At 46.1% G+C, this 127,193-nt stretch overlaps 1 protein-coding gene across 1 annotated transcript; it reads right to left on the bottom strand.

The window, feature by feature from the left end:
* Positions 1 to 8,944: 8,944 nt before the first annotated feature.
* EEPD1 (endonuclease/exonuclease/phosphatase family domain containing 1) lies at positions 8,945 to 117,921 on the bottom strand. The gene is made up of 8 exons (XM_004418829.3): positions 117,447 to 117,921; positions 115,932 to 116,999; positions 48,222 to 48,273; positions 22,475 to 22,585; positions 18,501 to 18,635; positions 15,690 to 15,828; positions 11,266 to 11,460; positions 8,945 to 9,642 (listed from the first exon to the last, which is right to left on the bottom strand). The coding sequence occupies exons 2-8, from the start codon at positions 116,807 to 116,809 to the stop codon at positions 9,443 to 9,445; spliced, it is 1,710 nt and encodes a 569-aa protein (XP_004418886.1). The 5' UTR covers positions 116,810 to 116,999; positions 117,447 to 117,921; the 3' UTR covers positions 8,945 to 9,442.
* Between the last annotated feature and the right edge of the window lie 9,272 nt (positions 117,922 to 127,193).

The following is a 127,193-nucleotide window of genomic DNA, read 5'->3' as shown; positions in this document are numbered from 1 at the left end:
CTTCTGGGAGCCTGAAGTCCGTCTGCCCGTCTCCTGTCACCTCAAACAGCAGAGGGCTGCTCCTCAGCAGCCCGCAGCTTGTTCCAACCTGGCAGCAGAGGCTGCTCCCTGCCCTGGGAGCGGACGGCTCCGACTGAGAAGTGTCACCAGGCAGGAGCCCAGGCCTTGAAGAATTTCCTTACTCATCTGGCCTGAGGGTGCTGAGTCGCCATCAATTTTCCAACACAGCCACTGCCTGTTGTGATTTGTGACATCAGCTGTCCGTCTGATTCCACTAGGAAGTAACCCAGGTACCGAAAACTGGGTGACCAGGGAATGCGGGAAAGGTCCCCTTTACTGACCCAGGAGCTGCCTGGGGAAAGCAAGTGGTTGTTCTCATAACCAATGATAAGCGGGAGTGAGGGCCCAGGCCCTGGAATGTCACGGCCTTGGGGATCCCCCTGGTTCCCTCAGAGGCTGCTGGGGGCGACAAGTGGCCAAGTCTCTCTCCTAAAACAATTCGGTGAGGAAAGATGACATGGAGGGGCGGGGACAGCAGCAGGCCCCAGGGATAGGGGGATCCAGCAGAAGGGAAATCATTTAGTCCTTTTCTCTCAATTCAGTTTTGCTCATTATTATTACGAAGTATTTTTTCCTTTCTGATTACCAAAGTGATGCTTACAAGTTCATTGTAGAAAATTAAGATAAAAAAATGAAGAGGAAATGCCGTTATTCCCACCAGCCCCAATATTTGATATATAAAGTGTTGGTATTTTATACACATACAAAGAATTGGGTAGAAAGAAAGGGTAAGAACACTGGCTTGGGAGTCAGGCCAGTTTGGGTCCAGCTTCCACTCCCAATTGGCTTTCGGCAAATTGTTCATCTCTGAGACCCAGTATCTTGGGTGATAAAACGTATCTCATGGGACTGTTTGGAGAACTACATGAGAAATATTCATAAAATTTCTAATGCAATTCCTGGCATCTAATAAGCCTGCAATAAATGCCAATTATAATTTCGTGGTTGACATATTCTTTATTGCAAAAAATTTTTTAAATATGCTCCATTATTCACCTAAGAGGTGGTGGTGCCTGCTCCACTGAAACAAAACCGGGTCAGCCAGATGCCGCCTCGCCTGGTCACCCTCGCACCAGCGACTCCTTTCAATTAGAAGAGAAAAGAAAGGACAGTGACTTAGGCCAAACCCAAGTGTGGCCCCGGGAGGCAGCGTTTGTTTGCCATCGGCCACTATTTGCATCACACGTCCAGGACCGTTCATCCCCAGATTCGCCAGGCACAGTCGTCAACGGTCCTTTCCAGGAGAGGCACGTGCTTCTGCCAGCTCTTCTGCATCAGGATGGGGCCACGGCAGAGGGGCCCGGAGCGGGAACTCCCCGCAGTGGGAGAAAAAGGGAGACAGCAGGACCAGCAGCTCATTCCTGGGGTCCCCCTACTTTTAGGGAGCTTGGCTTTGGTTGAAAGAGCTGGCATTTCATTCTCAAACTAAAAAATCCATAGCTTCAGTATATCAGGATGAAACTGCAGGGCTTTATCCTCGAGGGGAATAAAAGGTTTCTGTCTGGGGTCGGGGTGCAGCTCCTGGCCCAGCCCTATGGCCAATGGATCCTTCCACTTGCTTGGGTTGGGAGCAGACATGCTGAAGGCCCCACAGCCACACTGTGTGGGGCCCCCTCGACTGCTCGGACTGAAGACCCCCTCGTCCTGGGGCTCTGCGCAGACCCATCCCTGAGGCTGTAGAACCACACATGACCACACCTCTGTCTTTAGGTTTTATTCTCAGCCTTGGCCCCCATCTTCCTTCCATTGGCCTGTCATGTGGTGCCTGTCACCTCATTTTGGGTCATTCCCATTGTTCTGCCTGTCTTTCTGAGTACAGCTGTGTGTTTGGATGTGCCTGTGTCGGTGTGTCTATCTCCCTGGCTATCTCGGAGCTCCCTGAGGGTGGGCTTTGCCTGACCTATTATTTCCAGAGCCCGGCTGGCTGGTGCAATGCTGGCACAGCTGGGCTTGTTGTCAAACTGTTGAAATCCTTCAGTGCTGGTTGGTAACAGCTGCTCTGAGCCCCCTGGCTGTCCCTTACTGCTGGCCCAAACACCTGGGCCCCTGCCTCAGGACACCCAGACATCTAAGGGTTAAGGCCTGGCCCCACAGATGTCCCCTAGGACCCTGGCCCCAGCTTAGTCTAGTGTCTGTTCTGCCTGGTTAGTCCCACTGCCCTGTGGCTTTCAAATACTTACATCACCCCTGCTTAGTACAATGTGTGACCCACTAGAGATGACAAAGAGCTATTTTTTTTTATTTGGATGGATGGAGCCCAGACATTATTTGAACAACTAGGTCTGGCTTACATACAGCAAGAAATGTCTCTGCATTCTGTATGACTGAACAGCAAAGTTGATAAGGGACTGGGAGGTGCCAGACAGGGAACAGGGTTCAGCTTGCAGAGGCTCAAAGGGCTCATTCTGGAAAGGCAAGGAAGCCTGATACTCAAGAGATGAGGGCCCACCTCAGACCTCACCGACTTCCATCAATAACCCATTTTCGACTGTTACCCATCAATGTATGTAACTCGTACTTGTTTATATTTTCAATCAGGGTTTGGAGGAGAATGAGGGAGGTGGGCATGAGTAGTAATAGTGGTATAAGAAAATGTGTTCTGGAAATTAACCTCAAGGTATGTAAAGCCATACTTGCCTATAAAGTAGTCAAAGGTCTATGACGTGTCCTGCTCTCTGCTTGGCTCTGCAGGAGATAAGGTAGAAGCTGGGTTGTCCTGTGCATCGTAGGATACTTAGCAACATCCCTGGCCTCTGCCCACTAGACACCAGTTGCACTGCCACCCACAATGTGACAACCAGAAATGGTTCCAGACATTGCCAAATGCTGCTCTCTCCCCATTGAAAACCACTGGCTTACCTCCACCAGATGTTAAGTAACAAGTCAAGACAGTGAGCAAATAAGTACCAAAGAAATCCTGTCGACAGGACCACAGGAGTCTAGAGGCAGCTGGGAATCTGGTATGGGCTGGAGGGGTTGGAGCCTGTGGGGGATGGAGGTTGGGGTGGGGCTTGGTTAGAGCTTCAGGGGTGGGTAGCTTCCAGTGGATAGAAGGTTTTAGGCGGGAGTAAAAGCATAAGAAAAGTCTTAAGTGTCAGCAATGAAGGAAAGGACTGGAAGGATAGTAAAGACTCTGGACTAACTGCAGATGAAGATACTTGTTTTAATTTTAAAACAACAGCATCCGTGCTTTGAGTATTACACAGTCTGATGAGAGTCTCAGCTTCTCACTCAGTATGGTTTGGCGGTTTAGTTTTGTTTTGACACTTCTCTTGTATAATCTATCCGGCCATGTCTTTCCAGACTGAAGCATCTCCATCCTTGGGACGTCTTTCCAGGTGTGAATGAGCATTCTCTCTGGGTTAGGAACTGCATGTCCACACCATGTTTCACACTGAAAAACCAAGCCCTGGGCTTGGTGATATGCTAGTAAAGTTTAACAATCTGTTCTTGGAGGAGAGAGGGAGGGTGTCTTGATTTGTAGCCTTTGCCAATTTCCATGGCGTAAATACTCCCACCAAGGGCAATTTAAAGCTACCAGTGATTTAACAACTGGCTGCCAAATTCCTGAAAATTTAACAATGAGCTCTCATGAGCAAGTACTAGTCAGCTCCAGCCCACCACTGGCTGGATGGTTCTCTACAAGTCCTGCACGACCCTCAACCTCACAAGGTGTGCTCCAGCCACAGAAGTCTTTTTATTTGTTCAAGTATCCTAGGGTTTTCATTTCAGGAATAAGCACCATTTTTTTTTTTTTTTGTCCTAATGAAAAATTTTTATTTTAATGGGTTATTTATCTTAAATGGGGGCTAATTTTTTCTCTAACTTGCCATACAACTTGCTGAGATGGCTTTTAATAATTATTTTTTAACAGTGTTAATAGCTATGAATTTAACTGTCTCCCTTACTAAACTGTAAGCTTTACAACAAAAGGGACCACCTTGTGAAGTGTCTGGAACATATTGGGCCTTCAGTAAATATTTGTTGGATGGAGAGCTGGACGGACGCTTCGACTTTAGATCTTTCTCTCTCTCTCTCCACCGCTTCCCTTTCTACTTGGTTCTAACCAGTGGACTGCCTCTCAGCAGCACAGGCAGGATGGAGAAGGCGCTGTTCAAGAAGCTCCTAGAAGGAAGCGTCCATCTCAGCCCGAGTCCTGAAGGCTCTTTGTGAAGGTGCCCCACAGCCGCCCGCCTGGTCGGTGGACAGATTATACATGGAGGAGGCATCTCAGCACAGGCGATGGCTCTGCCGGAACCACCTCAGAAATTACCCCTTCAGGCCAGATTGAGCTGAGTCAGTCTGTATTTTCAGTATTTTGAACTAAAAACATCCAAGTATTTCTTTCCTGAGGGGGAATAAGTAGAAATCAAGCCCAAGAAAACCTCTCAAGAGGCAGTGACTCGGCTGGAGTAGGGCTCGTCAGCAGTTGCTCCTGAGGTCAAGTAGGGCTCAGGCTGCTGAACTTTCATGAATGAAGTGTTATGCTAACAGACCTGGTGTGGACACCGGGCAGGTGTCTTGTCTATGTGCTCACAACTCTGCTTGGCCAACCCCCTGTCCATTCACCCCCAACCCTCAATCCCTGCAACAAGGAAGCATCTCCCAGCAAACCCTGCCGCACTCAGGGCCTTCTGCACTCGGAAATACAGTGGTGGGCCACGCCAAGGCAGGAGCTTGTGTCATTCCGGATCCTTTCCTGGCTGTTCTCTCTAGGAGCGCTGACTGCAGGGTACGGCCCAGCCATTCTCACAACGTGTTGGCTCATGCATTGTGCTCTCCAGACGCTCCTTGGAAAGACTGGACGACCTAAAGTGAATGACGCGCTGGGGAATGTTGGCAGTGCCTCACCGACTGTCATTTACCCAGTGGTCACCTGTCAGCTGGGCTCGGAGCAAATCCAAGGTGCGTTGTGTGCCATCCCTGGGAGCTGATATATTGCGTTTCCTGCCAGTTTCTCCACCAGGGACAGCCGTGAGCGGCAGCTTTGACCCTGAGAGCCTTGGGGTCTTTTTCAGTGAAATGCAGGGCCAGGTGACCAGTGTCCATACAACAGGTTCCACTGGGCAGGAATCCTTATGTCTGAGGACCCAACCTGACCAGTGGACCGTACAGGATTACAAACTGCTGGGAAACCACAAAGCCCATGTTCCAATTGGGTGGAACAGAGAGACTCTGGGGACAAAATGTAAGCAATAATAAATAAAAATAATCTTAAGAAATGGTGCTACTGACTGAGCTCTCATGATGTGTCAGGCGAAGGGCTCCCCCGGCCCTGTGTTTAGACATGGTGCTAAGAGCTTTATGGATGTTATTCTTTGAAACCCTCCAGCACCTCTCTGTGCCTGTGGTGTGCGAGTCTATGTCCAGCTAAGGCTGAGCAGAAGCATTGGGCAAACTCGGGCACAGAGCATGGTGGGGAAAGGGCAGCATCAGTGCCAGAAAGCCTGCCTTCCAATCAGCTCGGCCACCCCTAGTTGAGGGCCCTCGTCTCTCACCTTCCCCCTGCCTCAGTTTCCTCATCTGTAAAAGGAACACACCAATAATAATAGTACCAATTTTACTGGACTCTTCTGAGGAATAAAGCAGTTAAACGTGTAAGGTGCTCAGGAGAGTGAGGAGCCAATAAGAGTGGGCAAAGATTATTTGAAAACGGGAGCCAGTTTAAGATTAGTGAGTGGTGCTGAAGCCATTAATTATTTTCCTCCGCAAACAAACCCTGTGGCCGCCTCGGGTGAGCTGCGCGTACCTCCCATTCCACAGAGGGCGGGGACTTAAGCCAGGCTGAATGTGACACAAATTCTAACACCCAGGCATCTGGGTTCTCCTTCACTCCAGTGGGATGGTATCTGCAGGGGAGGAGAACTCCAACCATCAGATCCAAAGAGACAAGAGAACGAGATCCCTCTGGCTTCGGAAGAACACAGCCCTCTCTGGAGGTCCATGCCTGTTTTGCTTCCCTTGACATCTCCGGAGCAGGAGTGAGGGAGTCATAGCTTGGGCCCAATTATTTGAGGCACAGGACGGCTTCTGGCTGCCCCCCGAGTCACCCCTGCTAAGGCTGTTGACGGTAAAGGGCCGGGCTGGTGCAGCAGAACTGAGAGAGGGCTGAGGGCCCTGTGGACTGGCTCCCGCGGAGAGAGGATGGGAGCTCTCGGATCACAGGATCTCTTGGGGGACAATGGGCAGGAGAGGAAGGTTCCATTGGGGTAGGAGGAGGGGCTACTGTGATGGGGAGACCCAGGGAGAATGCCAGGCCTTCAACTCTGGGCCTGGGGCCTTTCAGAGCTTCCCTAGCATTTAATTCCTTCACTCCCCCACCCTGCCAGAAACCCAGTTCGACGTCAGGGCACTCCCCTTGGCTTGTCCAACCAAGTGGCTTCGCAGTGGGGCCCTTCTCAGACAATCCTGGAAGGCAGGAGAAGGAAGAAAAGAACGAGGAAGGAGGGAAGGGAAGATTCTGGCAGAAATGCCACATTGTAGACAGAGCTGGGGTGGGGCGGGAGGAAACTCTGGAGAAGGGTAGGGTTTAGAAACAACCCAAAGAGGGGCAGATAAACTCCACACAATGGAGTATCACTCAGCAATAACAAGAAATGAGCTATGAGGCCACGCAGAGACACAGAGGAACCTTAAATGCAGCTTGCTGAGTGAAGAAGCCAATCTGAAAAGGCTACAGACTGTAGTATTCCGACTACGTGATATTCTGCAAAAGGCACTACTATGGAGCGAGTAGGAGGACCATGGTTGCCAGGGGGTGGGGGAGGATAAATAGTTGGAGCACAGAGGACTTTTAGATCAGAGAAACTACTCTGTATGTTACTGTCACGTGGATATGTGTCACTATACATTTGTCAAATCCCACGGAATGTATAAAAGCGAACCCTAATGTAAACCATGGACTTCAGTTAATAATAATGTACCAATATTGTTTTTTTTAACAATTGGTGCATCTTTTATCCATAAATAAAAGCTGTACCAAGGTGTTATCTGCACATTTGTACAAAGGCTTGGACACCCTTATAAAATGCACAACAGTCAGAAAACAGAGCCCGTCGTGCCAGGAATGCCACACACACTGGCAGGCTCACCCCTGGTCTGCATTTAGCACGAAGTGCCCCCAAAGGCCCCCCACCCTGCCCAGGGTGCCCCCCAGAAAGAGCCTGGCCTGGAAACCACAAAAATCATCAATGGTAACACACGTACCACACTAATGCATGGTGTTAACAATAGGGGAAACCGTATGGGGGCAGGGGTGGGGTATGGGGGCTCTCTGTGCTTTCTGCTCAAGTTTTCTAACCTAGAACTGCTCTTAAAAATAAAGTCTATTAATTAAAGGCAATGACAAAAAACAAAGCAAAACAAAAACAAAACTAAAGAAACCCAAAAAAGCAAAAGCCAAGTGGGCTGCGGCTCAAGAACAGCTGGCCCTGCAACCAGGCTTCCCGAGCCGCTGCTGGATGTCAGAAGCAGAAACGCCGAGACCACCCTGCACGTGACGTGTGGCTGCTGCAACTCAGCCCCCCAGCCTCTGGCTCAAACCACATGACCTTCACAAAGGGCATTTAACTGGATTTCTTTTCCCCTCATCTCACTTAAGAAGACTTTTCTTTCCATAGTTTTAGTGCAAAAACCAATTGGCTAAAATGATTTGGGGCATCTGGCTGGTGGATGCAGGTGGAGGTTTTAAGCTTAGATGAGGCACCAAAAAAGGTCTGCTCAGCAGGGAAGCACCCTTTCTACCCACCAGGACTCTTCATTCTAATTCGGGTGTTTTCGGTCAAGACTCAGCGTCACAGGTGCCCTGCTTCCAGAGGCAGTCTGAGCCAGGGGAGAGGCGCCCCCTTGGAGGGGGCATGGTTGATGGCCCGGTTCTCTCAGAACCCCCAGGAAAGGGCTTCCTTCCTGTGCCCACGACCAGTGATGGTCTTTAGAGCCAGCTGGCTTTTGGTGGAAAATGGGCCCCTTTCACTGCCCATCCTGCACTGGGCCCAAGTCACTGGGTTCACACTGCGTAGTGACACCGGTTTTTGGGTACTGGTCCAAATCGGGGGCTCAGTGTGGAAGGAGAAATAACCCCTCAACTTCCATGGTGAACTGGAAGAACCCAGGTAATCTAGGCTCATGACTCACTGGTTCACTATCAATGCTGATACTCTCATAGCACGAGTGTTGGCAAACTAGACTGATATGGGGCATGGGCTTTGGACTGAGTTTGGATCCCGTCTATTTACTTACTGGTTGTGTGAGCCTTAGGAGGTTAAGCTCTCTGGGCCTCAGTCTCTTCAGCTGTGAAATGGGCATTATAATGGTCACAGGGGACCTACGGGAGAACTCAACTCGGCTATGGGAAGGGTGCCTAGTGGCAGTTAACATGTGCTTGTCCCCCTGTCCACATCCTCCCACAGAGGAGGACCCTCCCTCAATGCTCCCACACTTAGCTTCCGGTGGATCCAGAATCAACAGATATTCCTCAGAATCAACAGAGGAAGGCTCTGAACTGGGAATCTCATTGAAAACTGGGTGGGGAAGGAGGGAGGAAATGATATCATCCTGATAGAATTCTTGTCCAGCACAGGGAACCTATGCTAAGTGTCCAGAGACACAAATGGTGCTCCAACGACAGAGAGTCTAGCAAAGGGGTCAGAGGATGGAGGACGGGCTGGGAGAGAGGAGATCATATAAAGATTTTATAGAGACCTCAGGGGCGTCAACAGGGGTGTGGGAGGTGTCTCTATACGGTGGGGGATGTAAAGGAGCAGGCACCCCAGGGTGGGTGCATTGTCTTCAGGACTCCACGGACCACAGCCCCACAGAGGCATGAGAAGTGGGCACAGAACATCCGCAGCCGGGGAACCCACCCCCGGGCTCTCACTGCAGCCAGGCAGGTTCATCTCTGTTTATTTTTTCAAAACAAAACTAAAAATCACCACTCAAAATATTTGAGAAGAGTGCTCAATCACAGTTAAAAGCTTTATGTAATCTGCAGTCAGAACATCACAGACTGGGGGGCAGAGACGAGAGCTTCTGGCCTTGCTCCACAGCCTGGGCAGCTGAGACGTCTCCCTCTCCTCCTTCAGCCTCCATTCCTGTTCTCTCCGTGCTGCAGCCCAGGCCGCAGCGGCCGGCCCTCGTCTGCTGAGGGGCGGCATCCACAGACGAGACGATTCAGTTCTCCACTGGGCTTCCCATCTGATCATCTGGCACCTCCCTCCCCCAACAGAGGTTCAAAACTGTTCACAAAGAAGGCAGGCAGGTCAAGGCCCGGCACTGATGTTGTCAGGACGAAGACTGCAAGGCAGGTCTGGCTCTGCATCCTCACCTGGAAGGGCTAGCTCCCTGCCCTCCGGGGTCAGAGGCTGGAAAAACCGATTTGGTGTCATCATCGCTCATGCTTAATGTTGGCTTCAGTTCGCTCCAAGGTGACCCCGTCACCGTTCCGAGGGCCTTCCTTCTTGTTCCAGTCCTTTTCAGTGTAAAACTCAGCGAGCACGGGGCAGTGCTCAGAAGCCACTCCGCCCCAGGACCAGTTATCTGGAATCCAAGGGTTCGTGAGGCCTTCTCTCACAACAGCCCAGTGACCTGAAGGGGGAGGGAAAAGAGACCCAGAGATGAGGACAGGGGATGCATGGGGTCACAGGCTGGCAGGTGGGGGCCGACCTGCATGTCCCCAAGCTGGGGTTTCCTGACAACTCTCCTCAGCTATCTGGCTTCCCGTGCAAACAAAATGTCTCGGCCAATCTGATCTTCTGGACAAGCGAGGGTCTACCATTCAGGCATTGAATGTACCCTGAGTCCAGGCCTCCTGCCCATTCACATACCCGTCAGCCTATGGCTGACCTCCTCCCCACTACGTACCTCTTCTAATCTGACCAAAGAGGTCTAAGTGAAGGTCCTATTTCACAAAGCAAAGACAGTAAGGGGGGGGAAATAAGTTCTATAAAAAAGGGTAAAAAGAAGAAAGTCACAGAGGTTTATGAGAAAGTAAAGGTATTTTAAAAATAAAGACTCAGAAACAGATGATGCGGGAGGTACATCTGAAAAACGATGAAATCAACAGTGACAAAAGCGAGCACAGAGCAGTCAGCACTGCTGTGGCCTCAGTGAGGAGCAATGTCGCGGGGTAGCGTAAGGGCACGAGGCCTGGGTTCTGCCCCGACAACAGTTCCGTGATGGCGGCAACTCCTCCCTGCAGCCTAGATTCGACAACTTAACAGCAAGGGGACAGATGAGGTGCTCTCTCATCTCCTTCCACGGGCGCCCTCCCGGCAGCCCGGGCAGGTTGCGCCGGCCGGCAGTGCGCTTCTGCAAACTGCATCTCGCCTCCTCTGATGCTTGTCACTCCCTAAGACCCACTTTGTTTGTCCTTCAGATCCTCTCATGACACAGTCCAACAGGAAACTGGAGCCCAGAGAGAAGCCGCCTGAGGATGTGAGCCCTGCCGCATGTTAGCGTCTCACGGGGGCCCTCAGCACTGGTACTTTGTAAATTTTTACATGTCCCCCTGAAGTATAATACGCATCCCTTGGTACTCAGGTTCCAGGCAGGATTGAGAACCATCATTCTTGTCTTTCATCAAAGGACCCTACTGTCGCTTCCACATTTCTGACTAATTGTTTCCCAACCTGAAGTCTGTTCAGCAGGTTATCGGTTTGGATGGTGGAGGGGAGACCTGTTTTTCAGTGCTGAGATTACTCACAGCATCCTGATTCTTGTGAAGTCTGTCAAAGCACTTCTCCCAGCCTACCGTGACACTATGTGACACATGTGCTCACCCCCCACTGCTGCTCCTCAGGGCACTGATGGCATGTCGGTTAACCTCAGGCCCAAACACGATGCCTGCACATGACAGGGCTTGTGGAATGTTTGCTGAATGACTAAGTGTCCTTAAAATTAGGGGAAGTTATCAGCTCATCTCTGAAGTGGGGCTCTGCTAGCCTATAACCAGGTTTGCTGGGACATGCTCGGTTTGCCCTGTTGTGGATCAGCGAATGCCTTTTAATTATTTTCATACCCTTTTCCCTTTTAAAAGTCACTCTGCTTGAATGATAATTACAGGGTCACCTAAACAATAACCCTATAAATGCCCACAGAGGTAAGGTAACTCCTGACTCCTGCTCAAACCAAACAGTCTGGAACCGTCAGTTCAGACAGGTTTCTCCCACCCCATTTCCAAACAGAAAGAACAAGTGACTTCTGCTTTACCTGTGAAAACCTTCTTTAAGCTCTTACTGATCCAAATGTTGTCCAGAGACTTTGAACCTTGAGGGTTCTTGGTGCTGATGTTGGTGAAGGTGTGCGCTGGGATCAGGTGGTGGAATTTTTCTTTCCTCAAGATATCATAGTCACTGCTATCTGGCCCCTGGCCGAAATCCCCTAAAACAATCACGTCTTTTTCTCCTGGAAGTGGAAGGAAGAAAATCAGGAATTCAGAGGTGGCGGAAAGTAAGCTCAACACTGAGCATAGCCCGCTGAAGCAGGGCTGTGATGCTCTGGTCTGACTCCCAGGGTGAAGACTGTGGCCTGGTTCTCATTCTCCCAATTTCTCCAAATTCCTTGTGCAAAATAATCCCCCAAAACTTTAAGAGTAGGTTAGTGATGCAGTTGGAAATAGGGGGGTGTGTGATGCAGAGATCACCTGTGTTCCAGCTCATGGGTCACAGATCTCTCAGCAGAAAAAGGCCTTAGGATCTTGCCCAGATATTTCACAAAAGCTCAACAAACATTTATTGAGCACAGAGGGAAGACCATGCGAAGACACAGGGAGAAGGCAGCCGTCTACAAGCCAAGGAGAGAAGCCTCAGGAGAAACCAATCCTGCTGACCCTTGATCTTGAACTTGCAGCCTCCAGAACCATGAGGAAATAAATTTCTGTTGTTGAAGCCTCCCAGTCTGTGGTATTTTGTTATGGCAGCCCTAGCAAACTAATACAGAGCCACACTGGGAAGCTTTTCTCTTTATTTTCAACATTTCTCCCCTAGTTTGGGTTACACTAGAGTAAGTGGGATAGTTATGAAGTATCTCCCAAAGCAAGCAGACATTCTGAAAGGACAGCGGACCCGGGCGAGGCTCTGTGGAATTCCCATCAACCCTGCCTGACCATCGCCTCCTGTCTCCAGGTTCATCTCAGGGAACCACGTTATCATGGCAGCAGCATTTCCATCACCCCTTGCAAGGGAGGCTTTAAGGAAAGCGGTTCACAGACAAGGGCCACACGTATCTGAGACACTCAGCCAATCTTTTTCCTTGACACGAGTATGCTTCTGTGGTAATGGCTAGAGGGAAAGCTCAAGTGAAATGACACAAGCCACCAGCAGAGGACACTGGCGCATTGCAGATGCCACCGTCCTCCAGGGGACATAACGGACAAAAGGGGACGAGATGGAAGCCTTTCCTGCAGCTCCACTGTGTCACCAACAGAGATGTGACTGTACCCCTCAGGCTAGATTCAAACAACCTGGTACCCAAAGCAGGGTGAGAAACCTGCCTTGAGAAGCCACTTCCAACACAAAAGCCGACTTGAGAATAACATTAATAACAACTCACACCTGGCCAGTGTTCATGACCGTCCACTGAGCCCTCCCTGAGTGCCAGGCCCTCTCTGCAGGCAAGAAGCTGAGGCTCCAAGAGGCTGAACGGCTCACCCAAAGTCACCGAGCCAGCCCTCAAATCCAGGCTCTTAACAGAGAGCCAGAATGGAAGAACCACGAGGATGTGGACGGCTGTTCATCATGAAACCCCAAGGGCCTGGAACAGTACCTGGAACAGTGTCTGCTGCGTGGCAGACACTCGATAAATACGTGTGGACTAAATGGATGAACGTGGCACAGGAAGTACCTCAGAATTAAGGTGCCGTTTAGTTTTCAAAGAAGAGAAAGATGCTACCTTTACTGAATATCAAAGAAAACTGAAGGTTATGAAAGACTGAGGCAGAAGGTTCCCATATAAAGAGGCAGGTTTTCATTTGACATAGACCTGGAAAAGTTTGGGCCAAAAAAGACAATCCTGAAACCAGGAGAGATGCTGGTGTCAAGGGTCAATAAATCCGGCTCTGCCTAACAGCTCTCTGAACAGGCACATCCAGGACTCAAACAACTCATCTTCTGTCGGTTAAATCGGCGTTGGTGATGATGTCGAGGCAGTTCTTGCCTCTGAGAATCCGCAGGTGTGCAGAGGCCTGAATTCTCCCAGAAAGCACCCACCTGGGGTGGGCTCCTCAGTCGTTCCCTCAGTTCCCAGGAGTGAGGGGACAATGCTCAGGGCTGCTTCCCTCAGGGTGCCTGGATTTATAAAATGCCAGAGACAACAGCAGGCGCCAGTGCCCACTGAGGGATGGTCCTACCCGGATGTTCAGCATTACTCCGTGCCCTGTTTCACCCCTGCTGAGCTCACAGAGCAAGCCCTGGTGGGGTCCAAAAGAAGAACATTCCATCAGAGGACCACACCACCCGCTGACGTCAACAATGTGGACACACATTCCAGACCGAGGCAGAAAGGCCCAGAGTTTGCTAATCACATCGGTTCTGTTTGCTCTGATAGGAGTCTGTGGAATAAAGGCTGAGTCTCTGTTTTAGCTGAACCACCTCTGCTACTATTTGCCCTGTCGCACACTGGGCAGGCTGGAGCACCTCCTGAATCCTTGGTCTGCTGTGTCACCAGCTAACAACTGGATATTAATTATAAGCGGGGGGACTCAGGGAACACGAGTCCGTCCCTGAACACATCAAGGCCGAGCCAGGCTGTGGGTCAATAGTCCCTTGGCAACTCGGAACAATAACCTGCCCAGGTTTTCTGACAAAAACCTGACCACTCCGTGGCTATCAGAGAAAACAGCGAGGGCCTAAGGTCATCAGAGAAGTTATGAACTGGCGTCTTTCCTTTCTGCTAGGGATCTAGAATAATAGAAATGTCCACAGGTTTTAAAAGCTATCAGTTCATCCTTTTTACTTGGTTAGAGACTAACCATAGGTGAACAATTTCCCACAGAGTTACTCCGTGGATCGAGTATCTCAGCTCACACACCTTTCTGACTTTTTTTAGCCCAAAGACTCATAAGCTAAGTAGAAGGCTGGTCACAGCACATCCTGGTTTAAGATGTAAGTTGCATATCAATGTTCATAGCAGCACTATTCACAATAGCCAAAAGAGGGAAACAACCAAGTGTCCACTGATCGATGAATGGATAAACCAAATGTGGTACACAGATACAGTGGAACAGTATTCGGCCTTAAAAAGGAAGGAAATTCTGACACACACTACAACATGGATGAGCCATGAAGACATAATGTAAGTGAAATAAGCCAGCCACAAAAGGACAATATTGTAGGATTCCACTTAAATGGGATACCTAGAGCAGTCAAATTCATAGAGACAGAAAATGGAATGGTGGTCACCAGGGGCTGAGGGAGGGGAGACTAGGGAGTTATCATTTAATGGGCACAGAGTTTCAGTTCGGGAAGATGAAAAAGTTCCAGAGATGGACGCTGGTGGTGACTGTAAAACAATGTGAATATACTTAATGCCATTGAGTTGTACACTTAAAAATGGTTAAGTTGGTAAATTTTACCTTATGTATATTTTATTACAATAAAAAAATCTTTTTTAAATGTAAGCTTGTAGTTTGACTGAAATATTTTTTGTAGCAGAATCTTCATGAATCACCCATTGTGAGGGGATATTTAACAAAAAGCTTAGAAAGCTAGAGAATATCGGCCAAGACTCAAGAATACGGAAAAGAATTCCAGGCTCCAGCTGTAAACCCTCACCTAGAGAAGGTCAGCGCTCTGACAAGCCAAGCCAAATTGAAAACATCCCAGTCCTTACAAACGCCGTGTCAATGTTTCCTTCTGGTAAACTACACACAAAAAACCTTCTGTATTGTTGGAGGCAGAGCCTGGAAAACAGAGAGCCCACCTTTCTTCTGAAGTTCTACTCTTTTCAATGTTCTCTTAATTCCTCTGGTATTTTTTGAGTCAACTCATGTCTGCTGAGCTCCTACTGTGTGCTGGGTACTTCCACAGACAGTAACCGAGCCCCCTGGGCACGCTGAGAGGTTAGCGCTGTCAGTTCCCCCATTAGATGGGCTTGAAGTGGTGTGGTGACTTGTCTGAGGTCCTCCAGCTACTGAAGGGGCTGAGATTAGAATCCAGCCTTTCTGAGAGCTTCCAGCTCCTTCAGCAAAATCTGCATCCCGCCAGGGAGAAAAACTCTTGACTGCTAATCAGGACGTTCCAACTCCCCTTGTCACCAACTGTCTATCCTTCACAAGAGCACGTGCAAATCTGCAGGTGGCCCCACCACAGTGGCACAGCCAGGACAGCTCCCCAGGAGGAGCTGTCACAGGGGAGGATGTCATCACCCCAATCCTTTCCATCAAAGAGAGGCTGAAGAGCCACAAAGCCTGTGGAACCCAAATGTGAGGCCCACAGAGACAAAGATGTCACCATGCACAGGGTGGCCAGGCTTCACAAGGTGCCAGGGGTGTGATCGTCTCCTGTGCCCTCAATAGGCACGGCTGCTGCTGAGCGCCAGCCTAAGGGATGGGAGAGACGCACGGAAGAAGCAACCCCCTGCCTGCCCTGCAGAAGTAGTAGCTGTTGGCCCAGCCACAGAGAAAAGCACTTTCCTACCTTTCAGGGTTTCCTGCAAGGTCTGTGCGAAGCTAGCCAAGCGGTGGCTGTCACTGTGATTCTTGCTTGGATTCTCGCCCCCTGGGAGGGTCAGGGTTGCCAGGTGAAGGTTCACCAGGGTCAAGTCATTACTTCCCACCTGGGCAACAGGAAACAAAGCAACAGGGATAGGCTTAGATGCTCAGATTTCCTGTATCCACCACCTCCGACTCATGAGTAGCTTCATGTACAACGTTGACAACGGTAAACACAAACAAGGCCAGCTCACACCCCAGGAGATAACGCAAGGCGGTTCACTGTAAGATTTTCCCGAGGGCCCTGCAGGATGGAAATCTATCTTGTTCTATCAGCTCACCCCCCACATTACACTCCTACTCTTCCTTAGGGCCTGGAAAATTGGGCACAGCTAGAAATGTCAGGTTGGTTTTTTTTCCTTCCTTCCTCCTCCTATAAAGAAGGAGGTGGCTCTAGCTCTGGATGTTAACAAAGACCTGGGCCCCTACCTATAGGGCCAGCCTGCCAACCCCCTGCCAGGACCCACTGCTGGGACCTGCCTCCTTCCCCACCCACACACGTGCCACCTACCCCTCTGTGTTCTTTTCCCTCTGGAGCCCGCTACACCTCGATGCTCACTTTCATCTCATTTCAAACATGTCAAAAACGAAAGCTGACAACTCGACAACTATGATACACAACTATCTACCAGGGCTTTGGGTAGAAAAAAGAAAAAGAGGAAGATCGGCAACAGATGTTAGCAAAGGGCCGGTCTCCCTCAAAAAAAAAAAAAAATTATGTATTACAAAAAAAGAGGGGGGGCCAGCCCCATGGCGCAAGCAGTTAAGTGTGCACTCCGCTGCGGCAGACCGGGGTTCACCGGTTCGGATCCCGGGCGTGCACCAACGCACCGCTTGGCAAATCATGCTGTGGCGTCCCATATAAAGTGGAGGAAGATGGGCACGGATGTTAGCCCAGGGCCAGTGTTCCTCAGCAAAAAAAGAGGATTGGCAGATGTTAGCACAGGGCTGATCTTCCTCACAAAAAATAATTAAGAAAGAAAGCTGGCTGAACCCGGCAGCACAGGATGTGCCCCAGTCCTGCGTCCCCAGGGTGGGTGCTTGGTGTGCAGGTGCAGAATTGTGAAGGCAGAGCTGGTCTCCAGAGCACTGCGGCATTGCTCAGCTGCTCCGGGTCTGGCAATCCTCCCCTTCCGTTCGCCATGGCAACAAACACCAAACACTGCCAGGAGGGAGTGGGTGCAGGGGAGCCCCCAGGAAGTGGAGGGTGCTAGTTTTGTCCTACAGACGTGACCTCAGTTTGCTATCACTACCACCTAGCACGGTGAGCTCTCTCTGCAGGTGCGACTCTGACCGCAGAGGACCCGCCTTCAGGCCATGGGCAGGGGAGCCCTGCCTGGGGAGAGAAGCCGCGTCTCTGTACTGTACTTGCCCGGCCTCGAAGGTGACATGAAGTATAGCAGGCTGAGTGCCTGTCTAGGGGATTGCTTTATTTAGAGGATTTGGGCCAATAATTTATGACACGGTAGCACTTTCTCATTGGCCATTAAAAACAGCCTGCCTTTTAGAGACACTGGCTGGTTCTGGCTGTTGCCCTGCTTGGCCAAAGCCCACAGCCACTTCACATAAAAAAGGGACCTAGAGTGGTGTTAGGAGGTTTTAAAGATGACACCTGGGTGATTTACACATCAGTACCATAAGTACAATCCACAGACAGCCCCAGCTGTGTGTGTGCACACAACCCCAGCAACTCTGCAGCTGCAGTGTGTGAGGGACATGTGCTTGGGCTAGAGCCCGGCCAGAGCCAACACAGCCCCCCACACACGGGCTGGCCCAGCACCCAGCTAGCCAGGCCGCCAGAGAGAAAACGTGCTGGGGTTTGAGGCAACTCTCAGGCTCCAGAACTGCTCTGGGGCCCACAGAAAGGGGAGGGGGGCGGTCCCAAACATCCAGCAGGTGCTTGCTAGGCTCTGCTAGGCAAGAGGCCACTCTTGCTGGACCCCGTGATTTCACAGGTGAAGTGCCATGGGGATAAGGTCAATTGACTGCTGATTGGTGATCTGTTTTGGCTGCTGGCTTCTCCTTCCTGCCGACCAGCTTCTGTTTGCTGTTAATTAACACTTCCCAAGGGCATCCAGGGGAAGCAGAGAGACAGCTCAGATCCGTCTGCTTGCTGCCCCTGACTCTGGTGAGACAGAGACTCCAAGCGCGTGAGGGTTCATCTGGAGATGTCGTTATGGGGCTGCCCTGGCCCCACAGCCCAGAAGCTTCTCCCAGACCCTCTCCAAACCCAAATGACGCGTTGATGGTCCCCCTTCTCTCTGGTAAGGAGAAGGGGCTCCTTAGAGCAGTTCTGCTGCCCTCTAATACAGCGATTCCCAAATGCCTGACCTCGTTACCCAGCGCCAGGAGGGCTGAAGCAGCACTGAAGGTGCTTCTGAACAACAGACAGTCCAGTCCCTATCCCAGAAATTCTCTATGTCTGGGGCAGGGTCCTGAATCCTGATTTGAATAAAATCTCCCTAGGTGATTCTGACGTGTGTCAGGTTTGGAAGCGGGCCACCTGATCTCCTTCCTGCCCAGATGTCGGAGTTACTGGAGCTCAAGTCCCCCCAGATCCCTCTCACTCCTGCCCTGGGCAAGTTCACCAGCCCAGGGAACCCCAGAGTGCATGCTGACCCGACCCCGAGAGGGATATAACTGAGGCAAAAAGATGAGGCTTCCCTGGCTCACAGTTTAGAAGGGGGCTTTTTCCTCCTTTTTAGAAGTAGACCTTCACGGTGAGTGGAGCAAGTACCTTGAACTTGGCGAGGTATGGACTGGGACCCGGGGGCCTCCTGTGCCCGTTGCCCGGCGAGCTCTCCTGCGAGGCGGCGTCTCTCAGCTCCACTCCGGCCGCTGCGTCCCACAGGAATCCCGAGAACCCAGCCCCCTGCGGGAGAAGAGGGGGCGTGAGTGTGCAGAGGGGTCTGTCTTGTGGCCGGGCTCAGCCCGAGCTGGGGGAAGAGGCATGAGAGGCCAGGAGGAGACGGGGAGAAGCAGCAGGCTCTGGGCTCTGTCATGAGATTACATGCACATGGGCTGCTGTGAAACAAAACTTCACCCCAAAAGCCACAGCACGTTCTTCCTTATCGTCCCCCCACATTTCCCACACTGCCAATTCCAGAGCTTTATGTGCAGCCAGGGGTGCCCGGGCTCTTCTCTTTGGGGGTGGGGTTGGAGGAAGCCCAGACTAGGCATAGAGTTATCTTTTTAATCATCTCACCCCACGAGATAGCCACTCATACCCCCATCTGCCTGACGAGGACTCAGCTGCTCAGAGAGGTTAAGTAACTTCCCTAAAATCCCACAGCTGGTAAATGGCAATGATGAGAATCAAATCTAAGACTCCAAGGGGTGAGTTTTGCTTACAACTGGTGCCTAGCACCTTGTAAATGCTCAATAAATATTTGCTGGATGAAGGGAGGTGGGAGCTAACAGTCCCAGTGGTTTGGAACTGGTCAAGGGCCCTCCTCAGGGGGATGGGGCCCCACACAGGGTTCTGAAGCCCCAGTGCAGAGCCCTGCGAGGGCAGGCAGGTGGGGCAGACAGACAGGGTGGTGTCGGCAGGGCCCTGGGGCCTGGTGCTAAACCCTTCCACCTCTGGCAGTCAGAGGGGCCACTATGAATCTGTCTGCTGGGGCCTTCTGGAGGGAGGAAAGGCTTCCCCTCCCACCATCCCAGCCTCTGGAGGCTCTGTTGCCTAGGCGGGATCTGCGGTGTCATCTGAGGGGCCAGCATGCTCGTTGCGAAAGAGGAAGTGACTTTACACAACTTGAGCAGCCTCTGCAGAGCCTCTTCAGCTCGGGTCCCAGCCACACGCCTTGCTGGGCTCAGCACCTCGACTCAACGGGCATATGTGGAGGAGGAGAAAAGGAGTGAACAGGGGAACAGTGTTCTGCCTGCTGTGCACTTTTATATTTTACAAGGATGGACTTGCCCACTCACTGGAGAGAGGCCTAGTTTAAGAATTGGAAGATCTGGCTCTCAGTCCCACTGGAGTCAGCCGTGGGACCTCAGGCAAGCCGCTCTTTCTCTAAACCTGCTTCCTCAGGTGTAAAGTGAGGAAAATATAGTGAGCAACTTGCCCTCTCAGCATCGGAGGGTTAATCCCCTGCCCTACTGTTTCCCAAGCGGCAGTGCCAGAGTAACCTTCCTAAGTACGGCTCAGGTCACCTTCTGTGTAGAAACCTTAACTGGCTCCCCACTGCCTGAGGACCACTCTGGGTAGGCACCTTCCCGCTCAACGCTGCCTTTCACACCTGATCACGTATGTTCCCAGCAGGACTGGGCCTTTCTGGCCTCCACGCTTCTGTGTGTGCTGTTCCTTACCACCCTTCTGACTTCACAATCCCCCTGACTTGGGTGGGCCCCTACTCCTGAAGAACAGCTGCACCTCCGCGCGGGGCAGCGGAAGGGAATCAGGCATTAGAGCCAGAGAGAGCTAACTGGGTTTGGGCCTGAGCCCACCTCACATCAGCTGATGACTTCTGGGCAAATCGCTCCATCGTACTAGATCTCAATTTCCTCATCAGCAGACTGCCCTCCAGCTGTGGGGCGAGGACTCGAGAACTAAACAGAAGGCGCCTGGACGTCATTTTAGGCCTTGGAGAAACAGAGCTGCTGCGACCACTTTCTTCCGTTCCTCTGGGGTAGAGACTGAACACTGGTGACTTGTAGGTATAGTTTGTTAGACCCAGACAGTGTTTAAAAGTTTTTGGATTATCTGCCCATATTTAAAATTCTGGACATTTTCACATTAAAATCCAGATATCTGCATCTTTTGAGAGACCAGGAGATTGGTCCACACTGGGCCACAACCCTCCATGCTAACAACTGGGTGGACCTGGTCCCAGCCGCAGCCTGAGATAGGCACGCACTCCCAGCACAACCTGGCCTGGCCGGCCTGCCGCCTCAGGTGCACCCTGCCAGGCCCCGGCCTGTGGTCTGTAAATGAAGCATTCCAGTGCATGTTCTCTTTTTAAATTCTACAGCCACCCTGTGAGCTAAGGAAGAGGCTATTGCTCCCATTTTACAGACGAAGGAATTGAGGCTGAGAGGTTTAAGTGGCTCGAACTCATGCCTCCCTGCAATCGAACACTGTTCTCCAATGGCCTTGACACCCTGACCTGGAATTGGGTAACCTGTCTTGTTCCTCCAAGAGGCTGGGAGCTCCCTGAAGGAGGGGCTCCGCCAGGCTCAGGATGGGGTCCCTCTGTGCTTGCAAAGAGTAAAAACAGGCAGAGCTGGGTATCTGGGTCTGTTTTTCTCATTCATGTGTATGTGGCATGTAACAGCGCCTGGGCATGTAGTAATCTTTCTAATGATTTGTTGAATGGATGACTCAAGACTGTTAAATGGACTATAAGAGCCTCGTGAACCTACATACGTGTAAAGTGCTATTAAAAAAAAAAGCAAAGTGGTATTATTATTACTTCTGTGTAGAATGAGAAGGGAGAGCCATGGCTGGAGTGGTCAACACATTTCAATTCAGCTCCATTTCCAGCTACTGTGAATGTACACCAGCTGTCACCTATAGTGACCATTTACACTCCAAAACATAAAACCCAGAGAAACAAGATTTATATCACATTTTTAAGCAGTAGCTAAAAAGAGAGCTTATTGTCAATAAATGACTAGACACTTTTAATCCAGTATACAGTTATAATTTAAAATCCCCAAATCTCAATATCACTCATATTAAGTGCTACTCATGTGTGTTTATAAGCATATTAGGTATACAAGAGATAAAAAATATAACATATGCATTTGTGGGAAAATTATGTGATGATACAGTTTCCAACTCCTGATTAACTATCAGAAGTCTATTTTAAAACCTAGGGCTGGCCCTTGGCTTAGCGGTTAAGTGCACACGCTCTGCTACTGGCAGCCCGGGTTCGGATCCCAGGTGCGCACCGACGCACTGCTTCTCTGGCCATGCTGAGGCCACGTCCCACATACAGCAACTAGAAGGATGTGCAACTATAACATACAACTATCTACTGGGGCTTTGGGGAAAAAAAGGAGGAGGACTGGCGATAGATGTTAGCTCAGAGCCAGTCTTCCTCAGCAAAAGAAGAGGAGGATTAGCATGGATGTTAGCTCAAGGCTGATCTTCCTCACAAAAAAAAAAAAAACCCCTAAAACTCCACTGATATTGAACATTCCAAGTGAGTAAAAACTGGTCATGAATATGATATGTAAGAGCAAAAATGTACACATACAGAGATGTACCCACAGCCATATGGGCTATACTCATGAAAGAAAATTCAAAATTAAAATCTGCTGAAAATCTCCGCAGAACATTTCCATGTGCACAATTTCTACCACGGAAGCAAACACTTCAGGTATGAATTAAGCAAATCTGAAGTTTTCAGTCAATGAACAAGGGGCTCTCCACAAACATGGCAGAGGACAGAACTGTGGAGAAGGGGGTATGAGGACAGAGGACAGAAATACCCCCTTTGCTGCCTTGGCTCCAGACAGGATTTCTTCTTTCCTCCCAACACCCCAAACTCCCCCTTTTCCGTCTGGGCGGCCATCCATTCCTGATCTAAACATGAAACAAGAACCAGGGCATTCTGAAATGAATGGCAAAGAGCTAAAAAATGGGCAGAAATACAAAATTGCATCAAGGATGTTGGCAAAGGAAAATTTTAAATGTCTGCGATGAGGGAAAAAGGCTGTTTCAATAAAATGGAAAGAAAATCCAAGTTGTGCAGATGAGGGTACCTTCTGGAGCTGGGTCGAGGGCGTCTCGGCAACAACGGCCTTCCAGCATCCCTGGGGCCCCCTCCACTTGCGGATGTTGGGCAGGATGGGCTGGTTCAGCTCCGTGCAGAACTGCAAAGACAGAGCACAGGTCGGTGTGTGTTCCCGCCTAGAGCAGTTCCGCTGGTGGCAGCCTGAGGAGCCAGAAAACACACGATCCTGACTCATCAGCCCTATTCAGAGACTTGTCGGACTTCATCCCTGCGTTCGCAAAAACCAGGGTTTGTGAAGACTCAGACGAATAAACAAGGACCACGAATTAAACAGCAAACTATCTACGAAACGCACAGTTATCACCCGGGGACTCAGTTCATGGAAGTCAACTCTCTTTGTAGCATTCTAGCAAATACTTCAAAACGAGTTGTCAGAATCTTTTTTTATCCTTCTAAAACCAGCGGTTTCAAGGGTTTTAAGGTCCCGCCCAGGAGGGTCTACACCAGGATCAAACGCAGAGGAAAAAAGATGAACACATGGTATCTTTTCTCCCTGGGGCTTAGCTCGGAGGTGCAAAAAGCAAGGCCCAGCATCATCTTCAACGACATTGTTCACACTGGTTTTCTTCTGAGAAGAAAGCCCACTGTCATGGACGGCTTCTCCGCCCCCGCGTTTGCAGGGTGAGCTTCTTTTTGCTTACGCACATCCCACCAACATGGCGTGGGAACTGTAAAGTGACTTTATCACCAAGGCAAAATAAATTGCACAGGAAAAGTAAAATGAGGAGTCAAAAAACTACGGGCTTCAAAGTATGTGGACCAGTTCCTCTAAGTCATGCCTCAAACCCAACCCCACCTCCTGGGGTTGGTTCTTGTGAGGGGTTCCCAGAATTTGTTAGGTTTGGGCTTGGTTTTTGAGAGGCTCCCACATCTGGTACTGCCCCTTCCTGGTGACACCCTCCTGTCCCTTTGCTTCATGCACCTGGGAGCACTCCAATCATCTCCTCCTCTGCCTGCCCCTACAAGCGAGTCTTTAGCTTCCTTCTGGGCGCATCAGCGCTCTCTCTTTAATGAGCTGCCCTTAGCTAACCTTAGCCTGACAGCATCAGTTTATACTTGTCTCCCCAAGGCCCCCAAATCTGTACCTGCAGCCCAGATTTCTCTCCTGAGTTTTGAACTGTAATTTCGACCACCTTTTTAACATTTCCATCTGAAGGTCTCTGTAGAACCACAAACACAGCAGATCCCAAAGGAACATGCCATTCCCCTCCCCCACCCCCGTGAACATCTCAGTTTCCAGCATGTCCTACTTCCGGCTGCTCTGACTTTTCCTTCTCCTCCCACATCCCATCTCTCACCCAGACCATTGATTCTACTGTCACATGTGTCTGGAGTTCCCTTTTTCTGTTCTCCAGTCCCACTATGGCCTGTTTCAGGTCCCCCTTCTCTCACCTGGGTCACTGGCACTCCTTCTAAGAAGTCTCCCTGTCGCTCTGCCATTCGACCACCCTCCATCTGTCCAGTGGCTAAGTTGTGATGGCCACGCTGATGCACCACCCGCCCGGTGGTTCTCAAAGTGTGGTCTGGGGCCCCGGAACATCAGCATCACCTGGGAACTTGTTAGAACTTCTCTGGCCCCATCCTAGACCTACTGGATCAGAAACTCTAGGTGAGGCCCAGATATCTGTTTCTTAACAAGCCCTCTAGGTGATTCTGAAGTCGCCCTAAGCATCTGCCCCAGATTCAGGCAGTGCTGTGGGCAGACCACCATCAGCTGGCAGCCCCCTCTGGGAACGCCTCAGCCGCAGAGAGCTGTGCCCATGCCCTCCCTGGGTGGCTCAGATCCAGTGTGTGAGAAATGCCAGGGTCTAACGGTCTGGTTTTTGCCCTCACATTATTTACGCCATAAAAAGGAAGGTGAGGCATAAGCAAGGACTCAACCAATCATTTCCACAGAGACAAGTGCTGTGGGGAAATGAGACTGGGCAGGGAAGGTGCGGGCCTGGAGGTCTACTGTAGACATGCACCATACTGGAGTCATGCTGCCTTCAGTCACACGGTCAAGTGTCTGCCTTTCCCAACAGCCGGAAGCCATAACGGCAGGCACTGTACCCAAGTCACCTTTACAAAGCCCACCTGGCACAGGGCACAGCCCCAGCGACACTCTCCAAGCATCTGTTGGTCAACCAGGAAACTCTAGGGAAGACCACAGTCCTCAAATCCAGAGATGACCAACAAAAGGGGGAATTTCTCCTTGGAGCTAATTATCTAAATAATTGCCTCAATTGTAACGTGACTTCGCGTTCGCCTGGGAAGTGTTCTCTCTGGGATTTGGTCATTAGGAACTTTTATCGGCTCCCCTTCCAACACTGCCCAGTGCTGAGTGCCCGTGGACACTGCTGTTCCTGATGGGGGGCTTCACCCTGGATGAATCCCCTTGGCCAGATGGTCCTGGCCGGAAGCCATCCTCAGATGGGAAATGAAGCATTCGGAAAATGCAGTCAGAATTTATCAACATAACTTTAGGGATCCAGCGAGGAAATGTATTTCACAGAGGGTCCAATTTCCTGCTGGCGAATCATTTGCTTGCTGAGTGATCATTAGAGCTGAATCCAAGAATCGTTAAAAAGGAGAGCAGCTCTCCAATGCCCATCTGGTGCTTCCCTGCTCCCCACGCAGGGGGTCCCGGACCTGCTGCTCACCCGAATCTCCTAGGATACACCCCGAGAAGATTTATTTTTAAAAAGCCCCCAGGTGATTAGCCAACCAGCCAGATTAGAGAGCCCCAGCCTCTGGGGCCCCTGGCTGTGCTGGGAGGAGCCGCAGGCAGCCAGAAACGGCATCTCTCCTAACCCTCACAAGGCCTTCAGATGCCTGAAGATGGGTGAATCTCCCCTTCACACCCCAACCCCAGGCCGGCTTACACATTCCCATTCCTGACAATGCCACTTTGAGCGGAAGGGTCAGAAGTGTGAGGACGTGGCACAGGCTGACATTGTTTTCCATGCTCACCACTCTCAAAGGTGGTCTTTTGGGACTAAGTTGTGCTAGTCAAAGTGTAATCAACAGCATCACCTGCGACTTGTTAAAAACGCAGAGTCTCAGGCCCCACCCACCTTCCTGAATTAGAATCTCAAGAGTGGGGCCCAGCAATCTGCATTTTAACAGCTCCTCTAGGTGACTCCGACACGAGTTTAAAGTTGGTATTATTGAATGAAGCAAAGACATTCTCATTTTTCTTTGCTTTATGTTTAAAAGCCTTTCCCACGCAGGTAAACTCAAGAAGACCTAAGGCACCATAATTCCTGAACCCAAGGGCCGCCTGTATTCTGTGCATTTGAAGCCTTGCTCTTGATAACCTCTCAGCCCACAGAGTAGATTATCCCTCTCTGCCCTCTTCTTCAGTATTTCTTATGTTTTGGTGGACAATGAATATTTTAAGGGACCAGGGAGAAAAGTGTCCACGGCTGAAAGCATTCCAGGCCCAAATTTTGGTGATCAGCATTAGGTAAGGGATAGGCATATTCCTCTATTTCTAGGACTGAAAAAAGAATCGCCAGCTTGTTAACTTAGTGGACTGTTTGCACTAACAGTTCACAAGGGGAGTACCTTTTGCATCCTTGCTACTAAGAGTGTGTTCCATGGACCAGGAACATCAACCTCACTGGGAGTCTGTTAGAAATGCAGACTCTTGGGCCCACCTCAGACCAACCATTTTGGAATCTGCATTTTCACAGGATCTCAGGGTGATTTACAAGCTCAGTAGCATTGAGGAGCCCGCTTCAGAGCGTCCTGTCTTATACACACCATCTCTCTTACTCCCCACAACCCACAGGAGGCAAACACCTTACTAGTTATTCAGGAGCGAAGTGCAGCACAGAAAGGTTAGGCCCAAACTTGAGTTTACACTCAGGATGACACAGCTGGTAAGTGTCAGAGGGAGGGTCTGAACTGAGGTCTGTCTCCTGCTGCACCACCTCCTGGCCTGACAGGTGGAACAGGTGGAGCAGGGCAGGCTCCAAGGGGTGGGGCCAGCCTGCCTTTACTGAATCCTTAGATCCTTTCTCCCCAAAAAGTCAAAGGAAAATAAAAGCATCCTCTGAGAGCCCTCCATCTGAACTCTACCTTAGACTGTTTTATTTAGAACAGTTGGTTCTCTAATTTTCTGCTTTGCCTACACACCAGAAGGAAGAAATAAGACTCTCATAAGCACAAGTGGCTCTCCAGGGCAGAACGGGTAGGTAGAATGGAAGGGGGAAGGTGTGTGTGACTGGAGAAGTCTCCCCTACCTGTGATCACACAACCCGAATACTACACACCCCCCCTGCCGTGTTTCTAAAATCCCAGGGGCTAACCCATCGCGTGCCTCCATCAGAATTACACTGCTTCTTGTTTTTGAAACCACAGATTTGGGCCGGCTCCGTGGCTTGGCGGTTAAGTGCGCGCGCTCTGATGCTGGCGGCCGGGGTTCGGGTCCCGGGAGCGCCCCGAGGCACCGCTTCTCCGTCCAACGCGAGGCCGAGTCCCACGTACAGCAACTGGAAGGATGTGAACCTATGACATGCAACTATCTACTGGGGCTTTGGGGGGAAAAAACTGAATAAATAAAATCTTTAAAAAAAAAAAAAAAAAAAAAAAAGAAACCACAGATTTGCAGACTCCATACCTGACTGATCAGAATCTCTGAGGGCCAAGGTGTGCACTTCTAACAAGGTCCCCAAGCAACTTTAAACTAAAGTTTGAGAAGCTCAGACAAGGCTGGACAAGAGCTAATTTAGAACTCAGCTTTCATATTTTCAATACCTGTGGTCTGGAAAGACAGCTTTTATTATTCAAAACAAGCAAATGCCATTTCAGCTCTCCTACCCGCCCCCCCCTTGAAAGCATCTGAGTGTGGATCTTTGCAGATAACCCAGGCATGAAGGGAGGCTGGCCACAGTATGGCGCACAGTAGGCATGCAACAGATGTTTGTTGAGTGAGTGACTCCAAGGGCTGTCTCTTGGGATCCCACCTTATGGCTTCTCTCTCCCAGGATAAGTTACAAGAACCGCCACAGGCTGGACTTGTTTCTCTAGCTTCAGACATGGGGTAGTATCACCATTCTTGAGCACCTGCCCCACAACCAGCTGGTCATCAATGCCAAACCCACCCCTGCTTCAGCTTGGCAACAGGGGGCCTCAGAGTTAGATCTTTTAACTCCATCCACAAGATGCACAAGGCACTGGCATTTAGGAAAGTTAAGTCCTAAAAGACTCCTTTAGTTATGCTTAGGATGTGCTGCACCTTGAGCCTACCCTGGATCACGTGACTCTGCTTATCTCTGCAGAGACAAAAGGGTGCCAAGCCTTCAGACCAACTGCTTTTTGCTTGTGGACCTTTGGACTCTTTTTCTTTCCTTCTACCCCTCCCCCTTCCTGAAACAAATATTCCTCAATCCATCTGGTCCTGACTGGGAAATTAAAATAGGAAAGGCGTTCCAACTTCACTCGTGGTGTGTCCAGCCACCACCAAGCTCAGGGGTCCTTTAGTCTTCCGCGTCCAGTGAAGTTACAATGAACCTGGGCCTCTGTGAGCTGGTTATAAAGATGTGTTGCTAGAGGTGACTGCACAGTTAGCTGGAGACTGAATATCAAGACTATCGGCCAGCATTTCCAAAGCCAGCTCCAATGGCCGCCCTGATCCTGCTTCCTGGATCGGGGGAAGGGTATGTTTTCACTTGGAACCCTCTGGGTCAAATTTCCAGAGGAAGTTACTTCACTGAGTTGGTCGTTTCTCTTGCTTTGCTGATTCTGGAGGCAAATTCTCTTTGATGATGAGTTTTCCACATGTTAACCACCAATTTCCTCTGTGCACTCAGTGGCAGCTATTGAAGACAGTATGATATGGTGGATGAAGAAGCACAGGTGAGCACTCCTTAAGATAACTGCCATCATAAAAGAAGAAGCACTGGCGGAGGTCACGCCAGGTCAAGAGACTGAACTTTCACTTGAATATGATAGGCAACAGAGCAAATGACAGAGACAACATTTTCTGAAATGTTAATAGTAAGCAAGGGCTTATCACCGCCAGGATCTTCAAGCACGCAAATGTTATGGCCAGTGTTAGAAGCCAGTACATCCGTGGTTATCTGCCAATGATCAGGTGAAGAGTGAAACCAAGGAATGGTTAGTCATTAAAAAAGTCACTGTACGCTGAGAGAAAACTGAGCAATGCAAAAGCCAGACTACGTCTGAGTGTAAACTATATATCAACCATGTTTGGCCTTCTAGGTATAACAAATAAGCCTATTACAAAGTTTTTCTGGGATATTTAGACGTCAAGATGTTGATAACTTTGAAAGGTCATTGAACAGGTTTAGGATAGGCCTCCCCAGGATGTGCTCCTTTGGCATATGGAATATTCTGAGCTAAAGGCAGTCAAGATCCTGTGCATGTGAGAAACTTACCTCTCCTTTAAAGAATTTAAATATTATGGGCCTTGCCCATAATAAGAGTTATCACCAGAAATACACCTTTCTAGTTACTGAACATCTGCTCTTCTTACCATCCTATAAGTTACCTTCCTCCCCTCTGAAGCCTCCCATTCCTTAGCTCGAGACGGCATATATACCTCATTTTACCTTTCTGCCTCTGAACCTCTCATGTAGGTGGAGTCTCTGACTTGCTCATGTATGTGGAGTTCCCATACGTATGAAATTAATTAAATTTGATTTTCTCCTACTAATCTGTCTCATGTCAATTTAATTCCTAGACCAGCCAGAAGAACCTGAGGGTAGAGGAAAATTCTTCCTCCCCTACACCCTACACCCCGTACCGCGTACGAGGCAGCAATACACTCCGTTCCTTTGCTCGGTTCTTAGTGGTCTTCAAGGCCGTGGCATGCCTTTCCGCAGAGCAGGGGCTCAAACAGAGAATGTAACATGGACACAGAGCGAAAGCAAAGAGCCTTTCTCTCTCAATCTGTACGGAAGAGAAAAAGATTGCTCATCGGCTTATGCTCTATATTCCCACAGAGCCAGGATGAGGTGAAGCCACCTTTGCTGCAAACATAGGTATGTATCCCAGAGGGGAGACAGGTCGATGTGGGACAGAGATCAGCGTGTCTGGGGCTCCAGGGACTCTTTCAAATGCTCACAATACTGCTACAGCACTGCCTCTAAGATCCTTTCCCAGAGGCTCAGGAGTCTGTGCAGGGAGAAAAGGCAGGTCCTTCCCTCTGTCCCCTGGGGACTCAATGAGCAACTACCATTTTCCAATATTGAAAGAAACAACTGGGCTTGTTTCGTCATAGCTTTGGAAGTTTCCTCAGAGAACTGCCTTCATTGGAAGGAAGAAGAGGAGCATGGAGGAGCTCTGGCATCCTGGGCACGTCATTTAACATCTTTGTCTCCCTGTCTGTCAAGTGAGGGGATGGGAGGAGATGACCCGGCCCAAGGGCACTTCCAGTTCTAAAACTGCATGATTCTAGAACTCTAGGAGGAGACGGTGGAGAAGAGAGGGAAAGGCAAGAGGGAGGGGTGAGAGAAGTGTAAAAATGGGAGAGGAAATACAAGATCCTCAAAACATTAGAACTCCTTTCTCTCTCTCTCTCCGTGATAATCGCTATGTGAACTCCATGAAGAAGCTGATGGCGCTGACAGGACACTGGGTAACTTTCCAAAGGCTTTGCCCTAAACAGGGAGAGGGGATTCCACCCTTCCAAAAGACTGCATCAGCTTTCCTTAATGTCCCCTAAACCCCACCTGAAGATCCCCTGATAAACTGCCTGGCATAAGAGTTTACTTTTAATAGGTAGTAATTCTAATAGGTTAAGTTTGGTTAAACCCAACAATATTAAGAAAACACAGGTGGCCAATAATCTATGACCCGGTTAGCTTCTGAATCCTGTAAAAAACAGAGCCAGAGTGGGGAGGAACTGGGGGGGTGGGGTGGGGGGGGAGGGAACCAACACTTATCAAGTGCCAAGTATTTAGCAGGCACTCTTCACAGATTATCATATTTAATCCTAATGACAACCCTGTGCGGCAGGTAATAATACTCCCCTTTGACACTTGAGAAAACCAGGGCTCAGAGAGTAACACGGCGAGGTCACTCACTGCCAGCAAGTGTGACAGGCAGGATGGAAACCCAGGTTGGCCAACACTAATGCTCAAATGCACTTAGGAGAGAAGGCTCAGAAAACACCAACTAAACCAACTGCACCACACACATTCCAAATGTTGGGTGCTCTGGAGCTCAAACCTGCACAACCTCCACACTGCTGCAGTCAGTTTCATCACCAATGCACCAGGCTGCACGGTCCTGAGGACACAGCTCTCCCGGCGAGGTCAACAAGTAAGATTACAGCCTTCCTCCTGGGAGGGGCCGGGGACTGGCGGGACATGCTCGTTCCATAACACACAGCCAAGCGTTCAGAGCCTCCTATGGCAGCCCCTGCTCTAAGAACCCAGGCCCCGTCCTTCTTCACCTGTCGAGAGAAGTGATGGTTTGTAAGCCCCTTTGTCACTCTGTCCATGAGCCACTTCTAGGTCAGCTCCACAAACCTGCTCTTTCCATAGAACCCGAAAGGAATTCTGGATGACTGTTCATCCTTGTTTAACTATTCTTATCATGCTTAGGATGATAAAAGCAAATAAGGAGACATTTCCTCAGCCCCCACAACCAGCTAATCATTAGCTGCCTTTACAGAGTCAAGGGAAGTGACACCCACATGCACTCCTGTCAACAGAATGGCTGCAGGTTCTGGTAGCGTCACCTCCACGTTCCCAAAAGTTACTCATTATGTGTTTCCTGAACAAGATGGTTAAAAATGAGCAAAGGGTGAAAAAAACCTTTCAAGGGCAATGAAAACATTTTTTGGCAAGAGCAATTGTAAAATGGAGAATAAGAGGCAGTTGAAGATCTCGTAGAGATGGAAGTGAGCTTAGGACAGGGAGGGAGACGCACGGGGCACAGAACACTCGCGGGGCGATTCTACACTTCCATGCTGCCACCATCCTTGTCACGGTCCTCATTATCCCTTATTTCCGCCTTTCAGGGACATTTCCAAAGGTTCTTTTCTTCTCCAAAGGTTTTTGGATGCTAAGACTCTGAATCTTAGACGGGACTTAAGACTGTGATAGTAATTTTGTGGGGTTTTCCTTCTCTTTAAATTGAAGCTTATGTCCTGATATAAACACAAGCTCATTATAGGATAATTTGTAAAGTAGAGAAACACAGAAAAATTTAAGCAGAATACCACCGTGCAAAGACAACCACTGCTAACCTTTTTGGTGGATTTCCCTGTAGGCTGTTTCTTACGCATTTTATTAATATATGTATATCTGTCTAGTCATAGAGACACACACTTTTGTGTTCTGCTTTTCCCACTTATAACTGCACCACATTATTACAAACTCTTCTAAACTCACTTCATGGGCCGGCTAACATGCTATCATATGGATACGGCATGCCATCCCCCTGGCGGTGGATGTTTTGTTGGTTGGAAGGAATTTCTGCCTTTTTAAGGCTCATTTCATTTCACTATAAACATCCTAAAATCACTTTGCAAAGTAGCAATAAGACCCCACCATTCTACCCTCACCTGCTCAAAATGATTTCATCCACAGGTTTAAAAAAAAATCCAAGTACGTTAGAGCTAAAAATTATGTCTTTGTTTCTGAAAGTAAATCAGGAGGTCTTTGTGTTTTTCAACACACATGCCGGTGATAAACAGATGGCAGCACAGGGGTCTAGACAGTGAAAGACCAAAGACATTAAGCCCCTGAAATGTACGAACGGAAAGGAAGCGACACTTTCTTTTTTAAATCTCTAACATAAGAGATGAGAGTCTTCATAAATAGTTTAGTTTCTTTCATCTCCAGATAAATAATTCTCACCTTTATCTTTTCCCTCTAGCTTTGTTTTTAATAAAATGTTTCTTTAGAGACTCTGGCCTGACATCAACCTGCACGTGATAGGACCCTCAGGTGTGTGCGAATGGGTGGGGGACCGCCAAGGCATCACTCAGTGGGAAAGTCTGCTGCCCGTCTGCTCTGGTGCCTTAAAGAAAGCCGTCCAGACTCAAGCAGCAGCCACGGCTCCCATCACTCGGATTTCCCTTCTGTGGAGGAGGCCTTCCCATATTCTCAATGCTTATGTGGGGCCATGGTCATTATTTAAGGGTGAGGTTAAGAAACCAGCCTCTAGAGAAAGGCTTCCTGGATCCAAACTATGGATCTGCCATTTACCAAGAGTTTGGACTTTGGGCAAATGACTCACTGGATTTGTGCCTCAGTTTCCTCATCTGCAACAAGGGGATAAACACCGTTCCCATCTCACTGGTTTGATATTTCTAAAGTGGGAGCCCAGGGCCTGGCACACAGCGAGTCTCCTGTGTGTTCTTGTGGAAGGTATACAGACGGGGCCACTCCCTCAGGACAGCGCCACGATGAAGGATCCCCACCTTCAACTTCCCACACGTGGCAGCACAACTCCCAAAAGAGATCAGCTGAGGAAGTGGGCAGGAGGAGGGGTTGGGGCCAAGAGCCAACACACTGCATGCTGGGAGGTAGGGACCTCGAAAATAAAGCACTGAGGATATGGGTAGAGAGATGGGAAACTGTAGTTGTTAATATTCTTCTCTGGTGAGGAGGAGAATGGATTCATCCAATCATTCAATAAAAACTGAATAAGCACCAACTATGTGGGCATCCTGGGCTAGGCTCTGGAGCTATAATGGCGAGCAAAGGAGACATGTTCCCCTGCCCTCTCAAGCTTACAGTCTGGGGATGAGGGATGTGGGGGTGGCAATGCAGACATCATTATTTTTTTTAAATTATAGTAATGATACTATTGAGGTCATTCTAGTGCCAGGTACTTAACACGTATGAATTCATTTCATTCTCACAACCGTCTTCTAAGGTAGGTGTTATTATGATCCTCATTTGATGGATAAGAAAACAGAGGCACAGACAGGTTAATTAACTTGCCCAAGATCACACAGCCAGCAAGAGGCAGAGCCAGCATTTGAACCCAGGCAGTCTGGCTTTAGAACCCATGCTCTACATAGAGCCTTCTTCTGTCTCTATAGGCACAGTTATTGATCAAATAATCATCCAAATGTAAAACTGTAGCTGGGACTCGTGCTACAAAGGAGTGGTTCAAGGCTCCTGTGGGCATCCATGATGGTGGAAGTGTAGGCAGGAGTGAGGGAAGTTTGACTTAGTCAGGGAAGCCTTCTCCGAAGAGGTGATTCTTGAGCTCAGAACAAGGATGAGAAGGAGTTAATTAGGCAAAGAGGAGAGAAGAGTGTTCCAGGCAGCAGGGACAGCATATGTAAAGGGTCTGTGGTGAAACAGCATAGGAAGTTCATAGGACAGAAATGTTAATGTGACTGCAGCACAGACGGTGAGGGCAGAATGTGTGATGAACTTAAAGGGACTGTCAGAGGCCTGGCTATGCAGGACCCCACATGCCCTGAAAGGACTTTGTTCCTTATTCTGCAAGCAATCCTAAAATAAATGATAGGCATGAACAACATATGTGCATTTCAAAAAGGTCATAAGGCTGCAGTGTAGAGTGCAGATTGCAGAAGGGCCAGACCAGCTAGGGAGCGCAGTAAGAGATGAGGATGGCTTGACGAGTGGACAGATTTGAGAGATAATTAGGAAATAAGCATAACTTGGCTCGAAGAACTGAAAACAGGTACTCAAACAAACACTATGATATGAATGTTCAGAGCAGCTCTATTCACAATCGCCAAAAGATGGAAACAACTCAAATGCCCATCAGCTGATGAAGAGATAAACACAATGTGCTAGATCCATAAATGGAACAGTACTGAACTATAAAAAGGAAGGCTGTACTAAAACCTGCTACAGCATGGAAGGAACTCGAAAACTTTATACCAAGTGAAAAAGCAAACACAAAAGGCCACTTATTGTATGATTCCATTTATATGAAACATCCAGAATAGGCAAATCCACAGAGGTAGAAAGCAGACTGGTGATTGCCAGGTGCTGGGGAGGGAGGAATGGGGAGTGACTGCTTCATAGGTATTGGCTTTCCTTTTTGGATGACGAGAATGTCTTGAACTAGACATAGGTGATGGTTGCACAACATTGTGAATGTACTAAATGCCACTGAATTGTTCACCTTCAAATGGACTCTAAAGTGGTTAATTTTATGGTATGTGACTTTTATATTAATAACAAAAAAGTGACTTGGGTAATGGATTAGATGTTTAAGGTAAAGTAGAGGAACCACTCTTTTCATTCAACAAACACCAGGTGCTATTCGAGGCTACAGCTGTGAAGTCTGGCTGGCCCTCATGGAGACCTCAGTCAGGCGGGGAGCAGGAGTCAGGGCCAGCCCCCCGGGGAGGCCACCTCTAGACAAGGCTTATTCAGCGTTATTTCCATACGGCTACTAAACACCTAGAAGACGAGCACACAGCCCAGTAATTCTTGGAATATAGGCTCTCTGAAGCTCAAAAAAGACAGCTTTAAGGCAAATAAAACAAATACTTCATCTCAAATTAGGAACTAACCTTCTAATGATTAAAACTAATTATTCTAAGTGGAAGCAGATCTGAAAATAGCAATAAGTTTTGAAGGATTCTGTGGCTATTTTAGGAGAGTGAAGGCAAGTGGCAGGCAGACTGAAGTACCCCAAGTCAGAGCAGAAACGCTGGGAGGGCCACGCCATGGTTTGTACAAATGCCATTCCATAGATTCTAATCTCACGTTGCTTGAGAAACATGCCAACAATGAAGGTTGAGTACGCAGAGTTTCATTGGTACTTCCTACTGAAATGCTAATCCAAAAATTTGACAGGAAATGTCAACCATGTATGTTACCACATTTTACTTGTAAGCAAAAAGGCATCTGCCCCAAGCTTGTAAGATGATGGTAACATTTCCTTAAGACAAACCATGTTAATTTAGCCAACCATAGCTCCTCCTTTTCTAGAATCTTCTTCCCTCTTTGATAGTTTCAGGTCAACAGGTTCTAAGAAAGGGTAAGATGGATATAGATAAGGGAAACACTGTTTCTAAACCCAAATAAACCATCCCACAGCACAATTTATTCATAGGAGCATTTTTACCCCTGAGTTTCAGGTATGGTAACAGAAATGGTAGGAACAGGGAAAAGAGAGATGGGAGGAGAGAGAAAACACAAAAAAGTAGGAAATGATTATTTAGGTACTTAAAGCCAAAAAAAATAACTGAGGAGCAGAACAAAGCTGACAGTTTACATTAGCTCAGCTCTCCATCCCTACCTCCCGCACGAACACCCACATATTTTCTTAAACCCCAGAGATACATTTCCTCAGTCCATAAACACTGAAGACTAGTTCACTCTTACACTCACTTAGCCTGCAAGGCTCCCAGCACTTCCCATTCGTGTTTCTGTGAAGAACTCAGCGTTTTTTAGGAACCGTCACATTAAATAGAATTAGTACTTATGGACCCTCAGGGAAATTGTTCTGCCATTTTTCTTATAAAACGCCAGCCTTCAGCTATTCTAAATGGTGTTTATGCAGCCTGCCTTCCTCGGCAGCAATAATCTTAAACATAAAGACTTCAAAGCTGTGGGTGAAACTATTACTGATTCATGACTTATTTTATTTTGATTTGCATTATGCCAAATCGTAGCCTTTAAAGCCTGCATATTTCCTATTTTATTTCAGGGCAAACCACATAGATTTGATTGCTCTTTTCTGTGTGGGCAGCAAGGGATGGAGAGATCTGCAATTTTTCACTCCTAGACACATTATGGTGGCAAGAATGATAGGTGGCAGTTCATGAAACAGCATTCTCATTTGGGAGAATGTCCTGAGACTCACTGGTTCTCAATTTTCTGTGCTAGTGGGAGAAATGGAAAGCCAAATCCCCAAACTCTCTTTTAGTCAACCTCCCTCCCCATCACAGAGGCACTTAAAAATAGCCAAACTGCCTGATGTTAGTTTGACAGGTTTTTCAGGTTACTTCCAATATACTGGGAGGGTGGAGAGAAAGCAAACAGAACAGAAAGAAGAGAAGTGCTACAAAGATCAAGTTGCCCACCAGGCTAGGGCCATGTCAAGGACACCATGACAGTGTCCTGTGGGGCTCTAGCAGACCTCCCTATTAATGAGTCATAACCACAGCAGTGCCCATTTAGGAGAACACTTAGCACATGCCACGCACTGCTGCAGGCTCCTTACATGTGCTGCATGACGTGACCCACACCACGGCTCTGCGATGGAGGCATTATCCTCGCTAAGGAAACAAGGAACATAGGGCTGGGGGGATTAAGATCACCCAGAGGGCAAACCAGGACCCAAATCCATGTCTATCTGACCCCATTAGGCTCCTCGGCTTCCCGCAGAAGCAACTACCAGGAGGGGAGTAACATGATCAAACTTGTGTTTTAGAAGAGCTACTCTGGTAACAATATAAAAGCGGGATTGAAACAAAATTAAATGACAGACCAACTAGTAATTTTATATGTTCTAATTTTTCTCTCTGCTTTCAGATTTTCTAGGAATTTCACTTTTCTAGCCATAATATAAATACTGATTAATTGGCTTGAACTTTATCCGTGTAGAAGACGTGCACACCCACATGCATGAGCACATACACACATTTAATTCTTTTTCATAAATAAAAGCTGATTAAGTGCTATAACTAAACAAATTAAGCACCAAAAACAACATTAAAAAAATGCCCCTGCCACATCCTGAAATGATGCCTAAAAACACTTGTTTCTTCTTCCCTTCTCATTCACAAATATAGACACGCAAACTAAGTGCATAACAAGGATGTCTGGGTAATGAGAAACAAAATGAACAACCGATATGTAGCAATTTATTCTCCACCTAGGGGTTTCAGCCACCTGGAGAGAGGGAGGGGAGATCAAGCTTACCGGACAGGAAGATTAGCAACAATACAAAACTACAGTCTCACAATTTTGTAATCTGGGGGTAAAGGCTTTAATGCTCCCCCAGGAGCTGGTGCAAATGTTGAGATGCAGCAAAAATGCAGAACTTGTCATCTTCCCTTCTATGTTCAGCCCTTTGGCTTGTAAATTCTGGGGATCTTGCTTTACTCCTGGGCATTCTGATCCCTGTGGATCCTCAGAGCTGGACACATCAAGAAGATGCTCTGTGACTCAACAGTGCTTCTGTGGAGCCACTTAAATGAATCTCTTGACTGTCCACTTATGTAGGAAGCCACTGACAGATAACAAAGACGGTGGGTAATTTTTAAGTAACTCATCTATAGGGTGCTGCTCTGTTTTCTTCCAACCTAATTAATTCCACATGTTAAAATGAATCTGTATTTCATGGACAAGAGTTAGGAGGGACAGGCTTAGGGCAAGGGAGAGTAGGGCAGCAGCACACAGTGTGGTGGGGAAACCAAGTCTAGGATCCAGAGGGGGTCTTAGTTTATGTTCATAAGGGATGTCAGTACACTTTTCTGAATTTCTACAAAGATAGTTCAAAATCTCTGAAAGTAGGCTGGATGCTTTCCCAGAAGTCTGGAATCTTGTTAAGGCCCAAACTCACTATTTCAATGCCTTCTGAAGGTTAATAAAAAATATTTTATCAGCTGTAGGAATTACCCATTCTAAATCGGTAGTTAACAATTTGATAGATCTCTCCACTGAATTAATTCTGGCAAAGCAAGCCTTAACGACCAGCTCAATCAGGATAATTTTCCCTGCTGAGAACATCAGCAAAAACGTTTTTAGCAAGTGAGCAAAACAGTTTCACCTGCCTGCCCTTCTGTTTCATTTAAAATGATGACCTAGCCCAAACTTTGCTGAATACAAAGTCATGCTCTCAAGACATGAATGAATGAATCATTCATGAAAAGTCTCAGAATTCTCTAAAAAAGTGAATTGAAAGTTCTCTCAGTACCAACTCATTGTTAGCATTTCCTGATAAGCAAAGCATTTGAGGGTGGACCGAATAAGACAGGAAATTGCACTAATTCCTGTCACCATGGCTGTGTGAGTGTTTGTACGAGGTGGCGGCTACGTGCAACAATTTTTAAGGAATGCATGAGTTTGATTTTCTTTTTGTTGCAAAGCAAAATCGAGTCAAGAGACTAACAAGGCAGGAGGGAAGAGTGCTTAGGATATACCTGAGGGCAAGCAGAGCCTTTTCAGTATTGGAAAAATCCCAGAGCAGGCCCTCTTCCCTCTTCCAAGCCAATAAGTGGTCTGAGATAGCAGCTTTCAAACATTCTTGATCATGACTTATAGCAAGAAATAAATTTTTAAGTAGCAATCTGGTACAGTCTATCTATTTGCCTGCTGACTATGTATGTATATATGTATCCATCTATCCATCCATCCATCATTCACTCATCCACCCCCACCATCCATCCATCCAACTACACAGATAATGAAACAAATGCTGGTTATAATTTACTAAATTGAGTTCATGATCTATAATTTGAGAATCAAACTCAGGTATTTCTGACGAAATAGTCCTTGGTCTTTCTAGAATAGTCATGGTGTCCTCTCCTTTTCATTCTCTCTTTGCCAAAACAATATGAAATGTTTTGTTGGACTTTATGTGGATAATACTTTAGAAGTCTCCTCAAGCAAAGTTGTGTCACTAAAGTCGGACCAGCTTTGGGACACTGAGTATGAGTCATTCTTCAGAAACCTAATAAATAAAATACCCCTTCGTAAACATGGAACCCAGATATACATTCAGCTTTCAAAAGTCACTTGTTCCTAATAAGATTAAGAGCTGAATTTTCATCAGAAACAGTGGAGGCCAGAAGGCAGTGGAATGACACATTCCAAGCGCTGTCAACCAAGAATCTTATATCCAGAAAAACCATCTTTCAAAAATGAAGATGAAATATATTCCCAGAGAAACAAAACTGTGAGAACGTGTTGACAGCAGACCTTCTTTACAAGAAATACTAAAGAAAGTTCTGCAGGCTGAAAGCAAGTGACCCCAGACCAACTCAAATCCTCATGAAAAAACAATGAGAACCAGTAAAGGTAATTATGTAATTATAAAAGACAGTATAAATGCATATTTCTTCTCCTTTATTCATGCTGTATGCAACAACATGTATACAGTTGTACTGTTGGGCCTAAAACAGGTAAAAATGTAATACGGTTGATAGTAACAGCACAAAGAAGCTAGGTGGGAGTAAAAATGTATTGAAATAAGAAAATGATGCCAAATGGTGACTTGAATCCACAGGAACAAATGAAGAAAAACAGAAATGGTAAATACAAAGGTTAATGTGGCTAACTCTATAACTATATACTTGTTCTCCTTTCTTCTCTCATCCTCTTTAAAAGACATAAAAGTATATAAAGTAATAAATATAACAATGTATAGTTGGGTGTGTAGCATAGTTAGATGCAATATATGCAACAACAGCACAAAAAGAGGGAAGAGGGAAGAGAGCTATATAGGAGTAACATTTCTATATCTCACTGGTATTAAGTTACTATAAATCTGAAATAAGTTAGCATAAATCTGATAAAACGTATATGGTAAACCCTAGAGCAACCACTAAGAAAATAACCCAAAAAAGCATAGTGAAAAAAATCACTAAGGAAATTAAAATGCTACATTAGAAAATATTCATTTACTGCAAAAGAAAGCAGTAAAAGAGGAATAGAAAAAGACATAAGACATAGAAAACAAAAAATAAAATGGCAGATATAAATCCAACTATATCAATAATAATATCAAATGTGAATGGATTAAACAACCCAATCCAAAGGCAGAGACTGTCAAACTGGGTAAAAAACAATATCCAACGATATGCTATGTACAAGAGATACACTTAAGATTCAAAGATTCAACTAGGTTGAAAGTAAAAGGCTGGAGAAATATACATCATGCAAACATCAACAATAAGGAAGCTGGAATGGCTACACTAATAGAAAAATGGACTTGAAAACAAAAAAAGTTACTAGAGATGAAGAGGGACATTTTATAATAATGAAAGGGTCAATCGGTCAGAAATACATAACCATTAGAAATACATATGCACCTAATAACCTAGCCCCAAAATACATGAAGCAAAAACTGACAGAACTGAAGGAATAAGCAGACAACAACAATAGTTGGAGACTTCAATACCCCACTTTCATAGAACAACTAACCAGAAGATCAACAGAAATAAAAGACAACAACAATATAAACCAAATAGACCTACAGACATTTATAGACTACTCCATCCAGCAATGGCAGAATATACATTCTTCTCAAGTGCACATGGAACATTCTCCAAAACAGACCATATGCTGGGCCGTAAAATAAACCTCAATACATTTTAAAGGACTGAAGTCAAGTAAAATATGTTCTCTGGCTACAATGCAATGAAATGAAATTAGAAATGAATAACAAAAAGAATTTTGGGAAATTCACAAATAAGTGGAAATTAAACAACACACTTGTAAATAACCAATGGGTCCAAGAAGAAATAATAAGGGAAATCTAAAAATACTCTTAGATGAATGAAAATGAATATGCAACATATCAACACTTATGTGGTTCAGCTAAACCAGTGCTTAGAGGGAAATTTGTAGCTGTAGATACTTATAACACTACAGAAGAAAGATGTCAAATCAACAACCTAAGCTTCCACCTTGAGACACTGGGAAAAAAAAGAGCAAACTAAACCTAAAGCAAGGAGAAAGAAAGAAGTAGTAAAGATTAGAGCAGAAATGAATGAAATAGAGGCTAAGAAACAAAGAGAAAATCAATGAAACCAAAAGTTCTTTGAAAAGCTCAACAAAAAATGATAAACCTTTAGCTAAACTGACCAAGAAAAAAAATAGAGAAGACTCATAATATCCCCCAAAGACCTCCTGTTTGAACTTTAGCTGCCCACACAGACTGGGGAATGCCCTCTGGGGTTAAGCCATATAGATGTGGATCTCACCCAGTGCTGGTTCCTTCTTCTGAGGGTTTATACATCTCCAGTTTCTGCCTGCTTTTGGTTAATCTCAACTACCTTCAAATAGTTGTCTGCATTTTACCCAGAGTTTATAACTGTTATCTGAGGGAAGACTATTCTGATATAAGCTACTCTGCCATTACCAGAACGAGAACCTTCCAGATTCCCTCTCAAAGAGGAAGAAGGGCATCACAAGGAGAGAGGGAGTCAGCACAGGAAACGTTTTAACATGGACATACTATGTTTAAATCATGGACTAGACAAGTCATTTATGAGCCACCAGAAAAGGCTAGCAAAACTCTCTCTAGTAGTTGGTAATACGATTCTTAGCAAATATGGAGAGGGGTGATTTTTCAAGGCCCCCTCAACCTTGAAGCCTGAATGAAATGATCCTCCTGCCCTTGTTATAGGTTTTGCCTTGGCCTCTGCCTGAGTTTGCAATCCATATGGATATTAAAAGATTTCTCTTCCTTTCCTCTATAAATCCAGAATCAATTAGGAGACTAAGAAGTAATGAAATTTTTAGAGTTTGCAGACAAAGTATTGAACCACCAAGGAGAGTGTCCCAAGGACGACCATCACAGAGAGAAGATGACAGTAGATTCAGTCTCCCCCAGCGGTGCAGCTCACCTAGATAAAACATGTTCCAGGCACGATTTCTTTCCTTTCCCACTCCTAAATTCATAGCATTGTATATAAATGCCTTCAACATTTAAAAAAATATTTTCAACATAAAATCATTATGCATTTGTTATAAAAACAGAAATGGGTATACAGAAATTACCAAAACATGAATAATTGCATAGAAAATTTTAAAATTCTATGTAAAATTATTTCATAACAATTTTTAATGATAGAAAGCAAAAAATTTTTTTAAATAAAAATGCTTTGGGTTAGGTTATAAGTTGGCTAAGGTAAGCTATGATTTATTAGAGTAACTGGTCAGGGGCTGGGCTGCTAAGAGTTAAGGAGACCTGAGGAGGGCTGAAGGCTGGCTGTGCAAAGTGAGAATTTACATTCAAGAAAACTACAAGTACAGGAAAGAAGAGAAATAGCACAAGAGGAAAGAGGGAAGTTGGACAAGCGGCGACACATTTCAGGTTTCGGGAGACCTAATATGTCCAAAGTTACTAGTGAAGGAAATGATGCTGGAAAGAAAGGGATGAAGAATGGAAGCACAGATACATTATAAACCCGATGATCCCCTTAGAATAACCAATATGGGATCAAAGCATAAATCACAGAAAGGCAACCGAAGAGATGTTGTTTCTGTGCCAGTGGGACACAGTGCTTTCTAAAACCTGACTGGACTCTGACCACATAAAGGACCCTCTCGCTGACCCTGGGCACTATGCCTCACTGGAGAGGGCTGATTTGTCCCGCTCCGAGGAACATTTCCTCACTAGGCTACCATTTTGTAGATGAGAGAAGATACTTAAACATTTGTGGGTGGAGAAATGAATCCTACCTTCACCAGGGCCCAGAGCTATGAACCTGAGGGACACCGTGGAGAAGCTTCAAGAATATGTAAATTCTCCTGGGTATATAGGTACATATGTGCTTTTTTACATTTTGCAGGGATGAGGGCCTATAGCTCTCACTTGATAATTAAAAAGCTGATTCCAGGAACATTAAATCAATGATAAAGGAAACTTAAAATAGAAAAAAAATTACCTAATTACATTGAGTTTTTTACATTTCCTAGATGCTATGAGAACATTAGGTTAGGGCTCCCCTCCAGTTGACCTATTTTTATTTTGTTTTGTTTTTTTGCAGTGCTTATCACTGTTGTATTTAAGTAAGTATTCGTATAATTGCTAATTTTCCTCTTCAATTATGTGAGCTACATGAGGGAAGGAAAGATAAATGTCTTGGTCACTGCTGTATGTGTCTTCCAGCCTAGCACAATGCTCCTGACACAAGAAAGAACTCAACAAATACTGAAAGAATATATATTTTTACACAATCGTCATTACAGCAGGTACAACTGCTTATTCTCTTTTTGTTAATATTATATTACATTCCTACAAGGCTAAAGGATTTATCATTTTTAGTGGGCACACACCAGTCCATTGGGTAGATCTACCACAGACTGTTTAAACCCTCCCTGCCTAATGAACACAGAACTGCCTTCAATGATTCATAAATACAAAGCATCTATAACATGCTTATCATTTTCCATTTTAATGGATCATTTCCTTAAGATACACTCCTAGGAATAAGATCACTGGTCAAAGGGTATGGGCACTTCAAAGGCTAATGAAACACTGTGCATGAATGCTTACCAAAGGACTGTGCCTCGTCATCGCCCCTCCCCAGCAAGGAACCGGGACACCGGTTTTTATCACAACTTTGACATCACATGTCATTGTTTAAAAAACTTTGGTAATGTAATAAACTTAAAATGACCCCTCATTGTTTAATCTGCTTATCTTTAATAGCTAATAAAGCTAAAGGGAATGTAAAAGTCCTATTTTGGGACTCGACTTTTTGCTCACTTCCAATAAAAGCTTCTCATACAAAGAGAAAGGTAGTGGCAGCCTCTAAATATAGATGATATCTTGTGATGATTTTAAAAGAATAAGGAGAAAATGCAGCAGCTTTTTGTTTTTTTTTTAAACCAACTATGAAGCCTGGCCCATAATTCACCAAAATGCTCCATTTTCTGACAGCTGAGGTGCTTAGGGGGGCCCCCAGAGCCCTTTCCAGAACAGCGGTGGGGCCCAGGTGTGCAGCGGGGCTGGTGAGCGATTGGCTGCGATGACTCCTGCGGGCCTGAGCCAGACTCCACACGGGGAACGAGGGAGCCTGAACTCCACAGGGGCCCCCGTTTCTGCTTACTGGCTCTTTCAAGGAGCCTTTCTGCCCGCTGAAAGGGATTTAGCCAGGAAGGTGATTACAATGAGTTTAATTACAGTTAGACACTGATCTGGCTCAACCCACTAAAACAAAAAAAAAAATCTAACAGATAAATGAATACTGACCAGTCAAGATGGCGTTCAAACTAAGCTCAGATTGTGTGAATGACTAAGCATAGGAGAAAAAATAAACCAAGGGAGCTCAAGAATCTCATTCTGATATTTTTAAATGAACACAAAGTACTGTTTTTCAAAAGTATTTTTAGCGGCCAGCCCAGTGATGCAGCGGTTAAGTTTGCGCACTCTGCTTCAGCGGCCCAGGATTCATAGGTTCAGATCCCAGGTGCAGACCTACATATCACTCATCAAGCCATGCTGTGGCAGTGTCCCACATATAAAAAATAGAGGAACACTAGCACAGATGTTAGCTCAGGGACAATCTTCCTCAAGCAAAAGGAGGAAGATTGGCAACAGTGTTAGCTCAGGGCCAATCTTCCTCACAAAAAAAAAAAAAGAAAAGAAAAGAAAATGGTACTTTTAAGTGTATTTTATAAGTTAAGATTCTTGAAGCAACTCATTTTGACACTGAGCCAATGTGAAGGGTGTGTCTGCTGCATGTTCTCCATCCTTTTGCACATTCCTCATCAGCTCTCTTTGCAGGCCCTTGAACCCCCTGCACCCCCAAGTTCCTCCACTCTTAGATGCTCCCTTGACAGTCCACATCCCAAGCCCTGAACCTCCTACTGCCTCCTCCTCCAACCCCCAGCCCTCTTTCCCGTGGACCAAACAGTGCTCATGGAGACAAACATCCAACGCCTGGATCTGTTTCAATAGAAGACCTTCTAGTCTATGGGTTTCAGTTCTCCATCGCCTAGGCCAGAGACTGACCTAGGGGTCTGCTCCCACCACTGGAATATGCAGATATAGAAGCACCCATAGAATCTGCCAAAGTTGATGTCCAGATTAAAGGAGATCATGGAAGAAAGGCAGTGGCTCTGCTGAGGGGAGCCCTGGAATGGAGCCCAGTCCACTGGGGTCGGTCCTGGTTCTACCAACATCCCTGCTATGGGCCCTGGCCAAAGGGCACACTTTAACTCCCTCCTTCGGCCTCCATGTCCTGTCTGCAAAATGACAGGGTTGGATTCGATGGTTTGAAAAGTCTCCCTCAGCTCTGACATTCTGGGATTGTGTATATGCCATTCAAATGCATTTTTATAACTTTATCCCCTTTGGTATATAGTGCAATTTAGGCACAGAGTAAGCACTCAGGTGTCACACAAACTAAATTAACTGGAAGTCCAAATTACAGTGAAAAACCCTCCAAAAGCATGTACTAACAGACCCAGAGCTTATGTATGTGTCTGTGTGTACGTTCAGGAAACACCATCACCAATTATAGATACAACCACTCAGCACCCTTAAGTTATTCATACACTTTACATAACAATTATTTACCTCCTATTTTCTCCCGAAAATTCCCAGGAAGCTATGAACATCGAATTCCAATGTTGTCCACCATTAGAGTTCCACTGGAAGAATCTCTGATTAGCTACTGTGTGCAAATACCAAGTTCAGTTTTTCTAGTCCCAGGCTCGCCAGTGAAATGTATACACTTTATCTCACACATAAAGCACCAAAAAGAACGTCTGCTTCACCTGTAGGAAAACTAGACTAAGAGTTGGGCTTCAAAGCTGAAATTCTGGGAAAAATATCTAGCAGCAGCAGGCATGGAAGACTGGCAGGCATTCTGTCCTACACAATTTGGCAAATGGGGAGGGGTAACTCCTTTTTTAACATCTACTAATGACAACAGATTGATCTCAAGTTGGGCTTCTCAACAGAGAAAGATACAATGACGATGATGATGATGATGATGACAACAGAAGCTAATTAGCAGTAGCAGGGATAACTTGCTCTGGTGCTTACTATACATACATAATCTCTTTTATCTCATACGTTATCTCACTTAATTCTCATAAAAAATCCCAATGAGGTAGATATCATTGTGACATGCCCCCATGTGAAAAAGAAACTGTGGCTGGACAGTAACTGCCCAAGAGGTCCCCCAGCTAGTAAACGGCAGAGCTGGAGTCAACGCTAGTCTGTGTGCTCTCAGAGCCCGGGTTCTAGAGAACAGAGCAAGGACTATTCACTAGCTTGTGACTAATGGCTGAGTCATGGCCTGCAGACGCTGGGGGAGGCCCAGGGTGGGTTGGGTCAGCCAGTGCTCTGCCCTCTGGCCTTTCCAGGGAGAAGGTGACCTCCAGGTGAAGTCAACGGCCAAACTATTGTTTGCAGCTTCGCAGGAAGCTGTTTGAAAGAGTTATTGAAAAAAGTTCTTACTAAATCAAGCTGTACCAATATTTTTATTTCCTCTCATGCAATGCCACGTTTAAAGGCATTATATGGGCCTGTTTATAAAGCCTGGGAAAGAAGTCTGTGTGACTTAAGTTCAGAAAAACAAAAGCGTCCCACTCTTAAAGCAAAGAGAACAGAGAAAGTCAGATGGCGTGCGTCCTTCTTAGAGCAAGTCCCAAATTGGCCTAACACTCTGGCCTCTCCAAATCAGATAATAACACAGCTCTAAAGACCTAATTGATATTTTTGGTGCCTGCATTTTTATTCTACTGATACACCTTAGCACATGGGCTCCACATGTTTACTAGCTTTGGCTGATGGTTTTTTTTATTGAGGATTGAAACCAATAACCGTAGCGAATACTGAGAAGAGAATTGCTTTTGGAGTAACTTTTTAAAAAGTTTCAAGAACATACAAAGAATCTACATATACTCCTGGACCTAATATGTTTTAATGGCTGGGTGAGTATTAAGAATTAATATAAGTAATTAAGAATTAATATGAGTTGAGTGCTTTTGCATTTAGTAAGCCCTTCTGCTCCACTAACTCATTTGGTTCTCATGTCACCTCTTTGAGGTCACGCAAGCAGCAATATTCTTGTTTCATTTGTGATGGAAATTAGGCTGAAGGGATGTTAAATTCAGAGATAGAGCTCAGACCCCTCCCTTCCCTCACATCACTGCTTGGTGCTTAAAGATTTTATTTGCTTTAGTGCCAACCAGCAGACTGACCACTAACCCAAACATTTTAAATTTTATAAATAAAACATCATTTGGGTGCTTATCTCTCTAACCACTTTCTTTTACGTTAATGTTATGGATTCTAATTAACACCCATAGCTACATACTCAGGAAGAGTCCTGAGCTACCCAGTTGAGCAACTTGCTATGAGTTGGGAGGCCTAGGGGGTGGCACGTGGCCTCCCTGGCACCTGCCCAACCTACTTCAGAGCCCATCCCACCTTATACAGAACTTGAACTCACAACCAGCAAAGGGTCCCCAGCTGCATGCTCCACTTGAACACAGAAAGCTGAGACACACTGAATATCTCTTCCAGGGCACAGCGAAACATTAGTCTGAGGTGGGGGGGGGGGGTAGTTTCCTAATCCTTAGAAGTAGCCTAAAAGGGGCTCAAACTCGTGAACTTGACTGTTAAATAGAAAAAGCATTGGTTTTGGAAATGGAACCATGGGCTTCAAATCCTTACTCTGCTACTTAGCTCATTTTCCTTGGGCAAGTTATGTAACCTCACTGGGCCTCAATTCTATCATCTATAAGCACAGATAATACACACAAGCAGAGAGGCAGTGATGTGGCTAGCACAGAATCTGGCATGTGGGTGGAGTCCAGTGTGTGGTCTTTCGAGGCACAGAACGCCTAGTCCAGAGCACGGCCCACTGGCAAGGCAAGCCTTTCCTTTCACACAACCCTGAAAGGGCCACGCAAGGTAGAGTTTGCAAGTGTTAACAGCATACGAGCAATGTGAGGAGTTTTGATTAAACTTTTGCACGGTTCAATGACTGTTAAGAACACAAAACAGACCAACTTTGCAGTAAGTGCTGTCTCTGGTGACAGTCAGTTGAATTTTTCCTGTGTGTGGCACTCTGTTCTAAGCTTGTGAACGTGGGGTAGCAAGAACAAAATATTTACCTTTTCCAGGGCCTCTCTGTCAAGTAGTTCTTGCACAGCTAGAAGCTTGATGCTGTAAGAAAAAATTAAAACCATACTTGAAAACAACCCATTTCATGTTACCAAGCATCCGACAAGTCACAAGAACGAAAGTGAAATTTCAGCTTGTATTTCTGCATCATCTCCCATCTTAAGGTAACTTTTGGTTTGAAGAGAAATGACCATTTCAGAACTATTAAAAACGTTTCTAAATTGTAAAAGTGATTTTACTATATGATCCAGCAATTCCACGTCTGAGTGTATACCCAAAGAGTTGAAAACAGGGACTCAAACAGATATTTGCACACCCATGTTCACAGCAGCACTGTTCACAATAGCCAAAGGTGGAAACAACCCAAACGTCCATCAATGAATGAATGGATAAACAAAATGTAGTATATACATAAAATGGAATATTATTCAGCCTTAAAAAGAAGGAAATTCTGGCACGTGCTACAACATAAATGAAACTTGAAGACATTATACTAAATGAAATAAGTCAGACACAAAAGGACAAATACGGCATGACTGCACTTACATGAGGCACCTAGAGTAGTCAGATTCACAGAGACAGAAAGTAGACTGGTTGCGAGGGACTGGGAGGAAAGGGGAGTTGTTGTTTAATGGGTACAGTTTCAGTTTGAGATGAGGAAAATGTTCTGGAGATGGATGGTGGTGATGGTTGTAAAACAATGTGAATGTACTTAATGCCACTAAACTGTACATTTATAAATGGTTAAAATAGTGAATTTTCTGTTACATACATTTCACCACAAAAAATCCTAAAAGTAATTGATAGCTGCTTCATGTATGGAATCTGAATAAATTCAGAGGAATATAAAGAAGAAAATAGCTGCCCACGTTCGTGTTAACCTTCCCTGGAGTCCCTTTGATGATAACAAGCAATAGCCAAAATCACTGCTTATAAAGAGGGCCTGCGCGGCTGCTCATTTGTGAACCACACATTGACTGAGCCCTACTGTGTACGGGTGGCCGAGGATGCACGATAATTATGATACCCTCCTCGGCCACGAGGAGCTCACAGCCTCGTGGAGGCCACAGTCACACCAGAATATGATGTGCAGTGTGCTAAGTGGATGGGCCCAGACACAAAGAGGAGCTTGGCTCGCCATGGTCTAGTAGAGAACAGAGAAGGCTTCCTGGAGGAGGGGACTGGGTTAGCCCTGCCAGGGGAGCGTGCTGAGGAGACAGGTGACCCACAGAGGGACAGCAGAGGTAAAGGCACTAAGGGGAGAGAGAGGGCATAGGGTGTGTACAACTCGCCAGTTTCCAGTTTAGGGGCCAGAGCGCAGACTGCAGCCAGCAACTGAGATGAGAGAAGTCAGACGCGGATGCAGGCTTTACAGAGGAGGAATCTTCCCTTTCAGGACACGCTGCTTTTGAAGTGTTCACGGACACAACGAGCAGGCAGCCAAGGCTGGACTCGTCAACACACAGCACACGGGCGGGCGGAAGCAGGAGAGTTCAGTGAGATGGCTCAGGGAGTGGGTCAGCTGTTGATGGGGCCATGATACTCCCACCCCGCTCAGCTACCGTCCTATGGTCTCTGTCACTGTGCACCCTACCCCCACCAACCTGCATGGGTTCTCCCGAGCAGAAACAGGCCCCACCCATACCCATGTGCCTCCCTCCAAAGGGGTTACGCCCATGATCAAGTTCCCCTGAATTTACAGAACTCTTCATAATCTCTCTGCACAACTAAGCAAGAACTGTCCAACCAACTGCAATGGTTAACTTAAAAGCAACTCCAGGAGGTGCAAGAAAAGTTTTAAAAACTTACAAGAAACTACCACCACCAACAACACTTCAGCAAACATCAAGGCTAATAGGAAAAGACTCTGGGCATTCCCTCCACTCCAATCATACTGACTCTCCTTTGTCTCTTGGACATGTTTGCTTTCGTTGCTTCTCTGGCCTGGAAGGGTCTTCCCCAAGATCTTTACAACACGGACCCCGCACATCACATCACTCTAGTCCAAACGCAAATGCCGTCTCCTCCAAGTAACCTTCCCTGGACACCTGAGGTGAAGCAGCGTCCCTGGTCACCACATTTTATTTTCTTCAGTGCACTCACTGGTACCTTAGAGCATTTATTTGTTGGAGTGCTTTGTCTGTTTCCTCCCAACCAGTGTGGAAGCTCCTTGAGGCTGGGGGCTCGATGGTCTTCTCACTACATTTGCAGTATCTATAACTGGCAGGTGGACAGCACTCAAAGAATATTTACTGACCCGCTGACAGAGCTCAGTTGCTATTATAGCTCGCCCATTCCAGCTTGGATGGGTAAAATCACTGGCCAAGCCTCAGTTTCTCCATTTGAAAAAGAATCCCTCAAATGAGATGACTGCATGTGTTTTCCCATGGTGAGAGGTGCCATGTGCATTTGCATGAGTGCCTGCCATTAATGGGATGTGCCTGGTGGCAGGTCAAAGCTCCTGGCCACCCAGCACATCCTGACTCCCAGCACACGAATCTAGACTCCAGGTTACCAATTTGGACGGCAACTTAACATGCTAAGTTAGGAATTTCCAGTTGTAGCTCAAGTCTCAGAAGCTTAAATTGTTTCCGAAATAACCACTGGAAAATATTTATATTGAAGGAAGTTTTAAAATAGTCTCTTATTTCCACCCCTCTCTACGGTTATGAAGCCCAATTCAGCACCAGATATCAGAGGTCAACAAGTGAGAGAAAAGGTTTCAACACTGTTAAGATATTCAACTCCCTTTTTCTCCCTATTCACAAAGATACTACATTCAAACCACTGTAGAACATGATCTGAAAACGAACAGTCTCAGGTTCTGAATGAAAATGAAATTAAAACAACTTCAGGGCTGGCCAGGTGGCGTAGTGGTTAAGTTCGCGCGTTCCGCTTCGGCAGCCCAGGGTACTGCAGTTTGGATCCTGGGCACGGACCTACTCACTGCTCATCAAGCCATGCTGAGGTGGTGTCCCACATAGAAGAACTAGAAGGACCTACAACTAGGATATACAACTATGTACTGGGGCTTTGGGGAGAAAAAAGAAAAAGGAAAATTGGCAACAGATGTTAGCTCAGGGCCAATCTTCCTCAAAAATAAAGAAAAAACACAAAACAACTTCAGATGGCTCTTATTTAGGTCAAAACCTGAGGATGCTACTCCCTGCTTTCATTGCTTTTCTTCTAGAACAGAGATGGCAAATACTTAGTATACGTATTGCTACTGTCCAATCCTCGCCACTTCTTTCCTTGGAACTTTTCCCCATTTAACTTAGATACAGCTTCAGAATCCTTCTCCACAATCCAGTGAGCCACAATCAATTTACTGAAGGTGGCATGTGAGATTAAACCAATTTAACATCTGCCCTAAAGCCAATACCAAATAGGGTTAATGTGGGGGAGGGGTGCAGGAAAAATAGAGACATTCTCACACTACTAAAACCCAGCAACACAAGACGAGACTGCTTTAGAGGAAGGGGAGAAAAGATAGAGAAGATGGAGAGAAGATGACAGGACACTCAAATTTATATGGTTTGAGTTTCAAAATGGAGACAATGCATGTTAATACAAAGCTACTGCCACAGATGCTCATAACATTGGATTTTTTCACAAAGCTGTGTTTTTTCCCCCCCTTAGAGTTGCAGTCTTTAAGAGTATTTGAGATGTTTCCTGTTATATAACTATCCTAATGTTATTTCTTACCTTATTGGAAACTCTTCAAGGCTGGAGTCTTTATTTCAGTATTTATGGTATCAGATTCTTCTAGCACATCAGATACTCCCTGGGAGGGAATTTCACACATGAAGGAGGAACAAACTTATTTATCAAACCCTCCATGTGACACTTCTAACTTCTTACCCTGGAAAGGAATCTCATCTCTCATTTTCAATTTTGGTCCTCCATCCCTCTCTGCCTTCCTCCTTCCCTCCCTCTTGCTGTTTTTCTCTTAACTCCACAAACATACATTTGAATCCCTCCTATACATCAGAAACTGTGCCAGGCACCAGGGGGGCAAAGATGAACACATCATCACCCCTGCCCTCAAAGGCTCACAGGGGCCAGGATGCTGCTTGGGCACATGCCCAGAGAGGTGTGTCTCCCTGAGACTCTCCCAGGTTCCAACGCAGACGGGCAGAGCTGGGCTAAACAGAGCATGTCGGTCAGATGGCCTGGTGCTTGGTTGGCATCCTCTGAAAACAGCAGAGCTCCCATCAGATGGAAGCTGCAATGAACTGCAATTTCTTTTTCTGCATTCAACTTTGGGAAGAGAGGCAAATCACACAAAGGCAGCTGATAGCAGTGATTTATTTAGAAAAACGACAACTTCAAGGGCAAGTTCTGAAGTCAAGCTGGGCAACAGTGAGAAAGACCTAGAATACATGCAATTAATGTTTGCTAAATAAGCTGCAGGGAGGTAAGGTGTTGGAGGGCAGATGTCTTATGCAGCTGGAGAGCACCTGGCACAGTGAGACCTACAACGCAACTACAAGTGGCAACGGGGAAAGTGCCAGGCAGACAGTGACAGTTGGGAAGAAAAGCAGCAAAGTTGAAGCAACAGAAGACAGAGGGCACCCCTGCAGACTGGGGGTAGCAGGGCTGCAGAGTGAGTGAACCTCAGCGGCCCCTGAAAAGGCAGATGAGAGGTAACTCTACGGGTGCTGCAAAAGCACTTGAAGGATAAACTCCCAACTGTACAGAAACTCCCACTTCCAGAACAGATGACAGCCTACAGAGCACCAGAGTCAAGAATTCACTCTAGCTCCCTCTCTCTGAGGATTCTGGCACTGAGTTTCCACTGCATTTAATAAGTGATATAGTATAGTGCATGAGATACAGTAGCACTCAATAAACGCATAAAGGATGTAATATGATGGAGCCATTGATTCACTGCATGGATAAAATATTTAAGGGTTATGCATTATGTACCAGGCACAATTGGGCGCTGGGGATACAGTGATGAGCAAACACAGCCTCTGCCTTCAAACTTCTGAGCCTAATGGAGGAACCAGGTAAGCACACCAGCCACGTGATGAGCGCTATCAAGAAGCAAACAAGGTGCCATGAGGCCCTCTGGAAGGGCATTATACAGAGGCAGGAGGCTCCCTGGGAGGTGCCTTCTAAGCTGACACCTATGGGCTTACAAGGCAGAGAGGTTGGGTGGGAGCAACAGCCTGAGCAAAGGAAGAGGGGGCAGAACAAGTGTGGCACCCTCAGGGACTGCACACCGATCAGGGAACACAGGGCTGCCTGTGGGGTGGCGCAGGCACTGAGAGATTATTCTGCAGAAGCAAGCAGGGCCAGGCCTGCTTAGAGGGCTTGTGAAGCCATATTAAGGAGTTTCGCCTGTAGTTCGAAGGCAAAGAGTAGCCACCGAGGATTTAGGGCAGTCGTGTGGTAGAGGGCCCAGGACACAGAAGATGCCCAATAAACGTATAAAAATGGCTCTGGTGTGGAGAATGGATTGGAGTGGGGTCAGGTTGGGGGACAAGACTGGAGGCAGTGAGACCCAAGATGGGTCCAGGTAAGAGATGGTGGAGGCTTGGGTGGGGAAATGGCATTGGGCTAATTCTAAACAGATCAGCAGCTGGCAGGACCTGATGAATAAATGGATGTGGGGGACGTAAGAGAAACATCACCTCAGCTTTCAACCTGTGAAACTGGGTGCTGAAGGGACCACCTACTCAGGGAGCAAAGCAGGGTTAGAGATGGTGCATTTGGCCTTGGATATGTTGACTTTTAGGGCCTGTGGGGTCTCTGAGTGGAATGTGAATAGGCAGCTGGCTGTATCTCAGCAAGTTCTGGGCTCCAGATACGGACATCAGGAGCATGAGGATGGGTGACTGGAGGAATCAGATGACCCAGGAGACTGTGTGGAGGGAGAAGACAGCCAAGGACAGAAGCCCGGGGGCACTGACATTTAAGAGACAAGCAGGAGAAGAGGAGCCTGTCAGGGGAACAGAAAGTGAACCACCAGGAAGGTGGAAGGAAAACCCAGAGCACACCGCCCAGGGGCCAAAGGAGCGGGTGATGCAAGAAGTCAGGGGCAGCAGCAGTTCCGATTTTGAGGAATGCCAGCAAAGTTCGGGTTGGTGTTCTTGGAGACAGCGGTTTCAGGGAGTGGTGGAGACGATGCCAGGTTTCAGTGGATGGGAGGTGAACAAAGGGAAATAATGAGATTAAAATCTGGGTAGAAGATGTAGGGTGGCTTCCCACAGCACCATTTGCCAAGAAGTAGAATGCAAAGCTCAGAGGTCTTAACCATATCAAAGTGCACGTAATGATTAAAGTGCACTGGAGGTGCACTTTAATAAACAGCCCCTCCGAGGCTTCTCTTTCTCCCACTTTCCCAACCCCAACCTCCAAATGGTATAATCACAGGACCCAGTTTTCTTTCAGAGCACAGTCACCATTTGCATGATTTGGGGAAAAAAACAAAGGTCACTGAAGTTCTAAATATGCCTGGGGTAGTTTTGTTTAGTAATATAGTACTTCCACAACCTCCTCTGCAGGAAAAAAGGGGAAAGAATGTGAAGACACTCAAACTTCAGAGCACACACCAAACCCCAGAGCCTCCAACAATCCTGGTGATGAAGCTCTGTGCCCAGCGTACCAGCTCAAACCATCTCCGGGATTGGGAGCCAGGCAAGGGAGAGGAGAGGGGTTTCCACGTGCATCTTCAGCAGAGGAGATCAGAATCTCGAGACAGCAGCATAAACGTAGGGAGGGGGATGCTACAGGTAGCCTTCCAGCAAGGGAGAGACGGGGCCTTAGAGGAGATGATGGAGAGAAGGTGGAATCACAGCTAGACCTGGTGGTCATGGGCAACAGTCTAATATGTGATTAGAGAATCATATATCCCTGTGCAGGACATGGGCGCCACTTATGAAATTTCATGTGTCAATCCGGTTGTCCGAACACTTCTTCCTTCCCTTTTAAGGAAGACTCCACATTAACTTCCTCTTAGCAAAGTGAGGAAGAGTTCTCTCTTTTGATCTCCAAAGTTTAGATGCCCTGGGTGTTAGATGCAGATTTGTTCTCCCTAATGCTTTATTATCTTCCATCATCAGCTCAGGGTTGGGAAAACACAGCAGACATCAGCCTCCAGATGTGAGTGGGCACGCACGCCTGGAAAGAGAACAGGCTTCCAGGGAAGGTACTGCTCGTCTCAGATATGTCCTCTAAAGCATCTGATCCCATCACTGCCAAACACATGCTGGCATCTTATCCCTCCCTTCCAAAATGAGGTGCTGAATTAGTATGTCGGCACCAGAACAATCTGCGTGGAATTTAGCTTGGGTAACAGTTCTTGGCAGGTTTGAAAGAACTAGTCTGCAAAACAGTGGGCAGGAACCTTCTCTGATGACAGTCCTGAGGTTTTTGTTCTATTCAGGTTTTCAATTGCTTGAATCAATTACAGTAATTTCCATTTCTTAGACAACTGTCTAATCCATTCAGATTTTCAAGTTCTGAGCACAGAATTGTACCAGTAATCACTTTTAACTTAAAAGCAGCTTCTGCTTCTGTGGTTATGCCCTCTTCCTCATTCTTTGATGTATGTAGATATTTTTCCTCATTTTAAAAATTAGATTTGTGAGCAATCAGTCTAATTTGTTGATCTTCTGAGAAAAATGAGCACTAGGATTTATCAAGTCTACCATTTTTTTCTAATTAATTAAAGTGAACATTTCTCTTCGTTAATCCTTTCTATTTGTCCTTGTTTTAAATTTCGTCACGTAGCCTTCTCATATAGCCTTGTTCTAAATTTTGTCTTGGCCACGGGGCTGGCCCCTCAAGTAACTTTTAAAGAAAGGAACATGGTTATATATTTTCCCAAGCCCTTGCTCATTTGGGAATGTCCTTCTGATTGGATTCCTACACAAAAGACACCTCAGTTAAGTATAAAATTGTTGAATTACAGGGGCTGGCCTGGTGGCGTAGCGGTTAAAGTTCACTTGCTCTGCTTCGGCAGCCCAAGGTTCACGGGTTCGGATCCTGGGTGTGGACATACATACCGCTCATCAAGCCATGCTGTGGCGGTGTCCCACATACAAAATAGAGGAAGACTGGCACAGATGTTAGCTCAGTGACAATCTTCCTCAAGCAAAAAGAGAAAGACTGGCAACAGGTGTTAGCACAGTGACGATCTTCCTCACCAAAAAAAAAAAAAAATATTGTTGGGTTACAACATAACCCCCAAAACTTTATAGATGGTTTGCCAATTTACATGATAATCAGAAGAACTTTTAATGTTTTGGATTCCCAGACCCCACATCTAGGTAGGAGTGATGCAGGGCCTGGGAACATATCAGAACCAAAAAAAACTCCCAGATGTTCTAACCTTCTGACAGGTTCTGCAGAGACAGACTCCCTGTTACAGAGAGCAAGTCTAGAGTTAACTTGATTTCTGTTACTCTTTTCTTTGTTTGGATGCTTGTGAAACAGCCACACTCCCGCCCCTCTTTATCCTGTACTCTATATTCTTCCCAGGGTATGCCCAGATGTGGGCTTTTTTTCCCTGAGTTTCCTCAAAATGTGGTGAGTGAGCCCTTTACATCCATACACAGTCTTTCGTCAGCTCAGGGAAGTATTTGAAGTCTGATCACTGATCCCAATAATCACCAGCACCAGTAAGCTGAATGTGGGCTGACAGTTCTGTCATCCACATTTATAACCTTGTCTCTTGATCTTCTCTTTCTTTTTGGAAAATGGTATTTTCCAGAACTGTCTCTCAAGTTTTGTTTTTTTTTTCCTTCACTCACATCACTGATTTGGTTTCCCACAGCATTTGTGTTAGTTTTCTGTGGCTGCTCTAAAAAATTATCACAAACTTGGTGACTTAACAGAACAGAAATTTATTCTCTCACAACTCTGGAGACAGAAGTCTAAAATCAGTGCTATTGGGCCAAAATAAAGGTGTCAGAACGGCCATATTCCCTCTGGAGGCTCTAGAGGAGGCTCTTTGCCTCTTCTAGCTTCTGGTGGCTGCAGCATTCCTTAGCTTGTGGCCACATCACTCCAATCTCTGCCTCCATGGTCACAATGCCTTCCCTTATATCGTCAAGTCTCCCTCTGCCCATCTCTTATAAGGACACTTGTGATTGCATTTAGGGCCCACCGGGATAATCCAGATACCCTCTCCATCTCTCAAGATCCTTAACTTCATCACATCTGCCAACTTGTTTTTTCCCATATAAGGTAACATTCACAGATTCCAGGATGAGGATATGGATATCTCTGGGGGCATTACCCAGCCTACCACACATTAATACTCTTCTATACTCCTGCTAATTTGGATTTTAGATCTGCTATTGGATTTTGTTTCCTCAAAATCTTTCCTTATTTAATTCATCTTCTTTTTTTTCTTTCTGTTGCCCTTTCATATCAACCCATCTTTCCTTTTGTTTTTACTTTTTATTTTATTTATTTATTTTTTTGTGTGAGGAAGATCAGCCCTGTGCTAACATCTGCCAATCCTCCTCTTTTTTTTTTTGCTGAGGAAGACTGGCCCTGGGCTAACATCTGTGCCCATCTTCCTCCACTTTACATGGGACGCTGCCACAGCATGGCTTGCTAAGCAGTGCGTGAGTGCGCGCCCGGGATCCTAACCGGCAAACCCCGGGCCGCCGCAGCCGATCACACGCACCCAACCGCTTGCACCACCAGGCCAGCCCCAACCCATCTTTCTTTATATGTTTCTGTACCAAGGAGGCCATGTCTTTCTGTTGTATACTGAGGATGCCACACATTTTCCCAAAATTCTCTTTTGAAGCCTGCTGTAGATGACTGTCCAAAAGTAGACACTGTTTCTGGGTCTTCAGAGGCTGTTGCCTTTACCTTGTTCTACAGGACTTCTCCCACAAACTCTTTTTTTTGTCTTTATTCATGCTTGAATACAGAAAACTTTGTCTAGACCAATGACTTTCAACAGATACTATGAGTGGACTGACGGTAGCTCCATTTTCTGTCCACCTGCGTAAAGGATGGATCTCCTTCTCAAACCTGCTGTGGAGGGGGACAGGGCGAAGGGCACAGCTTTCAGCCGATTCGGAACCTTTGCTCTAGTGAGGTTCGCCTCCTCAGCGACTCTCAGTCGAGTCAAGCAGAAGACGTTCTATTTCCCAGCATGTGCAGCTACTGCTTGCAGCACTTGGCTTTTGAGGAAGTAGATCTACTGGAACACACTGAAATCAAGCTAGTTTCCCCCTATTTCCCATCTGGTTATATTCTGCTGTTTTTCTCTCTCTACTTAGATATAGGAAAAAAGAGAGAGAGAGAGAGTTTTACAAAGGTCCACATCTGAGGCCTGTAGCTGAGTAGAAGGAAAGGCCAACCAGCTGGAATTTGCTTCACGTGCATGAGTCAGGAACTAAACAATGGAGAAGGTATAAATTACTTTCTGCCTTTTTTGGGGGTGGGGGAGTGCTTCCTCTTCAAGAACCTTCATGTTATGAGCTAAATCCTGGACAGGCTCCCTCGGCCCAGCTCTATTTGTCTCATCACTATCATCAGCCAAGATTCTGGCATTTGTCCGTCCTTCTCAGTTTTTGCTGGCCTGTGAGTTTTTGTCATTTTTCTGTGTCATCATGGGTATCTCAGGGAGAAATCAGGAGGGGCTGTGAGTCACAGGACACCTGGCACCAGTCAAGCCTGTGTCTGTCTGATGTACAAGAAGATGGTTTCAGCAGCAGCCAAATGCTTCCATAGATGGTGTCTCTGAAGGGCAGGATGATGTCTGGTCTCCTGTTTTTAGCAACTGGCTTGTTCAGCAAATGGAAAGACTAGCTCTTCATCAAACTGCAGGGTTCTGCATCCTCCATGTGGGGAAAAGTATCCAAGAGAGAATCCATTTCCCTCAGTCAGGTTCAGCTCCTCAGGGCTCCTGAATACCTGGCAGGCACCCAGATCCTGGCTCTCAGACAGACCCACAGTGTGGAATCAGGACAGCACCTTCTGGAAACCTATTCAAGCACAAACCACTGGCATTGCCAGAAGCAAGGAAGCCTGACTTTAACTGAAAACACTTGAAGACAATCAGACCCAAGACAGGACAGTTGAACAGTGGAAGCAAGGTTGGCTCCCAACTGGAGACTGGGAAATGCCTTTCCACATCTGCATTTTTTTTTTCTAGCAGCAAACTGCCTACTTAATGCCACTTTTTTAGAAGGCTAAAACATTTAACCTCATCTAAGGTCTGAGGTCCCTCAGGAAAGCCCTTTAGAAAGTTAATGGCGTGGTTTAACTGCAAGAGTGTTATAAAACTACAGTAGATGGGGCCGGCCCCGTGGCTTAGTGGTTAAGTGCGCGCACTCTGCTGCTGGCGGCCGGGGTTCAGATCCTGGGCACGCACCGACGCACTGCTTTTCCGGCCATGCTGAGGCTGCGTCCCACATACAGCAACTAGAAGGATGTGCAACTGTGACATACAACTATCTACTGGGGCTTTGGGGGAAAAATAAATAAATAAATAAAATTATAAAACTATAGTAGAGCAGGCAATTTCATTCCTGGGAAGTTAGGAAGGAAAAACACAGCAACAGATTGAAATGAAGACAGAACAGAGAGAACCAACGGAGGGGAAAAAGAGGATGCCATTACGGAAGGTTTTCCAGATGTCAGGTACTCTGCTAAGCCCTGTTATGTTATTTCACTTGCTCCTCAAAGTTTCTCCTTGCAGACAAAGCTATAACAAACTGCAGATTCCAAAGCCAAAAAGTATTCAGGGGTTGATTACATGATTTGTATGCTACAAAATTAGTTTTTCATACTCCTGGCTTTGGGATATTTTATCCCAAGAGGCAGAAATTTTGACTCCTATTTTACAGTGTCAGAGAGATGACGGGTGGCTTGTGCAAGGTCCACATAAGCGCTAGGAATTGAATCCAGGTCTGTACGATTTACAAGCACTCGCTGCTTTTTATGCATTCAACAAATATTTACTGAGCACCCACTATGTGCCAGGCATATTTGTGGGCACCAGAGACAGAGCGATGAAAAAACAAGACCTTTACTCTCATGAAGCTTACATTCTAACAAGAGACGGGGAGCAGTGTCTGCCAGTATATGTTTAACCGCTGCCTCTACGGGCTGCGGAGCGGGGAGTCGTAGCATTTGCCCATTTCTGTGGTGTAAATACACCCACCATGGCCCATTTCAAGCTACCAACTTGATGCGACTGAATGCAGAGATGGGAAGTGATGTGAGCCATTTCACACCAGCTCCAGCACACCACTGGTGAGGAGGGATCTGCAACAAACCAATAATCATATAATACGTAATATTTCTATTGTATATATTATGAATTAAATCTATAATAAATTATAAAATTATGTAACATGCCTAGTGGTGATGAGTTTATAAAAAATAAAGCAGGGTAAAGTAGTGAATGACCAGGTAGACATGTACGTCAGGGAGGGCCTATCCCACAGGATGACATTTGATCAGAGATTGGATTTTCTCATCCGCAAAATCAGGATAATGATTCTAACTATTTAATAGAGTCATTGTGAGGATTCAATGAAATGGCACTTCTTATAGTATACTGCCTTCTAGTATAGAGTAGGTATTCAATAAGTGATAGCTATTAATATTTATCTGAATTGATATGGACATGATCTGGTACACAATTCTTATCTTCTTTAGAAATGATAAGAATATAAAGTTTTCATTCCTAAAAATCAAACTGGTATTTCAGCCACTTAAACAAGTTCTCAATGATTGACCAACATCCTGAAAATGCTCCTGTAGAGCTGCAGTTGCTGAGTTCAGACTTCACGATGCCAGACCTATCAACAGTGAAGTTGGGACCTGCAGTATCCCTGTTACAGAATAATTTGGTTAAATTCTTTAATGGTTAGTACTTTAAATCTAGATAGTTCCAGACCATTCTCCTTCAAAGTACAAAGAATATTATAAATTTTCCAGAATTGAGTCGTCAACACAGTTTTTGTTCACCTTCATCCCCTAAAACTAAGAACAGAAAGATACACAGATAATAAGTAAAACATACACTATAGAACTGGTTCTTAAACACCTTCAAAGCTGTTACATTTATTCAAAATGCAAGTCCCTCTACCAAAAGATAAAGATGAAAACTCCCAAAGATAAGGCTGTATAAAATGTTGAAAAATATTAAGTATCGGGTTATTCTAAATCAAAGGCTAAAACTCTTCCCTCAAACTGAGAAAAATTATCTACTACTTTTATTACGTCTTTAAGAACTGAAGTGCAGCTATAGGTTCATTATCAGGGCAGGGGATTAAAGGAGAAGGGAAAGAACTTTCTTCTCAGCCTACCATCTGCCACGCACAGAGCCAGATGCCTCACAAACATTCTCATTTTCTCTGCCCTTCACAGGACTAAGCATTATTAGCTCTGCTCCAGAGAGGAGGACAGTAAGGGCTACATTGTACAGCAAGAGCGAAGTGGTCATTCAAATCCAGGGCTCAGGGCTCTGACTGGTACCTCTTGATTTCATTCCAAACTTCCTTCCTGGTGTCGCATCCAATGGTAAAGAGATGAAGCCTTAGAACTTGGATGAGGCTCTTGTTGGTCATTCTTAATCCAAGTGGTTACGAGGATACAGGCCCAGATGTCCCTAAACTGAGGGGCTTCTCAAATTGGCACTATTTACCTCTTTAATCCAAGTGAATTGGAGACTTCTTCTTGGGACTCCCACCTTCCCCCTTAATTTTTTTCAACACACTTTCACCCAAGAAGGAGCCATCTGCCCAATACAATCAGAAAATGCTGCAAATATCATCTGAGGAAAATATTTCCTTCAGGAAAAAATACTTTTCACAGCCTTCCTCCCAGTTGCTTTTCCTCAGTCTTCTTTGGTTACTCCTTGGCTTTCATTGGGGGAGGTATAAGAAACAACGCGATCAAATGAGTTTTTGCATCTCCTGTGGGGACAGTGTTCCCATCCTGCACGACCTCACCTGGAACCAGGTGAAGACTGTAGCTGACCCTGTTCCCCTCTGTACTTCCACTTTCCTGTGATCTTCCCTGAGCAACTCATTCAAAACCACATGGAATGTACTTCCAGGGGCCGATCTTGTCTTATTTTCCTGTCTTCCCTTTCCATTCACTAGGCTTCCTTCCAACATTTTAATCTTTTGCATTGTATATATTTCCTTATGTGTATCAAATCCTGTGAGGAACAGAAGTAAGCAACACACACACACACATTTTTTTAATGTGTGTTGGCCAGCTATCTGATCAATAATTAAGGGTTTTGGGGGTTTTTTTGGCCTCCATCTTTTTGTATTTTGGGATTCACAGGGGATTCCCTGTTACCTAGGTTTTTTCCTATAAATGTCCATAAGTTTAGGTTTTGCCATCTAGTTGCTGTGTCTTTTTGTTCCCTATATTTTCAAACCTTCAGGAAAATTTAGAGAACTGCACAGGGGACACCTACCCCTTGCCATCCACATTCTCTAATTGTTAGCATTTCACTATATTTGCTTTATCACGTCTGTCCATCTAACCGTCCACCAATCCCTCTTTTTTTTTTTCCTGATGGATTTCAGACTAAGCTGCAGCCCAATGATTTGGTTTCTGATGATATTTCACACAAAGGCTGGCCTCAAAGTAATTCCTCTTATTTTCAACTAGACTGCTCTCTGCAGACAGCCAGACCCCAACATGAAACTCCATCCTTGGGGGGCTCTACTGCAGATCCTGTCTTAATGCTTCTCCTCCAGGCCCTTTCTCTAGGCTCTCCCTTAAGGTTTCATTTACCGAAGCCTCGCCAGTCTCCCCTCCCGCTAGTCTCCTCTGCTCCCTTCCACCGTCTAATATTTCCATCCTAAGCCTGTCAAGCCACCATGAAATGAATATTTCTAAAGCTCACTTTACACTTGATCACATATTTTCAGCTAAGAAGAGTGATATTTTCATAATACCCAGTATAAATAATTCCTCTGGGTGCCCTTCAAAACAAAATGAGACCTGCTCTGCTCTTGGCCCCTCCAGCCCATCACCCAACTCTCAGTAACAACTAGAGTGTCATTTACGCCCAGCTAGGTTTATCGCTGCTGCTTCCAACTACTCATTGCCACGGTCTTAACAACTTAGTTACTTGTTTTATTTTCCTTGGAAAGAGTAAGAGTGATTAACTGAACAAAAGAAAAAAAATTTCTGCTTTCAGAACATACTGGAAATTAGAAAGTTATCTAACACAATACAGGGTCTGCGATTCCAACTTAAGGCTCCAGCAAAAATTCTTCATCTGGTTTCAATGCTGACCTTTCACCTCTTAGCAAGGCTCCTCTTCCTTTTAGGCCCAACAAAATTCACCTCTGGGTTTTGTCAGAGGCAACGGTCTTATTAATCAGCAAAAAGCAAACGTTCATCTCTCCTCGTAATGCAAACCAGCCAGTAAGATTCTCTGGGCTGGGCGATGTTTAAAGCAGCAATTATGAGGGCATATTTCACAGAAATCTTTTATTTATTTTTTTCAGAGAAGTCCTTTACAAAGCACATATGTATTGTAGAAAATACCAAAAAAAAAAAGAAACATTTAACCATAATCCTGCTCCTTAGAAATTGCCATTAATGTCTTGACATATATCCTTTTAGACTTTAAAAAAATGAATACATACATTTTATAAAATTGGAGTCATATTGTATATGCTGTTTCTATTATTTTTAAATCGCCATTAAGTTATAAATTATTGTCATTATTATTAATTGACATGATTTCATGTCATTAATATTTGATGTAATTTTAATGGAGATATATTTATAGATATAGATATAAATATACATATATGCTATATGTATAATAATCCTTGTTGGACATCAAGGCTGTTTCAAGCTTTTCACTGTTCTAATTGTCACTTTGGTTTGAAAAACGTTGAACATACTACTTTTCGCATAACTTTAACTGTTTCAAAAAACAGATTTCCAGAAAGTCAAGGGCTATGTGCATTTTTAAGATTTTAAATAACTTTTGCAAAATTGCTTTGCAGATTTAGACTTCCACCAGCAATCATACAACCCACTCCCTTGCCCACCATAATTTTTGTAAATCCTCCCTAATACAATAGCTGGAAAAGGTATTACTATGCTGTTTTAAATTTACATTTATTTGACCACTAAAGAAACTGAACATTTTACTGGCCATTTTCAATTCTTTCATCAGAGCGAGTGCGTGATGGTGAGGGAGGGGAGCAGGCCCAGGGACACGGCTGCCACCACCTGAGTCACAGTGGAAGGCCCAGGGGAGCTCAGTAGCCCCATGCGGGGCAATCAATGAACAATCAGACTTAATTTAGCTCAAGTTCTGGAACCTCCTCTTTCTTTCTTCTCCTTTATTAACTGGATATATTTCTCTGGAGACACTAGAACAGTATATACAGGATTTTTAGATTCCCAAATATTCTTGATATATAACTACTATCAATATTTTGCCCAAAAAGTTTTGCATGGGGGCCCACCAGCTGGAAGAAGTATGATTAAAGCCCACTCACTGGAGAGGGGGAAAAAAAGAGTACTTGGAAAGATGTACTTGTGGTAAACTTGAACCAGAACCGAGGACCCCATGTTCCCTGTGGCTTTGGCAGCAGAGGAAGATTTACCTATACAAGTGGGCAAAACGAGAAAGAATTTGCCATTGGACACACGTGTGCAGTTTGCAGGGAAGCCCAGAGGTCTTCCAGAAGGGGAGAGGGAGCTCCCCAGCGACATCGCAGGCACTTACCTGCTCTCGTCTCCCACCAGGAATAGCCCCAACATCAGGGAAGAGTGCTGGCTCTGGGCCCTCAGGATCTAACCACAACACTGCACTCAACATGAACAGACTAGAACACAAATCCCAGGCAGCAAGGCCCCCAAAACATCGTGTCTACAGGCTTTCAGGAGGCGAGTGAGCATCTCACTTCAGGGACAAATGAGCACTTAGTCTTTGCCAAGAGCCTGCGATATCTGTGAAATTTCAACCCCTGGTGTCTGGAGTCAGCCTCAGATGTGCAGGGATCTGGCTGGTCTCCGGATATCCACATTACAAAGAGGAGAAAACCCAGTCTACCTCTCCAGCAATTAACATCTGCTGCTGGGTGTCCATTCAAGAGCAGCAGCTAAGAGGTCAAGCCCCTTAAAAGTAAGCAGCAGCCACCACCAAGCTTTCACCTCCGGGGAACTCCAAGGTGCACTTAGGGGCTGAGTGACCTAGCGTGGTGCCTAGTCACAGCGAGCAAGGCAGCTAGTGGGCTGGGTCTGGTTTTTGTTAAGCAACAGCATCTCACCATGTCCTCAAAGCTATAGGTCCCAGATGCCACCGCTATGAATTCCAGCTGCTATGCATGAAACCGTATCCTCCAGTCTGTAATTCAGGCCCTTCTGGTGCTTCACTGTCTTCAATTTAAAACACTGAATTCAGGGAGGCCCAGAAGGTCCCCTCCTCCGGCCCCCACAGGCTGGCTCAGAACCTCACGTGTGGAGGCAGGCCAGGAAAGCTGCCTGGATTCCCAGAAGAAACTGCTAACCCCTTAATACGGAAGCCTTTGCAAGACAGGGGCCTCTAACTTTATCAGGCCAACTCTTCAAGCTCAGGGAATTCCCATGCAGGGTTCGAGCAGACAACTCCAAAAGCTCTTCCAGGAAGCAGGTAGGAGGAGAACAGACATCCCTGCTCAGTGGCTCCCACGTAAATGTCAGCTGAGCGAGTTAATTTCCAATAACCACATGCTTCTATTTTTGGATTAATTTCCAACAACTGCTTGCTTGTATTTTTGGATGTAGGACGGCAGCTCTGGACCTTTATCGAGCATCATCTGGGAGAGCTGTTAAAACAGATTGCTGGGCCCCACCTCAGAGATTTCTCTTGAAGTAGGTCTGAGGTGAGCCTGAGAATTTGCATTTCTAACAAGTTGCCAGGTGAGACAGATGCTGCTCAGACAACCACACCTTGAGAATCACTGAATTAGGGTGTCTAACTAAGAATGCCATTTTCATGAAGATTTCAACACAGCCAACTTTACGTGGTACACATCCAAGATCTCCCTGACCAGACCTGTTGGTGAGAAGGGCTCTCTGGGGAGACTCCCGGTGGCTTTGTGGGGGTGCAAGATGGGACAATACAACTTTCGTTTCTCAAACAGGACAACTATTTCCTGTGGACACTGAAAAATCAAATGTCACAAACAGAGAATACTCAACCCAGCTGACCTTGAGCCATGGTGTCCAATTTGCTATATACGACCTGCTTCTCCTGATACATTTGTCCCATCCTCTTTGCTATCCCCCCTTTCACTCTGAAGAGGTGCTTCTCCTCTTCTCCAAGACCAGCTGGCCCAACTATGTTCTTGAAAGGTTGATCCCATTCCTTGCCCCCAGTACCTGCTTCCACCCCTACTCCAAAACCGCTTTCTCCATTGATCTTTCTAGAGCCCATCTTTCTCAACCTCTAACCATTGACTGGCACTGGTGCCTGTTCTCTCCTTGAAAACTCTTCTCCTGAAACTCTCCTAGACCCCCATCACCTTTTCAGAATCCTCCTTATCCACCCTACCTCCCTGGCAGGCTTACTGCATGCTTTCATTCACTCATCTGCCCAGAAAACCCGTGCCAGACAACAGTGATTAACAATAGTAGACAGGACAGACCCTGCCCTGCTCTCATGTAGCTGATAATAGAGTGGGGGCATTCCCATCAACCAACTACTTACATGAGTGGTCATTTAATTACAAATGTGTCAAGCGCTCTCAAAGAGAAGCACAGGGTGCTGAGGCTGCATATGATGGTGCGGGGCTAATCTAGTCTGGGGCTGGGGCAGGGAAGGCATTGTGAGTGAAGACACACTGAAGCAGTGTCTAGGAATGCGCCTGGCCTGGCACTTCTTCTGCGAGGGCCTTAAATGTTGGTGAACTCAAGGATCCAATCACACTTTCTCTCTGACAATGACCACCAATGACTCAAAAAACATTTCCCTCTCCAGCCCCCCACGTCTCTTCTGAACTCCAGCTCTGTATTTCCAACCTGCTGGACTCTAACTGCAATGCCTCAGAGGAACCTCAAACTCAACATGTTAAATGAGATTTCCCCAGCAAACGCTCCACATCCCATGCCCCCATCTTGGACACCATCCAATCAAAGCCCGAGTTACATTATTCTTGAACCCACCTATTCCCTGCCTCATCCACCATCTAAAAAGCTACCAACACCAGTTAATTCTATCCACTCAACCATCTCCTGAATCCATCCTTTACCATGTATTAACTTCTCCAAACACATAGCCATACTTTCTTAATTCAAGGTAAATTTTTTATTTATGATGATAAAATATATATTCATTATAGGAAATCTTGAAAGATTTCCTTACACAGAATAACAAATTAGAAAATAACCACTGATAACATACTGGCAAATTTCCACATGTGAGTGTGTCTTGCGATTAGAAATTGCAATCATTTTATGAATATATACGACAGACTGTTACAGTGATGGCCCTCAATATTCGCCTCCTGTGTAGTCCGCTCCCACTGAGTCAGGGCTCGGCCATGTGACATGCTTTGGCCAGTGGGACATTAGTGAGCATGATGCAAATAGAGAGCCCAGGTTAAGAACTGCAGCATTAAATAATCTTAAAAAAATTCTTGTGAAAGCTATATATTTCCTGTGTGTACACACCATAATTTACTTACTATTTTCCTCTATTACTGGGTATTTAGATTTTTTTCACATTTTCTTATTTATGAATAATGAATATATTTTCACATATATCAGACGCATTTCTGATTATTTCCTTGGCTAGATTTCCGGAGTTGGCTTTACTAGGTCAAAAGATACGTGTATAGTTAAGCTTCTTCAAATTGTGTGCCAGAAAAGCTTTATCCAGCTATACTCCCACAAGCAGTTTAGGAAAGTGCCTTTCTCAACACAACTCTTGTGGGGTTACTAGTCAGGAGAAAAATCATATCTCATTTTACTTTGCATTGCTTTGATTACCAATCAGTTAAATATCGTTCCCTATATTACTTGTCTGCTTATACTTCTCCGCATGATCTGTATCTTCCCTTTGGCTAATTTTTCTATTGAGATATTAATGTTTTTTACCTATAGATTTATATAAGCAATAATTTATATATTAAAGGCTTTAAACTTTTTTCCTGTCACATGTGGCAATTTTTCTACCTTGACTTTAAATTTTGTTTCTAATACTTGTGATATATGAAAGTTAATGTTTAAAAGCAATCCAATCCACTGCTCTTTATTCTTTCTTTTTTCCCAGTGTTTTGTGCTTAGAAAGCCAACTCTTCCCTAGAAAAGAAGATAGTCCCACATACTTCGTTAGTTTTTTTTATGGTTTAACTTGAAACGTCTAATTGGAATTTCTTTTGATATCTGTTCTAAGGAGAAGATCTAAATATTTTGCATTGATCATTCACTAAATTATCCACCCCTTCTCCCCACTGATTTGTGATGCTCCATCATCACGTATTAAATTCTCAGAAATGCTAGGGTTGGCTTTTGAGATATTATTCTGTTCCTTTAATCGGTATCTCTACTCAGACACCAATCATCACTTTAATTATAATACATTTTACCATCATGCTCCCATGTATTCACTCAACAAATATTTACCAGGCCCCTATTATGTGCCAGGTACAGTTCTAGGCACTGAGGACACAGTAGTGAGCCAGGCAAAGCACTTCTCTGTCTGCTTCCCTTCCTAGTGGGAGGAATGGATGTTGAACAAGTAATAACAACACTTACTGAATACTTACTCTGTGTGCCAGGCTCTGTTAGGCACTTCACATGTCAAATTTAATCCTCACAACAGTTCCACGACATAGGCATTATTATGCCCATTTTACAGATGAGGAAAACTGACACCCAGGTGGCCACACAGCAGTAAGGGGTAAAGCCAGACATGAATGCAGGCAGTATGGGTCAGAGCCACGCTCTGAACCACCACGCTGTAAATAAAGTGTATAATTCAGATAAAAACACAGGAGAGTGAATGACAGGAAAGAGTGCGATTTAGACAGGGTGGTCAGAAGAGGCTTCTCTAAGGAGATGTCATTTGAGCAGAGACCTGAATCATAAGAAGGAGCAAGTTATGAGAAAGAAAAAGTCCCACGTGGAGGCAGCAGCAAATACAAAGGTGGGCAGGAGCCTAGAAGAAAAAGAAGCCAGTGTAGCTGGAGCTCAGTGAGCAAGAGGGCAGCGGGAGGTGAGACCTAGAGGCTGGCCACCTAGGGCCTGCAGGTCCTGGTCAAGAATGCAGATTTTATTCTAAGTGTGACCGGATGACACAATCAGATCGGATCTGATTCATCGGATCTGTCTGCTTGCTTTGTTGGTTGGTTGGTTGGTTGGTTTGTTTGTTTGTTTTGGTGAGGAAGACTAGCCGTGAGCTAACATCTGTTGCCAATCCTCCTCTTTTTGCTGAGGATGATTGGCCCTGGGCTAACATCCGTGCCCATCTTCCTCTACTTTTTATATGTGGGACGCTGCCACAGCATGGCTTGATAAGCGGTGCATAGGTCCGTGCCTGGGATCCGAATCTGTGAACCCTGGGCCACCGAAGCGGCGCGTGCAAACTTAACCACTATGCCACTGGGCCGTCCCCCTGATTCACGTTGTAACAAGATCACTCTGGAGGGTGTGTGGGCAACAAACTGAAGGAGACATCAGTCTCCTCCCTTACGAAAAAATATCTTGGCTATTTTCAGCTGTTTATTCTTTCAAAAGAATCTTAGGATCATTGTGTCGTGTTCCTAAAAGCCCACTGGTATTTAATCAGAATCACATTACTCTATGCAAGGATTTGGAAGAGCTGTCATCTTTACAAAATATGGTATTCTCATACAGGAAACTGGTAGGATCTCTTTCCTTGTATTCAAGTCATTCAAAAATCTATGAGTAAAAATCTCGAAATTTTCTTCAAAAAGACCCAACCTGTGTTTCTGGGCCCTCATTATTACTCGCCTCAACTATTACAACCAACCACCTCCTAACTAAAACTGGGGACCTCCTTTCCCTCCATCTGCCCCCACCTCTCCACCTCCAGCTACCTCTCTGCTTTGTGAACCCTCACTGCCTACAAGATGTCCAAACAGCCTCATTGTCCTTTCCACCCTCCCCCGAGCACTCCTCCACCCATCTAAGGGGCTTTTCTTCCTCTCTGTACTTGGTAAACTCAGTCACCTCAGGGCCAAGCAACCAGCTCTTTTCTGAAAGACCCACGTGGATAATCTGAGGCCAGGTGTTATGGGTTGAATTGTGTCACCCCCCCCAAATCCATATGTTGACATCCTAACCCCCAGTACCTCAGAATGTGCCTGCAATCGGAAATAGGGTCTTTAAACAGGTAGTTAAACTAAAATGAGGCCATTAGGATGACCCTAATCCAATATGATGAGTGTCCTTATAAGAAGAGGAAATCCGGACACAGGTGCAGAGGGAAGACCACGTGAAGACACATGGAAGAGAAGACAGCCATCTACAAGCCAAGGAGAGAGGCCTCAGAAGAAACCAACCCTGCTGACACCTTGATCTCAGACTTTCAGCCCCCAGAACTGTAATAAAATAAAGTTCTGTTGTTTAAGATACCCAGTCTGTGGTACTTGGTTATAGCCGCCCTTTCTCTATCTGCGAAATGGAGCTAAAAGCTCCAGTAAGTCATGACGAAACAGAAAGATATTTGGCCAGGATTCAGAACATCTAGCTCCTCAACCAGCCTTTTCCTGTGGCCACAGCCACCCCCCAAGTCCCAAAAGAGACAGCACCAGGCCAAAAGCACATTAATTCCTGGGCCAGGCGCAGCCCACAAACCACACACAGCCTCCTGCTAACTTGCCCTGGACATGTGCAGCCTACATGATTCCTCTGGCCTGCAGCATTCAGCGGTGACTCTTAACAGCCTCCCATTAAAACCCAGTAGCAGGAAAGGATCAGAAATTCACACTAAGTTGCCAGACAACCACTGACAGCAGGAGGGGAAGAAGCCCATGCACACTCAGACATTGCCAATCAATAACAGCACCTATAACAAGCTCAGGCTCGGCCTTAGTCTCCTTCTCTCGGTGTTCCAAGCAGCTCCTACTAAGGAACCAGAGCTGGCAATGAGAAAAGAGACCTCCTTGCTAGCCTGGGCCTACAAAGCAGCCTACTTTTTTTGCAGAATAAGACGCTGTAACAGCTCAAGGAATCAAGTTTATAAGGGACAGCCGGTACAATAAAATGAGTAAATGGCCTTGAGGTAGAACAGACCTGGGATCAAACTAGGCTGACTTTCAGCGAGTTAGAGCGAACACTTAGAGCGTGCTTACCACGTGCCCGGCACTGTTCCTAGTTTTAACATATATTACTTAATGCAACCACACAGCCCCGTGAGGTAGGTACTGTGAGTACTCCTAATTTACACATGAGGTGCAGAGTGGCTGCCCAACTTGCCCAAAGCCAGACGCCTGAAATTTGAGCCCAGACTAGCTGCAGGTCTGTGCTCTTCACCTCTGGGGCAGGGGTTCCCAAGCTTTAGGGTGCATCAGGGTCGCCTGGAGGGCTTGTTAAAACACAGATGGCTGGGCCCCTCCCCAGAGTCCTCATTCTGGAGATCGTGGGTGGGGCCTGAGAATCTGCCTTTCTAACTAGTTCCCAGGTGATGCTGATGCTGCTGGTCCAGGGACCACAGTGGGAGAACCTTGACCTACGGAAGGAAAACTGCCTCTAACGATGATAAGCTCACAGAATAGTTGTATGGGACTCACAAGCCTACACAGGAAAAGTACTTATCACAGGGGGTACAGCACAGGGGGCCCACAAATACCATTTTTCTCCCCTCTGACTCAAGTGAGTTTCAGGCATCAGCCAACAGAGAGGCAGGGCAGACCGTCTGCCTTCCTGTTTCTAAAACTCTGCCACATCCTCCCCTGAGAGCCTGGGGCAGCCTCTACTGACCGCTCAATCCCAGGGAAAGAGCAGGCCCCCACGCCCAGCTTCTGAGTGTGAAACCACGCTGTTCTGATGCATCAGTGTGGATAAAATCTCAGCATAGCCATGCATGAACGCGATGGGGCCTGAATTCTATCTACAGCCAAACTCTAAGAGGTACACACACTTGATTTCGTGTTTCTAAATATTAACATCTGAATTTTGCAAACTTTGCTTTGTTCTTTTAAAAGGGCCGCTATGAAGGGGATGAGAGAGGGGGAATACAGGCCCCAGTTTACTTTTAGCATAATGTCTTCCCAGTATGAGAACTTGTCAGTCTGGCAGGCCACTTTTGCTCCTGGCCAGGGTGAGCCCACCCTGTCCCGCCCCCACCAGTCACACAGGGAACCCCCTGCAACCCTAGCCTGGGGCCGCCTCTGAACTGGAGTAACCTGGTCCCGCTGGCCCAGGCCCAGGCAGACAGCTCATTTGGGTCACTAGGATTCACACTTTAAAAGGAGGAACACGCTGATGAGATAAAAATAAAAACTGCTGAGTGCAGAGGAGGCTCGCCATTCCTGGAGGGCAGCGGGCCTCCGGCAGGCATGTGGGCGCTGTCTCTTGGCCTAGTGGTGGCCTAGTGGTGGCCAAGGCCCTTTTGTGGACAAAAGACAAAAGCACAGCTCCCTGGGTTAAAATCCCTGCACTGAGATTCCAGATGGGCAGTCAGTTCACCTGGGTTAGGAACATCCAGAAATGGTGATTTCTCCCCCAAGACTCCCCAGCAACTACCATAGAAACACTGCAAACAGCACTTAAAGCACACATCCTTTCTCAACTTGAACGTAATGACAACACAGAACTGTATGCATAACATTCTTATTTCAGATCTCAAAACAGAAAATGGTAACTGGGGGCAGGAAAGGACCCTATAATTGAGGTCAGCTGATCAAGTTTCAGGGTAGGGCCCTCCCATCACTTACTCCCTTCCTTCCTGAAGATCTTGCCCAGGAACCACTTTCTCCAGATGAACAGCTGCTCCAGGCATGGCTAATCCAAACTCCTAGACTCCAGAGCCCTCTCCTACTAATACCTGGTAGGATTTTAGGCAAGGGGCCTAACTTGTCTGGGCTGTAAAATGGACATACCAGGTTCAGAAGCTCTAACCCAAATGGATCATGTTCAGAATGCATCTTCCCTTCATCCCCATTTACCTGCCTAGCAAAGGGTTCCTCATTCTGTATCTTGCTACTCAAATATCCCTCCTCTGAAGAGCTTCCCCTGATGTCAAGGGCAGAATTGAGGTGTTTCTCTAGCTCCTGCCATATTCCCACCACAGTTCTCACCACAATGACACAATCATTTGTTTTTATCCCCCACTGGAATCTGAGCTCCAAGAAGGCAGGAGTCGTTTTTGAGTCAGGACCTAGCACCCAGGAGACTCTCAATCAACATTTGCCAAAGGAATGGTACCTGCCTGCCTCCCTCACCGAGTTTTAGGTGCAAAGGAGAACATACTAAAGTATCCTGTAATGGAAAAGTCCTATGAAAATGTCAAGAATTATTATCTATAACTTATTAATGTTTAAAGCTTTTTTTTTTTAATGGCAGAAGAATGCTATGAGGACCCTCCATCAAATGCTACAGTGATCCCACGGGCCCAGACAGCGTCCTGGCAGCTCTCCAACCTCACTCTATAAGGAGCTGGGTGATGCAGCTTCTTGACTTGCAATACGGACTCTAGACTCTCCAATGTGGCAGCCGTGAGCCACGCACGGCTACTGGGCACTTGAAATGTGATGGGTTCGAATTGAGATGTGCTGTTAAGGGTAAAACACACACTGGATTTCGAGGAGCACACAAAAAGAATGTAAAGCCTTTCATTAGTAATTTTTCTATTGATTATGCACATAAATGTTGAATGTTAATATTCTGGATATATTAGATTAAATAAAAAATATTAAAATTAACGCCACCTGTTTCATCTTACCTTTTTAAACTGTACTATCAGAAAATTTAAAATTGCATATGTGGCTCACATTGCATTTCGACTAGACAGTGCTGTTCTAAACAGTCCACCAAGAACTGTCCTCTCTGACCCAAACCTAGCGCCCCCTGTGGTCCACTCATTTCTTGGGATTCTGATGATAAAATCTATTTCTACTAAGAGCTTCTGTCCAGGGATTTAGCCCTGTTATCACCCAGCCTTCAACTCGGCTCCTGGAGCCAGGAAACCCTCTGTGGGCGGGTCTGGGGCAGTCTGGCTGTCTCAGACGGCAGCCTGCGTGTCGTCTGGGGCCTGAATGCACACAAGCCAGCGTGTGAATGGAGGACACCGCGGCCTCAATACAGCCCGTCCTGGCAGCATGAGCTCATTGTACTGGCAGATTCCTGCCCTTATTTAGGTCAGTGGCCCCATTACCCCAGAGTCTGAGAGACAGTTTCTGTGGGGTTTTGTCTTTGCCACTCTTTGCTACCCTTGTCCCCTCTTTGCAGAAAACACCACTTTGCAGAGACACTAAAACTTTAAAAAATAGCCAGAAATCTGGTTTCTGCATGCTACTCACCCTGCCATCTAGATAAAATGGCCTGCTCACTTTGGGAATTTGTTATAGTTTTCAAAAGTGAAATACCTAATCCAAAATCTAATGCCACTTCTTTTGGGGAAAAAGAATCACATTCCATGCTTTTCAGCTGCATCCCAGTTTTCCAAATCACAATTGAGACAAATGCTGTCACCCTCCCCCCACAGCACTGGGACCGAGAACTGGAGGGCCACTCTGGCAATGAAACTTGAAACCCTTTGCAAAGCTCAAGAGAGGCCCGAAATATTTTGCAGGCCACTCCCCCTCTCCCATGTAAAATATGGAACATGTCCTCCTCATCACAAAATAATCAAGTGGCAGGGACTTAGATATGATACAGTTTTGAAAGGAGAGGAGTCTTTGCAGAGTTTACAGTCAAAGGCTAATTTTTTTTCTATTGTTTATCTTCTAAATTATTTTATTTATACAAATAATACATGGCTGCATTCTCATTGTAAAAAAAATCCCAACAGTACAGAAGTGGGTGAGTGACAGAAAGCTCACACCACTGCCACCTCCAGGAAAGCAGCAGCCCCAGCCTCTGCTGCCCAGGCGGCCCCGTCTGTTTGCCAGGCTCAGGGCACTCAGACTTCACACTAGTCTGTTCTGGGCAGCTGAAACCCCAGAGGGCGGGACAGCCCTGAATCACATTGGGGCCCAACTTGGAGCCTCACTCAAGTGGACAAATGACCCACACCCATGCAACCCAATGAGCTTTCTGCAGGAGGCCTGTTCCCCGGGGATTTGGCCTGGGGTGTGGTCAGATTTCACCCCCTCCAAAATCTGTTCCAGCCACTAGTAAAATCCACCCATATTTACTAACACTGGTCTCCTCCTCTCTGCTCAATCAGCAAACATTTAGAGAACAAGTGCCTGTGTAGGACACTGAGCTATAAGAAGATACATGAGAAATGGCTCTGCCCACAAGGAATTTTCAGTCTAACTGGGAGACACCAAATCAAGAGACTGGAGTGACCAACAATACAAGGCAACAAAAGGCCAAGTGAGCGATCTGGGTGATGGGTCCTGAAGAGCCAGGACTAAAGACTTACTCCCTCTCCAGAACCCTCGGTCACAAGCCCCGACATTCAGCAGACATCGAATAGTCACCCTGCAGGCCACCACGAGGCCACCTCCAGACCAAACAAAGGGAACAGGAAAAGAGATAGGGAGTGGAGACTCATTCTCTAGAACAATGGGGAACATGCATCAACACTGTAAAATATGCAGACCCTTTGACCCAGCAGCAACCTATGGGAAAATAAGGGTGTGCTTAAAGATGTATGTTTATTACAGAGTTGTTTAAAATATATATTGTTTTAAAGGAAAAGCTTAAATGTCAAACAACAAAAATTAAACGGAAAGAACAACAGTACCCATCTCATAAGGCTATGTGATGATAAAATGAACTTATGTGTAAAGCTTGGAAGAGTGCCTGGCACAGAGCAAGTTCTATACAAATCTTAGTCATCATCATCATCATCGTCATCATCGCTGTCACTGTTGTTGCTGCTGTTCTTATATGAAGTACAATGCCTTTATCTAATGCACCATTTTACTACTAAAAAGAGCACTTAAAAACATGGGGAAAAGACTGAAATATTGAGTGAAAAAAGTGGTTTATAAAACTACACATCAACATGATCCCAATTTTGTGCAAATAAACATTTATTCGCAAGCAAAGTAAAAAGGCACTGGAAGTGCACTTGCCAAGGTACAGTACTAAGAGCAGTTATTCCAAATGGTAGTATTAAGGGTGATTTTTCTTTCAAATTAAAAAGTGAGAGAGTGGCAGCTTTTGGGCCACTGCCTAATTTTCATTAAACCAATTGGCTGGTTCCTTTTAGCTCCTGCAAACAAGGGTCCAGGGTCTATTTTTACTGCCATGTTCCCATCCCACTGCAGTTAATGATTACTCCCACAAGGCAGCTTTTTAAAATGACGATACAGTCTTTCTATAACAGCTAATTACCTCGGAGCCTTTCAGTTGAGTCTAAAAGAGAACCAGAGTTTCAAAAACACCAGCCTCTCCTGCACCAGGGTCTGGGGAAAGGATAAACCAAACTGGCTGGGTATTAATTTAGAGTTTCTGGTGGTTTCCACTTTCCTCTGCTCATCTGTTAGAAAGGCACCAGGAAAGGAAGGAAAGGACCACAGAACGGGAACAGCGACCGAGAGGTGTGGGCGAGACCTGCAGGGCTTTCCGAGCTACTTCCCGCCAGGTGCAGCCCGCTCTGCGACTGCCCGGATCCAGCCCAGTGGCCACACTTCAAAGCCACTGGGCAAAGCCTGAACACTCGCCTGGGCCCTGCCACCAAGAGTGGCACCGTGACGAGCGTTATTTACCATACGTACTGCCAGGTCTCTTCCTTTTCTGGGAATTGGCAACCCAAACCCCAAACCCAACACTTGTCCTCGACATGCCAACAATGACCACCAGCATGTCCAGCCTCACCAGAGAGCAGCGGCAGTGGGGCCTGGCAGGGGGTTAATGCAGGGCAAGTACAGAAATGCAGGAAGAAGCCTACAGGGTCACTGCCTCTGCCCTACTTGCAGGAAGGCACTGGTGTGGCCGTCCTGCTTCAGACACCAGAAGGGAACCGAGGTCAGTACAAGAGCCGAGCTCTGGGCTCAGGTAGCTCTGGGTTCAAATCCCAGCTCCACTTACAAGCCACATGACCTTGGGCCCCTATTAGTCTTTCTAAGTCCCAGTGTCCAGGGCTATAAAATGGGGCTGTGACGGTCCCACTTTGTGGGGTCCCGGTGATGGCTGAGCACAAGGTAAAGCACGTGGGCTCAGTTCTCGGGCATGCTGAGCCATTAAAGAAATGCTGGCTAAGCTCTAAAGAACCACCGCCGTGCAGCACCTGAGTCAAGCTGAGAGGTATTAGGTTTTGCCACAAAGCCTCCATCATTTAAAAGCAACCTGTGCTGTTGTCCATGTCCCGTGGACACCCTCGCGGCAGCTGGATGCTGCCAGCCCTCCGTGTGGAGGTCCCAGGCATGCTTGGCAGAGGCGAGTAAACAGGGCGAGAAACTGAAGTCTCCACGGAAAATAAACAACCCCTCCCCAGCAAGACCCTGGCCAGGCAACCCCATGCAGAGGCCCTCGCTGATATTCCAGGCTGTCGGCAGGATCTCAGGCCTCTGAAGTCTCCAGGGGAGAGAATTCTACACGAGGGCCTGGCCTGGAACAACGCATCCTGAAGATTATTCTAACCTGTGTTCACGTTTCTCAGCTTTCATACAGACTCTCAACCAGCCCCTCACTTCACAGACACACAAGGCAAATGGCTCTCTTGGCTTGGAATCACCTTCTATGTCAAGTCCTCAAGGAGAGGACTTCTCAGACTTGAATCGCGAATCACCTGGTAGAATGCAGATTCTGAGTCCGTGGGTCTGGGGTGGGGCTTGAGACTCTGCATTTCTAACAAGCTTTCAGGTGATGGCGATGCTGCAGATCGGGGGCAGCAGGGGACTGGAACCCCTTGAATGGGAATCCTACAGGAAGCCAGAGCTGGCAAAAGGGCAGCTGAGGCAGGATGGATGGGGGCTCAATCCTACCTCAGGCTTCATCCTGTAAGAACCACAGAGTGAGTTTCTCCTCTGTGGAACCAGCTTTCTAGACTTGGGAGTAAATGCATGTGCAGGTTTCTGAAAATACCACATCCGAGGGTGCACGGCAGGGGCTGGCAGAGATAAGGGGCAGGTCAGGAGGGAAGGCTAGAAGGTGGGAAAGAAGACAAATCCCACGTTCACTGCTGGGGAAGGAAACGTTAAATGCCGTGGGTTACACATAGCGCCTCATTCATCCTCACAATAACACCCAGAGGCGGGGAGATGAGGAAACAGAGGCTCAGACAGGTAATGCGACCTGATCTGTGTCATTTGGTTAATTGTTATCAGAAGCAACATTTGAACCTAGACCAGGGCTTTCTGGCTCCAAAACCTGAGCACTTTTCTCTATACCCTGGTGTGGAAAAGACACTGGGACCCTTCACCTAGCTTCCCCAAAAGTTAACATCTTACCACACACAGTGCAGTTATCAAAATTAGGGAACTAAAAGTGACACAATACTACTGTCTACCCTACAGACCATATTCACACTTCACCAGTTGTCCACTAAGGTTCTTTTCCTGCTCCAGGATCCAATCCAGGACCCCATATTGCTTTTAGTCACCAAGTATCCTTGGTCTCCTCCAATCTCGAACAGTTCCACAGTCTTGCATGACCCTGACATGTTTTAAGAGTACTGGCCAGTTATTTGTAGAATGTCTCTCAATTTTCGTTTGTTTGTTGTCTGCTCATGGTTAAATTCAGATTACGCATTTTTGGCAAACACACAACCGAAGTGAGGTTGTACTCTCAGCGTATCCTATCAGGAGATACATGAGCTTGCCATGTCCCATCACAGTAGTGTCTGCAGGTGTCTCCACTACAAAGTTACTGCTTTTCCCTTTGTAGTTAATAAGCAGCCTGTAGGGAGACACCGGAGATCACCCAAATGTCGGAACAGGTGACTCTGGTGCAAGCCCATGTTCGAGCACCGCAGGGCTGGAGGAGCAGTGAGTAGAGACAGGACTTGAGAAACCTGGGTACATGTTTGTTAACAGCCAGCTGGCCCAACAGACAACCTGCAGAAGACTCCAGCAAATCTCCGCAACAACAGCCTCAAGCATGAACGCGGCCTGGGAAACTTGGTAATCTCGGGGACAAAAATACGCCCACAAATCAAAAAACCCCTCCATGTCAACCTCCCAACAGAAATGTTCTGAAGGGCAAACCCAGCATCCCATAGCGTCAGTGTGAGAAAACTGGAATGTGCAGGTCATGATTCCCTTAAAGTAAGCTTTCTTTTCTAGAACTGCGCTCTTAACCTGGAGCAAAACTGGGCATGCTTAAAGCAATGTGATGCAGGAGAAAATACCCACACGTCTTCGAAAAAAGCAGGAAGAATTCAAGCTCTACAAGGTAATAAATAACGACTGTCATTTATAAATGCTTGCGAAGGGCCAGGTGCTCCGTGTGTCAGGCATTAGGGCTGGTCCTCGTGACAACCCCGTACAACAGGTGAGGGAGGGAGCTCATCGCGTCACCCACAGCCCTGGGTTCTGAGGGCTCTGATACTCACAGCTCCCCGCGCCCAGGCAAAGTGTTCCCTGGCCCCCCAGATGCTGGGGGCACCACGGCTTCCGGAGAGAGGGTATTATTCCCAATTTAGGGAAGAAGCAGCTGGGACTCAGAGAGGATGCCATCATCCAGCCAGGAGAGGGAAAATGGGGGTCTGAACCCAGGCCTATCCAATGCCAGGCTGTGCTCACCACCTCACTTTCTCCCCAAAGGCTCTGCAAAACTGGCCCAAGGAGTCCTCGAAGTTTCAGAAGTCACGGACTTATTAATCCCAGACACTATTGTTAATTATTATTAATCCCAGGCATGAGGCCTCATTTCCCATAAACCATGTCCTGCCATCTCTCAGCAAGTCCCCATCCTCCCCACTTCCAAGGGCCATGACGTGGAGTCGACTCCGACTCCTAGCGACCCTGTGTGCAGCAGAATGGAACCCTGCCCAGTCTTTTTGCGCCATCCTCTCACCTTCTGGTGTTATATCAGACAATGCTCGGCTGCTATTCACGGGTTTTCATGGCCAATTTTTTCAGAAGTGGGTGGTGAAGTCCTTCTTCCTAGTCTGTCTTAGTCTGGAAGCTCTGCTGAAACCTGTCCACCATATGTGACCCCGCTGGTATTTGAAATACCAGTAGCATATAGTTTCCAGCACCACAGCAACACGCAGCCCCACAGTATGACAACAAACAGATGGGTGGTGTGTTTCCCTGACTGGGAAAAGAACCTGGGCCGTGGCAGTGAGAGCACCGAATCTTAACCACTAGCCTACCAGGGCTGGTTATACCAATAATCAGAAAAGTTAAAATTCTAAAGGGAGGGAAATAATGAGCTTTTCATGATAATAATGATAAACGCCCCCCTTCCTAGAAAATTCTTATCATCTAGACAGTCCCTGCACTAGAAAACCAAGGCAACTCAGTTTCCTGATACTCCAAGGAGAAACTGCTGGTGAGGGGCAGCCCCCCCGAATAAATGGGTCTGAGGCAGTATGTGCTAAGCGTTGGCAAGACACGGCAACTTCTGGAGAACTTTCTTCAGATTTCTCACAGAGAAAAAGAGCTCCCATCTCCCATGTCCCGAGGACAAACCTGCATCTCTGGGCGAGGATTCCAGTTGAAGGCTGTAATGCAAAGCTCATGTGTCCGCTTGGGCTGGCTGGGAGAGTGCGAAATCCTGGGACCCCTAGCAATGTTTAAGGCACTCTTCCACCTTGGAGGAGCAGTGAGGAGATTCTCCTGGGCCTCCCTGCAGTCCTCCCTCTCACTGTAGAGTGCTTCCTGCACATCCAGCAGGGTAACTTCATCCCACCAGCCTCACTGCTCAGGCTACAAGGCTTGGCCCCCAAAGGTGGCAGTGGATAGGCAGAGGTGGGCTCCACCCCAGTGACCAGAGCCTGCACTTGCTCAGAGAGACAGCTCTGGCTAGGGCCTCTGGGAAGGGACAACCACGACCAAAGTACCCATCAATCTTAAATCGTGCCTTGATCTAAGATAGCATTCATCTTGTTCCCACATACCGAGGAACGAAGAAATGTCTAATCTTTTCAAGCTTTCTTTTTTACCTTTAGGGAAGAAAATCCTTGACATTCCAGCATTTAAGTGCTCTCCACGTTGTGTGCAGACCCAAAGGGTACCCTGCTCACCAGCACACATTTTGTCATGGTTCTTGAATTAAAACGGGAAAAGTTGCTACTAACTCAGTTCATAAAGGCATCAGGCCTCACCTGATGGCTTTCTCAGCTTCTTTTGTGAATCATTAGGAGCGGAAGCATTTTTCAGACCCAACCCTGATGTCATGGCGAGGAGCAGGTCATGGAATCACTGCCCCCAGCTGTACACTGGGCCTGGCTCTGACCCCAGCTCACTGGGTCAGGGCGGCTCTGAGTCACCTCATTTCTCCCATGAACAAATCAGACATGCTTCCCCTTGCCCTCCTCGAAGTCTGTCAAGTCTCAGTGTCCCTCCAAGAAGCCATCCCTGTCAGCCCTCTCAGCCCCATACTTCACAGAAACAGGGTAACTGCTTGTGGCACTTGGAAGTGGGGCCCTGCCTCTCGAGCCTCACTGTATCAGCAGGGTCCGGCCAGCTCCCTGTAGATAGGCACGCAATAACATCTGATCACCAAGGGAATTCAGCAATGAACAAAAGAAGAAATGAGTTGGAAAGAACGGACTGCCGATCAGGAGCTCTACCTGGGGCATTATGAAGGATTAGTTTCAGAAAGATTTTAGTAGTCTCTGGGGGCATGAGTATTTGTATCTAGTAACTGGAGACCAGGTGAGGACACACCCAAATCACCACTGGAATCAACTAACAATTCCTGGCACATGCAGGGACACGTGGATTTCTGATAAAGTGCCCACATTTTGAAAATGTGTACCTCCAAAGTAAAGGGCTAGGCAAGCTAGGATGAGGAGGGCCGATTTAGGACCCAATGCTCCCTCTCCCAGCCACTTCTCTCATGGCTGACCCCATAATCAATTCCACCATTCTTTCCGGGTCAGCCCAGACCTAGCCTGGGACTCCTCCACCCAGTGCACTAAGTGTACTGTCCACCTGCCCCAGAAGCATCTGGGATTCTGTCAGGGATCGCATCCCATGCTTAGTGAGGCAGACTCACTGGGATTGGGGCCAGGGAATCGGCATCTACAAAGATGCCAGGTGAACCTTCAGTAGGGGGACACTTGAGGACCAATGCTCTAGCAAGAACTAACCATCGCTTAGGGTCCATCTCACCTGCCATCCCTGGACTAGAGTAATATCCCTGGAAAGCCACATGGGGGCTTTTCTCATGAGACTAAGACCTGAGATGAGTATTCGTAAGCTCTGGGGGAGTCGATTGAGAACACTCACATTTTGATGTAAGGGGATCTGGAGGTAACAAGCCACAGAAAGAAGGTGGCAGTAGGAGGGGCCAGGAGCGAAGAAGTCCTGTGAGATGTCCCCGCCCTTGGAGGGTGTCACAAGGAATGGACAGGGCAGATGCCAAAAGAACTAATGGGGTGAAAATCACCAACTGAATATTCTGCCTCAGGTTGAAACTGGAATTCATTCATTGATTCATTCACTCATTCATTTATGCATTCCAGGATTTCTTCCTCCAACAAGTACTTAACATGCCTAGATCTGAACCTAAAGCATGAATTTAGCTTCACATATGTCCAAGCTGTTCCCAAGAAGGCCCTTGGGGCCTGGAAGACATGCCAGATGACATGATGTCCAGTTGCAAGTACTGAATTCAGTACTTCAGACAGTAACATCCTCTTCACCATGTGGAACTAGAAATCCAAAGGTCCCTCATATATGAACTCAGATCTTTTTTTGACCTCACAACAGAAGTAGCCATAGTTCTTGAGGAATAAAAAGGACTCAAAACATGAAGTTCAAAGGCTACAGAAAATCAACCCAGGACTGGCGAGTCTCAGGATTGCCGGGGGCTGCCTGGCCGTGAGGACTCGAGCAGAGACAAGAGGCTCCAGGCAAAACTCTCCAAACCCCTCACATTACGTCCGAGGATTAATTTTATTGTCAGCTCTGCCACAGCACGGTGATGTGGCCCCAAGAGCCACCTAGAAGAAGGTGATGATTATTCTGGAAAAAGCCTTAAGAACAGCGTCCTGGGATGGGTGTAGCTGGTCTGCTACTGGTTACCTACTAACTGGTGGCAACTGATGGCCTGGACTCCTGCATTCCTCTTAGAAAACACAGCCCTGGGTATGTGTTAAACAAAACTGCCCCTCACAGAATGTGAAACAACACCCCACAGTGTCCAAAGGCAGGGCCTCCTGGAGGCTGTGGTCCCTGGATCTTTTCTAGATGTATGTCTCTACCAGGAGAGGGAATCTGGCCTCCAAGCACAACTCCATTGTAATGAAAAATCCAGAGCTTCGTTGGTCTTCCTGCCCCTCCTGTGCTCTTTCCGCGCCCTCTTCTGCCCTGGGGGTAGTCCCACACCTCTGAGTGGCCTCCCAAGGCCTGCATGAAGGGGTGCCTCCTTCCTGACCAGCCTCCTCTCTGCCTCGTTTCCCCTGAGGCCTTCTCCCTGCACTCCAGCCATACCTTGCCTTCATTACTCTAAAAGCATCCTCTCGTCTTCTGGCTCCAGGCCTCTGTGCTTTCTCCTTCTCCAGAACTCGGCTCTCTGGCCTCTTTGTCTAACCTCTCCTGGCTGGCAGGCCAGATCTTGGCATTCATCATCAGTTCTTCTGGGCCCCTTCCCTGACACCCCGCTCACTCCAAGATTTGGTCAGCATCCTTGCTGCGAACCTCCCACTCTGTGCCCTGCTTTCCTCCCACACTGGACCAGGAGTTTCTTCAGTGTAGACACAGGCCAGGGCGCAGCAGGGTCAGGCTGCGACTGCTGGGAGAGGGGCAATGAAGAGTCCGGCCGGGCTGCACCTCACCAGACGGTGGCCTCCCTCACCAATCCCCCTCCAATGACCCGAGCCCCACAGGAGACTGAGGAACAGAAGGAATCCTGTGCCACAGCCTTCCTTTCCAGCCCAGGGGCATCAGGGCAGTACGTATCCTCAGGGAGAACATGCAGCCTCACCAGCCCCCTGAACTAGGGACAGGGAAGAAGGAATTCTTCCCACTCTGATGCTTTTCATTTCTTGAGCCAGAAGATCTCTGATTTCATTCATGGAAACACAATTTAGTTCCAATGGTGGTCCAAGGAGTATCATTTCTACTCTTAGATTTTAACAACCTTTTTTTTTAATATAAGAGGAGCTGGGTTATATGATGATCTCTGACTTGAGTAAACCAGGTCTGTCCATATTCCCTAGTATTGAGATATAGGCTTCCACCGGTAAGATTCTCTTGCTTGAGTCCCAGGTTTGCTCACTTTGTGAAAATACTGCAAGCCCTATACTTCTGATTTCAGTACTTTTCAGTAGGTACATAAAAATTATTCAAATTTGTTTTAAGAAAAGAGAAGGAAGGAATACATGCCCATAAAGATGGACATCATCAATGCCCTAAAAATCAGAGACAAAGCAAAGTGTCAGCTACCCCAGCAAAGACAAGCAGACAGAATTTCCTGCCAGTTCCTTCTGGTCACGCTGGTCTTCCCTCTGCCGCAGCTCAGAAATGCCTCTTGTGGAGTTCTTCCCTTGATTCACGTGACACGAGGAGTCCGCTGCATCTGTTCTTTTGCTTTCTTCCCTTTCAAAAATAACTCGTGGTTTGTGTGTTTTTACACAATACAGATTAGCTGGCTGTAGATGCGTCACAGCTCACTCACCGTCACTCCCAGCATTTAAAAATAATAAAAGTCGCATCTGCAATGCAAAGCTCACATGCTCCGCTTTTAGAAAATGGTGAAAGACTTGGGGACCCGGCGCCTCCTTTTAAATTCGACTCAAGCCTCCATGTGCCTGTGCAGAGCTTATAAAGATGAGGCATTTTAACCTGCAGGATTCCAACAACCTGGGGGAGTCTCAGTGCCCCAAACCTTGACCTCCCAAACCTGCCTATGCATTCTCAAGGGCACAGAGCAGGGGTCATAAACAGCCTCAGGATCCCAGATGCCCAAACCAGAAAACACTGCAGTCTCTGGCCACAAACTGTCACCAGGATAAGCTCCCTCAAGCTAACAAAAAAGAGCAACCTTGAGTCACAAAATGAAGCACGTCTGGTAGGAGACCCAGTGTTGCCATCTGGATGGACAGGGCCTAAGTGGGCATCTGGTTTTAATCAGAAGTGCCCCAGATTTACACTGCCTGGGATGGCTCACACTTGCCCACGGAGCTGAACCTGTCACTAATCATTCCTGCAAGAGTGCTTCTCTCTCTTCTTCAGTGTGGGCTGAAAGTCTCACAGTGGAAAGCAAACAACAGTTAGCACCTGCCAGTGCCTCCTCTGGTTTCAGTGATAACAGGGAGAACTTGGCAGGCCGGTGGCAGCTGCTTCCAGGCTACTTCAGTGTCCCTCTCTCCATCTCTCTGGTGTGCAGCACACACTCCCTCACACGCTTACCTATACAGCTGTGCCAGAAAGGCTTCACCCACAGCAAGGGGTCAGGGCTGAAACATCGACCTGAGGTTCTAAACTAAAGCCATTTCAGACCGACTGATCCTGGGGCCCCGTCTCCTGGTCCTGTTAACTCACTCTTGCCAGTCCAAGGACGGCTTAACGTTAGGACCAGTAACCAGGCCGCCCAAGGTAACAAGGTCTGGCACAAACCAACTCTTCTCAGAGAATGTTTCCTTAACAGAAACCATGGACACTTCATAACTTGACACCAATATGGCCATTTCCAAGCACCGTCTGATTTTATACCACCTGGCCCAAATGAGGGAACTGTAAAGTTTCTGAGTAAAAGCAAATGCGGCAATCGCTTCAAGTTCATAAACCTCTGAAGCATTTTTGCTGGGAAGAGGTCAATGACCAGAAATGACTTAGGCAAGACGGCTGGCAAGGGACCAAAATGAGGAAGCCTGAGCATTCTGGGTGTGGTGGGTGCAAGTCATGCTCCCAGCCGGCCTGGACTCAACCCCAGGAGGCAGAGGCCAGGAAGGACATGGGATGACTTCATGGTGGGCTTCTCTCCAAAAATACCCCGGTGATAATCAGGCTTCATCCCCAACTCCTCCACTTTCAAAGAGCGCGTTGTTTTACAACTGTACTCGGATTAGCACTATTTTTGTGTACCAGGCTTCCATGAGGTATCAGACTCGGAGAACTAAAATAAACCCAAAGGAACAAAGGAAGCCGATGGAAATTGCCAGATGTCTTCCTCTCCACAAATCCAAGAAGGCCAACCTGTGCCGGTCACCGCTCCCACAATTTCACCTTCAAGAGTGGGCCGTGCTTAAGGATGAAATGCGCAGCCTTTGAAAAATCAAACAAGACTCATTTCTTGGTCAAGATTATATTGATTTTTGTCTGATTACGTCACAAGAATTGAGAGTGGGAGATAGACACAGGAGCCAAATCAAGAGTCACCCCAGCTAAAAATAACGGGTAGTATTGACCGCACATTTTCTACATGCCAGGCACGGTGCTAAAGGAGCCTTATAGGCATTTCTCATCTACAGATCATCAAAATTAAAGAGGCTCATGTTGTTCATTTTATTTTATAGATGGGGAAACTGAGGCACAGAAAGGTTAAGTAATTTTCCTAACCTGTCAGACAGCAAGGGTCAGGCATGGGATTTGAACTAAGTCTATTTGCAGACCTCCAGTCTTACCCACTGGAGTGTTAAATAACCTCGGCAAGGAAACGTGGATAATTAACTTCTTGGAAGCCTTCCTCCTTGGTCATCTTGGGGATGGTGGGGATGCACTTTCTTCTATCCCCAAAGCACCTACACTGACTGGCGCTCTTTACTCATGGCACATGTTCAACAAACACCTACTGAATGGATTTCAAGATTCTCACATTCAACAAAAATCTACCTCGAAAAAACAGTATAGCCAAAGAACTTCAAAGAGATTTAGGAAAATTAATGTCCACTGATAACATAAAGAAGTTCAATATGTTATATACCATTGTTATTACACATTTAATAACGTCAGTATTAATATTTCAAGACTAAAGAATACCATTCACTGATTTTTTTTTTGTAGAACTTGGTCTTAAAAAAACAAAATCCCTGTTTTTCAACCAGACAAATGTTCCACCTTTCAGAATTTAGATTGGCACTCTTCTTGAAATTTCTATAAATTGGGTTAGTCAATCAGCAAACTGAGGACCACACTGTGCCCGGCGCTGGGCTAAGTCCCGCCCTCCCAGCCCCTGCAGTGGCTGTGTTCACTGTATCTCACGTCCTGGGGGGCTGGTACAATGGAAATGGTCTGACATCTCCTAATATCAACTGCAGAGGCCAGGGTGAAGGGCAGGAATGTCGCAATGGCATTGGTTACTGCATCAGACTATTCAAGATTTCCAGAGTATCTGTCAAACTGAACCCACTGATTGACACTCAATTTGTCACACATTCAACAGATATTTTTCAAATGTGGAAATCAATATTTGCTAATAAATTGTTATAAAGCATTTCCAAATATGAAATTATATAAATCCTTGATAACATTTAGCATTTTCATAATAAAACATCCGAAGTAACCAATGGGCCTCATAAGCACTCATCCACTCATTTTCCAAACATATTTAAAAATAAATATCTATAATTATCCAGTTACATATTTCAGAGCTCAACTTTTTAAAAATGCAAACCACTCATTTCAGTAGATGACTAGGAACCAGGACAAGAGAAAAAGGATGTAGAATTAACTCTTCCCATCTATTTACTGGAGATCTCACCTGAGTGAAGGAAAGGCCCTGATTGAAACTTTGCTTTTTATTGAAGTTGATTATTGATTTACAGCCTTTAGGATCACTGGGCCCTCCTTCCCCACAGGACCCAGACGACAGCCATCCAGCCTGCCTGTCTCAGTCACAGTCACAACGCTGCTGGCTGCAGCGTCCTACCTCTCAACAGTGTTGTAGGGATCGATAGCCATTACCACACAATCTACACTGACCCCAGCACAGGGCCAGCAGGTGCCAGACACACAGAATGACTGATGAAATTACATCATTATAACTGACTGACGTCGGGAAGAACAAGAAGTGCCTCTTCCTACTCATTTCTGGCCTCATCATCAAGTACAATCATTATTGCTATGTTGATTATCAAAAAAAGGACTGTTCTAAAAATCCTGCTGTAAAAATAACAGGGCTTATGAACAAAAAGAGAGAGACAGACCATTCAAGACTGATGCAAATATGTACCCAGAGAATTAACAAAGAAAGTAACAATTACAATTTTAAAAATCACCAGCACAGTTAAAAACAAGTTAAATTACTAATAAGTAGAGAAATAGGACTTGCAGATAGATATGTGTACACCCATGTTCATAGCAGCATTATTCACAATAGCCAAAAGGTGGAAACAACCCAAGTGTCTACAGACAGGTGACTGGATAAACAAAACATGGTGTATACATACAGCAGAATATTATTCTGCCTTAAAAAGTAAGGAAATTCTGACACAAGCTACAACATGGATAAACCCTGAGGACACTATGCTAACTGAAACAAGCCAGTCACAAAAAGACAAATACTGTATAATTCCTCTTATATGAGGTACTTAAAAGTAGTCAAATTCATAGAGACAGAAAGTAGAATGGGGGTTGACAGGAGCTGGGAGAAGAAAGGCAGTGGGGAGTTAGCGTTTACGGAGTTTCAGTCTGGGAAGATGACAAAAGTTCTAGAGATGCATAGTGGTGATGACTGCACAACAATGTGAATGTTCTTTATGCCACTGAACTATATACTTAAAAATGGTAAATTTCATGTTATGTATGTTTTACCACAATTTTAAAAACGAAAAAAGATAGAAGACTTCACTTAAAATTCTAAAAGGTAAAGGTGGCGCGATTGAAGAGGAGGTACCGAGCAGTTGACACTGTTGAGTTGTGATGACAACCACAAAATGTACAAAGCTCAGAGAAAACTATGCAAAATCACTTCCGGAACAGAGCGCATAGCCAAAACGAACCAAGTACAAGGTGAAAGGCTCTGTGCTCTATCTCAGCTTGCAGAGTTCTGCTGGATTTGTGCATTGTTGCAAAAATATTAATATGCTGAGAACACTTGACTTCCACGTTATATTCGTATCATTCCCATATTTAAAATCATAATAGCATATGAGCTAACTTGCATTATAGAAACATGTGTTGTAGCAAAACAGTTTGGTTTTCAATATTTCCAATTATAGTTCCTAAGACTACTAAAAAATGTTCAACTTACTAAATTTTAATCAGCCCAAATTTTGCATATACCCCGCCACAGCAACGACCCGGCCTATACCTCCACCCACACAAGTATAACTCATGCATTCTTAACTGTACATTTATTTTGAGTTACTTTTAATTGCTTGCCTTGAGTCATTCTATTTCCTTTAGATCAATGCAAAAATTTAGATTTAGTCATGAAGGAAAAAACAGACAATTATCGGGTCCTTCCAGTAGGATGCTGCTATACTTTCACAATCTAATAGGAGATGCAGTGATGCATTTTTGTTGTCTTTAAATCAGCCTGACAGAACCCTCTAAGACTCCTATCGAAGGTCTGGAGTTGAGGGCAGAAGAATGGACCCTGTTTCTCCCTCTGGGAATCACACTCAGAACTTCAGGCTGATCCCATTTGGGATAAACTTTCCAAGGTCAGAAGAGCCAGCCTGCTTCAAAGTCCCTTCCCCACTGGTCATTATCACCTTTCATTGTGAACCCTAAGGAAATAAAAGACTAGACAGGTAGATTTTTGAGGAAGAGGAGGGTGAAAGAGAGAAGGAAGACAAATGGCAGGAGAAATTGGTGTGCCACTACCCAGGGGAGGGGAGGGCCCAGAGCAGTGTTCCAGTGGAGCCCGGGTGTCAAAGTCTTGGCCATGTGGCCTCTGGATCCCTGGGGAATGCAAAGCTAGGATCACACACCGCTGATTTTCTACAAACGCCAGGAAGAAACCAAGCTGCCAAGCAAAGAAACACAGTCTCTAAAAAGGAAAAAGTAAAGGTAAATGCACTTCAAAAATCTATGTTTATAACTTAACAGCCAGTTATACTTATTCCAATGTTAAATGGTCCCTTTTGCCAGTTGGTAGAGGAATTTTCTGACTTATGCTGCATACTTTTATGCGAAAGTAAAGGCTATCTATGGAGCTCAAAAGAAACTTGATATAGAACACATGATCCCTGCAAAGCCTAACAACATGCCAAACAAACACGCTGCCACCAACACAAAGGGCACAAAGTGAAACATCAAGGCTGCTTAGGAACCGTGAGCAGACACAGAGGCATGGTTTTCCTTCCCTTACAGGAGCCATCTCCAACTCAGGATCCTAATTTCTTAGCAGTGATCTTCATGAGTTGGAAAGGGCAGCATCTTTCTAGGGTAGCAATGTCATGGGCCACGGCCCATAGAAGTCAGGGTAAGGGATCTGGGAACCCGCATGCTCACAATCACTGTTAAATCACGTCTGGCACAGGGATGCTTGATGCTAGTGTGACCAATAAAATAAAAATTCATTAATCAGCCACCAAAAGCTGGCCATCCTACTTCTAATCTACTCCCAAAAGAAATTCTTACCACATGCACAAGACACACATACAAGAACGTTTGCAGCAGTACTGCTTGTGATGACAAAAAGCTGGAAACAATCTAAATGTCCATCAACAGTAGAAGGGATAAGTAAATTGTGGTACACCCACACAATGGAACAGTACAGCAGTGAAACTGAATAAATTACAGCTACACACACCAGCATGGATGAACCTCAGAAGCATGAGGTTGAGCGGAACAAAAAACGAGCTGCAGAGAGATACGTGGTGTGTTAGTCCATTTATAGGAAGCTCAACAATTCGTCTGTTTAGCGATACAAACATGTATGGTAAAACTCTCCAGAAAAGCAAAATAATTAGGAACACAAATTTCTGACAAGTAGTCATTTCTGCATGGGGAGGACACAAAGGGAACTTCAAAATAATGATGTTCTCTTTCCGAAGTTGGGTGGTAGGCATATGGGCGGCCACTGTGTCACTAATTCTTTATATCTTACACATATTTTGTGAAAGTTTTTGTAGCAACTCATTTTACAAAAATGCTCTCTTAAAAAGCAAAAGGAATAAAAAATCTGCTGCCTGGTTATGAAAGAGAACTGTAGAGTCATTCATGCCTCACACTGAAGGGATTACATATCTTCAGGGGAAGGAAGAAACACAGATTTGTCATTCCAGAGCTTTCTCCTGCCCTCACACAGCGCCACGTCTGACATTCCCAGGGTACATCTGAATCCTGATTCTGTGACTATCATTCAGATAAGATGGACTCTGGCTTACACACTGTCTGTGAGCTGCCGAGTGTATGTAATGCCTCCTCTTTCTCAGAAGTGACCAAAACCCATCAGTGGTTTGGAGCTGGCACCCGAAAACTGCAAAGTCACGGGCCATATCCAGCCTGTCACCTGTTTTTGCACAGCCGACACACTAAGAATAGTTTTGCTATTTTTTTAATGGTTGAAAAATATTAAAAGGAGAATAATATTTTATAGCATGAGACTATTATATGAAATTCAAATGTTAATGTCCATAAAGTTTTATTGGAACGCAACCACATTCATTTACGTGTTGTCTGTGGCTGCCTTCCCTCTACAACAGTGAATGGAGTAACTGCAACAGAGGTGTATGGCTCCCAAAGCCTAAACATTTACTATCTGACCCTTTGCAGAAAAAATTTGCCAACCCTCGTCCTAGAGAAAAGTTAACAATTAAAATCAGGTCCACTACAGAAGAAACTAAGACACAAAATTTGCTTCTTTGCTTATATTCAGCTTCATTCCATAAAGAAGTTACAGCTGCTTGTGAGAACATATAATAAACTACAATATAAATTTAAAAACGAGGGCCAAGAATAATCTGGCTAGAATGAGGAGACAGGCCCAGAGAGCAAGACCAACTCTCCACAATTATCACTACTGGACTACCAATCTGTGTTTTGAGCAGCCAAAGCAGAAAGGTACATATTGTGGAAAAACTCACAGTCTGAGGAAAACAAACAAAAACCTAACAGTTATTCGGAGCAAGGCTGCTCTCCCATCAGGTGTGAAGCCGCTGCACTGACTGGCAACGTCCTGACAACATGCCCACAGTGAAAGCTAGCCGTGACAGAAGCCGAGTGCACAATTCTGAAGTACAATAGGAAAACAGCAGTTCAGTGAAGCCCTCTGTCAGGCTGGTGTACTAGGTAGATGTGCCCAGATTTTACCAAAAAGAGACCATGCTCAGACTTAGTGAGTCTTCACTATCTTCTCCTAGAAGCACAACTAGATCGTGTGTTAGCCAAATACAAAACCCGTGCCAAGCAAGCCAGGTTTCAGTCCCTGTGGAGAACATGATGAAATGTGTGTGCCATCTGCACATCCTAAGACACTCAGGAACAGCCCACAGTCAGCTGCTCGAATTCGGGGAGAACAGTTGTAACAAATCGGCATGTGAGCTGGCTCAAGAGTGGGGGCCTACAGACAAGGACTGGTATCCCTCTGGGCTCTCCTCTCTGAGGCCTGCCTGACCCCATCCACCTAAGCAGCCCTGACTCACCAACACCAGAGCTCTAGGGTCACCATGGCTACCGCTGGCCATGGGGAAGGAAGAGGCAAGAGATCAAAGGTCATTGTGACCTGACCAGTAGAGCGTAACTGGAGGTGGACACCCAAAAGAGCATCCACAGACGTGAAGCAAGACTTGAAAGGGTGGAACCATCCAAGATGCTGGATTCAACTTCACGAGCACCGTTTTAGCATCTGCATCTGCATGTTGGTCCTGTGTCCATCCACTGAAGAGAAGGAACCTCTTTGCTTCTGTTGAACAAAGGCACAGGCCAAGCTGAGTTGCAGATCAGGAGTTCTGATCCCGCTCTGCCCACTTCCAGCAACTTGTCCCTGGGCAAGACCACAACCGCCTTTAGTAAAGACTAAATGGAAGGTGTGTGAGAGCTCAGTGGGAATTCAGACAGGGCAAAAGCTGCTGCGACCTGTTTGGTTTTAATGACAAAAGAATAATCAGTCTGTTTACGTAACTCTACATTTAAAACCATATCATAGATATTTTTATTTGTATATATTTTTTGAAAGGTAATATATTCACATAGTTCAAAAAATCAAGATGCTATAGACACACTGAGAAATCTGGCTCCCACCCTCCATCCCTGTCCCCCATGCGTACCCCATCACAGACTACCACTTTATTGGATCTTTGATATCTACCCAGCATCTCTTAATGCATTTACAAGTAAATACAAATATACAGTCTTATTTTTCTCTCCCTTTCTTCCACAGAAACGTATATATTGTTCTGTTCTGTACCTCACTCTTCCCCCTTAATAATATGGAATGGAGATCTTTCCACATGAGCCTTCTCTTTCTTCTGTTACAGCTATGGGGTGTCCCCCTGTGTGGCTGGACCTGGTCTGTTACAGTGGACACGCAGGCTGCTTTCAGGCTTTGCTGTCACAAACAACGTGCAACCTTATCCAGACTTCACTCAAACATGTGCAAGTTTGTTTCTAAGATAAAATGCCAGAATCATATCATAGATTATAAGCCCACACTCCAGGCTCCTATTTTATAAATCATCTTTATTTTTGCCAATGGCTTTAGTCAATGGTGAGAAACACAAGAGATGGGAATTGGGTAGCAAAAGTCTCAGGAATCCTTGTTTTCCAGCAATATTAGAGAAGGCTTAACACTGTGCGACAAGACTGACCTGTCCCCCTGCCCCTTCTCCTCCTCCTCCTTGTTAACACTGACAAATAAGGAGCTGGAGAAAGAACTGAGCGTATGGGATGTAAAAATAAATGTGCCTGACAAGTTTATGAAAAGGGAAGCCTTGAGTTTCATTACCGGCCGGTTTGTGGTGCTGAGGTCTCAGGGCACCAAGAGAAACACTGGGAGTTTCCTAACCCTGCTGCCATATTTATTTATCTCCTACACCAATGTATTTCTGCATGTACTCACATTTCCCTCTAAAATGAGGGGGTGGTTGGGGGCTAAGAGCAAGAAGGATCTGTAAGACCAAGGCCAACTCAAGGTGCTTCTTACCCTGCAAAATTCTACTCACAACTTCTTTTTATGCCTCCCGTGTCAGGTTGTGTGAGATGTCAGCAGTGAAAAGATATGATGGCTTATCTTCAGAAGCTTACAAAAAAGTCATTCCTGGGATGGGCAGTTTGATTCAATAGTTGCCAAGACACGGAGATGAGCACAGGACATGAGGAGGGAGCAGTGGCAAGGAGGGGCCACCTGACCCCACACTGACTGCAGGGCCCTCCAAGTGTGGAAGGAAACAGAGGCAGCTAGGGGAAGTCAGGGCAGCGGGGTTGGCAGTGGAGTTGGGGGGGTGAGGGGTAAGGTCACAAGATAAAAAGGGCATGTGGACAGGTAACTGCTGACCACCCGGTGGACCCTGCTCAGTGGTCCTCAAACTTCTGCCTGCACCAGCATCACCAGGGAGCTTGTCAAATGCACATTTCCCAGGCCCCGCCCACAGAGGTCAGATATAATAGTAGGTATTGGGTGGGCTCAAGAATCCACACCAAAAAAGCACCCCAGGTAATTCTGCAGATTATATAACCTGACTTTAGGAAACGCTGCTCAAGGCAACGGAGGTGTAGAGTGACAGGAGTGAGAAGCAGGCCTTAACTGTCCAGGTCACTCTGGAGGCAGCAAGGTGAGAGGAGGCAGGAGCCCAGGAGACAAGTAAGGGGCAGGCCCCTGCACGAGGCCAGGGGCATGATGATGGGGCTAGGGGTGAGGGCTTGCAGAGCAAGAGGCAGATTTGGGGTAGAACTGACCGGACGTATGATTGATGCCCACTATCCCAGGGGGCACGGAGCAGGGAAGGAGCCATCTGTCCAGGATCTGGCCAGCTTACCACAGGAAGGCTTTTAACCTGGGATCTGAGGAGGAGCTGGCATTAGTGAGATACCCAGGCAGACACAGGGGCACGGAGCAGGGAAGGAGCCATCTGTCCAGGATCTGGCCAGCTTACCACAGGAAGGCTTTTAACCTGGGATCTGAGGAGGAGCTGGCATTAGTGAGATACCCAGGCAGACACAGGTAGGCTCCTGAAACTATTCAAGTATTCGAAGGTAGGATATGCCCAAACTTCCTGGGAGCCACGCTGCATGTGTCCCGAGTGTGTCTGGGGTTTCTTCTGCCTCCCACCCTGGTCTAGGACAAGCTAACAGTTATGGCTACAAGCACAGAATCCCCAATATTCCAACAGCAGTGCCGGGGAGCGGCACCATGGCTCTGGTTTCTGGGAGGGGATTTCAGGCAGACCCTGCGGCCTCTCTGGACACTCTTCCTCCACTACCCCCAGAACAGGAAATGAGAGAGTGGGCAGGGCAGGAAGCAGAGAAGGAAGAAAACAGCTGTTGCCCCATCACCTTTGCCCTCCCCTGTCAATACCAATCTGGCCAAGTAGAAAAAGGTACAATGGAATGTGACATCTGGTAGTGACAAGACAGATGGGGCATCAGATAAGAGACTGTAACACCTACTGTGCAGGTGGAGAATTACCCCACGTCACTTCCTCCAGGTGTTGCACAATTGTTCTAAGCATCCTATGCCCTGCCAATTACCCTATTCCTTCATTTATGAATTTATTTTGGGTGCAAAAGAGTCTTCAGAGTCTTTCCTATTGCTCTGTAGTTCCAGAATGGAAGTGCCTTAGGTCAGAGTCCTGGAGCCATTGCTCCCTGTGCTGCGGAGCAGTGGGCCTCAACCTGCTGCTCTCAGACCCAAGTGGGGAGCTCTGGGGAAAACACCTGCGCCCGGCCCCAGCCCAGGCAGCGGAAGGGCATCTCAGGGTGGAAGCGGGTGCGGGAACGTCCTTAAAGCTCCCAGGTGACTGTGAAGCACAAAGAGGAGTGAGCACCACTGTTAGGGGAAGTTCAATGGTCAGGACTCCAGGGACCAGCCCTTAGCACTTACATCTGTGTCTGTACTGTGTACATATAGGGGCTCTACCTACAATTTCCTTCAAGGAAAAGCTTTTCCTTTTTTTTAAAGTCTGCTAACCACTGCATGTAGATACGTTCCTATGTAACAATAGTCCTGTTGCTACTTTTAAAATAATGCATCATCACCTCAACCATCCTTACAGCACTATCGGTATTTCTGAGCACGTAGCCCATAAATACACACACACACACACATATATGACTTACTGATAAATTATAGAGAAGTACTAATGTAATATTATGCACATTATAAAATACAGCTAAAATAGAAATGTTAGAAGGATGAGATAAAATTCACATAAATAGAAGATCAGGGAATCGCCAGCCCCTCTGGCCAGCAGTGGTGGGGGAGGGAAAGGCTGATTACCAGGGTGGGAGGTAAACCACTGAACCCCTCAGATTAAAACTGGGACACTGCTTTATTGAAATACATTTTTAAAATACATGTGTGTAAAAAATAAAGAGGATCTCCACAGGAACAAGTTGGTTTGCGGATGAACTGAAGGTTAACGGGTAAACTCTTATTCCACACAAAGAAAGCATTTCCAACGTTAGGGTTTTAAGAGTCTCGGAGATCAGATGGAGAAAGGATCTTCCCCTTGGAAAAGTACCATCCTGTATAATGCCAAGGCCATAATCTCTTTTTTCCAGTTTAAGTCAAACCTCTGGAAGACAAAAAGGAGTTTTCCCTTGAGCAAAGACCCAAAGCGGGAAAGGGTTCTAAGCTGAATGCTTCTACGATTAACAGAACAGGCTCTTGGGTCAAGTGATTTCCCGGGGCAATTAAAACAGGAAGGCAAGTCAAGACTTGAGAGACACAGTTGATCTTCAAGGGTTGTGGACCTAGTGCCAGGCACCGTGCTGGAAGCTACGACCAGCATGGAGCAGGAAGGGGTGCGCTACCACATGGGGCTCATGGTGGGTACACAAGTAATTACAGTAATTACAATTCCAAAGGACTTGCTGGGGAGCCCCAAATTGAGAGGACCTCACACAAGCTCCAGGCGGGCTTCCCCAGAAGCAGCATGTATTCTGGCACCTACAGGAAGAAAAAGGGAGGGAAGACCATTCCAGGAAGAGCGCAGATGGAGAACTGGAAGAATTCCTGACTGGCAGGAGCATCAACGGCTGAGAGATGGCGGGAGAACTTGAGATGAGGTGGGAGACAAAGAAGGGGCCACAGTGTGTGGGAGGGGGGAGTCTGGAATCTATCTAAAGCACTGTAGGGAACGACCTATAGCAGCATTTTCAGAAAGATTAGGTTTTCCTTTTAGAAGTTGCACTCTGACTGCAGCATGTGGAGAGGAGGGGTGGGAGGCTCTGCTGTAGGCCTGGGCCAGAGCCAGGCCAAGATAGAGAGGAAAGTGGTAATAGCCATGAATAACGATGATGATGATGATGATGATGATGGTGACACCAATACTAGGAACCAGGGGCTGCTATAAGTGCTTTAAACTTATGAATTCGGTTACTTGTCCCAAAGGTGCACTATCGCCCCCATTTTCCAGAAGTAGATGAGGCACAGGGAGTTTAAATGACTTAAGTCAGACACTAGATGAGCCACAAGGAGTTTAAATGACTTAAGTCAGACACTTGTTGAAAAGACTAATGAAACAAAGAGACATAAAAACTGCAGAGAAGTCAAATAAGATGTCATCTAAAGCATAGAGCAATAATTCTTTGATTGCTTTAGTGAAGTAGAACTTACATACCACAAAATCCACTCATTGCACGTGTATAATTCAATGATTTTTGGTAAATTTATAGTTGTGCAATCATCACTACAATCCAGTTTTAGAACACTTCAGTCCCCCCAAAAAATTTTCTAGTGCCCACTTGCAGTCACTCCCTCTTCTTACCTCTTGCCCCAACAACCACTGATGCACTCTCTGTCTCTAAAAATTTATGCAATAACATTGTAAGTCAAAATATATTTAATCATTTTTGGATTTATTATTTTTCTTCCACTTAATGACAATCAAAGAACCTAAAAGCTGCCTGATGAGAACCAGGCAGTTTTATTTTTAGGCTGTACAATTTTATACCATATGCTAATTCCCTCCCACCTCTTTTTCCTCACCAAAAATGATCTATTCTGCTTTTAGGCATAAGCAGTTTATTTAGGATTTTATTTATAACAGAATCAAACACATATCAAGTTAACATGATCTAAAGTCAAATACAATTATCTTTTTGAGATGTTACTCTGTATGCAAAATATAATGCTTTATTTCAACTAAGCTTTCATTTTTATTTTAAGGGGGTCATTACTAAGGAAAAATTATAACCTCCCCTACCGAAGTACAAACACTAACATGTGAGTATCTCCAACCCTGCTAATATTTCCCCTACACGTTCACAACTGTAAGAGTGGTACCTCCCAGCATCCAAACAGAAATAATTTTATTCAAATAGCCGTCGCATAAGAGAACTTGCTGAATTCACCAGGCTCCCATGAGACCCAATTTTTTTTTTACTATAAAACGAGGCCCAGGGATAAGTGACCCTACCTCTTCTTTCCTTCTCCAAATTGCACTCCCTGGCCGTGTGAGGGAGCAGATTCTCTCCAGGTCACTCCTGAAGGGATCTGCCGTCCAGGAAAAGCACCAACCTCCCCCGGATCCCATCCCCAAAGGCCTTCCTCTTTAGGAAACTTCCTACCCTGGGGTCTCTGTTTAACTTCCCTGCCCTTCCCACATCCCCAACCCCGACCAATCCCGGGCTCACCCTCATCACCAGGGAGGTGGATCAGTTTGTGGCTCCTAAATTCCTCCTTTTCTCGGTACTCCCGGCAAGGGGTAGGGGCGCAGAGAGGGCCCTGGGCCTCACCTCCTTGGCCCTGCCTTCTACTCCACACACATCCCACCAGCTCCACCCACGCCACACACTCCCTGGCTGAAACAGTACATGTCCCAGTCTCTGTCCCCCAGCTCTCCAGCTGCAAGAAGTCACCCACACTTCTTCAACCTCATCGGGATGAAGCAGCCTCCCTCTCACCCCTCTGGCTTCCCCTTCCCTGACCAGCCTGGGCCCCAGCATCCAGCACTTCTACTGAAGCCAAGGAAAATCAACGAGGCCCAGACCCAGTCCCCACAGTGGTCATACCACTCTGTGCCTTCCTTATGAATGGCTCTAGAGCAGTGACTCTCAACAGGGAACAACTTTGCCTCCTGGGAGACATTCATTTGGCAATTTCTGAAGACATTTTTGGTTGTCACATCTGGAAAAGGAGGGTGCTTCTGGCATCTAGTGGGTAGAGGCCAGGGATATTGCTAAACATCCTATAATGCACAGGCCAGCCCTCAAAACCAAGAATTATCTAGCTCAAAATTCAACAGAATGTAAATCTATAACCACCTCAAAATGAAAATTTTTTTAAAAAGTCAAAATTGCCAAGGTTGAGTGACCCTGCTCTAAAGCACATCCTTCTTTACATGTGGGGGCAAATTTCAGCCCTTGCTGGTTAGTTGACTGCTAAGTTTTTTAATCTTAAAAATGGATATGTGTTTTGAAGATGACTCTGAGAGAGACATGTAACAAATGTCCTTTGATCCAGGTATCCAGACTTGGGCAGGGTCTGGACACGGGCCAGACCTGGGGACCAACCACCTGGTGAAAAGCGATCAGAAGGTACAGAGAAGGCCAGGGTCTTGGAGGAAATGGATAGCACATGAAGGGCTCTGAAAACAAACCAATGACGAACCAGTAGCAAACACCACCCTCTGCTCGTCCAGTGGCTGCCACCGCCTGGCAGTGAACAGGGCCTGGGTAACACAGGCAGGGAGGCAGTGACTGACCTGGGATCAGAAAATGTCCAGGGTGGTGAGTTTCAACTGTGCTTTGTGTAGTGGAGGCCCCTCCTAGGCCCCTAACCCCGAGTTCCCCATTTATTGACTCTATGTGCTGTGCTTCCCCATGAGATTTCATTTAAGAAAAGGTTTCCTTGGCTAAGAAAGAGTTTTAAAACCAGTGGTCCAGGGCCTATATATCAGGGTGAATCAGTCAAGATTCTTAATTACAAGAGACAGAAACCAACACTGGCTGCTTTAAGCAGAAAGGTACTTCATTCAAAAGATATTAAGGAGCTAGGGTAGGCCAACAGGAACAGGAGGCAAACAAGCCCCAGAAGTGGGGTGACAAGGACCCCACTGCCGCAATGCCAAGCCCTTGATGTTGGAGCCTGTGCAGCCCACAGCACCAGCCATGGACACCACTCACCGCCACAGTCACACTGTCTCTGCCATCCCAGGGACGCCATCCTGTGTAAACTGTCCCCACAGCCAGAGTGAGTGACTTATAGTCCCTGAGCTGTTAGTGCCACCATCTCCCAACTCAGAGATTAGAATAGACACACCAACCTGCAGAGCCCAGGCCCTAGCTGCAAAGGATGCTAGGAAAGACAGCCTTCGCATTTCCAGCTTTCCCTGTGGGCGGTGGACTCTGCTGCCCACCAAGTCTCATAAGGAAGGAAATTTTGCAAGCACAGAAGGGGTGGGTTGGGGGGATCTAAAAGAATGACAGTGGGATATAAAGGCTCTGGATCTTCAAGAAAGTAAAATGCACTGACAAGAGGGGGAAAGGGCCCAAGTATTATTTATATTTTTTGTATATTTTAAATGTTTCATATCAGGACTAAAGGTCCCTACTTTGACACCAAAAACAAACTTCACAGTTTGGCCTTGAACTATGCAAAAGACCAAGATCATGGCACCTGGATCTGACCTTAGTAGCCACCAGGTCATTTGGAAACCTGGTTATAGAAAAAGAAATTTCTAATTTTCACCTGGGTTGCTTTTAGGTGAAATCAGATGCCAGGTACCATTGGGCTTGGCTGAAACTAACTACAGAGGAGAGCTCACAAATAATTAGTTAGAAGGCAGTGTACAGCCAACTGCATACAGGTCCTCCCAACTCTAGCTGCTCACCGAGAAAGTGGAAGAAGCACAGAAGCAATTAACACTAAAGAGAAAGATCTATTTAAAGAGATGGGCACATTTATAACTCACACATACCCAGACACTCTGTGGGTGGGGGCAGGGACAGACATGTCTGTGGTCAGACACACAGGATCCATGGACACGTGAGAAGCAAAAAAGATTTGCAAAAACAAGACTCAATAAATGATGTTTGAACTATAAAAGATAATTCCAAGGTCTCTGATCTCACATATGACCTACAATAAAGTCTGACTCATGGCTAGAGCTGTTCTGCACAAATAAATTAATTTTAAATTTAAGCATTTATAATTTAAGGTCACTACTTCTTTTTTCGGTTTGTTTGTTTTAAGCCAGCAGCATGGTGTTTTGGCTCTTCTGCCGGGTCCACTCATATTTGTATATCTACTCATACAAGAAAGATAATCTGAGGTTAGGGTACAGTGAAAGAACTGATTTATGCTTGAAAAATACGAATCACGGAGAAAGGCAAAATGAACTAAAATTATTCAGAATGAGAATATATGGTGGAAGGAGATTGAATTGAGATCTACAAATGTACAGAGAGAGCCTCAAAGAGGTTCTCACTGGCTGGTTTTTACTTCTAGTAAAATTTAGAAAGATTTAGAAAAATGGGGCTAAATTACAAATAAAGGATGTACAGTGGGTAGAGGAAGAGTACGGTGATAAGAAGGACAGTTAAACACGGGAATGAGTAACAGAGCAAAACTACGGAACTTCAGTCTCTGGGGATTTTAAAAACAGAATCACAGTGTCTAAAGTTTAACCTAACAAAGAATACACAGGACGTTCATAGAAAAATATGTTAAGTTCTATTAAAAGTTCCAAAAGAAGACAATTGAAGAAATATAGATGTTCAAGGAAACGGTGACTTAATATTGCAATGACATCAAATTTTCTCAAACATCATCTATGAAGTCAATGCAATTCCAATCAAATCCCAACAGGATGTTTGATAAACTCTAAAATTTATATAGTTAGGGAAATTTTTAAGTAGAAGAACAAGGAAGGAGACTCACCTGACCAGATGCCACAGTACTGACAACAGTGTGAGAACAGCACCAGAAGCACAGGGACAGACCACTAAACTTGATGCACACATGACAAAGGTGGCAACCCAAGTCAGTGAGGAAACAATAAACTGTTTGTAGATGGTACTGGGAAAATTGAAAAAAATAAACTGGGATCTCTACCTCATACCTACACAAAAGTAAATTCCAGATAGACTAAAAACTTAAATGTGAAAGATAACTATAAAACTAAGAAGATAGAGGAAAACGTAAGAGTGAACTTGGGGTGAGATGGATTTGTTAAACAGCATCAAAAAAGGAAAATGGTAGATCTGACATCAAAATTAAGAATTTATGTTATATGAGGGGCACCAAAGACAAAGTTAACTGGGGGTGTTAAACTGGGAGAAGAGCTTTAAAAATCTCTGAGACCAAAAAGGGGACTGGCATCTAGAATGTGCATTAACTTTGAAAACAACTAAAAACAACAAACAATACAAGCAATTTTAAATTTTATAAAATGGACAAAAGTTGAGAAAAGTTGTTCCCCAAAGGGGAAACCCAAATGGCTGAAAAGCATGTGCAGGCCATGCTAGCCTCGCTGGTAGCAGGGAGCCCGAGGCAGCCTGGTTTGCCATCACCTGTGGATGGATAGGTACATGTGGCACCTAACCTTGCACATGGCCAATGACTAAGCAGAAGTCAGGAGCAAAGAACTAGCTGGAAACCATAAAAACACAAGGCTTTTGTAGATTAAAAACACTGCCTTTTTCAAAGATATATCTAAGGACGTATATTTAACACTTTGCACTGGGAATCTATGGGAGGGAGATGAATGGCAATGGGGATGAAGAAGAAAAGATGTTTTTTAAATAAAACCAAACAGAAGTGGCACCTAGTATTGATTGATGACAGGGTGTCATAAACTAAAGAGTATAATGACTCAACTCTCCACAGCTGGGTTCAAAGGAATAAGGAAATAAATAACATATATATAATTTCATTTATCTGTGACGACTTAGGCAGACTCTTGTGGAAGGTGCTCCTTCAAGGTTCTTTCCTGGCCCAGGGCCCTGTGATTTGCAGATATTGTCATGAACTATCCGAAGCTCACCTCTCATTGTAAATTCTGGCACACCGTTCGTTACATTTTGGCTTTGGATAAAAAGTGCTCAAGTTCCATCCAAAACACATAATTTAAATGTGAAAATCAGAGGATACCAAGCACTTCTCAAAGTCCCGTGCAAACAGATAGCTCCAGCCAGAATAAGGAAGCACACCAAATGGAATTCTCCAGCTTCCTTTCCAGAGAGGGGGTTTGTTTCTGTAGGATGGTGGACATTTTTTTCTATTACAAAGCAATTATTCTAGGTTAGGCCCCAGTATAATGACCCCATGACTAAGGGGCAAGGAAGAGGAGGAATACGGAATGAAAAGGGAGTCAACACAAAGATATCTTGTATTTCATAAGCTTGGAAGCAGGTGTGAAAACAGCCCACCCAGATCTAAATAGACATTTCTCCAAAAAATAAATACAAATGGCCAATAAACACATGAGAAGATGCTCACAATCATTAGTCATTAGGGAAATGCAACTCAAACCTCTAGTTAGATACCACTTCACGCCCACCAGTACGGCTATAACCAAAAAGAGACAACAACAAGTGTTGGAGAGGACGTGGAGCAATAGGTGGGAATGTAAAATGGTGCAGCCATTGTGGAAAAGTCTGGCAGTTCTTCAAAATGTTAAACATAGAATCCCCGTGACTCAGCAACTCCACTCCTAGGTATATACCCAAAGGAAATGAAAACATATGTCCATACAAAAACTTGTATACAAATGTTCATAACAATATTATTCATAATAGCCAACAAGTAGGAACAACCCAAATGTTCATCAGCTGATGACTGGATAAAGAAAATGTGGTATGTCAATAAATGGAATATTACTCAGCCATAAAAAAAGAAATATACATGCTACAACATGGATGAACCTTGAAACATTACGCTACATCAAAGAAGCCAGACACAAAAGGCCACATATTATATAATTCCACTTATATGAAATATTCAGAATAGGCAAATCCATAGAAAGAGAAAGCAGATTAGTAGTTGCCTGGGGCTAGGAGGAGGCGAGTGACTGCTAATGGGTATGAAGTTTCCTTTTGGGGTGATGAAATGTTCTGGAATAGTGGTGAGGTTTGTACAACTTTGTGAATATACTAAAAACCACTGAACAATGTAAAGGAGTGAACTGCATGGTAAAAAAATTATATCTCAATTTTTTAAAAATCCAGTACCCTGAAGACCCACATTCCTGACCTCACTGGATGACAGAATCAGATGATTTCCTGAAGCGCCAGCTGGGACCCACTCCAGAGAGCATCCCCCAATTAAATTTGTCTTGTCATACTTTCTAGATATAAAAGGCTAGGAAACACTGTCCCCTTTCTTAACCTCCCAGTCCTATCTCCAGGTCTTATCTCCTCTGAATGTAAAAGAGTTTGGGCTCTGAGTAATTCTGCCTGGCTTTGAATTTCTGCTCCACACTCAGCAACTATGTGACTTTGGGCAAGTTTACTTAAATTCTTTCAGATAAGTTTCCTTATGTGTAAGGTGGGGATACTTTACCTATCTCACTGGGATGGTGTGAAGATTAAGTTAGTTAATGAATATAAAAGGCTTAACAATAGCACTTGTGGCAAAGTAAACAGTCAATAAATGTCAGCAGTCATTTCTTCTTTCCACAAATTCCTGAGTGTTATCAGTGTTGAAACAGGGCTGTATGTACAGTCTACGGCATCACACAGGCATTTACAACAGTGGCTGTTACCGGACGGGAAACACGCGGACAGGGGAGCCCACAGCTGGGGTGCCTAACAACACAAGTCAGGGAAAGCCTGACTCGAGTTGGCTTCATAGTGGTCCCTCTGAATCTCACCTTTCCACAACAATTCTAAAGAGCACCAAATTCTAAAAGGTAGACAAACTCATGTGTCACCATTACTTGTAGCCAAGGGCAAGCAAGGAAGCTGGCAAAGTGGAGCTGCTGCCTTGGCGGGGTGCATAGAAGGTTTCAGGTCACTGCTGTTGTTTCAGGAGAAAATCAAGGAATGGCAAGTTGGAAGCAGAGAAGTTCAAGGGAAACAAATCCCAGCCCCTAAGGGCTGGTCCATACTTGCTGTGGCCCGGCAAGAAAGCAGTTCCTCTTGTCAAGCAGACTGTCACTCCAGGAACTCAAACGCAGGTTTCTCTAGCATTTACACTGTTAAATAAATACCTTGAAATTATCATCTCGCTAGGAAAAACCCAGAGGAGCAGGTTCCTCACAAATAGCAAAGAAGGAAGTCCTTGGACAATTTTTCTTTTCTTTTTTTTTTTGTGTGTGAGGAAGATTGGCCCTGCACTAACATCTGCCAATCCTCCTCTTTTTTTGCTGAGGAAGACTGGCCCTGGGCTAACCTCCGTGCCTATCTTCCTCCACTTTTTATACATGGCGCCGCCACAGCATGGCTTGCGAAGCGGTGCGTCGGTGCGCGCCCGGGATCTGAATCAGGGAACCCTGGGCCACCGCAGTGGAGCACGCTTAACCACTTAACCGCTTGCGCCACCAGGCCGGCCCCTGGACAATTTTTCTTACACCATCTTGTTATGGGTTGAAGTGTGTCCCCCAAAAGTCACATATTGAAGTCCTGATCCCCCCCAATACCTCAGAATGTGGCTGTATTTGGAGACAGGGTCTTCAACGAGGTAATTAAGGTAAAAGGAGGCCATTAGAGGGGCCCCAATCCAGTATGACTGGTGTCATTATAAGAGGAAATTTGGACACAGAAAGGTATGAAGGGAGGATCACGTGAAGACACAGGAAGATGACAGCTATCCACAAGGCAAGGAGAGAGGCCTCAGAAGAAAATCAACCCTGTTGACACCTTGATCTTGGTCTTCCAGCCTCCAGAGCTGTAAGAAAATAAATTTCTGTTGTTTAAGCCACCCACCCTGTGGTATGTTGTTATGGCAGCACTAGCAAACTAATACGCATCTTACTTATGGCAACAACCACTTTTCCTTCTCAGAATTGAAGGTTATTTGTAGAAATAGTGATCATCTTCCCTCTCTGTGGAAAAAGCCTCAGGGTTGGAAGGGACTTTAGTGATTTAGAAGAAATGTATATATTTAAATATATAACCTTTACAAAACACTCAATCAACAAAAATACCACAGCTGTTTTGATGAAAACAAATAGTGTATTTGAAATCAGGGGTTACGGGTGAGCTTGCAGGCTTGTCTCGCACTCATCAGCCAATTTATTCCTACACCTTGCTTTGGTAGATTAATGACAAGAAATTCCTGATTTTCAGAGATTAGATAAATGGTTGCAAATGGTAACATTTGAACAAACATTTTATAATCTCAGATGCTCTTCAATTAAATTTACCCAAAAGTTAAAAGATAGAAGCAACTTTTATTTCTAAATTGAAACTAACAATATCTAACGACTACTTGCATTTTTATTTTACATGTTGGAAGTATCAAAACTAACATAATTCAAGATTACAAATCAACTCTGAATTCAGCACGTGTACTGCAATACAATAGTCTCTAGTGCAGTTTCACATGTATGGACATGTATTTAACATTAACAAAAATCAAACTTTAAAATTAAAATCAGAAACAGTTTAAAAAGACAGTGCAGAGTTACAAACTTCAGCAGGTATTTTATAAGCTATCTAACCCAGTCTACTTGCTTAAATCCCTCCCAGCTTACAGTTATTCATGAGTTTCGTGAGGAGGCCATCTACGTCATTGAAGAAAATGATGACTAGTATAGGTCTTAAGTCAAAAAAAGCTCACTACTCTTTCACTTCTTTTATTTCTAAAAGTTGCAAGAGATTTTGGGGTGGGAATTGGGACAATGAACTCTTGGCCTTGTAACTAGTTGCATTTTTGAGTTAATCTTTTAGAAAAAATAATAGTGTGTCAGTAACAACCTGCAGTTACTGCCAGGGGTCTGCAATATACATATACGGCAAATACTGTATCTAGACTACATAAGTTATATAACTCGGGCCCAGGTACTAGTGTTTTTAAAAACACACCAGATGTTCTCCTAAGCAACCTCTACTCAAGAGACCCACCAGACTGTCCCCATTCCCTTCGTAAAACACACTGAGGGATGGATGCCCATGGCACACTGAGTACTCCCGGCCGCATCAACGGTGCATTTCCATTTTCAAGTGGGGCATCATGTGCTTACTCCGGCTCAGCTGTGTCCAGACTTGTTTATGTCAGCTGTACACATCACTATGGTCTCCTAAAATGTGACATCAACTGATGAAATAGGAGTGTGAGCAGAAAGAGAAGTTGTTTCTAGGAAAACTAAGACAAATGCTTGGAAAGCATCTACAAAAGCAAGTTGTTTAAAGAAACTGCTGACAAAACAGTTGTGGGCAAGACAATAGTAAAAGACTGAAAAGTCATAAAAATATAGTATAGGATCCTGCACTCAGACTGCTTTGCAAATATCCTTGCTCCACTCTGAAGAGACAAATACTAGATACACACATACACAATGATATCATTATACATCAGCATACTTATCAAACCGAGTTGGTTAAGAGAGCATCTCATCTAGTACGCAGGCTGGGCTGATGAATACAACACAAATTCATGGAAAAGCATTAGTGAACTCAAGAGTAGCTTTTTATCATCAAACTTTAGAGTCTCATTGCTTGGGTTATAATCCAAACTTCACCACTTAAAAGCTCTGTGAGGGCCAGCCCCGTGGCTTGGTGGTTAAGTGCGCGCGCTCCGCTGCTGGCGGCCCGGGTTCGGATCCCGGGCGCGCACCGACATACCGCTTCTCCGGCCATGCTGAGGTCGCATCCCACGTACAGCAACTAGAAGGATGTGCATCTATGACATACAACTATCTACTGGGGCTTTGGGGGAAAAATAAATAAATAAATAAATAAATAAAAAAGAAAACTGCAGGTCCTTCCGAAACACATATCAGTGCGCTGGCTTACTTTAAAAAAAAAAAAAAAAAAGCTCTGTGACCCTGGGGAAAGTTACTCAGCTTCCCTGAGCCATCTCTCTTGTATCTGTAAAAGAGGGCTAATGATGATACCCACATGTGAAGATACTTAGCCTGGGGCCTCAGCCCCAGTAATTATCAGTGTTAATTACCAGCGTTAATTATCACTGCTTTCATTCCTTAGTACAACTACTACTATCTCGTGGACATGAAAATACAACCACCATTAGGTGGGGGCAGGGACATGCAGTATTTTACTTCTTAAAATGAGTCCTCAAATTAAAAATGACTGGGAACCACTCTACTCTAAACAACTGACCAGTAAAACGACACAGTGACCTGAAGCTGCAGAGGCCGAGCACCAAGCAAGGAAAGATGGAGCCCTGAGTCTACCGGCAGATGAGCCCAGGGCCTAATGCCAATCATCAGTACTTTGAGGCCACCAAAATTTTTACTTTTTCTCCTGTTTAAGAAAACGGAGAGAGCAAAATAATTTAAGTCAGACTGAATTTGCTTATTGAAAATATTTTCTGCAGTTTTTTTTTAATAGAGTATTGGATCAGTATTTTAAAAAACAACAATCCATCCGAGACCTCCCAAGACACCATGCTTTTAGCACAAGCTGGAAAAATGAAGTACCAATTTCACCCTCCAGCTTTTGGGTGAGCAAACAGGATTCAGGTCCCTAGAACATGATAAAACCACACCCAAAAGGCACGCAGTTGCCTTAAATGGGGCAATGTGAACAACATTCTCTTGGATGAAGCACAGCATTTCATGAGTCTACAGCAACCTCCAGATAAAACAATTGAAGGCCCAGCTTAACAGCTTAATCAGGTAATGGCTGAACCAAAATAGAATTCGCAGGAAACAAGCACTCGTTGGAAACACAACAAAGCAATATAGCTAGGGATCTGTACTCAGTAAAGAAAACCCAGGCTTTCTTTATCCAATAGTTTGGTAGAAGGATTCAAAACTTTTCTTTATAATGAAACGTTTACTCTGAGCACATCTCCCAAGAGTTCCTATCCCACTGCAATCCAGCTGTTTGGCAGCTGTCAATCAAAACATTACAATAAGAACTGTTGTCCAGACCAGGCCTGTGTAACCAACAGGCTCAGTAAGCTTCTAAGGTTCCTAAATATTTGTTGAGGACTACAAGCCCGCAGGTAGAGCAGGGCATTTCTGTGGCATCTCCTGGATGTTTTGATGCTAGGAGTCATCAGTGTGCAATTTCTACTCAGCTGTACATTGCTACACAGAGACCATGGGGTCTGTGATGAGCACATCAAATTTTAGAGAAATGCATCATTTTATTTGTTATTGGCAGAAATTGTTATTAATGAATTCTGGGACAAAATCTTTTGTAAAGCAGGGTAATTCTGAAATAAAAATAACACACCACAAATAGCACACACCTCACTGCTATTCTCTACTCTAAGGCACCGTGGTGTGGGAGCCTGCCATGTTCCCCATCGGAACAACTCAGATTATAAGCCTGGGCGGTGGGCCAGCATGGACCCCTGCGTGTCGGGAACTGCCTACTCCCTACTCCTCACTGTCAGCTGTGTGGGGGGTACTGACTTGCAGCCTGAAGGCCACCATGCTCTCACTGCTCAGATCCCAACCTCCTCTCCAGACTAGCTCCTTCTCAATCACCTGACTTGGGCCTGTTCCCTCATCCTTCCCCTACGCGGAGGTCTCCACACACCTCTGGAGCCAGGCAGACAGGTGCCAGATCCCTGTGCTTATGCTTTCCCTCCCCCACCCCCCCCATAACACACATGGCCCTGGTAAGTATCTGCAAGCGTGTCTCCTGGCGAGACTCTGAGCTCCCTGCCAACAGGGCCGGGTCTCCCTGTGCCACTGAGCTCACCAGATAGTGGGCACAGAGCAGGTGCTCAATCAATGTTGAATTTAATTTATGCAAATGTATTTTGACAAAAATAGTTACCTAAATCCCCCAAACATGCCCTTGTTCTACATGTAATTGATACTAAAGAGTAAGTGGCCTTGTCAGATGCCCAGTCAGCACAGAGGACAGACCACAAGGCCTCTTTCTCCATCCAAGATGGACCAAGATCCCACACTTGTCCAGAGCAAGGCAACAGGAGAGAGGAGGGGTGAAGTCAGCAAGTTGCACCACGTCGACACAATGCAGAGGCATGCGAGTCAGCCTGGGGATTTCTTAAATGTCTTGGAGCCTGTCTTCTAGGATTCCACCCGGTTAATTCCCACAACATCCAAAACATAGGCAAGTCTTTCCAGTTTTTGCTTCTAAGAGATCCTCTCCTCTCCACCCACTTCCCCTTCTCCCCTGTCACCATCCTTTTTAGCCTTGACTCTGCAACAGCCTCTCTACTCAACTCCCAGGACCCACTCCAAGCAACCCCCACAACCCCCAGCAGCCAGAACAACCTGGTAACAGGTAATTCATCCACCTCTGCTTCTAATCCTCTGTGGCCTCCTCCTGCTGTTAAAATAAGAGCCTTGGAGGCCCCACCCATTGGCGTCTGCCTCCCTCTGCAACGCCAGCCACGTGCCGCTCCCGGAACTCTGGCTCTCTGTCTGGAACAAGCACTCTCTGGGCCTTTGCACTGCTGGTTCCTCTAGTGGAGCACTCTTTTCCCCAACTTTTTCCATGCCTGACTGCTTGTCACCCATCAGCTTTCAGCTAAGGCCTCAGCAGACTTCTCTTCAACTCGCCTCCATCGTCCTCTGCATTCGCCACTCTCTGTAATTATGTATCTACGTATCGACTTCTTCATCTCCCTGCCTAAAATGGAAGCTCCATAAGAGCACCGACTCTGTCTTGTTCTACACTTTAACACCAGAGCCTGACACTGAACCTGGTACCTAGTGAGAGCTCAAAAGATATCTGTTGAATGAATGAATGAATAATAAAGGAATGAATATCTCCTGGGAGAATCAATACTTTCAAATTCCCTAAATCAGATCCCAAACGGGCCCAGCTTTCTTGAAAGACAAAAGTAACATCTTCCATTTGGTGAAATAAACCCTGTGTTGTGCTCACACCAGGACTTCCTCTTATTCACACTATCTTCTCTTATTTATCCACAGCAATCTTATGACTGACCACCTTTCTCTCTGGAAACGACCCAGACCTCCTTGGCTCAGAAAACCGGAACTCCTCTGGCCATAAGCCTTGTCCTTCAGAGGAACAAAAACAGGAAGGGAGCAGAGGCCTCCAGGGTCTTCACACAGTCCCAGGAGTCTAGGTGAAGCCCTAATGCCTGGCCAGCCTAAGACCCAAGACAGGGAGGAAACAGCAGGTGGGCCAGGGGTCAGTAGATGGACACAGTGTTCGGGAAGAGAGATACCTCCACTCCCCAGTCTGAAATGAGACAAATGCCTGGCTTCAAATCCTGACTCCAACATCTACATTTCTGAATGCCACACGGATGCTATTTAATCTCTCTGAACCTCAGTTTCCACAGCTGTCAAAACGGATTTCACAATTTCTACTTTAAGGGGATTGCTGGCCTTTTGCCCTCAGATGTTATGTCTGGCTGCATCCACTCACCCTTCAATCCCCCAGGATGAGCCTATTATTCACACAGGAAAAATACAACCAGATATCAATCACACTCAGTGAGTTTCCCCAAAAGATCTGGGTTTCCCAGACTGTTGACGCTGAGCCATACAAGCCGATTCACATTTAGTTAACTCTGTTAAATAACAGGGCCAAGCCAACTCCTGAAGTTACCATATGCATGTACACAGCAGCTATTCAATACATATTTTTCAATGAATGAATCAAACGACAGGATGGATTGTGTCCATGTTGATCCTACTAATCAAGCCTGATAAACTAGTCTCTTTTTTCACAATCAGTATATGATGCCAGGCACTAATTCACTTTCTGCTTTGATACTGCAGACAGACATGTGGCAAGAAAACAAACTTAGGCTATTATAAAGCTCAAGACCTTGACACTCATGTTTCCTTCTGATGGAGGCCATGGGGAAAACGAGCAGGTGGGATGTTAAAACTCCTCATTTCTTTTGGAGATTATCTGTCAGCTCCCTTAGGGTTTATGCTTTCAGAAACCAAGGGACTTTTCAAAATAGAACAACTTCTCAGCAAAAAATAAAAAATTAAAATTAAACAATCTTCATTCCATATGTGGACTGTCATCAAATTTTGCAAGGATATTTAGCAGAAGCATTCTTCTTTTAGTTTTGCTCCATAAATACTGAACTAGGAAAAACACGGCCTAAGACTGAGATTTGGCAAAGGAACCTGATGAAACCCATCAGTTCTGTGCCACAGTGTAATGCCCCTGGAGGCTCCTGGTGATTGGATGATTATCTAACTTTCTGCTGTCCTGCCTCAGGCTTAACATGCAAAACATGGTTTCTTGTAGCTCACACATGCCAGTCCACCAATGCAGCAGCATCTCAAGGCAAGAAAGGACTCTAACCCTTTCGAGTCCCACATAGGCACCGTTTAGTCTAAGAAAACACACCTACTAAAGCAAACCCACAGAAAGGAAAATGAAGAACCAGTTATTCCCTGTGAAAAGGAAGTGCCCAAGGGTTTCTTTTTTTTCCCTTTTTTTTCATTAGCTTCATTTAACAGATGGAAAAACTGAGACTTGGAAAGGTTGGGGAATTTCACCAATTTAACACAGAAGAGGTGGAGCTAAGTGTTGTTTTTAAATGCCTTTACCATGGACTTAATTTAAGAAAATGTGACCAGCACACAATTTGGCAAGTGCCCTTGATTAGCCAGAGCAAGGGATGCCTGAACAAGAGGCAGGATAAACGTAATATGCTTACAAAACAGCACACTTGCAAAGAGTCCAGGTCTAAAGTCAGAAGGTCCAGGTCCTACTCCTAGCTGAGTCACTGATGAGCTGTGGGAAAGAGGCAAATCATTTAACTTCTTTGCTTTTAGTTTCCTCACCCAGAGATGGAGAATCATTAATACAAGCAAGCATTATCTACTTCCCAGAGGTACTGAGGAAATCAAATGAATGTGAAAGCTGCTGGAAAATATGAAGGCATATCCAGAAGTCAGGTACCTCTTGCATTATATGCATACATGTATGAAAATAAGCGCCACCCAGACAATTACCTGCTTCCATTCTTGCTCAAACTAAATAGACTTCCTCTTACTAATAAAGGGATCAATTGGAATGCAAGAGATTTTTGTGAATCAGGATGAACACACAGCTCTTGGAGAATGTGCACTGCTGTTTTGAGGACACGTGATCCACTATGTCACAGCCAGCCATCTTTTGGTGCCCTAGGACAATCACACAGGCAAATGGACCCACTCCACCTCTGCAGGGGATCAGGCCCTAAGCCTATTAATTAGTGTTTGCCAGACACTAACAAGGTGCTACGAGTGCCCAGAACACTGAACACATAGTGAACAGGCAACAGGAACCACCAACCCACAGGACAACACATGTGGCCAAGTGTGAGAAACGTGACAGATGCAGGTCACCTTCCCGGTTACTTCCAGGTGTTCCCTTCTTCACCCTACCCGGTAGGGTTTGGGTAAGCTCTTCCAGAACTCTCGCCTGAGGACAGCAGTTAAATGTCTTCAACAAACCATCATCCCTTTAGGAAATCCAAAGAAACACCAGGACAAATCCTAGCTCCACGCTGGACGAGAGTTGCTAGCACTCTTCCTCAGTGCGCCCCTGGCTGCCCCAGGTCTGCACTCAGGTGGAGCCCACTCTCAGGCTGGCTGTCTTTTGCTCACACTCCCATTTTCTGCCCTTCACATTCATCTGTTCTAGAAGCTAAGCTCCTCAAACTCTGGCCAGAAAGAACATCATATGATTAAGTAACTACAAGGATAATCAGAACAATCAAAGAAAACATAATACCTGGAAAGCTCTGAGTGGGTTCACTGACCTTGTCAGAACGGCCAGTACAGGGGAAGGTACTTACAGAGCAACCCACAGGGACAGCTGATTGCCCAAAACATAGTACAATGGAGCTCAAACTTTAGTGTGCATCAGAACCATCCAGAGGGCGTGTGAAAACACAGAAACCCAGAGTTTCTGAGTCAGTCACTGATACTGCCCAGAGACCACACTTGAAAATCACTATCAGAGTAAACAGGCAAAGGCTGCCCAGTCTGTCATTCCCACTGGGGCAACTTCAGATCCTGATTCATCCCCCTCCACCCTTCAAACCCTTAAAGAAAACTCATGATAGGAATTAAACAGTCATCTCTCCCCTCCCCTTTCCCATACATACACCCATGCTGCTGTGCATGAAGAGAACAATTATCAAACCATTCCTGATAAATATCTCCCAGAACTGAGAGTCCAGTTCTCACCTGTATACAAGATGATTTCACAAAAGCAGTGAGTTATAGTGCAAAACAGAGGACATGGCAGTGCGGGAAGAGCGCTCACAGGCTCCCCTGGTCCAATTCTCTGACCTGGTGCACGGTCCCTCGATCCTGAGTGACAAGAGCATGCCACTGGGACGGTGCAAGGGTAACGCTGTGACCTGGTTTTCTCTACACTCATTTATCCTGATGCTCTGCCACAATGTACTGTGATTTCCTGCTGAGAACTCACTTCATGTGACCAAACTGCTGCCCCGCCAGCCTCACCAGCAACCCAGTGCAAAGAAAAGCAGCAAGTGGCCACAAATATACTGCACCTCTGGCAGGAGACAGGGCAAAATCCCTCGAGACCAGGATCAGAGGATTTCTGACCCGGAAGGGACATTAAAAATATTTCTTTCCTTCCCAAAGCTGATTACATTATAGAATACACTATTTTACTAACAGCAGGAGTTACTGCTACAATAGTACTGATGTGTTTTATGAGGGGTAAACGGAAGTTCCTACAGAGAGCAGTGATGTGAATAATGTAAACACTCTGTGGTAAGAGCCCATCCTACAAGTCTCTTCTCTTGTGGTTCAAATGGGAAAATCTGGCCAATATTCACCACACGCCAGCTTGACCTTTCCTAGCTATGGGACAGGAGAGGTTACATACATTTGGGGCTGCAATTGTGGGCCTGAAAATCAACTTCAGGCTAAATAAGGAAAAAGAATGAAGAGTGATTCATTCACAGCATTTTGGTAAATATACACAGTGTATGTGTTTGCAAATACCTAGTCTTTAAGATGATTCTGCACACACAAATAGACATATTTGGTGAAACAAATGTGACTTTTCCTCCGGTTAAAAAAAATCCAACCAGCTCTTTCTCCTATGCACAACTGTGCAATAGTTCCCAGGCTCTGAGTGCCTGATCTGGTGTAAACCCCACTAAGTCTGTGAGTCCAACAACATTCTCCAAAGCAGGAACACCAACACAATAAATATCTCCCAGATATTACCCCCAAATTATGAATCGATCTCAGATATACCACATTCAAGATAGCGCCACAAACCTAGACAGCTGTAGTCAGAAAATTGTGGAGCTCAGCTGTAGGCAACAATATTCGCTGGGGCCTCAAACACGCTGATTACTCTTGCCCTCTCCCTACCCCGGCAAAAAGTCCATTCATTTGCATGCACAGATAAGGCCATGCAAGAGCTGCCTTCACACCCAACACCCTTGGTGGTTCCTGTCCTCACCTGTTTTCCAGGAGCGTCATGCACACCACCTCTCGCACCCCTGGGTTGTTGGCCTTCTCCAGCGAACAGCCCTGCAAGTTCCAGGTGGCCAGCCTCAGCACAGGCCGCCCATCCCTTGTGCCTCCAAAGGCCTCCACCGAAGGCCGAGTGGAGATAATCTGCGTGGGCCCCCCTGGCGGCAGGTCCAGGTCCTCACTCTGCAGGCTCAGGGAGGTGGGGCTGGGGTGAGGCTTGGCGGTGAAGGTCAGGCCCCCGTTGGTGTGGGTGGACGGGGGCCTGGACCTCTCGGCAAACACCTGGTGCCGTATCCTGTCCAGGAAGGCGGCATTGATACCACCCATCCTCACCAGGTCCTCAACGCTGCGGAAGGGTCCGTGCTCGCGGCGGTAGTCCACGATGCTGACGGCCATCTTCTCCGTGAGGCCTCGCACACTCATGAGCTGAGCCGGGGTGGCTGTGTTGATGTTGACACGCGGGGTGAGGGGCACGGAAGTGGCCAGGTGGTGAGGCTGCTGCTCGGCCAGCAGGTCCCGCCGCAAGGAGCTGGGAGAGTGCTGCGCGGAGCTGCCCTTGCTGCTTACGCAGATCTCGAACTTGACCTGCTCCAGCTTGGTGGCGCCCACGCCGCTGACCAGTGCCAGGTCCTCCACCTTCTTGAAGCCACCGATGTACTCGCGGTACTCCACGATGCTGCGTGCCACCGCACGCGTCACCCCAGGCAGGGTCATCAGCTCCTCCTCCGTGGCCATGTTGATGTTGAGCCGCTCCTGATTCACCAGAATGTTGCTGAAGTTGCAGGCCGCGCTGAACTTGCGGCTATGGGACAGGTCCGAGGGGTCCCGGGGGATGGAGCGGTGGCAACCCAGGGTGCTCCCCATGGCCAGACAGGATCAGGGGCCCAGGAAGGCCTCACCACCGCAGAATAACTCTCTGTTAGAAAGGAAGCCCAGTAGACCTTACAGGCACAGAAGAGAGAAAGGTGCAGGACTCAGGGGACGAAACGGTTACCACAGACAAACACTAAGTCTCCATGCCCAGAGCGTCCAAAAGTACCTTTCACTCCGTCACCTGGAAAACAATAAACACAAAAATCGATTGAATCAGTTCATCAGTTTGCATTAGCACTCCCTACCTAGAGCGGGAGTTCTTAACCAGGAGTCCTGCGCTGCTAGCTGTCCGTGAACCCCTGAACACGCACACACAATGAGTCTGGCCCATGTGGACTGTCCTCTGGAGAGGTCCAGTTTTTATCACAGTGGGGTCCAAAAAGGCTATGAGCTGCTTCTCTTGGAAAGAGACCTATCCCCGTCAGCCCATACCTCTCAACCCTCGCAGCGCTGGGGCCAGCTCCCCACTTCGCTCGCCCCCACTTGGGCGTGGGCAGAGGGAGGGCGCATCCCCCACGCCCGACACTCAGCGCCACCTGAAACTTGGGAATTCCGTCCTCGCTAGTGCCAGCGCGGAGAAAGGGTTTATCGACCCCCACCTGACCCGCCCCTGGTCCCCGCGCCGCACCTCTCGGCGGCTCCCCCGGGGCGTCCTTCTTCCACCTGCAGCCCCGAAGCCTGAGCCCGGCCCGGGACAGCGCGGGCGCCCTGCCTCCAGTTGGTGCCCGCGCGACTGCGGGTCTGGGGCCAGGCCGCGGGATCCCGCCCACGCCGCCTCGGGCCGCGCGTCCCGGCTCTTCCTGCGGGAGAAACTCTCCCAGTCTCTCTCCCACAGCCCGCAGGAGCTGCAGGGCTGCGCGGAGGCGGCACCGGCGGCGAGATCCGGCCGCCGCGGCTGCACCAAGTCTTGCGGCTGCACCAGGACTAGCCGCGTCTCCCCACTTGCGTTGCTCCAGGCAAAAGTCCTACGCCCGACTCGGACGCGGGATCCGCCAGAACCACGTCCACTGCCCAGCACCAGCGCCACGGTTCCCGCTCGCCGTCCGTGTCAAAGCCAAAGTCCCGGCCGCGCTGCCCGCGCCTCCGCCGGCACCACGGCCACGCCTCCTCCCGCGCGGGAACTCCTCCCCGGGACTCCCGAGGGCACGTGGGGGCGGGGCCCGAGCGCGAGGCCGGGACCGGGAGAGCGGAACCCCAGAGCGTGGGGCGTGGCCCTGGAGTGCGAGGGGCGGGGCCACGGAGAGCGGGGGCGGGGCCTGACGCGAGGGGGTGGGGTGCGGGGCCCGGGAGGGCGAGAGGCGAGGCCGTGGGCTTGGGGGCGGGCCCGAGCTCGTGGGCGTGGAGGTGGAACCTGGGAGCGCGGAGGCGGGGCCATGGCGGGAGGGGGCGTGCCCCGGGAGCGCAGAGGAGGGATTTAGGGACTGCAGGGGCGGGGCCGACGCCGCGGCTGCTGCGGAGGGTCGCAGGGGGCCTGTAGTCGCGTCTGCAGCTCCTGAATGCGGGTTGCTACCCCCGGCCGTGGGCTAGCTGTGTGGAGTGGAGGCCGTTTGGTCTCACCTCCGGCTGCTTTTCGGCGGGTGGAGCGCCACAGAGGAGAGGGACGCCCAGGGACCCGAACACTACCAGGCCGCCAGCCCGAGTTTAGTCCGTCTTTGGGTCTAGGGCACTCCTTGTTGGGGAGGCACCCCTGCGGGTCAGGGGTCTCGCTCAGTTTTGCCGGCAAATCTGAGAACGTTCGAGAGGGGACTGAATGGGATCTGTTTAACTTCTGCCCCCCGCTTTTGGCCTCCTCTTTTCTTCCACTGGAGTATTACCTTTGCACTGCTCACCGAGAGATGTCCTCAAACAACGCTGGTAACTCATTGTGCTGCTAGGAGAGGGCACGCACCACCAGTCATTTAGAGGTGTGCTCACATAGGTCACTTACAGAGTTGCTCATTTGCACATTTAGCGCTCTGAGTAAATATGGGTATGCTTCTGTAAGTATTAAATCTAGTCATTAAGAAGGAAGGAAATGCTAGTTGGGAATGCAGGCTGCTTTCCAAAATTCAGAACAGTTTTTGGATCATACCACTAAATGACAGTTTAGTTAAAGATTAAAGAGCCTTTTGCATTACAGTGCATACACAGAGCTAGAGTATTCGATTAAACAAACCGTGTGGTGATACCGTTGAATACTTTGACCCTGAGCATTTAATGTTCTCTGAAGTTTCGTCCCCAACCAGTGTGTCCAATGCTTCTGCTTTAAATTCCCCAGGGCTAGGTCACAAAAACAGTAACTCTCAGGGAAGGCAGAAGTTACTTAGATGTGAAATAAGAGGCAGCCAAGGCTTGGCAAAATACTGTTGCCTTTCTGGGCACATTCCCCTACTGTGTATACTAGTCAGGGCTCTTAATTGCAAGTGACAGAAATCTAAGTCAAACTGGCTTAGACAAAAAAGGGAGATTTCCGGGTTTTTGTGCAAAAGTTAAGGAATAGACTTACCTCAAGCATGGCTACATCCAGCTCAAATGATGTTGTCGGGACCTGTTGTGACCCCCTCCATGTATCCCCTCCACTTGCCCCTCCTACTGCCTACTAGGTTACATTATGCCACGCCTTTCCTCCTGTAAACTTGTCGTGGTAAGGAAGAAAAATTATTCAAGAAAAGCAGGAAAATCCCGTTTAGAGGAGGAGAAAGTCTTTGTTGAGCAGAATGACTTGATGGGCCTTTGTGGCTACGGATGGACAGCCTGGGGGCATTGTCAGGTGGATTGAAAGTCGAGACACCGCATGTTTTATTATCCAAACCAGGACATTTTGTTTTTTGTTTGTTTGTTTTTAATCTTTTTTTTTTTTTTTGTGAGGAAGACCAGCCCTGAGCTAACATCCAAGTCAATCCTCCTCTTTTTGCTGAGGAAGACTGGCCCTGGGCTAACATCCGTGCCCATCTTCCTCCACTTTACATGGGACGCCGCCACAGCATGGCCTGACAAGAGGTGTGTCGGTGCACGCCTGGGATCCGAACCTGGGCCACCAGCAGCGGAGCACATGCACTTAACCGCAACGCCGCGGGGCCGGCCCCCAAACCAGGACATTTTGGAGGGTAAAAGGGACACTTAACTTCACTGGCACAACAGGCATAATCTGATTTTATTCCTTGTAAACCTAAGCATATGTTCACCCTTGGTAGAAATGAAGCCAAGACGTAGCTCAACCACAGTGCATTCAAAGAAATAAAACCACAATGAGATGACTAAATTTAAAATGACTGACCATACCAAATGTTGGTGAGGATGTGGAGCAACTGAAATTCTCATAGAATGCTGGTGGGAGTGTAAGACGGTACAACCGCTTTGAAAATCATTTTGGCAGTTTCTTAAAAAGTTAAACATACATCTTCCATTCGACCTAATCATTCCATTCCTAAGTATTTACTAAAGAAAAATGAAAGCATGAAACCCAAAGACTTGTACGTGAATGTTCATAGGAGCTTTATTTGTTATAGCCAAAAACCAGAAACAACCCAAATCCACCAATAGAGAATGGATAAACCAATTATGGTATATCCATACAGTAGAATACTACTCAACAATAAAGACAAGCCTATTAATACACACAATAGTGAAGAATCTCAAAATCATTATACTGAATGAAAGAAGCCAGGCAAAAAAAAGAGAGAACAAATTGTATGATTCCATTTATACAAAAGTCTAGAAAAGACAAGCTAATTTATACAGAGAGAAAGCAGATTAGCAGTTGCTTGGGGATGCAATGGAGGGAGGAATGGATTAAAAAGACCACAAGGAAACTTTGGGGGTAATGGAAATGTTTGAGAGGTCATGGCTTCATGGGTGTATGTATGTCAAAACTTTAAATATGTGTAGTTTATTATACCTCAGTAAAGGTGGAAAATAATCTTCGAAAAATAAAAAGGAATGCTCATTGAACATAAAAAGAAAAAAAGGACTATTTTGAGGAGGAGGGGTAGGTGCTGCAGGGTGGAAAAGAGGAAGTTGAAGGGGAGCAAAGGGGCACAAGAAGAAGTTGAGTCTGGAGCTAACAGAAGAGAAGACCAGTGAATGTTCCCCGGTTAAGGTGTGGGCCCCAGGAGAGGGGGTACAAAGAGAGAATACATTGGCATTGTTTTGGACTTATAAATACTGAAGTGGTTGCCTCACAGCAATATTTATCATATAGATGTGACCCTCAGACCTTGTTTGCACAGCAAGAAAAGCCAATGCCACAGCTTCAAATGTAGTCCCCTTTACAGTTCATTGCTATTTGTCCCATCCTTAGAAAGGTCTGATCAGGCTTCAATTTCCCTCAAGGAAAGTGGTTTTGGTTTGTTGTGTATTGGTTTGATATAATTTGAAATCCACTTGTTTATGACTTAGTGAAGTTGTTTTAATTCACTTGTTTATTACACAGAGAAAAAAAGTTGTTGTTTTGACATAAGAAAGAAGTAAGTTGTGTCAGGATGTCAGCTTCTCATCTGTTGTCATTGATAAGCACTCAGTAGGTCAGCTGATGATGGGTGCTGCTGGGGGCTGATCAGTAAGAACATGTGGAGAAGCGACTATGGGGAGGGGCATTTAGACTATAAATACCCAGGGTCTTTGAGGAATATTTGAGAGTTTCAGTCTGAGCAAGATGACACTTTGCTGACCTAAATAAACTCTCTGAAGACCTTCTGCATTCGCTCCTACGGTAGTAAGGGCAACTCCTTCATCAGTAGTGGTGACAAACCATGCAGTGGTCCCGTGAAGGAGATCAGCCTGCCCACCAACACTGACACTCTTGTTCCCTAGCAACGTGCTCTAGCAACAGGGATTTTTCACCTTCCTTTTGCACTGGCAGCTGGACGTCAGCTCTCGGTTGGTCAAGCTGCCTCTCCCAAGTGCCTACTTGTATAAAAAGGTACACCTTGATTAAATTTGGACTTTATTCCCTTTATCTCCCCTTGCTTGTAACAGTAGTGTGATTAATCTATCATTGGTTGGGAGTACGTTATGTTATTTCTTTATTGGCTTATTACGAGACACTATACTTTATGCTATTGGCTTGTGAAACTATTATAAATCCTACAATGAACATGTGTTGAACTATTGGCAAAGACAGTCTCGGTCTCTGAGCATAATTTTGCCCCTCAAAGCAAAACGTGGTCTTCTTTTACCAGTTGGGTCACAAGAGAATTTTCAGGGCCCTCCTCTTGCAAAGTGGTAGATGAGTGTCTTGTGATAGCTCTAGCAATCAAGCAGGTGTTATTTTTTGAACTGTTGTAGTTAAACACAATAAATTAGCATATATATATTTTTTATTGTTTCTTTCTACCGAGCCATTTCCCCTCCCCCACAAATACGGATGACAAGATGGAGAAGAGCAGGGAAGAGGAGAAGTGCCCCGGGGTCAACTGTCCAGTCTCTGAAGTTCACCCAGGTGGGATGGAGAGGCCAGCCTGCATCTAAAGCCAGGGGCCTCTCCTCTCGTCTCCCAGTGGCCCCATTGAAGTCCTTTAAGCTCAACAGTTACCTTGGAGACTATGCTTTTAAAGGCCATGGAGGTGCCAGATATCCTCTTATCTGAACCCCATGAGCAAAGGCAAAGGTACATTGCATACCTCCGTCCTCCACTGCACAAAGTCCTCTTGCCGGCGGGCTTTGCATGCACAGCAACGTGCACTTCTTGCTCAGCTCCCACCTGCAGCTGTTTGTGTCCAGCACCTGGCTGATCCACACCGTCTCCTTGGGCTCCATGGAGCTCATGATCTTCATGCTCCATGTAAAGTGCAGGGAGCGTGCTTGACCTCCTGACATGCTTTCTTATTTATATCATTGCCTTGTCTACCTGAGGTGTCCTCTTCTCCACTTTCTGGCTGACCTGAAACATAAGGGCAGGTGAAGATAAAGGTGAGTGGCTCCTGCTGTCCCTGGCTACTCCCAGTGGGAGAGGCTAGGGTCACCCTCTCAGGCAAATTCTGGTGGTCAGGCTCCTGTCTAAGCTGCCCAGTGTGGTGGGAGTTTCCTTTGGAGAAAACGCCCTGGGGAACTTGGTTCCAGCTGGGGATCCACCACTGCTGCTGCTGTGTGGGTACAGGGGAAGGCCATAGGGACACACTGGGAAGCCGTGCTGGGGTGGTCTTCCTGTCCAGGCCAGGTAGGGGACTGGCAGGCACTTTGGCTGTACTGCTGGCCTTCTGTCCTAATTCCTGGTCCTTCTCAGACCACTGATTTTCTGTGCTGCTGCTCTGACTGTTCCCAGAGTAGGAATTAAAGGTGGTAATAGTGGGCTTGCTGATATGCTGACACAAAGCTCGCTGCTTTGGGTTGGCAGAGACCCCATGTTGTACCTTGCAGGATGGGTAAGGAGGACAGCTGTTGGTGGGATCAGCTGAAGGAAGGGACTTCTGGATGCTGGTGTAGCTCTCCAGATCAGATTTCTTGTAGGCCAGGAGCATATAGGTGACCATAACTTCATCATACTTCTGGCCCATCTATGAGTCCTGGATCCTTTCCCATGTGTAGCCTATGGACACCATCAACTTCGTCTGCCAGGATCCTTGTAGTCAGGGAGTGGTTCTATGCAAGGCATTAGTTTCTCGCCCTGGCCCATGTTCATCTATGGATACTTCATGATTTTCTCTAAAAGGCCTCCCCTGATGGAGCTGAAGATGAGGAATTTCTTGAGTAGGTTTTCATACTCCATGGACATGTGGAAGGGAATGTTGCATATTCTGCTCAGTACTGTTGACCTAAAACAAACAGCTAGTTATTTTACCAGCAGAATGGGTTTATTTGGGAATGGCAAAGAATTACAATTCAGGATGTGTGGTCTATAGTGAACCACATGCAAGTCCAGAGAAACAAAGGAGAGAAAGATTCTTTTATGAAGTTGGGAAGGGCTGTTGTAAAGGAAGAATCCATTGGAGGAGACTGGGAATTCAAAGTATAGTGGCTTTTCATTGGCTGAATTGTGGCAGTTTTTCATTGGCTGAGCTGTGTCTGGGAAAGGAGGAATTTCTTCCTTCCTTCTGCTGGGGTGGTAAGTAGCATCTCTTCTTGTTGGGGATGCAAGATATGTCTCTTCCTGTTGGGGACTGCAGTGTGCATTGAGTGACACATGCGTGAGAGTTCTCTCTTCTGAACTCCTATCCCTATTTTAAATAAGGTTTCTGTTTACCAATTTTCATATTTTCCCCTTTTGATCAAGGTCTTTCTCTGAAAGCATTGCTGATCAAGAGACAGGTTTTCCTGGATTCAGTGGTCTTTTGTCCCTTGATGCCAGGAAGGAACTTTCCTGGGTGTTGTGTCCCACATTAGAGGGAAAGTGAACAAATTGGAAACCTATTGAGGTCACATTTGAGTAACAAGGAAGGGTAGGAGGGAGATCTCTCAGGCATCTCCCATCTAAGTCTGTATCCTTCTAATAGGCCTGGTCTGGACATCTTGGGAAAGCTCATCTGATGTCATCTGCTTCAATTCCAGGAAATCTTTACCTTCAGGTTACCAGATGGTGTGCAGGTACAGTCAGAATTTGGTGCTTTCTTTAGATGTGTCACATGAATCCAAGAGTCTATTCCCTGGAGTTTGGTGGTACAAAAGTTAGTTAGCAGACCTGATAGGGTCCTTTCCAGAGAGGTTGAAAGGAGTCTTTCTGGAGGTCTCTTTTCCAATAGATAAAAATCTCCAGGTTGTAAGGTATGATGCTTAAGGTCTTCATCCTCCTGGAGCACACTGTAAGAAGACTGCTCTACCAGAACATGGTTATTTTTGATAGAAGCAATTAAGCCTTTACAATATTGAAGTATATCTCCTTTTATCAGCTGTGGATCAAAAAGGCAGGGCCGGGTGCATTGGGTGTCCTGTGACTATCTCAAAGAGTGAGAATATCTAAGTTCCAGAGGGAGTGCATCTGAGATTTAGAAGGACCAATGGCAATGCTTTTGGCCCATGTATTTGGAGTGTCTCTCAAATTTTGCCAATTGAATCTTAATAATGCCATTAGTACATTTGACTGAACCAGAGGATTGAGGGTGGTAAGTGCAGTGAAAGTGTTATAAAACTGGCCAAAGACCACAGACTTATTGGAGCACCTGACCAGTAAAATGGGTTCCTAGGTCACTATGAAGTTTGAGAGGGGTTTCCCAGGTAGGGATAATCTTTTCCAAAAGGACTTTAGCCACAGAAGAGGCAGTAGCCTGTCTACAAGGGAAGGCTTCAGTCCGGTAAGAAAACATACAGACCGTGACTAAAACATGTTTATATCCATGAGATGGGACCAACTGTATGAAATTCATTTGCCAAACCTCAAATGGCCCATTAGGCAATTTAAAATGTCTTGGAGCAGTGTGAACAGGCTTCCCTGGATTGTATTTTGGACAGGTGGGACATATGAGGTAGACACTTTTTGCAGCCTTATTAATATTTTCCCACCGATATTGACTCATGAATGCTATCATTTTGTCAGTGGACCAATGATTTAACACAGGTACAGTGATTTAGCTGTGGGAATTTTAGCATCTCTGGTAGGACTGCGTTTTTATTTGACCCAAACCAGAGCTTTCTCTTTTTATCAAACCAACAATTTTTGAGTTTCCGATCTTGTTTTTCCTTTTCTGAGGCCAATTGTTGGGCTTCTCTAGCCAATTTTTCTAAGTTATCATTTGGGGAAATATCCCTTTGGATTATGACAGAGGCTTGGCTGCTCCTGATTCTTTTAAAAGCAGCATTCCTTGCAGAAGTATCAGCAAGGTGATTCCCTTTAGCTTTCAGAGAGTCAAGTTTAGAATGCCCCAGGATCTTAATAATAGCTAAAGTAGCAGGTGAAAGTATAGCATCTAATAATTCCTGATCATAAGGGCCATTTTTAATCTTATCTCCACTGGAAGTAAGGAAGCTATATTACTGTCACAACATTCCAAAATCATGAGCCACTCTGAAAGCATATCTACTATCAGTATAAATGTTGGGAACTTTGCCTTTGGCTAGAGTGTAGGCCCCTGTGAGTGCATATAATTCGGCTTGTTGGGCTGTAGTAGCCAAAGGCAAAAGTGCTGCTTCAATTACATCAAAGGGTGTTGATATTTCAAATCCAGCACAACATTCACCGTTGTCACCCTTTAAGTAGGAACTATCATTGAACCATGAGAAGTTGGCGTTACTCAAAGGAGTTTCCTACAGATCATCACAAAGGGTCAGGAGGTGATCCATCAGTGTTAAGCAGTCATGAGAGACTTTGTCAGTAAGAGAGGGGAGAAGAGTAGCAGGGTTAAGGTTATTACCATTTGAAAGAGTTATGTGAGGAGCAGTTAGCAAGAGGACTTCATAGGAGGTGAGGTGGCTGACTGAAAAATGTTGAGTGTGGTGAGAATTCAGGAGGGCTTCTAATGCATGAGGTATAAAGATGGTTAAAGGAGATCCCACAACTATTTCCTCGGTGGCCTTAACTAAAAGGGCGGTTGCAGTAGTGGCTCTAAGGCAAGGGGTGTTTCCCTGTGACACAGGGACAGTTGCTGGCTATAATACCCTCTGTGTTGATGGTGGTCCCTTTGTTTTTGGGTGAGTACCCCAAAGAATTCCCTTCCTTTTCGTATACAAAAAGGAAAAAGAGAATCTGATCATTGGGATGCCCAAGGGCAGGTGAGTTCATTAAACTCTCCTTTAAGGCTTTAAAGGCTTTGTTGTCCTATTCTTCCCATAAAATTGGGTCAGGGTTATTGTTCTTTAGTAAAACATACAGAGCTTGGGCCATAAGAGAGAAATTTGCAATCCAATTTCAACAATAACCAGCTAGCCCGAGAAAACCTCGCAGTTGACTCTTAGTTTTGGGTTTGGGGAAACTTAGGACACCATGAAGCCTATCTGGATCTAGGTGTAGCTCTTGTTCTGATATCAGATGCCCTAAATATTGAACCTGTGTTTGGACAAACCAATTTTTCCTTGGTAACGCTGTGTCCCTTTAAAGCTAAAAGCTGTAGCAAGTGGGTGCACTCTTCCTGTGAGGAAGCTTGGGAGCGAGAACAAAGAAGCAGATGGTCCACATATCACAACAAAGTGGAGCCCCTAGGGAACTTTATATCATCCAGACCAGCATTCAGGATTTGTGAGAAATAAGAAGGGCTCAGTAAAACCCTGAGGCATTACAGTCCAGATGAATTGTTTTACTCCCCAAGTGAAGGCGAAAGGTATTGGCTAGCTTCCTCAATTGGAATACTAAAGAATGCATTGCATAGATCAGTTACATAAAGAATTTGCTTTCAGTTGGGACAGATGTTAGTAGCATCTCAGGGTTAGGAACAATAGGGTGTCAAGGGATAATCATGTTGTTTATTGCTCAGAGGTCCTGGAAAAACCTCCACCCTCAGCCCTTAGGTTTTCTCACAGGTAAAATGGAGTA

The sequence above is a fragment of the Ceratotherium simum genome, chromosome 1 (assembly GCF_057802395.1).
Source record: "Ceratotherium simum simum isolate JZ-2026a chromosome 1, ASM5780239v1, whole genome shotgun sequence".
Classification (NCBI taxonomy): Eukaryota; Metazoa; Chordata; class Mammalia; order Perissodactyla; family Rhinocerotidae; genus Ceratotherium; species Ceratotherium simum.
The sequence above is the reverse complement of the archived record's forward strand: the minus strand, read 5'-3'. Positions and strand labels throughout refer to the sequence as shown.

Excerpts from the sequence above, each read along its gene's own strand:
- EEPD1 (XM_004418829.3), bottom strand. The coding sequence starts at position 116,809 with ATGGGGAGCACCCTGGGTTGCCACCGCTCCATCCCCCGGGACCCCTCG. Across the intron at positions 22,586-48,221 it reads ACAGAGAGGCCCTGGAAAAG|TTCTGCACGGAGCTGAACCA; the intron begins GTAAATATTTTG and ends CTGTCTTTGCAG. Across the intron at positions 18,636-22,474 it reads CCTCGACCCAGCTCCAGAAG|GGGGCTGGGTTCTCGGGATT; the intron begins GTACCCTCATCT and ends CTTCTCCCGCAG.